The sequence below is a fragment of the Dermacentor andersoni genome, chromosome 6, assembly GCF_023375885.2.
Source record: "Dermacentor andersoni chromosome 6, qqDerAnde1_hic_scaffold, whole genome shotgun sequence".
Lineage (NCBI taxonomy): Eukaryota > Metazoa > Arthropoda > Arachnida > Ixodida > Ixodidae > Dermacentor > Dermacentor andersoni.
In genome coordinates, this window is record NC_092819.1 from 168,966,110 (window position 1) to 169,089,507 (window position 123,398).

The following is a 123,398-nucleotide window of genomic DNA, read 5'->3' on the forward strand; positions in this document are numbered from 1 at the left end:
TTTTTTTTCCTGAGCAGTACTCTTAACACTAAAACACACTTGTATTAAACAATATGATATACGTTAATTAGGTCCTTCAATTTCTGATGCAACTGCCCCTTGAACAAGTTTCTGCTTCTCGAACAAGTTTTAAAAAATGGGGTTAAACCCAACCTCACCAACAAATTTATTTTTGTGTAAAAGATTAAACTAATAAAATTTTCCCATATTAAGGGCAGCAAACACTCACATTTCATACAGTCTAACATTGCAATAATGAAATTAACGGATAAAGTGAAACAATTGATTCAAATAGGCGCACCGCAATGCAGAGAACAGTGCAGCACATGTTATCTAGAGAGCTACGCGTGCCAGTCTCCAAAGGCCACTGCCATTACACACTACATGGCCTTGTTCTAAAGCCCACTGGAGACATGCCTTGAAAGTACGATTACCCTTGCATGGTTGAAAACGAGTGAATTCTCTTGCGGCCTCTGAAAACCACTCGCACCACTCACTCATCTCAGCAGTTATATTTTGGTCATGACTAAACTGCAGCGACGAATGTGCCAAGTCCCGTCACAGCTTCGAACTTCAGAACTTCGTGGGCACGCTCCTTTTACTGCGACCAGGTTTGAAATGTTTGTTGTAACAGTACAGCGCTATTGAATATGTTCATATATGTGGACACAGTTTCAACAAGCATGGTTAGAAAATCGTAAATTAATGCAATTAAATATGGTGATTTTAACCAATTATTCGTTATATGTGGGATTCTTATAAGTGAGAACTGTAGTGTATATGAATGTCAACTGCGAGAATTTTTTTAATATGGTGCTCCAGCAACCGCAAAAGTAAAGACATTTGATAAACGGCCGAAAGCCACCACTGTTTCTCACTTCTCCGCTACACTTCTTACTGGCGCCTTTTTTTTTCTACACTACAAATGCAGCTAAAGCTATGAGTTGCATTGCACAGCAGAAGAAAGCATCCTCCAGTCTCAGCCCCTGATCCCCCTCCCCATGAAGCTGGCTGAATGGAAGTTTCAGTGTGCATAATCCGGGAGCCCTCCACCACTGTCGGAACACAAAATTGTTTGAGATACTTAAACCAGGGTTTTGACAAAGTCTAAGGGAGAAAAATTAAAGGATATTCAAGGACTTTCCAGTCCCTGTGAAAGATTTTTAAAAGGTTCAAGGTCCTATGCAAAAGCAGGAGATAAGGTCAGCATGCTGATCTTCTCCTAAAGTTAAAGTGCCTACTGTTTGAATAAAAGCCTTGAAGTTCAGTGCATGTGTTCAGCAGTATCTGTGCCTTTCTATATGCCCCTTTTTGTGCTGATGACAAGTTGCACAGTGCAAACTAAACCATTATCGAGCTTAACAAACATGAACATTAACAAACATGGAGGTGACGTTTCTCGAGGCCGAAGTGCACAGTGAAACATCGCTACTACGAACACCACATTAAGAAACTTTTCATATTAACGAACTTTTCAGAAATCTCCTGCTGACTTATAGTTTCAATGTAAAAACATTTCAGTACTACGAACTTCAGGATACCGAACTTTTCCGAATAGCGATTGTTATTCAGTTTCCCTGTGATGTTAAACCTTTTCTAGTGATGTCGTAGATCTTTTTCATTATATTCTGCAAAGCCAACATTTTTGGGCTCTCCGTGAAAACCTCAATGGCTTTGGACCTGTTGCATTTCAAAACTGTACTCGTTTAAACATTGACAACTTTATGGAATTTTTAAGATTTTACCTGCGCTCTACAGCAGGTCCTTGCAATCACAGCCCCGTCCTTCAAAAGGAGGGGATTTGTATTAAAACAATGTATTGCTCCTGTTTAAGTGATCTGTTCTTATTATTTTGTGACAAACATATTTGCACATGCCTTGACACAGCATGCGCATTTAAGATTATACATATTTTCATATATGTTGATGATTAGAGAGTTATCCTAAAGGATGTGTGGCCTGAGCATTCTGAAGAGCTTGTGAACCAAGTGCTTGGTGCTTTTGATTCTTGTGGCAGAAGATTCAAATTCACATCTGAGTTACCTGAGGAGGGGTGCCTTCAATTCATATCAATATTGTTTTTCATGACGGTCAGGTGCGCTATTCATACCATCCACGGTCCAAACGCCAGTCCTTAGCTACAGCTTAGCCCATTCCAAAATTCTGAAAAGACGCATTGCAAAATAGTGCGTGCATACTCCTCTCAAAAAGTTTTGTAACCATAAGGTTGCATGCAGCCTTCTGGTCCAAGTACTACGCCTGCAAAATTATGGGCTTCTATAGCAGGAAGCCTGATTAAAGAAGTGAATTGAGGGAGCCAGACATCCCACAATGAGCTTGAAACCAAAAAGGCATGACCTGTTGTGCCATACATTAATGACTTGACCCAACGCCTCAAGAAAGTGGCTGGGAAATGCGCCACCCTGGTCATTTTTTCGGCACCTGGAGGCCTTGTACGCATGTGCAATATCGTGAATAGTGCTGCCAAGGCTGACTGCAGATCACAGGACACTAGATGTTTCGAGAAGTGCAGAGTGGGTGTGGTGAGCAGGATGCCACTTTCATGTGGAAAATGTTATGCGAGCTAGACCAGCCGATGCGCCAATGAAAGTCTGAGAGAGCACCGCACTGCTGTTAAGTCGGTGGCAGGGGGTGGACATATGGCAGATCACGGCAGGCGATGCTTGTGCAAGCCTGACTTTCAGGGCACCTGTGTCATGCGCAGCTTTGCAAAGCAAGCTAGAAAAATATTTGAAACTTTGCGCATTAACAATGAAGCTGATAAACGAGTCCTTGCATGACAAGAAAAAAGCATATCTCATGCGGAAGCGGAATTCCCTTGAGTGACAATTGCACCTTCTACACCTTTTTGTAGGTTTTTGCGCAATATGTGCGTTGCTGCTTTTTATCATTAAGCCCTTCAGTTGATGTCTAGCGCCCATCCAGTCTGTGTCTCTGTGTGTGTGTGTGCCTTTGCGCTTGTCATGATGTCCAAGTTCAGCTATCACCTACTAGCACTAACTATTGCATTAATGAGAAGTACATATTAGCACGCTTTATAAAAAGCCAGAGGAGTAGCACTATGCTCACCGGAAATGAGAAATGGCAAGAATATTCTGGCTCAAAACAACATTTCAAGTTTATCAACACTGACAAGCAAGTAACTGAGAAAGTTGGTGTACGTTAAAGTTTACCTTTTGAGTGATATAAGGGGCAGGAGGAAGACAACAGGACACAAAAGCTACCAATTCAACATTAATTTTGATGCAAAAATTAAAGATAATATTTATACTGCGTGTGCGCTTGTACTGCACAAGCGATCGTTTAAGACAAAGGGCACAAGTTGCAATACAAATGTACAAAATCATGATAAACAGTACTTGCATAAAAATAGAACAAATGAGCACGGAGTGATCACTATTCCGTGTCATTTAGAGAGTATTCCTCTTTGTAATGCAATCATAATGAGCACTGGCTGACAGATGTCCCTCAGTGGTATTGTTGATCAATCGGTTGCCTCAAGTAAACAAAACTGATAAACAATCTAAATCTGGCGTGCATCACCAGTCGTGTCAATGCATCGTCAAGTGGGACGAGCATACTTGCCCCTTGAGTGAATAATGGTGCTCTCCTGGGCACATGGTGATGCACTTGCCAGTCTGCCCCATGTACAAGGTCATCCATTCTTAGTACGAAGATGGTGCAGAGTGGCCGAACTTCGCGGATTGCCAGCGTGCATGGCATGGCTGTGCAACGAAGCTAAGCGGCGCAGGCGCACAGGCGCTTAGAGGTGGGACTTCATGGCCTGTGTCATCCGCTAAAGCATGGCGTGCTCCCGCACTTTAGCAGATGAGACGAAGCTCCACATCCCCCTTGTGCACCTGCGCCTCTTAGCTTCGATGCACCACTGCGCCATGCACGCTGGCACTCCGCAGGGCGTGGCCACGCTGAGCCGTGTTCGTGCCAAGAGTGGACGACCCTGCACATTTGACCAATGCACATGACCAGAGGCATAGACTACACTACTAATGATGGACACAAGACATATTTAGTGCTAATTTATACGAATCTCCCTTGTCTGGATGTCTTTCTCAATGCGCTTGTGGAATGCTATGCACACATCATCATCATCATCATCATCATCATCATCATCAGCCTGGTTACGCCCACTGCAGGACAAAGGCCTCTCCCATACTTCTCCAACAACCCCGGTCATGTACTAATTGTGGCCATGCCTTCCCTGCAAAGTTCTTAATCTCATCCGCCCACCTAACTTTCTGCCGCACCCTGCTACTCTTCCCTTTCCTTGGGATCCAGTCCGTAACCCTTAATGACCATCGGTTATCTTCCCCCCTCATTACATGTCCTGCCCATGCCCATTTCTTTTTCTTGATTTCAACTAAGATGTCATTAACTCGCGTTTGTTCCCTCACCAAATCTGCTCTTTTCTTATCCCTTACCGTTACACTTATCATTCTTCTTTCCATAGCTCGTTGCGTCGTCCTCAATTTAAGTAGAACCCTTTTCGTAAGCCTCCAGGTTTCTGCCCCGTAGGTGAGTACTGGTAAGACACAGCTATTATATACGTTCCTCTTGAGGGATAATGGCAACGTGCTGTTCATGGTCTGAGAATGCCTGCCAAACGCACCCCAGCCCATTCTTATTCTTCTGATTATTTCCGTCTCATGATCCGGATCCGCCGTCACTACCTGCCCTAAGTAGATGTATTCCCTTACGACTTCCAGTGCCTCATTGGAAGTCGTAAGCACACATATTTCCAGCGAAAAAATAAAGTAGGCAGGTATGCAGGACAGTCCACATGTGAACTGAGAAAAGCGAGCAGGCAAGCGAGGTTCACTTGGTTAAACATACCACCAAATATGTCTAGTGTGTGTCGGGGGCAGTGTACTGCATTCCAATCACGTGTGGTCAAATGTTAGGGAGCTGACAGGCCAGGAACTAAATATGTACCAAAGAAATCACCACATTTCACCGAGAAGACCAGCATGCCCGTCTGACTTGGCCGTACATTGCCGCAATAGGGCTTTAGGCCAGATTAATTTAGTTCATCTGTTTCCACCCACGGTGAAAAATTGACAAGAGAAATCAGTGAGGCATACCACAAGATAAGATGTGTGAGCAAGCCCCCATTATGAATGCATGGAAAAAGGCGTCCTTTCTAGATTACAAGGGATAGAAATTAGTCTGTGACTATTCACCTTTTTTTTACGTAAATACTGTTTATTGTGATTTTTTGCCTTTGTATTACAACTCACATTTTCCTTCTGAAGGAACTTGTGCACAATATAAGCACACATTCAGTGTTATTTTTAATCCTTCCATCAAAATAGTCGGTCGTTATCACTGGTCAAATTGTATAGTCTCCCTTCCCTGACAGTGTAAATTTTGTCCTCAAGAGTTGTATGAACTGACTGGCAAACTCAAAACGACACTACGAATTTCCCCTAGAGGATACGGCTGGTTCTCAGAAAATGCACAGATACAGCGACAGGTGTCTGTCGGCACACTGCAGCAATAATGGGTGCAAGCTACCTTTGACATTGCTGCAATACAACAGTTGTCACATGGCTACAACCCTTAAGACACAACAGAAATGTAAGTGGACAGCAAAAACAAGCAGGTTCATCAACCACAAATTTGACTTCAGCAGCCACAACATAGGCGGTTTCATGTAGCTAAAGCATTAGCTAATATGGGGAAAATACATGCACAAGCACCCTTAGCTAGAGATACCTGCGTACCAACATAAAACCGTGAGTTGCAGTGCATATGATGCTTGTTCTTGACACTAGTACTTTGTGAAAAATACTTTTTGGATTACGTACAATGCTTTCAATTCATTTGCCCAGTAATCAAAGGCTTTTGACAGCATTACAATTTTGACTTGCTAGTTGAAAATATTCTCACCCGAATAGCACCAAACAGAATAAATAGAAAACTGCCCACTGTGCTGACCAAATACGTGGAAAGAGACCCAAAGTAATAGAATTATTTGTGGACAGCTGTAGACTTAGAGCTTGTAGGCTGATAATCGCTATTAAATTACACCACTGCCAAGCAGATGTTCTGTGTGGTGCTGTTGAAATCAAGTTCACTTGATGAGCAACATAGCAGTAACCAGCAAATGCTTTAGCAATAGCAAGCAGACAATCTTGCACGTGGAAAATTGCAGGCTTATTTAATGATAGTGCATCAATAGACTGAACTATGTACCAACTATGTGGTCTATGCTGTATAGACAGAAAGTCAAAACGGATGCAATTGGACACAGACTCTGCCACAATGCCTACTTGCATGAATGGGTATAGCTTAAGAAGACTATAAAAAAAGTACAGAAAGAAAGAAAGCCTACTAGAAAACTCCTCACTACTGTAGTACCTACTGCACAGTGAATACAGGCCTTCATGTACCATTTAAAGAAATTAAAGCTCGTGGCCATTGTTCTGGGAACACAAGAAATAATTGTGAAATTAATGCAGAAGGTTGGGCTAGTTGGCGTTGACACAGCTCCTGTGACCAATGCACATAGAAGCTGCACATGGAACCAAATGCACATAGAAGCTGATAAGCATCTACAAGAAGCCATTACAAAGCATTCACCAGATTCTTCTGAAAACACAACACTTATTTATCAGCTAGTACCAGTGATGGAGTGCTTACGCATTCATCAGCAGCTTTCGAAATGCAAAACACCTCAAACATTTCCCTATCTAACTGCCTGGCAAACTGACTGAGCACTTGTGTGGTATGAAAACACGGGGAGCATTTATGGGTACTTCAGTGGTGGTCAGCCAAGTGGCCAGCGCCCGTGAGAGCATTTACAGCGTTACGGTACTCCACAAGCCACTCATTCAGGCCCCTGTTTGTTCAATATACCACTTTCCACAGGGAAGTGGAATCTAGTATGCCACCACTACGTTTCAGTTAACAAAGTGGGTGACATGCTCCTTAGTGCATGTACCTTGACTCCCGGCAATGTTTACCAACCTGCACATTCTTGTGAGCATTAGTGGTGCTGAAAAAAACGCCTACACCACACTTGTTCGCCACCTTTCTTCTCGGCAGTGGGACACCCTGTGTACGTATGGCAGAGCTGCACGGCTACCACTGGGACATGCGTTACTGCACGTCCAGTGGGCAATGTGGTAGTGCCAATGACTTTCTTGTTGTGCTGGCTTTGCTGTTAAAAACATTGTGGGTGTTTTTGAACAGTGTTCAGTAGGACTCAAGTTCACACGAGTTGCCAGAAGATGGTCGCATGCAATCATTCGATATTCGTATAATTTTAAATCATACTTTCCTTTCTTGTATATACTCTCTTAGGAAAAAGAAGCCCTTGCTCGACGACCGTTTGGCACACTCCATGTTAAAAGATGCATAGCTCCTAGCTGCCTGAGAGCTGTTCTGGTTAAATCTTGTGCATCAGGTTTCCTGCAGCACTCAGCAACAAGCGAGCCATTTATGTAGGGCCGGCTATCTCGATAACACCTTGGTGGCAGTTACTGGGAGCCTCATTAAAGAGGTAAAAACTGATCTGGCAGCTGCTCGGTGCAATAACGCACGTCCCAGTGGGCGCCCTGTGGTTGTGCCATATGTACACGGGGTGTCCCACCACCTAAAAAAAGTGGCAAACCAGTGCAGTGTAGGTGTTTTCTTCAGCGCCACTAAAGCTCGCAAGAATGTGCAGGTTGGTAAGCAACGCCGGGAATCACGGTACATGCACTAAGGAGCATGTCACCCACTTTCTTAACTGCAATGTGGGTGTGGTATACAAGATTTCACTTCCCTGTAGAAAGTGCTGTATTGGACAAACGAGCAGGTGCCTTAATGAGAGGCTTAGGGAGCACCGGAACGCTGTAAACGCTCTAGCAGGCACTGCCAATTTGGCTGACCACTGCCGAAGATGTGCTCGTAAATGCTACCTGTGTTTTCAAAACAAGCAAGTGCTCAGACGGTTTGCCAGGCAGTTAGATAAGGAAATATTTGTTGTTTGGCATTTCAAAAGCTGCTGATGCATGTGTAAGCACTCCTTCACTGGAACCCACTGATAAAGGAGTGTTTGTTGTACCTTGAGAAGAACCTGGTAAACAATGGTAAGCATGCTGCATGCTTAGACCTGTGACATATTTGCCCATTAAACTTTGAATCCTTACATGTGCAGAAACAGCACAAGTGTGTAGCATAAACGGGAAATAAAGTGAATATAAATAGTATAACATAGGAAAGTTTCAAATCAATAAAGCAAGAGTTCGTTATAATGTGTACTAAGCAAAATAAGATGTAACGCGCAGCCAAGTGATTGATGCAAGAAAAAATAAACCTCAAGACACGTTAGGTCTAGTTTGAAAGTGAACAAGGTAATGTGTACATAATGTCTACAAACACAAATAAGCAGCAAGTTGAATAAAGTTGAACAGATATTTAGCCGATATAGTAAGCAGTGCTGAGTAATATGTCCATAAACATATCGACGAAAGATACCACAATCCTACTTTTGCAAGCACATACACTTCAGTGATACCTGACCAGACCATCCGATTACACACCGTGCTGCTGCAGCCATAGCTCCTCCCTGACGTGGACACTGTTGTTGGTCATGGCCTCACCACTGCAAGATAAGTTCTGTGTTAACTTATAGCAGTGGCACTTTAAAAAGTCACATTGTGAACACATGCAAGGAGCACCTAAAAAGTCACAAAAACAATGTTTGCACCACTCCAAGGTGGGAACAGAGCACAAGGTCGAAGTCACTGATGAATATGGTGATAATAGGGACCCCTTTGTGACAGCAAAATTTTTAAGGCATGCAGATACAGTAGATTACAAACAAATGTTTGTTTACGTAACAATTCATTTTTTTTCTATCACTTACTTAAAGCAACTTTCCCTTGTCATGTCAAGTTATGTCAACGTTATGTCAAAACACGTTGTCTCAAAACGTAAGCTGTAGTAGTAGCAAGCCGTGATTGCTTACATTTTTTAGCCCAAAGCCTATTAGGGAGATTTCGTGCGCGACGGCTTTGAGCGAGAAAACGGGCCGTCGCGCGAACAGATCGCTCGTTCTGGAAATCTAGAATTCGTCGTTCATCGCCCAGAAGTGCTATGGGCGACTAGACAATAGCGTGAAGCCCCAACTGGATGTACATCAGTCGAGTCTACCGCTTGTTGCACGGAACGAGCAAACGACTATTTTGATACGTGCAAGGTTAAGAACGTACTGCATGACTTTAAAGAAATGTTTTACGCTGCTCCTTTGAGTAAAACACAGCAACTTAAATTAATAAAGCACACGTTTGACCACTTTTGGCGCGTATTTGCTGCCCTCATACCGGCAACACCGGGGACACGGCTCTCAATGTCGTCGCTAGCATAGGGTACGGCTTGTAGGGAACGAGCGAGCGCGGCAACCATCTACATCGCGTCGCTGTCGCGCGCAAGATCACTTGCATGGTGTTTATACTTTTTCCCTCTAACTGCTCGGAAACCGACAACCGCGTAAACAGAGATTATTTACAACCTCGAAGCATAAGTAAGAGAGGAAACGTCATTGCAGTAAGAATTGGTGAAGAGGCAGTTGAGTCATTATTATCCAACTTAAGCAGAAAAGCGGCAGCTCGCGCAAATGAGGACTGTTGCCGAACCCAACCCCTCTCACCGGAAGGAAGCGCTCATCCAGATTTTTCATTTAGCATTAAGCCAATAAAATTGCGCAACCAAATTATGTCAACCAGCGCTCAGCAAGCATCAGCACAGTCAATGTCGTCGTGGGAGTTCTATTTCTTACGCTCGCAAGGCGCTCTATGCACACACGCGAAGCACGCACAGCATGCGTGTAGTTAGGAAGCAGGAGTACTCACCTTTTAAATGGTACGTACGATGCGATCGAAAAGCACCCTCCAAGTTGCCGGAGCTGCAAAGTTATTCCCGCATACATGCCGTTGTGCAGTGGACGACCTGCGGAACGCTAATAATACGCATTATTTCTTTGCGACGTCCACCGAACTCTCCACAACAACCAGGGACAAAGGGAACGCACTCCATGGCTTGAAAATCGTTGGTCCACGTTTGCCTGGCGCGCCACACATACCGCGAGTTTGCAGCGAGACACAAGCTATATTCTGGCACTTTTGTGCACGCGAACTAAGTCACAGTTCATTACAGCAAACGCAAAATCACGATCAAACAAACACATCGTAGCAACTCGCACGACCGACAGCACATGTAAACAAGGAAACAAGATTAGTGGATGGATACTATGAGCAACCTCTTTGAAACGGGTCGGTGGGTTGCGCTACCTGTGGAATTGGGAGGTTGTTGTGGCCTCCGCGATGTCTAAAATAATAACCAGCCCACACTCGCTTTGTGCCTTGTGGCGCCCAACTACATATAGATGTTGCAATACAAAAACAACCAACGCACAGTCTATATTATCTTCTGTACTTGAGCGCAGAAAGAAATTTTATGACGTATTTTCGATTTCCGGGAGCTTCCGCCGCATGCGGGTAGCAAAAATATGGCCTTCGACATTCGCATATGCCATCCTTAGGAAGCCTTCTCTGGGCTGTGATTTGAACATATATACTTAAAAAGGCTTAGTAAAGAAGGAAAAAAAATAGGTGTGGGAAGCCACGGGGTGGAGCCCTTAGTCCAGAACTCCACTGGCTTGAGCGGTCCGCCGTGCGTGGTCGAGGTTCGCGAGCCAAGTCTCCCATTGCTCCCTTCCGGAAAGTTTGCCGCCTACTTTCAACTGTTTTGAAGCCCATCCATGCCCATCCACGACGCCTTGCGCTGCTGCCCGTGCATTGGCCCGTGCTACCTGCGCCGTCACTTCTTTCTAAATGACTTGTTGCTGTCGTCGGCCTCTACTGTAGCATTAGAAATTGTTGACATGTTCTCGGAGGTACACGTCCAGTGTGCGATGTTTCCATGCGCGTTGTAACTTATTCAGTCAGAAAGCATCAAATCTACGAGGATTAATCGCTCGTGTGGCGCGGGTTACACCCGTGTCATCCGCATTGCTTTCGTTTTGGTGTGGTGAATGTGCGCGTATTGCGCTCCTGTCTCCATGCGTTCTGTATTTTTCGTGCGGCCCACTAATATTCCTCGAAAAAACCGCATGTCTCTGCCGCGTGAATGTGTCCTGTGTGCTGTGTGCCAGAAATGTGCGGCGGTGTACAATGTGTTCGCAGCCAAGTGCTACCATGCATTCCAGCGAATAGACGCGGCTGCTTATGTGCGGTTTTATTCAGTGTTTCTTCATTATCTTTGTGATTTACTTGCATCTGCGATAGAATTCACAAGGTACCCCAGTTGAAAAAGACAACAGGAATTCATGTCGCAACTACAGAAATTTATGTTGTACGACAGAAGTTCCGGACGTTTCCGTAGTTGACAGACATTTCTGACGTTACGACAGAAATTCTGATGTCGCGAAGACCAAGAGTTCTGAAGTCGCAACAGAAACGTTCTGTCGCAACAACAAGAGTTCTGAAGTTGGAACAGCTTTCTATCGTGACAGCGACTTGGACACAAAGTTGCGTGAAAAGCTGCCTCGCTCGTGTGTCATTAACCTGGTACAGCGCTGCCGTGAGAAGCCAGTATGCTGTCAGAAGGAAGACTCATCCACGAGTGTTTATGTAGATATTTTGCATTGAGCAGACGAATTATGTGCGCGCTCAAAAGGGTAAAGAGCGAGAGACAACTGTCGAAATTAGCAGTAAGAACCCTAACAGTGTCCCCGGTCACCGTTGTCTACTTCTGAATTTCTTATTCAATAGGGATATCGTACAGCAAAATCGATGTTCTAGCACTCCACGATGTACCAGTCGATGGTAACAACACTTTTGCACTTGTATAGATGCGGCCGCTGACGCGGCGGAGGGAACGCGAATCTTGGCTTTTCAAATACAAATGCAAACAGCAACGCAGACAGTGATTTTTACTGTAGACATAGCCAAAATGTACCTCTGACAGGCATGTGCGGCGTGGTGCAGTGGTAAGATGCTAGGCTCATGATCCTCGGGTCTAAGTTCAAATCCCGGGTGGGCAGTTTTTTTTTCTTCTTTTTTGTACTTATGAATAAATTTACATATTCTTCAAGAGGTCGCTTAATCTTTAATTAAATATTGATCAGGTTGTGTTTTTCATGTGGGACATGACGTCACATTGTGACTAATTTTGACTTGTCCGCCTTCTTCAATAAGTGTCCTTTTAAAGATGTTCCTGCTTGACAGTAAAATGCCTCTAGTGAGGTTGAAATATCATAGCAATCCAGCTGTAGAAATTGTACTATAAAACAAAATTATCTAAACTTGTTGCAGTACGTGCATGTCTCGTTGATTTATCAAAATTTCAGCTAGTCCCCAGTGCTGGCGACCTTGCACCACATTAAAGGCAAATATAATTGTTTATTTGTCTGGAGTAGTGTATGCCATTTCTTCATATCATTAGCTCCAAGTAAAAAATTCTCATCTGTGCACTGTTGCCTTTTCGAGTTAAGAAGACATTTTGAGATATTATTCAACACTAGCTGTTGCATTGTGTCGACATGAATTCAGCAGTAATATATGTTGTGCCGTCTATAGTTACTCCATTCCCGTATATATCAGTACACACAATTTCATTCCTCCATCACCTGTAGTTGGTATGTCATGAGGCAAAAAAGAAATTCATTTCAGCTTGCGCTGAAATATGATTCTACACTATCTTGTTAGTTTGGTAATTGGCTTTGCCACCAAATTATTATGCATGTAGGATGTTTATATGCATTAGTCTCGACAATGGCACAGAAGATGATATGAGCAACAATGTGCTAACTAAATAATAAGCTCCTATGTCACACTACTGCTAAAATGACAGATTTACTGAGCGAATGTGTGTCTGCTTTCTTGAGTTACAGAACTGCCAAGCCATCTGTAAGCACAGCGTTTGTGCTTAGCAAATACCCTTTGTTCCCATCAAAATGTGGAATTCTTTTCTGTTTCTCACGTAATGTTTAGTATAGTGTAACATCAGTAGAATCAAGCATTATGTAACACAAATCTTAGGCACAACTACTGGCTTTCAGCACATCACTCAAAGTTGATTTTATGAAAGCTACAAGCAGAACCTTTCATTGTCATAACCGCTTCCTTTCATGCCTTTCTACGAAGTGTAGGAATGGTACGCATTCATTAGTCATTACATTAAGGTATCCAAAACTACTTGTTTTCTAAAGCTTCCTATTAGGCAACCACGTGGAAGCAGCACACTACGAAAAACAAGCATAACATACATGTATTTGTTTTTTCACCATTACTTAACTACTTCCCATGGAACTTCTGCTTGTGCCAAGGAAAACATGCAGTTATAATTTCCATTCTTGTTGCAAAGTTGCATTGTAGGAGATTTAAGGGGGCAAGGAAGTTGAATTGTAATTTGACACACCCTGGCAATATATGAGAGAGAGAGAGAGAGAGAATGTATCATCAATTTATAAGCCAGCTTTGCCGTGTATCCTGCAATTTTGCAAACAAATGCGTAATTTCGTGGTCACTGAAACTTTTAAGTTAATGTACGTGATTAAGTTAATTAAGTGCACTTTTAAGTTAATGTACGTGGCACCCACCATTATCACTCCAAATGTTACAACCACTGACACACAGACCTGTCATGTTTTCTGGCTGTCACATATATTCGCTCATTTTTCTTCCACTATGTGTTTCATGAACCACCGAGTACACCCATCATTCACCCAGCATGCACACCATTTACCCACCATTTACATGTCACCCGGTACGTACATGCAGTATTCACCCAGCACATCCATCATTCACCCACCATTCCCAGAGTTCACCCAGTATGTACCCACCATCCTCCCAGCACGCCCAGCATTCACCCATCATTTACACAGGTCACCCAGTAGTCATCCCACCATCCACCCACTACACCCACCATTCACCCAGCTTGCCCACCATTGAGACAAGTCACCCAGTATGTATCCCACCAATACATCCCACCATCTACCACCGTACCCACCATCCACCCAACATACCCACGATAAATTCCATCATAACCACCATGTTTTCCATCATGCCCAGCACATTTTACATCATGCCGAGCACAAAATTCATGATGGGCAATGCTGGGATTTTCAATAGGGAACGCTCGCGTGAGAACAGTTCTCAAAACGCAGATGAGTAAAAAATACAATTTTTTCTCCGGGTTTCACGTGCCAAAACCACGATAGGATTATGAGGCAGCCCGAAGTAGGGTGCTCCGGATCAATTTCGACCACCTGGGGTTCACTAACGTGCACCAAGGCAGGTTAAATACCGGCATCGGTCCCACTCCTTCAGGCGTAGCTCGTAGAAAACGTGCAAACATGTATCATCACTGCTAGTTGCAGCGATTCCGGCTGTCGAGGCGTCCGTGGTCAAATCGGAACGTGTCAATCCAGGTCAAACGACTCAGCGCCGCCGGCTTACTTCAAAAAAATTTTTAAATATGTTTTAATCTGACGCTCGACGCCGAGGTCACTGGCGTGTTATGGTTACAACGTGACGCTGTTGTGGTAGAGATCCTCTGATCCAGTGCTGTTGTCGCACAATTTTATTTATGTTTATTTAATTATAGAGAAATGGTTGTTTAAAATGATTAGCTTCTGAAGTCACAAAGACGTTCGAAGCCTTAATTAAGGACGAACTTTATGTAAATCAATGCACTAAACATGATTCTGGGCTACAATTAGGGACATTCTGGTCAAACTCCACCATTTTGTTGATTTCTATAATAACTGCCTTTCTTGAGAGCCAAAGAAACAAGCCTTAGCAAGCTTCAGGGCCAATTAGAGCGGACCAGAACGCCAATTTGACAATATGGCGGGATTCCACAATGCCAAGTACCTCTGGCTGGTTTCCATGGAAACTAGCGGCAGAATTCCTTCTAGTAATTCAAAATTGTGGCTTTTGCACGCAAGATCCCATAATTCAATTCAATTCAGTTCTTGGAATTGTTATACGAATCTCTTGCCTTAACAGGGTGCGCCCCTTTCGGAATCCATTTAAAAATATTCGTCCCTGTTCAGCCTCAGCGCCCCCTAGAAAATATTCCGACCTGCACCTGCACGTATTCTCCTTTGCATCAGTGAACTGTTGCGTCACGATGTAAAGTGTTTTGCCCGCCAAATGTTCACGTTAGTGTGCGCCTACAACTCTCGCATTGGGGTGGTGCCACGTGCCACAATGTCGCGTTAACTACGACAAGCGACCGAAGGTTCGAGTGTTCGAGTTTCCAACGGACAACCGAAAAGTGAGGTGGAAGCCTGCCGTTCGTCGAGCTGACCTCGACATTGACGTTCTTTCCTCGATCCGAAGGTATGTGCACTTCGCAGTTTAGTCGTTGCACTTAAGTAATTCTAGAAAGTACCGCGTCCCACATGTGCTCGGTTCTTGCTGTAAAACAATTATTTCGTATATGCTTTTGACTTACTATATCTTGAGTCTTGATATTGCGTCGTGGGTTTATTTCTGGTTTGAATCATTCGCTATGACTGCACCGCTTTGCTGTCGCTTTTTGGTTGTCGCGTGGTCAGGGTGCTATCGCCGTCACAACGCTCATGTGTCTTCAGGCCTGTCATTCTTTCTGTAGAACCTCTTGCACGCGCTCACAACCGAAGTAATCTGTAGTGTGTCCTCAAATGCATTTGTTGACCAGTGCTTCTTCGAGGAAGTTCGATGACGGAACTACAAAGACATATCGCGGAGCAAGCTGCGACTCATCCTCGCCGATTGCTGGCGGCACCGCCTCCGAGTTCCTTGTTCTTTGTTTAGAGGCGAAAGTTCAAGCATTAAATACGAAGCACTCGTTCCCTTAGTTCGCTCTTCTTGTGTCAAGCGATAACAGTTAACATTTGTTTACTGGGGAAAAGCGTTCACAGGAAAAAAATAAACTACACGTGCCAATATATATCGTTAGGACCAAAGGGGGCTGAACAAAGAAAAGTCCATTCGTCCAATGATAACGAGCACCATAAAAAGCAATGTTGTTCTACTTGTATACGCGTTATCATACGAGTGTCCTGTGCCTTTGAAAGGTATATTCCCAGAACACAACTTTTATTGCGCATTTTCTTTTATTCCGTTTGCCTGAAAACGTCTTGAGAATCGCTAAATATTTAATTGGTTCCCTTTTGCACCGCGCCCCTCTTCTAACGAGCTCCAATTACTTAAGAAAGAGAGGTGGAGGGGGTAGGCTGTCGCAACAAGTGTTATGTACAAAGTAGTTTATTGGTTACCGCAGCTCCGGCGGCATGTTTAAGGTATCATAATCACGCGCTCATATTTCTTGCTGTCCTCTACTTCCTTGGACTGTGTTCCACAGCACTTCAACCACAATTGGATGCCTGCGCACACATCTCAACAATTTCGTCCTTTTGTAGCTTGGTACATGTGGTCGATGTGAAGCAGTAAGCCTATAGTACAATATACTGTTCAAGCTTTTTAGTCAATGGTTTTCATACGTGTGAGCTCCATTTCGCCAACACAATCCCTGTCCACAGAAATACTTCTCGCCTCTTTCCTGTAAATTACATAAAAATGATTGTTGTGTGCATAGCTCCTCTCTGCCGAAAATGTCATGTAGGATTAACAAAAATAAAACGCTTCATGACAAGCTGGGATAAAGCTCAGGTAGAAATGCGATGCGAGTGTTCTGAGGACAACGCCATATTTCTGTCGCTGCACTGCTCGTCAGGAGACGCGGTGCTACTTATTAGGAATACTTCGAAAGGTCGAAGTGCTGGGAAAAACAACAAGAATATTGGATTTCAAAGTTCGACGTCGCACACGATATTCACAGCCTTATTTTGCCTTGTGGCAAAATTTGTGGCAGCTGGGACACGAAGGGTTAACCGAACTCTGACTCAGGCATTGAATACACCAGCAACAGTATTTCTTTTCTTTCTTTTTTGTCGAACTTCCTACTTCGCAGCGTTTCCATTACGCATTCAGATGCCTAACAAATTTAGAGCCTGTCTACTTGATAACCTACCAGGGGTTCGCAGCACGGCTGCCCTACCGCTGTTATTACGTACAGTGGGACACCGGCGTTTCTCTCCTGCTGTAAGCCACTGCTGCGCGAGCATGGAAGAATGGTGGCGTGCGCTCCTGCGGTTGAAATCACGAACACACCCTTGATTGTTGACGTTCCGGTGCGTTGAAGCCAGTTTATTATGTTGCCCCTTGGGAGTCGCTCTGACCGTGGGTTCTTCCGTTCGTCAACGCCAATGGTCGCCGTACTTATAACATGCTGTCCGTCATTTTATGCGCTTTCAGATGAAATCCTGTGAACAAGTTCTCGAGTTAAACGTTCCGAATCCATTTTAAAAAAACACTCTGGTGACCCCAGTAGTAGGCTGTTAGCGCGCAGAGAATACATGCTTGTGTATGCCAGGCGGTTAGATTACCCATGGAAGAACTTTTAATTTCAGTCTTACCATACACCAAGGCGTACGTCTGTAGCTTTTTGCAAGCATCTCAAGACGTTTTCAAGTGGTTCTGTGTTTCGCGGGTGTTGGGGATAAATTCGTAAAGAAAGAGAGCATAGACCAAATACGAAGAGATCCAGCAATAAGAATGCCTGAGAGACCATAATTCAGCAGAAAGCTTTCTGAGTAAAGAAAACTGAAGAAAATGTCCAAATTGTAACCAGCAACAGCAACGCAATAACATGATGGTCACAACGACAATTAAGCTCGCTTTATTCAAGCATTGGGTTATATAGGCGCGGGATGATGCGCAAAGAGTGTCTGAGTATTCAAGATGCGCAGTCATGCCACAGTAGCCTTGTCGCATACAGCTCATGCAACTCACACAGTGGTCGCACACTACTGGCTTGGATTCAACAAGATCGCTTCACTTTTCTAAACTACCCTGATTTCCCCGGGCGTCACGGGAATGCTTTTGAATGGGACACTGCTCGTAGTTTAACACTTCTTGGCGTAAGTTGTCCTGTCACGTGGCGCAGCACCCAGGGCATTCTTATTAGAGATCATACCGTTCTGCGCGAATTTTTGCGCCGAACACCTCATAAAGCAACTACCGATTGGCGTAATGTTGAGACACCGGTGATTGGTTGGTGCATCACTCTCCAAGGATGGACCGATGACCTTCGTGACAAGCCCGAAAGATATAGAAGTTGCACGACACCAGGTCGAGCGTGCTGTCACCTTTCCCGTCATTCACCCTTGGGAAGCGTGGTATTGAATTCTCCGTCTCTGGAGCAAGATCAAATGCAACATGTCTCTTTCGAAATGAATCTCGCAAGTGAATGACACCATTGCACGGTATCGTAACAATCGCACACGTGAGAAATGGCATTTCGTATGTCACAATTTGAACAATAACCTTCGTTCGAACTTTTGGTCAAACCGATTCGCAACAGTCTCTCAAAGAATTCTCGTCCGGGTTCTGTTCCAACACGACTGAAAAATATTATGGTGCCGTCTGCCCTCGCCTATGATTTCGAAAGGTTGAATTTAAACAAACATTCAAAGCTGTGTCTGTCGCACTTTAGAGACAGTATACCATATTATGGACGTGTTCTTTCCGTATACTGCTGAGAGCCGAATATTCGAGTTTACAGTAGGCTCTCTGCGATCTCGCGCCTTTTGAGGGAATATTTTGGGCACATAGAGATGGCTTAAGATACGCAGAGCTCAATAATATCCCTGCAGAAAGACTATAAAGACCCCATTTCGTCCCTTTTTATATTTTTTTTTCTCACGCTTTCATTTTTGTCACGCACTTCTTTCCGTCTTTACTTCCCCTTTCCCTTCCCTAGTGCAGGGTAGCAAACCGGACGTTTTAAGTCTGGTTAACCTCCCTGCCTTCCTCTCATTTGCATCTCTCTCTCTCTCTCTCTCTCTGCAGAACTTTTGAAGACAAGGTCTTCTAAGCTGTCTTCACACGGGTATGGCGTATGCGGGCCGTGCTGTTGAGACCTCTTCCGAATAAAAAACCTATCGTGCCTCCAGAGGGTCTTAGCGAGTCGCAAGATTAGGTATCAAAACGAAGGTCTCAACAAGGCGAAATGTAAGTGTTAGTCGAAGAGTACGTAAAAGTTACGGTACGGGTTTAGTAAGCGCGAAATTAGTCGGAAATTAACCGATTAAATTACACAGCTAAAAAGGGCACACCACCAGACAAAGATCGGTTGAGGCAAAGAAGCCGTACGGCCAGCTTCTGTTTGAATGGGGAAAGCGCTTGGTCAATACAGGGCTCGCGCGAAGAAATTGTGCCTGAAAGGGGGCTCCGGCAGCGCCCACAGAAAGCAAGAATAAATCGCAGAATATGCAACGGTTACGGGAGGGGCGTAATCCGCGCCAACATTGTCTAAAATTTACCATATTGCAGAGTACCATTGTAAACGGTGCACTGCCGTGAATATATATATATACAGGATGAGGCAAAGTTACCGTCCGGTACATTTTTGGGAAATGGGGCGAGTGTGCTTGAACGAAGTAGGCATCGTGCAATCGAGCCAATGGTATCCTGAAGGCAGCTACGGTATCGTCCGCAAGAAGCGGGATTTACTCTTGGAATAGATCAAATTAGCGGTGCGGACGTAATTCGCGCAAATATAGTCCAAAATTAACAGCATTGCACTATTGGCAATACAATATCCGGGGTGGGCCCACCTGACCTTGGGGTTAAAAAAGAGGGGAGGGGAGTCCACCAAATGTCGATGCAAAAGAAGACAAGGTAGGCGCAAGTGTGCTTCAAAAAGGATATGGCAAAAATACGAAATAAGCGAACGATGAACGGGAACATCAAGAACTGCAACATACGAGTGGAGCATTGGACAGGCGTCCAACCTCGCGCCGTTGCGCTCAAGCCCCTCCCACCCTCAATAAATGGAAGGGAGGGTGCGAGGGGTGAGACCGCTTCCATCACGAGGTGTGGTGCTTTTCTTCTCATTGTCAGTCTTTTTATATTTTTTTACTAGGTTCCAAGCTCGTGACGTGTCGCTTCGTCGTGAAGATTTGTTTTTCCTGCGAGCATGGCAGCCACTTTCTCATCGCTGCCGCCTATGGAGCCGCAATAACCTTACCTTACAAAGTTCAGAAGTTTTAACGAAATAAAAAATCGGAACATGTCAACGAATAATAAAACCGTTTGAACATTCTGTTCCTTCTTTCGGGAGGTATAGTGTGTCATATTGGTTGCATTAGTTATTATGCGATTGCTGCATTGGACGCAATTCTGGCAATTTAAATGGTTCTTGCAAAGCTTAAACAACTGTCAGGATACGTTTCGAACTTGTGTGCCAGCACCTGACACTATCTCGTGACGAGACTTTCGATTCTTAAGCGTCACGTTCGGTTCCCGAAGTTGAAACTCGGAAGAAGGTCAATTGGGTTTAGGACTTGATTTCTTTGGTGGTAATTGTTGTAAAATCCATATCGAGTTTAGAAAAATAAGATACTATTGTAAGCGTGTATACGGATTAGTCGCATCTGTCGATAGAATAATTTTGCATAGGAAAGGTGAATTCTTTCGCGACATCAAGAATAAATATCCAGCATTGGTGCTTCCTTTGGTAAACAGTTTCTTTCGTGATTGGGCCTAGGAGTCGTGAAAGAAGCAGCTGAGGCTGAGGCAAGTAGCTGAGGGCGCTCTGATGACAAGCAGGTATGCTCAAATATCGTACAATTAGTACCTGTAACACGTGTATTCATGGCGAGTAAAGGCAGACTTGAGAACATGTCAAAAGTAGAATAAGACAGACAAAGATAACGCCATTGTGCTTGTCCTCGTTCGACTTACTTCACTGTTTGCACAGGTGCCGTTGCTTAGCATGAATCCCTGCCACATTGCTCAGTCATTCATGTTTATGTATAGTAGGTTAAAACACATGTTATACTTTATGTTTATTATTTAGTACGGCGACACCTTGTCTTTGAGGCATGGATATTATTTTTACGTAAACTGCGCTGCCATGCTTCCACGCGGCGTCAATAGAGCCAGAAATTAATAGATGCGCTCCTTCACGCCACGTTACACATCCTTCAGAATGAATGTGGCTGCTCGTGTTGTTTTCGAATGAATGTATTACCAACATGAGAAATTTTGGAGAGCGACCACGGAAATTATTATAAATTTTCTTTTTCAGCACGTGCCCTTTAATTTATCTTCTGCAACAGCCGAGAAACCCAAGGGCGCCATTAGAATTACCCACATTCATCTAGTGAATGTAGCACTCGCTAACGTGACTGTCCCTGCTTGGCATCCTTTCGGTAACTGTCATAAAGGCCCATATGAAATCGCCGAGAAGGACATGAAAATCGGCATCGGATGACCGTCAGCACTGTAGAAATAATAAATTAGGAGGTGCCCACCAAAAACATGGAAACCGGCAGGAATATGAGAGATCAGACTATATAAACAATAAATGAGGAGATCCTCGGCGACGGCATGGAAACCGCCAGAGACCGCTACGAGCGCTGGGCCGACGAGCAATACGCAGTTCATGTATGCGCCCCACGTTGGCTCTAGCCTGGACATCGTAATGCTTCCCGAAGCAACCACGGTGCAACAATGTTAGCAATTACCATCTTGCTCCAGTGGCAACTATCAGCGCGAGATCCTTCTCAAAAATTACAACACTAGGACAAGTAATGTATAGACTAATTTTTTCGTAAATCGCCCTTTGTCAATTAGGTGGTTTTCGTTGTAACACGGCAACGTATAAGCTGATGACGACAGTCAGAACTGATTGTAAACGCCAATTTTACCGGTCGAGTTCGTCTGAATGATGCGAGCTGAAACATTTAGGAGGGGAAACCTTTTGATATCAAACGCCGCGAAATGACAATTTAGTTCTGAGGAAACCCGCAAGATGTGGAACTTTCATCAAAGGTAAAAAAGTGGCGCTGCATTGATTTTAAGCAGAAGTACTAAAATATATACAAACCCCCCGCGGTTTTCTCAGAAAGAAGCCTTCAAAGTTGAATGGAAGCTTGTCCTGGTCAGAGAATAGAACCGGCGACCAACGACTTTCTGAGTCGGTCGCTCTACCATCTCAGGAAAGATAGTCTGGCAGGTTGCAACCCGAGACCAAATTGATGGGCAACCCGAATCTTCGTGACCGTGAATACGACAACTCAGTTTGGTGAAAACGTGCAGAGTGAAAGATTTCTGATGAAATAGGACGGAAATCCAAGGAAATGATTTTCATTTCCTGTTCCGCTTCCTAAGGCGGATGTCAGTTTTACCTTTGTCCAAATATATCAGCACCTGTTGAAGGTGCGTAAGATGGGTGGCTTGGCGAAAAGTATGGGTACCTACCACACGACCGTAACCGTGTTGCAAAGCACTAGTACCATTATTAGAGACAGAGAAGTGTCTAGAAAACTAGCGAACAATGCTTTTTAGGAACCGCTTTGGACAAACTTCATGCATACATGCGAATAAACAAAATCGTAAGCGTAAATATAGTTGTAATAACACTATGAATCAGGAGTGGTTCGCCCAAGCTGCCACTCCACTTGCCGCCTTCACCCTTTGACGGAAATAAATGTAAGGCCCACGTAACGCCTCATTGGCCACCATCAGGTCCTCCTACGAGAGATTACCTCAAGTATTCGAGCATAAGGTATCGCCTCACGAGGTTCCAGTAATCCTCATTCAGGCTGTCCAGTTGCAGATGAGAATGCTCGCGGGAGTGGCAGACGACACGGCGTTTGACGACGCCGGCCATTAGCATGAAGGCGTCTATGTCTCGAAAGCTCCTGACCGCGTCTGGAATCATGGCAGCTGCCTCGTCCGCACTGACCAGCGACAACCGGGCTACCTGCTCTCGAAGCGCGCTGTGACGCTGGGTTTGTTCCTGCGCTTTGGCCGAGGACCAACAGCAAGGTTTCCAACGTTCCCAAAATCTATTCCAGCATAAATGTGAAGCATTGATCTTGATATATTGAAGCGGTGTGCCTTCGTATCATGTGACGTCTCGGCGGTTTCCAGCATGTCGCTCGTTTACTCCATCTACGTTCTTGCTACGCACTTGGTATCACTGTTGCACAATGACGAGACAAAATGCTCGCGACTTTGAAAAACAGATTTACATAATCCGTCGAAGCTTATTATGGATGTCAAGCGATAGCATCCCGCCTGCAGAGATACAGTGCTAAGGATGCTTGTTAGTATGCATTCTCGGATAAGGCCATGAGTCGTCTGTTTGCTGTGACGTTCCAGTTCTTTCACAATTTGATGCACTGAAAATTGCGTTAACTCCTTTCCAGGTCATGTATTGTGCTTTGGTGAGTGAAGATAAGTTCACCAATCACAACCTATGATTGCACTTTTTTCGATATGAACCCACTTTACTCAGCCAGATTACACAATCGACGTAAAGTCGCGATCAAGTAAACGGAAAAAAAAAAGAGAGGTTCCATTTCAAAATATGCCTTCAGATTCGCATAATCCAGCCGTGAGGACATGCTTTGCACAGGGCCGAATGCACCTCTGCTATTCGATTGCACTCCAATGACCAGAGCCTCCGTTTGCGCGGTAAGAAATGAGGTACCCTTACATCAAATGCAAGTGGTCATTTGAAAGATTATACACTTGTGCTTCTAACTTGGTTCCACCTTTTAAGTATTAAAATCGGGTCATAGAACTGTAGACAATTATGTTTCAAACTTTAAAAATGTTCCGACTAAAAGATTAGATTATTCAATGAATCGACAAGAACCCTGCATCGAAATCGATGGATCGAATAAACGCTAAAAAAATGAATGATTAATCGGTAATTGAATGACAATTCACCATCCGTACTTTCCGCACCAGCGCGCCCTGTTGGACAATACACACGCCACAACACTGTATCATGCATAATATCTATTCAATGCAAAAGGCACAGACTCCGCCTCACTTTCACGTCACAGGGCCAAGCCACACCCATTGACATCAAGAAACAGGTAACGTAACCACCACCAACAGAAGTAGCTCCAATGTCGACACACAAACGGCATTTCTTCCACATTGCTCTTCTATATACCTCAAAATAGCCACCGCACCCTACACCCCGAAAGAGGCAGGCAGCGTGTTATGTATTAGAGTAAACATGCTCTCACGCATTCTAACACACACCGTCTCAATGCAGACGCCAGCACAGCAAACAAAGGGGCGGCCACGGTAGTTGTAAACCACCATACACATACGATTGGGACTTCTAAAGAAGCGATAACTGACCCTGACCAGGTTGGGCTTCAGGCTGTGGTGAACGCCTGAATGCCTGCCACACCTACTTCCTGCGACTACTGCCATAATTTTCGCTGACTCCATGGAGGTGGTTAGGCGTCTGTAAAAGGACGAGTGGCCAGCTTCCACAAGGTCATCAAGATGTGCGTGTCAAATCCGATAGAGGTAACACGAGTACCAGGCAACGCTGCACAGCCAGGTTACGACAGAGCTGACCAGCTTGCCCGCGATACTGTTCACCGGACGCCAGCCATGGGGTCCTTCACATGCTGCAGAAAGTCTACATCGCTTCCTTAGCCTCTCTATCTTTGGATACATTTTTTGTAGATGCAATATTGCGCCGTGTTGAACGTCCTTAGCAGAAAAAAAAACACGAATTAAAGTATTCGCTCCACTTATGAGCTTAATGGTGGAACGCGCCGCGGTTAATTTCTTTCCCTCTATGACAATAGCTGGAATTCGGAATTCTAGAATATTCGAAGTCCAATTTGGCTATAGATTTTTCTCTACGCACCTGGTCAGTATACTGCAAATGGGGCCAAGGCATACTACCATGTCTTAGTAATGGCACAATTATCAACCTTCAATTTTCTGTGGTGGTAATTCTTTACAAAATATTTTAAGAAGGGAACAATGTTTCGGAACCAGTGTAAGCAGTCATGAAAAACTTTCTACTCTACTAAATGTTTTTGATCTGATACATTTTACAACAACGTTAGAAAAGGGAAAGTGTCAACCAAGTGTCGACGTTGAGCAGGTTAAGGTCGACGTGCATGGTTGCGCAAATGATTTGATGAATAAATGATGATTGTATATCTCTCTTCTGTGCCTTTTTTCACGGCGAAGTCGTTAGATTCTTGTTGGTCCGAACTTTTTGGGCTGTGCTGACTTAAAATGGAACAGCAACTGTAAAAAAGTTTCTTTGAGTTGTTGCGTAACTGAAATGTCTTCTCGTATATTCAAATTCACAATTCAATGTTATCCAATCTGCAAATTTTCCGAAAGCCGTATTTTACAAATATTAGGACACACTTTGCTTGTGGAAATTGAATTACGTTAATAACGCACTTGCGCCAGGCGGAAGGCTACTAGAATGAGGATGCCTGCTGCAAATCCACATACCTGCATGCCCACGTGACGAGCGCATGCTCACCATGAATCTATCGTTGAAGCGTGGGCGCCCTGCCCGTTGCACCTGTTGCAGAGTGGGCTGCGAACGTACTCGACAGTAGGGCAAACACTGTCAGAAAGAACAGTTACCTTTCACTTAGTGAACGCGGATGACGCGCAAGCGTATGGACGGCGTGAGCATGCACAGGGAGCAGCATGACGTCGAAGCACAAACGGAACGGAAACGAACCCAGTCGCTGATGCTACATTGATCTCGATGGTGCGACGCCTTCTGGTACAATGCCTTCTGGTTGTGATGCTTGTGTAACGGCGGCAACAGCTTGCCTGTACAACTTTCAAACGGTGGAATGGACGCAGTATTTTAGGACGCTATTATTTACTTAATTCGCACTTTATTGTTATCGTATTCCACACGCATTTACGATGGGCCCCATTGGGTCTCCGTGTCCTTCCTGCAACGTAGGACACGCTGGTTGTATCCTTGACAAGTCTCGGCAGCCATGCATCCGCCTTGGGCGACTCTTTCGTCATGAAGCACAAACGTTGGTTCGACGTTGTCCGGCTCCAGGTGGGCACGACGTGAATCGCGCATTTAAAAGTGACGGCAAGGAATCTAATTTTAAGCTTGCTTGCGAGAAAGGCCAACCGAGTTTTCGGCACACTTGTTGGCTTTTCTTTCGAGGAACCCGTATGGGTTTCCTTTGTAGGAATTGCTACGAACGGGTGGATGTCTGATTTTCCCTTTATTAATTGTTGGCTTAACGTGCGTCGGTTCTCTCATTTGCACGAAGAAAGCATGCTGCCTCGGCACCCTTGTGTTCCTTCTCTTCAGTGTCAACAGCTGTCTATCAACGGGACGGCATGTTGCCGTTGAGAATCCACATATACTGGGACACCGCTCCGCTGTGGCGCTTCGTTGAGGATAGGCGATGAGTAAAGATATCCCTGATGGCGGCGTCCAGCTTTCGCCACGAGAGCTTCTTTCTCGCGTATGCCACACCGAAATATGTTCCCCGGGAGAAATGTGGAACTTTTTGTTGGGGAATATTGCCTCTCTTACCCCTCAAAATATGGGTTTGCCTAGGTACCAAGGAGGATGACGCACTTTATTTCGTCGGTTCTTCTTATGGGCATTGCTCAGACACATTTTTTGTTCATGCAGTGCTAATTCAAGCAAGGCGAATGATCTGGAGAAGTGTGCAGGTAATCCTATAATGTCTTGTGGTTATGAGCGAAAGCGGAAATGCTGGTTCCACATTTAGTCTGCTAAACTATTTGACAGACATTACAGAAACCAAGTGAATAAACATATCAAGTGGAGAGGCTAAACATGTGACATTAGCCATAGAGAGAGATTGCAACTACATAAATTAGCGATCCGCTCATTAATATCGGAGCAGCGTAAAACAAATTGCGTCTTCTTACTATTTTTCTCGCCGTCTGCGCTTTGCCGAAGAGAATTTCCCGGATCCCTAATCATACTGCAGAAGCAACACCAGTTACCGGTGGTACACTGCCAATTCCAAAACGCAACCAGTGCGCCGCTGGGCATCAACGCAATGAATGACCGGAGCACAAGCAGTATCTCTCGCGATGTCTGTGCCAGTATCTGCGACGATGTGTGTGCCAGTGCGCGCAGACTGTACACACAGTGTCGAAGTAACACTACCGTGCGTACAGTCGAGTGAGCTCGGGATATTACTCGGTGAGCCGCGTAACTGTTTATGAGGTAATTAGGCCGCGATTCTGTGAAGTGGCAGTCAGATCGGGATAAAGGTGGCAGCACGATTCTCGCGTTAGTCTGGATGGACGGTCGGCAGCACACATTGCAATGTACACGATGACGCTTCGCTGTGGGAGATTTGAGCTGATTTTTTGGTTTTGAAACGCACTGACTGCAGTCAAGGTATATTACACTGCACTATAATGCCACATTCTTGCCTGAAACGCACGGGAAATACCTATTACACGGAGGCAGAGCGCAGTTTGTTGTCGTCCATCTATGGTACTTTTTGTTCGTGCTTGGCTTGCGTTTTACCCATTCTGTTGGCACTACCGGTGGGCGAGTCAAATTTCTGCTATTATCGCACTGGTTATAAAAATGCCTGTATTCATGAACAATGGTGATATCAAGTTCTTGTGGTCTACCACTTGTACACACACATAACTGTATTTCACTTTTCTTTCATTGCTCTGTCAAATGCAATATCAGTTTCGTTCTACAAGTTGCGCAATTATAGAACTGACTTCGCTGTGGCCGCATCACCTGGTTGTTTCACAGAACCGATGGTATTAAAATGGAGCCTTAAAAATAAAGCGTTTCAGGAAGAAGGTTGTTTTGAATTACTGCGTACTTGAGAATAATGCGAATAGTTGTCAGTCATTGTAAGTGGCAGCCTTCTCACCATTTGTTCCCTTTTTGTGAAAATCACGGCTGTCCGGCGACGTCATGCCCATAACATCAGGCTGAAGTGTTCTTATATCAGCCTCAAGCAACTCAATTCGACGAGTTCTTGCGTCTAACAACTTCCATGATACGCATCATCCTCGTGTAATACTCTATTTAGGCTTCGTTTTTGTGACAGACAAAGTACCAAAACATGAAAATTCTTTTGTGACGCAATATATTTCTTAGTGGGACACTCAAATAATAAATGGGCACACTGCGGAACAACTATGAATCGCCGCGTAATAACTAAGCGACAGTCAGGCAGCAATGTGCTTCATATCAATTCCATGCTACAACAACATATGAGGGCATAAGAATTTCTTTCCCAATCCTGTGTGAACCGATGCCACCTCATTTATGTTTCCTGCCATAACAAAGCTTCCGTAATGATCAAAATGTTGCTCCAAGGAATCTCTAAGCATTGCGCCCAGGTATCTCGGCGACCACTTCATTTAGTTAAAACGAAACCAAGTATTTTTTGTGGAGTGCCGAAAGCGCAATGCGACAATAAATCTGAAATGATTGTGACGAACGGAGAGTGCGGCGACATGCGTCGCGCACTCGAAATGTGCAGTCACTATTTTGTGGTGAAAGCTACACTACGCGGGTTGGAGCCGAGTTACGCGTGATTCTGCGCCTGCCATACTACGCATGCGCGAGAGCCGCTTGACGTCACGAGAGGCGCAGCTGCGTCGCCCTCACCGCCGCCGAATGCGGCGCTCTCCAGAGGTGTGACGTCGCAGTCTCCACAGACGCGCCGGCGCCGTGGGCGCCCGCTGCTGCATTTACGATTGCGGCGCCGCACGGCACTGCGCATGCGCGAGGAGGGCGCACCGTGTGTATAAATTAAAAAAAAAGTATGGGGTTTTACGTGCCAAAACCACTTTCTGATTATAAGGCATGCCATAGTGGAGGACTCCGGAAATTTCGACCACCTGGGGTCCTTTAACATGCATCTAAATCGAAGTACACGGGTGTTTTCGCATTTCGCCCCCATCGGAATGTGGCCGTGCGTATAAATGCGCGGTAGACGCGGTTGATGCAGCGCGCTCGACATGGAGGTTAAAGGGACACTAAAGGTTACTATGAAGTCAAGTTAAAGTGATAAAACAATGTTCTAGAACGTCTAAGGCGTATATATAATCGCGAACAGAGCTTTTGCAACCGAGAAATTGAGGCAAATGCATGACACGATTTGAGAACCCCCAGCGACATTCCGGTACTAGCCCTATGACGAAGTCACTCCTTATCATAATTTGTCTCAACTACTCAACTAGTACTCAACTACTCGTATTGAAAAGATCATTTCATTAGGTTATAAAACGGAAGAAAATGCTACTTGTCTGCTTCTGTTCCATTCTAAGAAAAAGTAACATTTTTACGTTACCCTTCAGTAGTATGAGGGGTGGAAAGGTTTCGTTTTCGCTCGACTCCGCGCGCTCGACTCTGCACCGCGCGCGCATTGGAGTTTCAGTTGTTTCGTTATTGCGTCGTGCTGCGCTGGGTCTGCTTGTTCGCGAAGCTTGCATTTGGAACAAGCAGCGAGAATACCACGTCTATGTGATGTGGGATCCGCGCACGATCCGTGGAGCTTGTCCAAGGGCAGTTGCAGCGGCGAATCCAACGTTACTTATCACTGTGTGCGAACGAGTGAACCTCTCCGTTCGAAGTGGTTAAGTGCCGTACCTCTTCCACAGCGCGTTGGCAAAGAGCCGAAAAATCGCATAGTGTGCTCGCTGCACTTTCGTCCAGAGGATTACGAGTTCAACGCCGACTTACTGAAGTCGTGTTAAGTGCCTTTCAAGGCAATGCTTGTCGGTCTTGCCTGCATTCTCCGAAGCGCAAGAACAACTGCAGGTCGAAGACATTTGAGTGCGGCATTTGGTTTTCACGAAGGAAAAGCTACAGATGGTACGAATATGTACAGTTATAACATACAGTTTCCGTCGTAGCAGTATGCAATGACGCCGGCAGAGCGAAACCTCAGCAGCAGGTCACGTTCATCAGTGCATAAATCGCTGAAGTCGAGCCCAGCATCGCGAGCCAACGTGTCATTGTCAGGGTCGTCCATTGCTACGAGCGTCAAAGTTGGCGTCATAAAATAAAGAACCAGCTTATCGTCGCGCGATTTCCCTTCGGCTAGCTACCATAGTTCCGCTGTCACGCTGCTTTCGGCTCCGTCTTGGCTCTGTTTCCGGCCGCGCGCTTCCGTTTTGCGCAGAAAAGCCATAGCGCCGTCTGCGGGCGCCGTTTTACTCACCGACGGCGGAACGTCACTATGAGACTGTGACGTCACCACTCCTCGATCGGAGGGCAGGCGATTTGAACTGCGCTAGAGATACGCGGATGCTTCAGAATGCACTTTCTCCTAAAATAATTCTCTTCCTCGCATGAAACAAGCGTTTCAAAGTTTCTGGGATGGTATTTCAACGATCCATGTTACCTTAATATTAACCTTTAGTGTCCCTTTAAGGAGAGTCGAGCCCCTGCCAGTCGGCGCAAAATACTTGAACCCGACATTGAACGACTGACCAGAATGTGATCTAATAAAGGTACCATGTGTTTATCGTTGCAATGCTGTCCGTGTGATTACAAGGCCAAACAAGGCCATAGCCGGATAAGCTAATATTAGCAAGCAAGGCAAGATATTAACCAAGCATAACCTTACTTTTACGCTAACCCGCCATGGTTGCTCAGTGGCTATGGTGTTGGGCTGCTGAGCACGAGGTCGTGGGATCGAATCCCGGCCACGGCGGCCGCATTTCGATGGGGGCGAAATGCGAAAACACCCGTGTACTTAGATTTAGGTGCACGTTAAAGAAACCCAGGTGGTCGAAATTTCCGGAGTCCTCCACTACGGCGTGCCTCATAATCAGAAAGTGGTTTTGGCACGTAAAACCCCATAATTTTTAATTTTTACTTTTACTCTACGCATTTGTTGGCAAAGCTGAGCTAAGCCACTGCCAATTCTTTATTGCAGCGTGTGTGTATCCGCTAAGGTAGACTTTCACGGTTCCTTTAATGATTCGATAAACATAGATAGCGCTGCCTTAGTGCATCTGCTTTTTTCTACGTTCTTGATCAATCACGCTTACTCATTCTATCATGGACTCAAACCAACTAGCCCGTCAACGTGTTTTAACTAAGTAAACCAGCACGGTGTGACGCGCGTTCAGGTAAACATGAACACACGTCGCTCGATGCCAGCGGAAACTGTCTCTGAATCTGAAAGGGTGCGCGAGCTCGCTGACGCTACATTGATCGTTGTGAAGGTGGCGCTTGTGTAACCTCGGCAATGGCTTCACTGTATACATCCACTTTCACACGGTGGAATGGAGGTGCAATTTCTTCATGCCATTCCTTCACTTAATTCATATTTTAATAATATCGTCTTCCACACGCAATTACGATGGGCCCCATCTAGTTCCCGCGGCTGCCCTGCAACCTAGGACACGCTCGTTGTATTCGTGCGCAGACTCCGCAGAAAAACCTCCGTGTTCTTACGTCATCAACCACCAAAATTTGTCGAGGTACTTCGGCTCGTGGCTCCATGACCCGAATCGCGCCTTGGGACGAGAGGGCAAGGAAATATATTTTAATCCTCCTCGCGAGACAGACCTCGCGAGCTCCGGCAGTCATCGTGTCGTGGCCGGAGCGTAATTGTTGGATTAACGGGGGGTCACCACTCTCATTTGCCTAAAGAAAGCACGCAGCGTCGGCGCGCTTGCGTTTTTCTCTCTTCAGTTTCGACAGCTATCGTCCGACGCGGTGGCATCTTGGCGTTCCAAATTCCCGCACAGTGCGATAGATACTGTGCTAAGGCATCGTCGAGGGCAGCGAAGAAATAAAAAATCTCAGACGCCGCTCCCAGCTTTCGTCACGAGAGCTTCTTCCTCGCGTTGGCCACATCGAAAAAAAAAAAACATGCCAGAGACAGATGTGTTGGATTTCCTGGGGGGCAATTCTACCTCTGTGGCTACTTTTTGTTGAGGATTATTGCCTCTCTTACCCCTCAAAAGTTGGCTTTGCCTAGATGCTGATCAGGGCAGTGCGCTGTGCTTCGTCGGCTGGTATTTGTTTTCCCATTGCTTAGCTATAATTTTCTGCAAGCAGTGCGCGTTCAAACCAACCAAACAATCTTAAAAAGGGTGCAAAAAATTCGGTAATGCCTTGTGGTTCTGAGCGCAAGTGGAAATACTTCATACGAAGAGAATTGTTATAAATCACATCTATTCCTAAATTAACATAATCTACCATACTACTATTGTAGCGGAATGTCAAGCATAAGTATACAGCCATGCTGCTTCCTTTGACCAAACTTATTTCCAAAATCACGTGTTGGAGCCCTGATTGAAGCAGCTGGTTTATTCGAGCGAGCTGGTGGCACGCATTTGTGCTGGAATGTCGTGCAATGAGGATATCTGACAAACAGGCAGATCTAACATGTATTCGTGGTGCGTAGAGGCGGGATTGTAAGAATAACGAGGTGGACAATCACAAACTCCGTTCTTTGTTGTCCTCGTTCTAGATACGTCCTTGTTTGCACACGTGCCTTTACATAGATTGAATCCCTACCACGTCGCCCAGTCATTGAGTGCATAAATCATTGTTCATTTAGAGCAACATAAGCCAACGCATAATTTGTAGTGACGAATGGATGGGAACAATGAAAAAGAATGAAAAGTACACCAGGTTAAAGCACATAGAAGGCTTCGTGCGTGTGATTTGTAAGCCATACGTTTGTGCTTTTCTTTTCTACTAAGCGATCATTATTATTCAACTTTCGCCTTTTCATACGCTGCCAGATGCGGACGCACATTTGTCGATGGAGCCACCTTTAGGCAGATCGGCTCGCCCACGCCACGTTACGGAACCATGAAAGTGAATATGGCTACGTGCGCTGTTTTCGAATAAGTATTTTATGAATATAAAAAACGCATATTACATATTGCAACAGTCCTTATAAGCTTCCTCATCAGCATATGCCTTTTAATCTGCTGTCAGCACCAGCGAAAGGACGTCAGTGCGCTGTTAGCATTGGCCACATATCTTTAGTAAGCGAAGAGCTCATTCATGCGGCTGTCCCGGCTTGGCACCCTTTTCGTCTTTTCCAGCCGGGCTTGGAACACTGAGACAGCCCGGGTTGCCTATTTAGAATTGCTCGTAGATACAGCGGGGCGTGCCACTTTTGACGGAGCTCGACGTTTCTGCGCAGGCGGGAGTAAGAGCGGGCGCGAGAGAAAAAATCTGGGGCTTTTTCTCCTTGAATATATGACTCAGCCTAGGCACTACGGAGCAGGTTCCTTAGAGCGCGTTGTATTCGTTTGTCCCCTAGACATGCCGGCATTGCGGAGTTCGGTCGAGTTGGTTTATACGCTCCGCCGCTGGCTGGGGCCGCAGAGGCCGAAGCGTGCCAGGGGCTGTTCGCCTAAAACATAGGCTGTCCGCGATAGCGGACAGCCGATTTTATACTCCCCTTGCACGCGCAGGCCTCTGCGAGCCCCAACCCACGGACCAGTCCGCCTTCTAGCTTTGATATCCCCGTTCCCGCTTTGGTGTCCTGGAGGCGCCGCCAATTATGCGAAATAATGACACGTTGTTTTCATTAGTAAAAACCTCATCGATTAAATATGATTGCGTCGAGCCGCCAACTTGCGACGCTAAGTTCAGCACGACCGCGCCCCGCGACTTCTGCCGGCACGCCTAGAGACAAGCACATACACCGCGCTCCAAGAAACTCCTCCGTAGTACCTAGGCAGAGTCGTATTTTCCTGGAGCAAAACTCCCCACATTTCCTCTCTCGCACCCGCTCTCACTCGCGCATGCGCGCAAACGTCCGTCGTGTCCGCAAGTTCCACGCCCCACTGTACCTACGAGCAGTTGGAAATACGCACCCGGGTTGTGTCAGCGCCTCCTAGAAGGTTCAACGCTCTTACGGCGTTCCCAACTCGCAGGCGGCAAGAATGAGCGTGACAGGCTGTCTGTGCACATATCTGTCGGGAGGCTGAGGTTATGTTACCTACCCGATGAAAAAATAATGTTTGTGCGCCGATAACCCACATGGGATCGTCTGAAATAACAAAACAATCTGCAAGGAGATGATGAATAACACTGTCGCAAAACAAAAAAAAAAAATGAGCAGGTCCCCAACAAAGGAATTCAAACAGTCTGGGATGTTAGAAATTACACTATAAAAAGAATAATTCAGGAGCTCCTCAGCGAAGGCATGGCAACCGGCAGGGCAAATCATAAGCGTGGCCGAGCAGCAATACGCAGTTCATATGTCAGCCCAACATTGGCTCGAGCCTGTACATTGTAGTGGCTCACAAAGCAACCATGATGCTCCACAGTCTGCCATTTCCAACTTGCTCCAATGGAGCCAACTTGACCAGCGTCAAATCCTTCTCGAATAATACAGCTCAGGAACAAAAATGTATAGACTACTCCTTGTTTTTCGTCAGTCATCCTGCTCTATTTATGTGGTTTTCATTGTAACAAACCAATGCACCGGCTCATGGCGAAACTCAGAACAGATTGTAAATGACAATTTTACCGGTCGAGTGCGTCTGAATGGAGTGAACTCTGGATACACTTCGATTGTGAAGCTTTGGATATCAAACGCCGCGAAATGGCAAGTCGGTCCTTCGGAAACCCGCTCAGAGCTGGATGTTTCACCAAAGGGAAAAAATTGGCACGGCAGTGACTGTAGCGCGAAACTACTTAAAAACGTTGAAACATCCACGAGAGAGAGACAAAAGGGAAGGAAAGACAGGGAGGTTAGCCAGTGTAAATACCGGCTGGCTACCCTGTGCTGGGGAAAGGGGTAAAGGGAATAAAAGGAGAAGGAAGAGAGAAGAAAAAAAAAAACAAGAAAAATGCACACAGTAACGCGATGTTACGCGCAACAATAGTCAAAGTCGTTCGCACAATTCACATGTCCTTAAGAACTTGAGTAAGGCCCTTAAGGCCTTGAGTGCCGAAACCCGTCTGGACCAGTGTCCTAGAACTTTCTCTTCTGTGAAGGGGCGATTGTCCAGTTTTTCGAGCACGGTCACGAGCACTTTTCTTTGCACATTGTAACGTGGACAGTCACAGAGGAGGTGCGCGATCGTCTCTTCGCAGCCGCAGGTGTCGCAAGCAGGGCTGTCGGCCATTCCAATACGGAAGGAATATGAGTTCGTGAATGCCACGCCGAGCCATAGGCGGCACAGAAGTGTTGCTTCCGCTCGTGGCAACCCTGGTGGAAGACGGAGTTGCAAACTTGGATCAAATCTTTGAAGACGTGTGTTCGTGAATTCGCTGGTGTTCCACAGAGTTAGCGTAAGCTCGCGTGCGAGGGAGCGAAGACTTGTGGCTGCATCTGTTCTTGACAGCGGTATGGGTACAATCTGGGCACCATCATGGGCCGACCGGGCAGCGTCATCCGCACTGTCATTCCCCGCAATTCCGCAGTGACCCGGTATCCACTGGTAGATGATGTTGTGTCCCTTGTCGATTGCGTAATGGTGGAGTAGTCGGATGTCTGCGACTAATTGTACATTTGGTCCGTGGTTGAAAGGGGACAGCAGACACTGGAGAGCTGCCTTTGAATCACAAAAGATGGACCATGAATGTGGTGAATTGGGACCTATAAACTCCAGAGCAGCACGGATAGCTGCGAGTTCTGCAGCCGTCGATGACGTAACGTGAGACGTCTTGAATTTGATAGTGACAGATTGAGCGGGAAGTACCACTGCTCCAGCTGAACTATTACAGGAGACCGAACCGTCCGTGTAAACGTGAGTGCGTTCGTTGTGTTTTTCATGTAAGAATGAAAGGACGGTTTGTTTGAGGGCGATAGATGACATTTCCGTTTTCTTTTTGATGCCGGGAATAACAAGAAGGGCCTGGAGTGGATGCAGGCACCACAGCGGTAGAGATGGCCGTGCTGCATGTGTGAAGTTTGACGGTAAACTTCCGTGGTTGGCGGCAATAATTCTGCTAAACGCTGAACGAGGTCGAGCGGCAGGAAGGGAGGCGAGATGATGCGATGGAAGTCGGGCAAAGTGCCTGATGTGCACCCGCAAGGAGTCGACATGAATATACGTATTGATAGGGTGGTCATGCGCGATGGCTATTGTTGCTGCCGTTGATGCACACCTCGGAAGGCCAAGACAAATTCTCAGAGCTTGAGCTTGTACAGATTGGAGGGCTCGGAGGTTGGTCTTACCGGTCCCACCTAGTACAGGTAAGCTGTAGCGTAGGAGACCCAAGAACAGTGCATTATAGAGTTGGAGCATTGCACTCACAGACGCACCCCATGACTTTCCTGCAAGAAATCTGAGCACGTCTGTTATCATCACTAGTTTCCTTTTTAGGTAAGAGACGTGAGGACTCCAGGAGAGGTTTCGATCTATTATTACTCCTAGAAAACGGTGCGTCTTCTCGTAGGCAATTGGCTGTCCATTAATTCTAACAACGTATTGTCTCATTGCTTTGCGCGTGAAAGCGACCATAGAGCACTTCTGGGAGGACACCTCCAAACCTCGTGCTCGAAGATAGCTGGATGTTAGTGTGGCCGCTTTTTGCAGTCTGGCGCGCACCTGCGGACGCGTCACTCCTGATGACCAAATGCATATGTCGTCTGCATAGATCGACACATGGACGGATTGTGGAACGGTGTGAACCAGGTCGATGAGCACGAGGTTAAATAGAGTGGGACTCAAGACTCCGCCTTGTGGTACTCCGCGGTAGGTGTTGTGTTGTGATGATGCACCATCCTCTGTTTGCACAAAGAATGACCTGTCTGTCAAGTAGCTGAATATCCATCGAAACACAAGTCCCCCTAGGCCGACACCGCCCAAGGCGTCCAGGATGGCTCGATGTGTTACGTTGTCATAAGCGCCTTTAACGTCCAGGAACATCGCCGCTGACAGTCTCCTTAGGCTTTTTTCGTGTTGAACAGACGAGACAAGATCTATGACGTTGTCTACTGAAGAGCGTCCGCGTCGGAAGCCTGCCATAGCGTCAGGGTATATCTTGTAGTGTTCTAGATACCACTCTAGTCGTGTCAGCACCATCCTCTCCATCACTTTTCCTAGACAACTGGCCAGAGCAATGGGGCGGTAAGACGCCACATCTAGGGGTGATTTACCTGGTTTGAGCAGAGGCACGAGGCGGCTGGACTTCCATGCAGCTGGAACCACTCCTTCCCGCCATGAATTGTTGTACACCTCTAGAAGAGCATGCCGGGCTGTTTGACCGAGGTTGCCAAGAGCTGCGTAGGTCACCCCGTCAGGCCCAGGTGATGAGGAACGTCTACACGCTGCCAGCGCCGCTTGTAACTCTTCGATGGAAAACAGATTGTCCATACGAGAATCCCGCGAGATCGGAACGTCAAGTGGGTCATGTACGGGAAACGAGGATGGTAGACCCGCTACCCTTGAACAGAAATCCTCCGCTACGTCGATCTCTCGGCGACCTTGACTGAGAGCCAGGCATTTGAAAGGGTGGCGTTGTTGCGGTGATGCTCGAAGACCGCGCACCGTTCTCCATATATGTGATAGGGGTTTATGTGGATCAAGGGAATCACAAAAAGTCTTCCATCTTAAAGACTGCAGGGAGTTGATCCGACGTTGAATCTTCTTCTGTATGCGTCTCGCCTCCCTTAGGTCGTAGATGGACTTGGTGCGCCTGTACCTCCGTTCCGCGCGACGGCGAATTGCTCGAAGCCGCTCCAATTCTGCTTCGAATTCAGAAAATTTAGGATTAGGCCTAAAAACTCTTGTGGCTTCTCGAGCAGCGTCGTTAATGAGCTCCTCGATGTTGCCAGGCGGGCATTGTTGAATATTTTGGCAATTCTTCTCCATGAGTAACTTGTATTTAGGCCAGTCGATGCGTTGAAGAACTGTGGTAGAGTGTGACTTGCGTATGCCATCGATTTTAACGTACGTTGGAACGTGGTCACTACCATGTGTTTCGTTGTCCGGAAACCATTTCACACTGGCACTGAGGCATCTTGAAACAAAAGTTAAGTCCAGGCAGCTACTGTATGTCAATCCCCGCAGAAAAGTGGGACTGCCATCATTTAGGCAGCAGAGTTCATGGTCCGACGCGAAGGATAGTACTCGTCTTCCTCGACAATCCATCTTCAAGCTTCCCCATAGCGGGTGATGCGCATTGAAATCGCCGGTAAGAATCCATGGTCCAGGTGTCGCTGCTATAATTGTACTTAGTCTTGCGTTGTCAAATCGACTCGAAGGTGAAATGTAGGCACCTACCAGCGTGAGAGAAACGTTCTTGCATTTTATAGTCAAACATACGTATTGATTGTCGTCATCAGGTGCCACTGGGTGTAAAAGATAAGTGAAATCGCATCTGACGTAGACGATGACTTTGCTGCGGTCGGTATAGGTGGCAGACATGAAAGCTTCATATCCTGATAGGCGGAAGGCGCTCTCAATGTTTGGCTCACAAATTACAATGATTGGAAATTTGTGCTTGAAAATAAACGGACGAAAGTCCGAAATGCGGGATTTAAGGCCTCTGGCATTCCACTCGAAGAGGAACGCTTCCTTGACTTCTTTAAGGAAGTAGTGCTGAGGAGCAGCCATGGTGCTTCTGAAGACCGGACAGTACCGGATTCAAAGCATTCAGTATTTCAAGTGCACCTCGAGCCGCCGGAGTGTGTATGGCAGTCAGTAGTACTCGTAGCGTGTTCACGAGGACCCGTATCATGGTGACGACTTGTTTGTCGTCTTCTGCGCTGCTGCCAGAAGCTGAAGGATAATTCGGCGAGCGTGCTACATCTTGCTGCTCCGCTGGTTCGTCTAGCCTTGGCAACGGCGGCCACTCCTCGTATGAGGCAATGTTATTCGGGACTTTCTGTTTAGGAACCTCGTTGCTAGTATTGCTAGTTTTCTGTGGAAGTTTGTGGACTCTCAGTGGACGCGGTGCATCCTTACCAATAGCAGTGGGTTTCCTAGACCTCTGGCGATGTGAACGCCGACGTCGCACTTTAGCGGCAGCCTCCCTGTGGGACGAACCATCTCTGACCATTTGCCTCAAGACTTTAAGCTCATTTTTCACACGTGGGCAAATCTTTGAAGATGCATCATGAGAGCCTTGACAATTGGCGCACTTTTGGTTTTCTGCACGACATGCATCAGAGCTGTGCGACCCAGAGCATCGTGAGCACACGGCACCATTTGTGCAAACAGCACTAACGTGCCCTATCTTTTGACACTTCCGGCACTGAAGCGGCCTTGGAACAAAAGGCCGCACTACGTGTCTGAAGTGCCCGACTTTGACATGTGACGGTAGGCTGTCTCCTTTAAATGTTAGCTTCACACAGTGCGAACTCCCCAGGCGACGGGCTTGCAATATGGCAATTCCCTCTGTCGCTGGCTTAATGAGTATACGCAGGTCAGCATCGCTAATGGAATTGTCGACGTCATACACCACACCGGCCGTAGAATCACGATCGTCTTGTTTGTAGCAGCGTACGTTGACCCTATCCAGCACCTTAACGTTACTCAGAACGTCTAGTGCGCTGCGGTTTGTGACATCTATAGCGAGAATGTTCTTTCGGGCGTTGAGCCTTATATCTTTGATCTGACCCGGAACAAGCGCCTCGAGCGATAGAGATGTAGTTTGGCGGTTGAGCCGGTTTAGATTGTCGCTAGGAGCCACAGGCACGAATAAAATTGTGTGGTCCGATGACTTTCGCCTCGGGACCACAGTTGTCTTACTTGTGGAAGGAGATGTCCCGACGAGTCTTCTCTTTGCTTTGCGCTTTGCTACGGGCACGAAGTCACTGTCATCCGAGGTTTCATCACTGGTCGTTGAATAGATCACAGTGTCCTCGCTGTCGGTGTCACTCGGGCGACTAGACCGCTTTCTCGGAGGGGCCGCTGTTGACGTGGAAGGACCCGGCACCCCTCCAGGTGACTCCACGTCCATCGCCGTAGTGAAGGGAGCGGCGTCTCCCACAAAGTAGCTTGAAATTAGCAGAGACAGAAAAGCAGCGTTCCACACAACGAGACTTTCGCCGAAAGAAACCTAAATTTCGAAGGAAAACTTGCCCTGGGGTGCTATGCAGGATGCGCCGAGTTTGGCGAAACTCGGGATCTTCACGAGCTCTGGCGACACCCCAAGATGAAAGCACAAATGGTACCGAGACACAGTTTATCTTTCGACAAGCCTCCAGTTTCATTGGTTTATCTAGATTCACTCTGGGTGGCTATCATTCCTTGGGCGTTGCCTTCTGGGCGGTCGACAAACTGGGGCTCACGTGATCATACTGTCGGTGCATGGTCGCGCCTTCTTTCACTTGTTTGTCGTTCCACCGAGTGCATTACACGCACAAGCGAGTTATAAAAGAAATGCATTTAATACAATATTATTAGTTAGTTTAACGTGGTTTAAAAGCATTTTACAGTTTACAAGATGTACACTGAATGTGTATTCGACTAATTTGTAATTTAGTACGCTTCGCATTATACCACGAGGGAACGCTGTGGTGGCGCCATCACATACATTCATCGGGCGAACATGGCGGCTAAACATCGTAGAGGCCCAGTGTAAACAAACCGTACAACGAGCTTGCAGTGCGCGACGTAGTGACCAGGCTCGACGATGACCACTATTTCTTGGATAGTTCTGTTCGTCCATGAGCAATCTTTCCGTGCGCCCCGCAAGACAGCCAACAGCTTCGGCGATTGTACAGATCGCAACGCGCACCTACTGTTCGCAATGCTGAAGAAACAACTTGTCGGTGCTGCTTCTGCGAGTGCGCGGAGTTCATCCACTCTGCATGACTGCGAGCGTCACGAACATTACATAGTGTGTGCAAAAGGAAGACAGCCGATATAGCTACGATGCGACAAGGAGGTGGTGCCGGCGATGGATTTCGCAACCAACACAGTGACGGAGGCATCGACAAACTGCAGATAAGTATATTTCTACTGTTCCATATTTAGCATAATAATAGTGCACGGATTAAGTCACTTTCGTAGTAACGAACTGAATGTTTTGCAGTTTAAAAAAGGCATTGAGAGCCAATGAGTGTTCGTGCTTTTACATGTACGTGGGCCCGCGAAAATATGAAAAAGATAAAGATAACCTTGACTAACTTAGTGATATAACAGAAATTCATCAGTGACATTCAGCCCGCAGAATCTATGGAAGAGTATCTTTATCCAGGTGAAATATCAATAGCAGGTACTGATATAACGCAGGAAACTTATAGAAAAATTTCATGGTATGAACAGCACATGGGAGGCATTACTGAATCGTGATCGCCATGTTACCGATATCCTTCAAAAATGTTTAGAATCGTTGCATTCTACCGGTTATGCAATATAGGACATAAACCTGGAGGTTGACAAAGAAACTTGAGAAGTCGAGGACTGCGCAGAAAGCAAAGAAACAAAAATTGTTGGAGATAGCATTAAGGCAGGAAGACAGTGGCGTAGTAAACCGTGGCAACTGATATGCTAGTTGACATTAAGAAAAAGAAATGGAGTTGGTGGGCAGGCCATGCACGTCTTCAATCACTTGTTGCCAATTTATAACAGGTGATTACATAAGCGTTACAGAATGAATGTCAAGGAGAGAGAACTGCAGCCGAGGATGGTAGAAAATTACGTAATGGGACAAAAATATGATGTTTGTAGGCGTAGGATGCAATCAGCTCGCATAAGACGGGATTGTAGGAAGCGCCATTGATTTTGCAGTGAACAAAAATAGGTTTGTGGTGCTGACAGTAGAGACTCGTGAAGGTTCGAGGACACCTCAGCTGTTGGCACACTAATAAACATTACAATTGGCTCTGAAAAAAACAACCCGTTATGAAAAATAAAGCAATGTTGTCCCGACAAATTGTTTTATTATGCATACACTATAGGCTTCCAAGGTTAAGGGCAGTTAGTACCAATAGTGCAATGAGCATTTTTATTTGTAAATAATGGTGTATATGCGGTTGATTCATTCCAACAATCCATTTTTTTTGCAGCAAAACATTCTGCTGCTGGAGGCACTCAGCCGCCTAGTGGCAGTAGGCGAGCGCCAGGCACATGCTCCTGAGAGTGTGGCAAGGTCCAGAGGGCTGCTCTGCAACAGTAGGATCAGTGCACTCACTGCTTTTCAGTCGAGCCCCCAGAACACACCTTATAAAGGAGCTTTAAGTTTATTATTTTGTTTATTATTCAAGAGCATGAATAAAATTATTGCAGTAAACATTGTGCTGTGCATATTGGGACACTTGTAACATGCACTTCATGTCTCTTCAAAATGGGCAAACACGTAAGACAACCTGGAACGTGTAAATGAAAAAGACACTAATGCAGCATATACGTCATTGTGCTGTTTGTTCTTTCTATCTGCAAGAATACAGTGGGTGTTGATTAGCCACGAGATGAACGGTGTGTATTTCACAATGAAAAGACAGGAAACGGCATGACCTTAATAATGCTATCACCTATAGACTGTGCACATGAATGCAACACTCCCCGATTTAAACCTGCCATTACATGCATGTTCGATACCACATATTCTTTAACAATGTCATATATTTGCATGTACTAATTATCACACAGCTTAAGCCCATGCATAGCTCACTTGTGATGTATCCATTTCATAGGCCAAATAATTGTACACTTTGTCCTTTTGTGTTGTATGAAAAGCGACATCCTCTAGTCGGATACAACTTCACAAGACAGGAGAGGCCCCGCCCACATGAACAAAGCACAGCAGCCGATTGCCTCCACGTATAAAGAAATAGTACCTCTCCAATGAGCTGGTATTAGTGCGTCCTGCGGCAAGATGTCAGCGTAGAGTGTGTGCCCGTTGGTGCAGGCTTGTGTTCACCTGCCGTTGAAGTGCAGATTCTGCGGCCTCCTAAAGTTGTATCTGACTATAGAATCACGTAATGCTTTGCACTGGTTGCATAGGCTTTAGCAACTTGATAGCACACAATGATCAGTAACAGAAATCTATAAGGCACCCAAGCAAAGCTGGCTGGCCACACTTCCATTATGAGGGGCTGTAAACAGTTCTCGCCAAATATTCCCATGACATCCTTGAAAAAGAGGTGGTGTTTGGCACTTTAGAATAAAAAACGGATTACAGTGAATGCTGTGTACCACGTTAAAACAAACTGAGCTTGGTTATCTGCACAGCATGTAATGAAAGCTTGTGCTTCAGGTAGGAAACAAAGTGCTCTGTCCAGTACAATTGTCGAGTTCACTGTGGCACCTATTATGTCATTAGTGTCAACATACAAATTTTCAAAGGCCATTCATTTCACCAATATTTGTGTATGATGGTTCCTTCAATCAGTGCTTGTATTACATGAGCAAGTGGATTTGAAAGCAAAGCTTTGTTTGTGAACCTTCAGACTTCCATATTTGTGTGGCAAGGCCCTGGCACGGTGTCGAATAGCTCACACTTCCGCGGTCTTGCACCAAAGAGGCCCAATGCTCTATTTGAAGTTGGATCGCGCAACAATTCGACAGAACACAAAGAAGAGTAACACACACAGCAGAGCGTTCTGCTGTGTGTATTTCTCCTCTTTGTGTCCCGTCGAATTGTGGTGCAATTCATCTTCAAGCTTCTATACCGATACGACGAGTCTTCAACCTCACCAATGATCTAGTTATTAAGCCACAATGGCGCACATCTTTGAAAGGTCCCAACACGAATTAGCTCTCCAACAAATCACCGCAAGCATAAAAGTTTGCTGCACAAGTGTATGCACGTGCCTTATTCTGTACCACTAAACTCGCAGGAATCGAAGGGGCAAGCATTAACCTGCCTTACTGCTGCCGTTACCATCATCATCATGACACCAATAGAAAGACAGTGCAGCGTTTCAGTAAAGGGAGTGCCGGAGGGAAAGGCGTGACAGCGAGGCTTGAGGCTTACAATAAAAATAGCATTTACAAGACATGTTCAATACCAAAATATGCTGCATATCGCTCATCCTACTTTGGCATTGCGGCAAGCTTTTACACGTTTGAACATATCACATTTTGGGTAATCATTGCTCTAAAGCTGTACAAAAGGTCTATTCGCTCTGCAATCTTTATTTTTATCATGGCGGGCTTAAGACCAACTTTTCATTGGCATCTGCACCACATTTCTCCCGATATGTAATTTTGCCTTGGTGGTTCACGACATCGTCACGCACACCGAGGTCTGCAGAGCATTGGATCTGCATTGTTCTACTGCTGAAGAATTAGAGCCCCATTATGAGACGAAAATATACGATGTGTCTATACAGAATAATGCTGCCCCCCCCTAAAAAAATACACTGAACCTCTGGCACATGCACGAACAGTGAACACAGCAAACACTATGAAGTATTTTCTTCATGCAAGCCAGCACACTAAGACTCTCAATGCATTTTCAATTTGCCATAAATGCATAGGCACAACCGGCTGCGCGCGACATCCGCATCTCGCACTGCAACGAATTGTGCAATGCATTGCTGTTTCATAGTTCGGCCGATAGATGACGCATGACCAAAATTCAGGATTATGCAAACTAACTTGTACTAAGTAATCTGATAAAAAAACCAAGTTCTTTATGAGATTAGCATTCACAGGGTACTTCACACAATTTGTAATATCCATTTATCTATTTATACTTCATTAACCTCTTTCCCCCAAAAAATGAGCCATTTGGAAGGCACGCTGATAGACAAGTAGAACAATCGGTAAAAAGTCAGCAGCTAGCGAAAAAGTCAGTATCATAGGCTGCCGCATGTGTGATGTCGGTAACACAAAACCGAAGTCGGCTACACAGAAGTGACAAATTTGGCAATATGGCGCGTCTAGACATTGCTTCAATGCTAATCACAGTAACGCTGACATGGAAGGCACCTTAATTCCTACGTACGTTCCATCGACACACCCGACTACGTTCGTAATGTTTCCGCGAAGTAAGAAGCCTTTTTTTATAAATGCCCGCTCAGCCGCAGTCTTCGGGAAAGCCAGCCACCGATTCCGGCCTGCCGCATCAATAAGCGCATCAGACATCTCTGACACAGAGGCTCACAATAGTTTGATGACGTCCAATGTAACACTTGGCGCCGACGGTTCTCTGAAAACTCCCTGTCCCGTAGAAACGGAGGGCGCAGAGGACTTGCTCTTCAACGGTGAGCGAATGAAGCCCGCCACGCTGTCTCCACAGGCGAGAGTCTTCGCCTAGCTCGTCACACAGCCAGCGCACTGATGTCTTCGACAGGCCAAAATGACGCTGAAACTCCACGGCGGTTATGTACGCGAACGGGTACAGACGGTCATACTGACGCTTGCTGCCCCTGGCTGCAATAACACAGGCTGCTGCTGCCGCCGCCATGTTCCCGAGTTGAACTCGGAGGGGGATTCGCGATGTACGAGTTTAGCACGAGTTCGCCTGTCAATCAAAGCCAGAGGTCACGCCCCGCGCGAGGCATGTAACTCTTGTGCGCGCACCCACCACGGTTGGGCCACGCCTAACTTATCTTTCGGCAACAGCGAGGCGGTGCCGAGCTGAGAGGCATAAACAATTTTCACCACCTACATAAAACACGCACAACACACTCTCATCGGTGATGTACTGCGCACTACTATCAAAAACAAAGCGTTGACTGTCGCTGGCTTCTCGGGCTGAGATAGCCCCACAGCACGGTTTCATTGCCTGCATTGTGGCGACGTAGCGCACAGTAAGTAATTATCGGCACGTCACTGTAGCTGCTTGCAAGGCGTCGATGCGCCGAGGGTGACGACGATGCTGAGGAGTGCGTATCGCAGCAGTCGTTCGAGATGGCTGCTCTGTCATCGGTGATGTATCGGAGCCACAACGTCGTAAACACGATCAGCGTCCGAGAATCGCTCGCTCTTCTAGACCATGTGCAATGGCATTTCTTCATCACAAGCACTGCGCACTCAACAGTTGCAACACCTTCCTCAGTTCCATGTCTCATTTCATAACCGCACACAAGAGCCCTCACCTGCCAAAATGCAATTGATGCGGTGTCGTTACGATGTCCTTCTGCGATCGCTGCTGGCTCCAGCATAAGTTTTCCGCAAGCACCTTGGTGCGCACAAAACACTCAAATACTGCGTACATGCGCTCAGAGGCACTTTCATTGGGCAAGCGATGACAAGCGATGAATTGTGTCGATGGGAAGTACGCACGTCTTCGCAATGCATCGCCGAGGCTTCGCGCACAAAGATAAACGGTACATTTTCACTAAACTGCGTCACTACTGGCACTACGGACCGCCATTTTGCAGCGACGGCCGTTGCTCTCGTATTTATGACTAGTGTATCGTTTTTAGTTGGTAAAGAGGGGGCCTTTAGGTGCCTGCGATGAACAGCCGTACCACGGCGCTGCGTTTCTATTCCCCTAATAGAGAAAGAGTGGTGATCACTGACATTATTGAGAATAGCACTGTAGCGCCCCTAGGCGACTTCTCACCGTATGAACTGCCTCGTGCGTGCGACCCGCTTCAATGTATCCGCTTCTAAACTTTCGCCTCACTGTCGCCACTCGCGGCAAGAAGTGCAAAATTTAATAATTTGCTCGATCTCCGTTTGTCATCAGAAATTTCTAGCATTCAATACGAAAAACAGACACTTAAAGAAATAAAAATGTTCGTTATTTTATTTGTTGTATTTTAACGTATTCGTTTGAGCGAAAGCGTAGGTGCAAGGATGCGCCGCATGTACCCTGTTCGCATTCGATCGAGGATATAAAGATAGTTGCCGAAAGAGGAGGCACGCCCTTGACGCGCCCGGGAAAGGCGTGGCAAGCGGCTCACGGCAAGTCTGCAGACAGACAGCGGGACAGTCACGGTATTGCTAAGTTGCGATAATCCGTTGATAACAATACGCGGCGCTGGAACGTTTCGTTGCGCAGCCGTCTGCGCTTGAAACGTGGAAGCAGCGTGCCGCGCAGGGTGCGCTCATGTTGTCATACGCGGCTTTTTGTCTACATATTTTTTCGCCCCCAGCCTTTGCGCGTTTCACGCTATCTCCGGTCACTGACTGCAGTCGAGCAAACTCGGGTAAAACTCGGGTGAACGAGAAACTCGGCGCATCCTGCATAGCACCCCAGAGTGCTATGCAGGATGCGCCGAGTCGCCACAATGCAGGCAATGAAACCGTGCTGTGGGGCCATCTCAGCCCGAGAAGATATATGCATAAGCCAGCGACAGTCAACGCTTTGTTTTTGATAGAGGTGCTCAGTAGATCACCGATGACAGTGCGTTGTGCGTGTTTTATGTCGGTGGTGAAGATTGTTGACGCCTCTCAGCTCGGCACCGCGTCGCTGTTGCCGAAAAATAAGTTGGGCGTGGGCCAACCGTGGTGGGTGCGCGCACATCAGTTACATGCCTCGCGCGGAGCGCGACCTCTGGCTTTGATTGACAGGCGAACTCGTGCTAAACTCGTAGATCGCGAAACCCCCTCCGAGTTCAACTCGGCAACATGGCGGCGGCAGCAGCAGCCTGTTTCATTGCATCCAGCGGAAGCAAGCGTCAGTACGACCGTCTGGACCCGTTCACGCACATGACCGCCGTGGAGTTTCAGCGTCATTTTCGCTTGTCGAAGACATCAGTGCGCTGGCTGTGTGACGAGCTAGGCGAAAACTCTCGTCTGTGGAGACAGCGTGGCGGGCTTCATTCGTTCACCGTCGAAGAGCAACTCCTCTGCGCCCTCCGTTTCTACGGGACTGGGAGTTTTCACGGAAGCAGTAGTTTTCATCAAACTACTGTGAGCCTCTGTGTCAGAGATCTGTCTGACGCGCTTATCGATGCGGCAGTGCGGAAGCGGTGGCTGGCATTCCCGAAGACTGTGGCTGAGCGGGCATTTATAAAAGAACGCTTCCTACTTCGCGGAAACATTACGAACGTAGTCGGGTGTGTCGACGGAACGTACGTAGGAATTGAGGCGCCTTCAATGTCAGCGTTACTGTGATTAGTATTGAAGCAATGTCTAGACATACCATATTGCCAAATTTGTCACTTCTGTGTAGCAGACTTCCGTTTTGTGTTACCGACATCACACATGCGGCAGCCTATGATACTGACTTTTTCGCTGGTTGCTGACTTTTTGCCGATTGTTCTACTTGTCTGTCAGGGTGCCTTCCAAATGGCTCAATTTTGCGGGACAGAAGTTAAGTACAAATAGATAAATGGATATCACAAATTGTGTGATGTACCCTGTGAATGCTAATCTCATAAAGAACTTGCGGTTCTTTATGGGATTACTTAGTACTTAGTACAAGTTACTTATTATGCATAATGCTGAATTTTGGTCATTCGTCATATGTCGGCCGCACTATGAAACAGCGAGGCATTGCACAATTCCTTGCAGCGCGAGATGTGGATGTTGCGCCAAGCCGGTTGTGCCTATGCATTTGTGGCGAAATGAAAATACATTGAGAATCTTAGTGTGCTGGCTTGCATGAAGAAAATACTTCATAGTGTTTGCTGTGTTCACTGTTCGTGCATGTGCCAGAGGTTCAGTGTATTTTTTTAGGGGGGGGCAGCATTATTCTGGATGGAGAAATCATGTTTTCGTCTCATAATGGGGCTCTAATTCTTAAGCAGTAGAACAATGCAAATCCAATGTTCTGCAGAACTCGATGTGAGTGAAGATGTCATGAACCACCAAGGCGAAATTACATATCGGGAGAAATGTGGTGCAGATGCCAATGAAAAGGGGGTGTTCAACCCGCCATGATAAAAATAAAGATTGCAGAGCGAATAGACCTTTTGTACAGCTTTAGAGCAATGATTACCCAAAATGTGATATGTTCAAACATGTAAAAGCTTGCCGCAATGCCAAAGTAGGATGAGCGTCATGCAGCATATTTTGTCATTGAACACTTCTTGTAACTGCTATTTCTATTGTAAGCCTCGTCGTCATGCCTTTCCCTCCGGCACTCCCTTTACTGAAATGCAGCACTGTCTTTCAATTGGTGACATGATGATGATGGCAACGGCAGCAGTAAGGCTGGTTAATGCTTGCCCCTTTGATTTCTGCAAGTATAGTGGTAAAGTATATGGCACGTGCATACACCTGTGCTGCGAAATTTTATGCTTGTGGTGATTTGTTGGAGAGCTTATTTGTGTTGGGACATTTCAAAGATGTGCGCCATGTGGCTTAATAACTAGAGCATTGGTGAGGTTGAAGACTGGTTGTATTGGTATAGAAGCTTGAAGTTGACTTGCACAACAATTCGACGGAACACAAAGCAGAGAAATACACACAGCATAACGCTCTGCTGTGAGTGTTACTCTTCTTTGTGCGCCGTCGAATTGTTGCGTGATCACACTTTAAACAGAGCATTGGGCTTCTTTGGTGCAGGACCGAGGAAGTGTGAGCTATTTGACAACATGCCAGTGCCTTGCCACACAATTATGGAAGTCTGAAGGTTTCCAAACAAAGCTTTGCTTTCAAATCCACCTGCTCATGTAATACAAGCACTGATTGAAAATACCGTCATACAAAAATAATGGTAAAATAAATGGCCTTTGCAAAGTGTAATTTTTATGTTGACACTAATGACATAATAGGTGCCACACCGAACTCGACAACTGTACTGGACAGAGCAGTTTGTTTCCTATGTGAAGCACAAGCTTCCATTACATACTGTGCAGATAACCAAGCCAAGTTTGTTTTAACGTGGTACGCAACATTCACTGTAATCTGTTTTTGATTCTAATGAAGTGCCAAACACCACCTCTTCTTCAAGGATATCATGAGAATATTTGGCGAGACCTTTTTTGCAGCCCCTCATTATGGAAGTGTGGCCAGCCAGCTTTGCTTGGATGCCTTTATAGATTTCTGTTCCTGATCATTGTGTGCTATCAAGTTGCTAAAGTCTATGCAACGAGTGCAAGGCATTACGTGATTCTATAGTCGGATACAACTTTAGGAGGCCACAGAATCTGCACTTCAAAGGCAGGTAAACAGAAGCCTGCACCAATGGGCACGAACTCTAGACTGACGTCATGCCGCCGGACGCACTAATATCCACTCGTTGGAGAGGGACTATTTTTTTTAGACGTAGAGGCAATTAGCTGCTGCACTGTGGTCCTCTGGGCGGGGCTTCTCCTGTCTTCTGGAGTTGTATCCGACTAGAGGATGCCGCTTTTCATACAACACAAAAGGACGAAGTGTACAATTATTTGGCCTATGAAATGGATACATCACAAGTGAGCTCTGCAAGGGCTTAAGCTGTGTTAAAATTAGTACATGCAAATATATGACATTGCTAAAGAATATTTGGTATCGAACATGCATGTAATGGCACGTTTGAATCGGGGAGTGTTGCATTCATGTGCACAGTCTATAGGTGATAGCATTATTAAGGTCATGCCGTTTCCTGTCTTTTCATTGTGAAATACACACCGTTCATCTCGTGGCTAATCAACACCCACTGTATTCTTGCAGATAGAAAGAACAAACAGCACAATGACGTATATGCTGCATTAGTGTCTTCTTCATTTACATGGTCCAAGAGTGGCACAGGTTGTCTTACGTCTTTGCCCATTTCGAAGAGACACCAAGTGCATGTTACAAGTGTCTTAATAAGCAGAGCACAATGTTTACTGCCATAATTTTATTCATACTCTTGAATAATAAACAAAATAATAAACTGAAAGCTCCCTTATAAGGTGTCTTCTGGGTGCTCGACTGGAGAGCAGTGAGGGCACCGATACTACTGTTGCAGAGCAGCCCTCTGGACCTTGCCATACTCTCAAGAGCACGTGCATGGCGCTCGCCTATTGCCACCAGGCGGTTCAGAGCCTCCAGCAGCAGAATGTTTTGCTGCAAAAAAAGAAGTGGATTGTTGGAATGAATCAACCGCATATACACCATTATTTACAAATAAAAATGCTCATTGCACTATTGGTACTAAGTGCCCTTAACTGTGGAAGCCTTTAGTGTATGCAGAATAAAACAATGTGTTGGGACAACGTTGCTTTATTTTCCATAAAGGGTTGTCTTTTTCAGAGCCAATTGTCATGTTGATTAGTGTGCCAGCAGCTGAGGTGCCCTTGCACCTTCACGAGTCTCTACTGTCAGCACCACAAACCTATTTTTGTTACTGCAAAACCAATGCCGCTCCCAACAATCCCGTCTTATGCGAGCTGATTGTATCCTATGCCTAAAACATCATATTTTTGTTACATTGCGCAATTTTCTACCATCCTCGGCTGCAGTTTTCTCTCCTTGACATTCATTCTGTCACGCTTATGTTATAAATTGGCAACAAGTGATTGAAGACGTGCAAGGCCTGCCCGCCGATTCCTTTTTTTCTTAATCTCAACTAGCATAACTGTTGCCACGGCGTACTACGCCACTGTCTTCCTGCCTTAATGCAATCTCCAACAATTTTTGTTACTTCGCTTTCTGCACAGTCCACGACATCTGAAGTGTCTTTATTAACCTCCAGGTTTATGTCCCATATTGGATAACCTGTAGAATGCAATGATTCTAAACATTTTTCAAGGATATCGGTAACGTGGCGATCACGATTCGGTAATGCCTCCCATGTGCTGTTCAACCCACGAAATTTTTTGTATAAGTTTCCTGGTTTATATCAGTACCTGCTATTGATATTTCACCAGGATAAAGATACTCTTCCATAGATTCTACGGGCTGAATATCACTCATAAATTTCTGTTATCTCACCAACTTAGTGAAGGTTACCTTTATCTTTTCCATATTTTCGCGGGCCCACGTGTATGTAAAAGCACGAGCACTCATTGGTTCTCAATGCCATTTTTAAACTTCTGGACATTCAGTTCGTTACTACGAGTGACTTAATCCGTGCACTATTATTATGCTAAATATGAAACAGTAGAAATGTACTTATCGGTAGTTTGTCGATGTCTCCTGAACTGTATTGGTTGCGAGATCCATCGTCGGCACTACCTCCTTGTCGCATCGTAGCTATATAGTCTGTCTTCCTTTTGCACACTCTGTTCAATATTCGTGACGCTCGCAGTCACGCAGAGGGGAGGAACTCGGCGCACTCACAGAAGCCGCATCGGATAAGTTGTTTCGTCAGCATTGCGTCGTGAACAGTAGTTGCGCGTTGCGATCTGTTAAATCGCCGAAGCTATTGGCAGTCTTTCGGGGTGCACGGAAAGATTGCTCATGGACGAACAGAACTATCCAAGAAATAGTGGTCATCGTCGAGCCTGATCACTACGTCGCGCACTGCAAGCTCGTTGTACGAGTTTGTTTACACTGGGCCTCTTGCGATGTTTAGCCGCCATGCTCGCCCGGTGAATGGATGTGATGACGCCACCACAGCGTTCCCTCGTGGTATAATGCGAAGCGTACTAAATTACAAATTAGTGTAATACACATTCAGTGTACATCTTGTAAGCTTTAAAATGCTTCTAAACTACGTTAAAGTAACGAATAATATTGTTCTAAATGCATTTGTTTTATAACTCGCTTGTGCATGTAATGCACTCGGTGGAACGACAAACAAGTGAAAGAAGGCACGGCCATGCTCCGACGGTATGATCACGTGAGCCCCAGTTTGTCGACCGCCCAGAAGGCAACGCCTAAGAAATGATAGCCACCCAGATTGAATCTAGATAAACCAATGAAACTGGAGGCTTGTCGAAGATAAACTGCGCCTCGGTGCCATTTGTGCTTTCATCTTGAGGCGTCGCCAGAGCTCGTGAAGATCCCGAGTTTTGCCAAACTCGGCGCATCCTGCATAGCACCCCTGGTCTCGAGAACGCAACTGCGCGCAACACCTTTCCGCGTTGGTCGCTCTACCATCTCAGCAAAGCAGTAGTCTTGCAGAATGCGAGGGGAGGCTGAAATAATGGGCGACCCGAAGCTTCAAGACACAGAAGACGACAACTCGATTTCGAAAAAGCAGGCAAATTGAAGAAAGTTTCAAAAAAGGGAACAAAACTGCCAAGACAACTGTTTAGTTTCCTCTTTAGCTTCGTGTTAAAGTAAAGGCGGCTGTCAATTTTCGTATTTCTCCTAATATTGCCGCACCCACTGAAAGTCCGTAACGTAGGTGACTTGGGGAAAAGTACGGGTGTCTACTACTTGATTCTAGTCCGTCGCGAGTTTCCAGTACAAAGTTTAAGCGAGTGAAGCTTTCTAGAAAACAACGAAAGAAAACATTTTTAGAAAGAATTTTGGATAAGTTTCGTTCATTTACGCGAAGAAACATAATCCTAAGGAGAAATATAGGTTTTGTAGCAGCAGCAGCACAGAGAGAGAGAGAGAGATACAAATGAGAGAAAGGTAGGGAGGTTAACGCAAGGTAAAACGTCCGATTTGCTACCTTGCACTAGGGGAAGAGAAGGGGAAAGTAAAGAAGGAAAAATGAGCGGTCAGAAAACTAAAATAGGGAAAAAAATGTGAAAAAAGACGATATGGGATAAGCATAGTCTTTGTAAAAGGCCACTGCCACGTAAAAAGGTCGACGAAGCCTTGACCGACTTACGGTACGACGACAGTTCATGTCGGCATTCCGAATAGCATTCCAAATTACAAATAGTAGTAGCGGCAGGGATATGGAGCCTTTCAGTGCATATTACTAGAACCATTCCGTAGTGATAGCTATAGGTGACCACCACCGGTTTTAGAAAAACAATGAAAAACACTCCAAATTGCATACCCGGATGGCCAAAAACGAAAATATTGTCGTTATCGGCTGGATGGCTTTTTTGCGGAGAGGTAGATGGTCAGGCAAGCAGGCTCTTACGGGGGGGACGGTAGAGTATTGATTTCGTTTTTGCATTCGCGCATCAGGTATCGCCTCACAAGGAACCCGTAACCCTCGGCCAGGCCATTCAGTTGTAGATGGGAATCCTCGCGAGAATGGCAGAAGACGCGACGTTTGATGATGCAGGACATTTGCATGAAGGTGTCAATGTCTCGAATGCTCCTTACAGCTTCTCGAATAAAGACGGCCGCCTCGGCTCCACTGACCGACGACAGCCGGGCAACCTGCTCCTGGAGGGCGCGGTGAAGCTGGACACGTTCCAGCGTTTGGGACGAGGGCCTGCTGCAAGGCTGCCAGAGTTCTTGAAATCAATATCGGCATATATGTGCGATATCGATTTCGCTATAGTGAAGCGTTCTGACTTTTTAACACGTGACGGCTCGGCCTTTACGAGCATGTTGCTGGTCTACACGCTGTACGTTTTTTCGGCGCCCTTAGCATCAGCGTTGCCGATTGACGACGGAGAGACAGTGCGACAACGGAAAAACACGAACGTGCACCACCGAAGCTGATTGTGGATATGCAGCGATAAAATCCAGTTATACCTGCAAGGACACAGTGGTAATGACGCTTAATAGTTTGCATTATTGGTTGAGGCCGCGAGTCGTATCATTGGATGACATTTATGTGCTACCATGGTTTGATGCATTGCAGGTTACGTTAACTGCTTTCAAGAGCACATTTCGGGCATTGGCGTATTCGGATCAGTCCATAGAGTTGCAGTCTATACCCCCGTGGTTGCTCAATGGCTGTGGTGCTGGGCTGCTAGGCACGAGGTCTCAGGATCGAATCCCGGCCGCAGCTGTCGCACTTCGATAGGGCAGAAATGTGGAAACACACGTGTACTTACATTTAGCTGGACGGTGAAGAACCCCTGGAGGTCCAAATTATTGCGCAGTACCCCAATACGGTGAGCCTCTGTATCAAATCGTTGTCTGGCCACGTTAACCCCAATAATTTATTTTAATGAAGTCTCAACCTGTGAGTGCGCTATTGCCTAAATGAATGCAGGTTACTCAGATTATCCAGTCGACGTAAAGTTGCGAAAAAGCAAGCAAAAAGCAAGAAGAAAAAACACTTCTTCTGCAGAATATGCCTTCAGACTCGCATAATCCAACCATGTCTCAGTGTCGAATGCAGCTCTGCTTTTCGATTGCACTTCAGTGGCCAGAGCTTCCGTTTGCGCGGCACAAAATAAAGTGTCTTCACATCAAACGCCAGCAGTCATTAAGCAATGTTTAGCTCGCGCATAACTTCGATTTCGCCGAAACAAATACTTGAAAAACGCATAAATGCTTGGTGTGCTTTTGTGTGCTGTGTGCATTTGTGACAGAAAGCTAAGTTCTATTGACTTTTGGTGCGGATGCAATGTTGAGAGTCTGATTTCTTTTATTTGCGGCAAATCGGTAAGCTTGAAAGAAAATAAGAGCACGAAGACTGCAACTCCCTCACTCTGTACCAGAGCAAGTATCGCGGTTTTGTAAATTGCACCCGTTGGAACATCCAACACGGAAACATTTTATCCAAAAATTTAAGTCTCAGGTAATTTATTACTGTTTACTGTTACTGTTATTTTTTACTGGATTTCGTAATATTGCTACTAACGTATTAATGATACATATAACAGCCATGTATAGGACATGAGTTTCGTTCCCTTTAGAAGCAGTATAAACTGCAAGTTACAGAATTGTGATCTTATTTTCTGTTGCTGCGCTGCAGAGTGTTAAACTTCGTACTTTGGTCACCTGAAAGTTTGCGAATCTCAAGGATGCACAATAAAACATTGATGCACTAATTCGAAAATTTGCTAGCAACAGTGACTGGATTTTAACTTTTCTTTTTCTTTTACGTGAAACAATTTCTATTAACTAAACTCAGTGGTAGGCGAGAAAAACTTTCTCCTTCCCCATGCATTTAGATTGAAGTGCACGTGCTAAAGCTTTCGCTTAAGGAGATAAAAACCAAGGTATGTTCGAATTGTATACAATCTTCGCTATTGTCCAACTAAATGTTTGGAAAAAGCAATACGTGAATGCTTCCCGTATACATTCGCTTCCGCTGGGGGGTCTACAGAAACAACGTGGATGAGGTTAACATCCTTGCTGAATAGCAATTTATCTGCGGTAAAAAATATGATCCTCTTTTACAGATGGCAGTGAAATGAAGAGAAAGGCAAGAACAGTGTTTTCAACAAGGACTTCTATATTAAAGCCTGTAAAACCACATCTACGAATATCCTTTCATTCATATAGATAAGTCGGAGCTGTTTCTTTACATATTCTGCGCATAAAAGTAAGGTAAATAGTGTAAATAATATAGAAAGAAAAGCAACGAGAGATATATTTATGGCCTGCAATTAAAACCTGAAAATTGTGTAGCTGATCTGACAGCACCGTGCATTACGCGTACTATGAATGTTAGGCTCACCGAAACTATGTTTTGTTCCGAGATATGCAGAGCCATGTATAATATTATGATGATGGAAAGTTAAGCTTGCTGGTAGGGACTCACGTTACCAAAAGGCAGGTGTTGCGACGCAGACACAAGTAAGGGAAAGCGGTCTGCACAATCACCCACATAACTGTAATATTGCGCAATAAAGGAAAAGACGATAAGGCACAAAACTTATCTGCGCATGCTCAGCCATGACCGCTAGCATACGCGAGATTGAGCCGCGTTCGACGACTCACTATCGCACTCTTTCACTCCCAGCTACAGCATAGCACGCGCGGCGACGATTTCATCGCCCTTAAACTTTATACCGAACCTCACGACGACGGCAGAAATACCTCTGGTGTGTCTACATAATTGATATCGTAATAAAAGAAACGTGGTTGGGAATATTACGTCAGGCAGTTAGCGTTCGCAAAGCAGTTTCGACAAAGCTTTTAGCTTGATGCTTTCTGTAGCCAAATGCGGACACCAGACGTTGAATCCAGGGGACAGCATGCTGTCCATGACACCGCACGTTGCTTGGTTCGTGGGATCAGTTTCAATAGCGCTCGCCGCTGTAGTTGGCGCCGCGTTTTGCGGATCGAGCCACTCGCTTCCTGCTCGCCACATTTGAGACCTTTAGCTCTCCACCTTTGTACCTGGAAGCATTGACGCCATTGCAACGACAAAATTGATCTCTGAGCAGTTTACCGGTCGGTCGCGCTCAGCCACTTTTGAGCGGTGCATCAAACGGACGTGTAACCGAGCACCCTTGCGCTCTGTATCCACTCTTCACCCCTCCCCCCCCTCTCAGAAAGCACTAGGGGTGGGGGAGAGAACGCTTCCTTCACAAGATGTGGAATTTTTGCCTGGTTTTTTACTGTTTTTACTAGGTTTTGAGTTCGTCACGTGACACTTTCTCGCAAAGAGCTTTCTTTTTTTTTTCCTTCAAGCATTGCGGCTACTTCCTGGTCGGTGCCGCGGATGGAGCCGCAGCTGTTCCGCACGGACCACGTGTCACACTGCTCTCGTTGGAATAAAGAAGGTTGCGCCTGACGTAATCAAGTTCAGAAACTTTAACTAAATACTCGTTAGGAGTAACAGAGCACGTGCTCTAGAAAGCGAGGCGAATGCGAAGTCACATAAAGTGGTGGTCGAGCTAACAAACAAGCTTAGTCCATGTGTGTTCATAAAGGTTATCACTGTACCCTTCCCTTGTGCTGCTTCGCACCCACTTATTTCGTGGGTTTGAATGAGAAGTTTTGTCAGATGCCACTGGCTTGTGCTTTGGCTTATTTACGATAAAACACACGAGAAACAAAACATTGGGACTACTGCAGCTGAATAAAAGCAACATCTCGATGAAAGATAAATAGTTAATCGTTGAATACTTCCGTTCCTCTCTCTGCAAGCTGTAGCGTGTCACTTTCGCTGCTTTATTAATCAGGCCAATGCTACATTCTATTAAAAAATTAGGAAACACCAACAAGCAATTGCGGCAATCCTAAATGCTTTTGCGAAGCCTATACAGCTATCATAGGCTTCTCACGCTTGTGTGCCAGACCCTGACATTGCCTCCATGAGAAGACTTTGAATTCCTCACTATCACATCGAGTTACCATAGGTGAAACTCGGCAGCAATTTCCTTTTCCGTTTTGAGTACAGGTTGATTTCTTCCTCGTAAATCAATATCTTAGTGCAAAGTAAATCCGTCTCAAGTTACCAAAGAATTCTGTACAGATATGAACTTGAATAGGAATTATTCGCATATGTCCATCGATGAACTTTCCGTTGCATAGATCCATCTGTTCGTGACATCAAGAAGAAATATTGAGCCATGCTGCTTCCTTTCGTCAAATTAATTTCAAGATCAGGTGCTTGGAGCCATCAAACTGGCGTGTGAAGGAGTTCTGATGACATGCAGTTTCGTAGAAATGTTGTTTAGTGAGGAAATGTAATATCCGTGGGCTCATGTCACGCAAAAGCAAGCTTGCAAGAAGAATGAGCTGGACAACATAAACACCGTTGTTCTTGTCATACTCGCTCCATTTACGTCCCTGTTTGAACACCTCCCTTTACAGGCAATGAATCACTGCAACATCACTTTCTCATTTCAGGTAAAATTATTTCTGCGTTTAATCTTAGATGATTGCCGACAAAACTTAGTGCCGGCTAGCTGTGAACAAGCAACAGCAATTAAATTTGCAGTAGGGTCAAGCGTATGTTTACTATATTTTACACGCTGTCTTCGATGCATTATTATCCTAGTTTTGCAATTTGCCGTCAACGGGGCGGGACCAATCCCACTGTCACTGGAGGAAACTTTAATAGTTGGGCTCGCACAGGCCATTATATACGACCTTGAAAGCTAGTATGGCTTGATCCGAAATGTTCAATAATTATTTCATTTATCTAACGAACTTTTAAGCTACACTGCGGAGTTCTTAACAAGCTTTGTTGTCAGCAAACGTTTTTTAATATAATGTCTGCAACAGCGAAAGAACGCAAGGGCGACTTTAGGATTAGCCACATTTATCCAGTAAACGTAGCACTCGCTTATGCGGTTTCACTGTGTACGTGTTGCCACTGCAGGCACGACCACTCATTTTGGTTTTGTTTTTATGTTGTTTCTTAGAGTATTTTCCCAATTGTGCATAAATGTTCAATATGAAATAGCTCCAGTTTCAGTGTTAACCAACCACTCTGTATTTCCATCTCATTTAGTGTTTATTTTCTGCGCTGAATGGCTTGTGCTCTCGAATCGGAGCAAGAAGGGCGCGGACTCCTTGTCAGGCATCCAATTGCCTTTTGGTCTGCGCCCTAGGCAACTGTACCATACGTTGTCTGAATAAACTCTTTAACCCTTTGGCAAAGGCATGGCAGCCTTTCCGTTTTTGCCAGGGTGGGCTACAAACACTGAAACAGCCCGGGTTTGGTCAACCCCTCCTAGAGGATTGGACGCCCTTATGGCGATCCCCAGTGCCAGACAACTGGCACGAGCGCAATTGGCTGCTTGAGGACTGGTTTGGCGGAAGCCTGAGGCAACGTTAGCCACCCGATTAGCAAATAACCATTCTGCGCACAAAAACGCTATGGAGTTGTCGGAAATGACATGAAAATCTGAGGGAAATGGCTGACAACACTAGAAAAAAATGCTATTGCGGAGGTCCACGTCGGGAACATCGAAATATGCATGAACGTGACGCCATCTCTAACAGGAGGCGGCGTATTGCCCGCGCCGCCGACCTCACGGACCGCTGGCTTTGCAAAAAGCTCAGTGCAACCCTGTCTCAGTGCCAGAAGAGGACAATCAAGTATATGGTGCACTGTATCTGCCTTTTAACGCGACAGCGTTAAGGAGCTCGTGTCGCAGAAAAGCCGGTGTCGTTGGTGTCGGCGGCATTGGCTGTGAGTGATAAATCCCGGTAGGCACTTCACGAATAAAAAACAACTTGCAAGGTGGGCTGGGTGGGAATTGAACCAGGGTCTCCGGAGTGTAAGACGGAGACGCTACCACTCAGCCACGAGTTTCTTTTATTACCGGCTTGGCAAAAGAAAATACACTGTGAGTATTACATGGCCATAAAAAACAACTAGTCAATGCCGGATGAGTGTGGTGTGATAAGAACGATGTAGGCTAGTCACTTTCACTGCCTAGTCATGGTTACAATCGGTACGAAGAGAATAGCTGCGAAATTAAATTGGGACTTGTGGAAGTTTAATGATAAATTACTGGAAGAGGAAGAGTACGTGACTAAAGTCAAGGATTATATAGCGAACATGCTGCGAAGTAACTCCGGAAGTTTTATGCAAGTATGGAAGCAGTTCAAATGTGATCTTAAAATAGCCGCTATTGATAGATCATGTGCGCTTCGGCGAAAAGAAAAACAACGAGTTAAAGAGCTGCAGAGTGCCCTAAATTTTATGCTAAGTACGGAGTGCTACAAGCCGGGATTGTTCACAAAAGAAATTAAAGCGACTAAAACTAAGCTCGAGGCAATAGACGAAGAAATGTACCGTGGAGCAGTGATAAGGGAGCGTAACGAAAAACTGTGGTCCGGAGAGACGCCTCCCAAACGCGCGCTCCGTGATGAAAAAAGGCACGCTCTGTCGAAAGAGATAACGGAAATATGCTATGAAAACGAAATCACAAATCGAAGAGAAATAATCAAGCAGGCATTCGTCGAACATTACACAGATATATTCAGCCTTAATACCCCGAACACTTACTACTTCAGAACAGAATTCTTATCGCTGATGCCGAGATTAGAGGACGACCTTGTGCACGCTCTAGAAGCCAGTATTACGGCTGAGGAAATTGAATCAGTGATTCTGAATCAGTGATCAGTGAAACAAGTCGCCTGGGCCAGACAGTCTCGGTGCATATCTATATAAAGCCTTTAGAACAGAAATGGCAGTCGTACTTGAACGGCTGATTAGCGAATTCTATGAAATGAAAGCAAGTCCTGCATCCTTCCGAGCGTCCCACGTAGTACTAATTCCTAAAACGAATGATCCGAATAAGTTGCAGTCTGTTCAATCATACCGCCCCATCAGTCTAACAAACGTGGACTATAAGATATTCATGAAGATTCTAGCTCGACGCCTTCAAAGTGTTATTAAGTCACTTGTAGGGCCACATCAGACATGCGGCATAAAAGGCAGGTCAATCTTTAGCAATGTTCACACAGCTAGAACTGTCCTTGAATACTGTGACGGAATGTATGGGCGCGTGGCCACGTTGCAATTAGATCTGCACAAGGCGTTCGATAAAGTCGTACACGAAGTTCTGTTCTCGATTCTAGACCATATCAATGTTGGAACTGTCATTACAGAAGGTGTTAAAATGATGTACAATGGTTGTATAGCGAAGCTGATAAATAATAGGCAGTTAAGTGATGGTATTCCTGTGCAGTCGTCTGTGAGACAAGGCTGCCCTTTATCCCCCCTGCTTTTCGCTCTCTACCTCGAGCCCTTTTGTTTGTGGTTGCTGAAGAGCCCAAACATCCGGGGTTACACTTTTCATAAAACTGAAGTTCGAGATTTAGCATATGCTGATGATGTAGCAGTGTTTTGTACGGACCATGACAGTATTAAAGCAGTTGTACAAGAGGCTGTAAAATTTTGTACTGCAATTGGGAACAAGTGTCTTGGTTTTTGGCATGGGAATTGGCAATACAAGCCTGATACATCTTGTAACATGCAATGGGCGGTAACTCCAGGCACCTACCTAGGTGTCCCCCCTCGAACATTATCGAGATAGCAAAGAATATTGGGATAATGAAGTAGCGCGAATGAAAACCCAGACCGGCAAATGGGGAGGGCATAAATTTTCAATGTTTGCAAGAGCCACCGTGTGTAATTTGTTTTTAGTCGCTAAAATCTTTTATGTGATGCAAGCGCTATGTCGGACGAGGATGTCTGTGAAAAAGCTGCATAGAGTATTTGCGATGTTTATTTGGGCCTCAACATGGGAACGTACAAGTCGTAGTAATCTGTTCCATAGGGTGTTGAATGGGGTGCTGGGGTTGTCACATTTGTTCCTCAAACAGATTGTAAGCAGGTTTCTTTTTTTGCGTGATCAAAAGGATGCTTTTCTGAGAACAATGATTCAAAGCTAGACTGCGCGATTCAATGCCTGAATATGTAGTGCCGTCCATGTATACGGGGCCAATGCTTTTAAGTGCTTTTTTGCGTGAAGTGGTCGCGTCTTTCCGAATACTAAAAGAGAGATTTTCTAGTGAATATCTGGCCGCTGTTACTAGTAAGAAGTTGTACAAAGATCTTGTTGATGTATTCTTGCCTGTACCGTTGTATCGTACAGTATTTGCTTTAGGTTCAGAACGAGATGTTCTTAAAAGAGTTAAACGAATGCCGGTAAGAGCTTCTGTTAAATTTTCTTTTTTCAACTACATACAGGCACTCTCCCAGTGAAACCGTGGCTGCAAAGCAAAGGCATTTTTGCACCTTGGTCTGTGAATTGCTTTATATGCAAAAACCCGGAGACGATTGAGCATATCTTTTTGGACTGTCATGACGTAGTGTTTTTGTGAGATATTCTAAAACGTAGCCTTAAAAAGGAATTGCCGATAAGTGCTTTCGGGATACGCTTCCTGCCATGCGCGGAACCAGAGGGAGTGCCTGTCGATCTGTTAATGCTTCTGTGCATGCACAGTGTCTGGCGAACGCGTATGGATATTAGACATGAGCGCATTGTTCAGGCCCCAGCACATGAATACTTCATTGAAACTGTGTTATATATCCGCAAATTTTTCTGTGCACAGAGCGACCCTCCTGATTGGCTACTTGCTTTGGACAAAGTCACTCAGCCACGAGTTCGATGCTTCAAAGCGGTACAAAAGCGCCTCTAGTGAATGCGGTGTTGCCTTAGAAACGAGCCGGAGAAAGTTATACTGCGGTGTATATCGGTAAATATGAGCATGTAACTTACAGAGTCGCTGTTACACGAATAGCGAAATGAGTTTCCGCTACATTTCTTCTGCGCTTTCCACGCACGCAGAGTCATCTTGCGGCAAACACAGAAGACCCCCTCCTCTCAATCTATGGCGCCGCCCCGACAGCTGGCGCGCCACGCGCGCATTGAGGCTGCGAGGGGACCGGTGCGAGGCGCGTCGCGGCCCGGACTCCCTCTCCCCTGACGACGCTTCGCCGTGCTCCCTCACGGGTTGCGGAACCAAGCGTCCTTCCTTTTTTTGGATCACTATCTGTCTATCTCTCTGCACGTGCCGATCACGACGTTTGGCTGGCGTACATCATTTCCCCCTCCGAGACACCGAGTTGTTTGGTTCGTTCCGCTTGCTCAGGCGCACGTTTCGTTGCCGCGCCGAACGCTGCGTTGCTCGACGCTCACAGCGTGATTGGTGGGTGCAAAGTCCGATGCGGGGCGCCTCGTAAGTGATCACTGCGCCGTAGCGCATTGCCTTGCACCCCTTGGCGGGTCGACGGGAACGCTATCGCGTTCCACTCTTGAAGGCGAAGCTTAAGCGTCCTCCAATTTTTATTAGCTTATTTCATATTTTAATCGCATCGAATTCCGCGGGCAATTAAGATTGGCCCCATCGAGTCACCGTGGCCGCCTTGCAACGTAGGACACGCTCGTTGTATTCTTGAGAACTGTCGACAGCCACGCATCCGCATTGGCCGACTCTCATTCGTCATGAAGCTCGAACGTTGCTCGACGTCGTGGGTCTCTTGGCGACCACGACACGAGTCACGCACTCAGACGAGACTAAAAAATAATTTTACTTCAATGCTATTTGTGAGACGTGCCTCGTGAGCATAGCTCATCTCCTAGTTGTGCATGGCGTGTATTTTTTGGATTAACGGGCGTTGCTAGACTCCTTTGCATGTAGGAAGCACGAAACATCGCGCGCTTCTGTTTCCCGTCTTCAGCGTCGAGATCTGTCTATCGACTCCGTGGCATGCTTCCGCCACAAATCCCCACATGCTGAGATACCGCTCCACGCTAAAGCTTCGTCGAGTGCGGCCATTGAGCCAAAAGATCCCTGAGGCCGGCGTGCCGCTTTCGCAACGAGACCTTCTTTCTCGCGTTTGGCCCATCGAAAAAAAGTCCCTTGAGATAAATGTGGGGATTTTCTGGGGGAGAGTTTTACCTCTGTGGGGAGCTTTTTTGAGGATTATTGCATCTGTTACTCCCCAAAATGCGGCTCAGCCCAGGTACAGAGGAGGACGACCCATATTGATTTGTCGCACACATTTATTGGCAGTGCTGCTTAGGCACTATTTTTTACAAGCAATGCTGAATTAATGATCTCGAAAAGTGTCCTAGTGAATTCTTTATTGTCTTGTCGTTATGAGTGCAAGTGGAAATACGTGACCCACATGCAGTCTCCTAAACTGTTTACCAAACGACCCCAGAGAAACCACATGGATAGCCTCTCTACAAGTGGAGAGACTATCCTATAAAATAAGCTATACGGAGATAGCAATTCCAATTACGAAGGCATGTGTATCGCTTATTGAGTTCCGAGCACCACAGAACGAATTCCACCTCATTTCTGAATTTATTTGCCTCCGTCTGCACTTTGCAAAAAAGAAATTCACGAAGCTTCAATGACGCTGCAAAAGGAACATCATCTACTGGTTGCGCGCTGCCAATTCCAAAACGCAACCAGTGCACCGATAAGCCTCAACGTATTGAATGACCTGAGCACAAGCGTCATTTTTCAGTGCAGCACATCATCAGTGACGATCTGTCTGTATCAGTGCGCGCAGACTATACACAGAGTGTAGAAGCAAAGCAACCGTGCATACAGGTGAGTGAGCCCGAGCGATTACTGTGCTGAGCCACGTGACCGTTATTGAGGTAATTACGCTGCGCGCTGCACTGTAGAAGCCGCCAGACCGGGCTACAGATGACACAGCATGATCTCCGCGCTTGTGTGGATGGAGGGTTGGCTGCCCGCATTGAAATGTACATACACGGCACTGCTTTTCTGTGGACAATTTGAGCTTAATATTTTTCGTTGTTAAACGCACTGACTGACCTCAAGGTATACTATTTGTATTGCACTCCAACGCCACGTTTTCGCACGAAACACGCGGTAAATAATTACTAGACGCGAAGGGAGCGCACAATGCTGTTTGTCGTGGTACATCCACGGCACTTTTTCTTCGAGTTTGGCTTGCGTTTTGCCCATTCCGTTTTCGATACAGTTAAGCAGCTCAGACTTCTGCTAGTGACGCAGTGGTTATAAAAATACCTGTACTCCTGTGGAAGCATGTGAAGTTATCAGTTTCTTGGGACTCTACTGCGCCACTTTTACGCATACATTACTGCCTTTTACTGCTTTTTCCTAATTTATTCTTTATCAAATGCACAAATATGGACTGAGTGCACTCTGGAAGGAACACCACATGGCGCACAGTCTTTTTTTTTTTAGGCTGTAGCATTAAAAACATTGCATTTTAGCAACAAGGTTTTTTTTTAGTAGTTACTTACATGAGAATGATGAGCACAATTTTCAATAATAATATATTGCTTCTCTATTTCGTTCTTGTCTTTATTTGTGAAAATAATGTCCGTTATCTTCCGTCAAGCCAACAACACCAGGCTAGTGTTCAGAATATTAGCCTCAAGCAACTCTGTTTTAGGATGTCCTGTGTTTAGCCACTGCACTATTATTCACGATGCTCTTGCAATACTCTATTTACGATTCGCTTTTGCAGCACCGGGGCGTCTTGCAGTACTAAAGTTGGAAAATGGACTTGCGTAGCAAAATATTTCTGCGCAGTGCAATATTCACATAATAAAAGGGCACCCTTTGAAATAACTCTTGATTGTCGCACAACCACCAAATAACAGTCGTGCAATCGTATGACTCAGGTGAATATTATGCTCCAATCACATATGAGCGCTTCAGATCTTTTTTCCTACTGCTGTGTGATCTCAGGCCAGTTTCTTCATGTTTCTTGGTATAAGAAAGTTTGCGGAATATTCGTCACATTGCTGCAAGGAATGTCTAATTCATTGTGCTAAGGTATTCTAGTACCACTTCAATATATATATATATATATATATATATATATATATATATATATATATATATATATATATATATATATATATATATATATATATATTGACGCCAAGTATTTTATTTGAAGTGCCCAAAGCACACTGCGGCAACAAAGTTTAAACAATGGTGACGAATGGAGAGTGCGGTGACACGCATCGTGCTCTTGAAATGTGGAGCGGCTCATTTTATTGCAGTGCTGAGGCTCCAGCGCCAAGAAAGATCAGTCTCCACTTTCTAAAAGATGCATACCGGTACTTACGACTGCGATACATCGGCAGAAAAAGAGACTTTAAAGTACATGAGCTCCGAACGCGCATGTTTACGCAAGCAGCGACTAGGAGCAAACGCCACGCATCATCCACACCGATCGATACTTTTGTGGTCCAGCCAGTCTCCGACAGCCGGCTACTCGACTATTTCTCGCGGTCAAAAGAAGCTAGAGACGTCGTCCGATCTGACACAATTTCAGCAACAACGACCCTGTGTTCGACTCTCTGTCGAAGCGGTTCTGAATGGTTTCTCAAAACATTCTCCTTCGTGTTCTGTTCTAACACGACTGAAAATTATTCTAGTGCCGCCTACATTCGCCAATGATTTCACAAGATTGAGTTGAAAAAAAAAATACATTGACAGCTGCGTCTGTCACACTCTAGAGACAGTATAACAGAGGCCTAGCGTGCTCCCTTCATATATGGCTGCGGGCAGAATATTCGATTTTACAGTAGAGACTCTGCAGGCTCTTGCCCAATTTGCGGGAGTATTTTAGGCACAGAGAGAGGGGCTTACGATACGCATTGCTTAATAATATGCCTACAGAACGTTTGAATACAGGGTCTTCGAAGCTGGCTTCACACTGGTATGACGCATCTGGGGTCGGGGTGTCTTGTAACCTCTTCCCAATAAAAAACCTTCTCGCGCCGGCAGAGAGCCTTAGCTAGTCGTAAAAAGTATCAAAGTGAAAGTCCCAACAAGACGAAAAGCAAGTGTTAGTCGCATAGCAGGTTAGAGGTACGGTATTGGTTTAATGAGCGCGAAATTAGGCAACGAAATTGCGCCTGGAAGGTCGCCCCGGCTGCTCCTGTCGGAAGTGAGAATTAGTCGCAGAATATGTAATTTTTACGGGAGGAGCGTAAATTGGCGCCTTTATGGTAAAAAATTTGCCACATTGCACTGTATCGCTGTAAAGAATACTGTGTCATGTATATCTACAGGATGAGGCAAAGCCGCCGTGCGGCATATTTTAGAGAAATTGAGAGAGTTTGCTTGGACAAAGTACGCATCGTATAATCTAGCCAATGGTATCCGGAACGCGGCTGCGGGTTTCCCCAGAAGAAGCGAGGTTTACTCTTAAAATAGGTAAAATTAGCGGTGCGGACGTATTTCGTGCCAGTATAGCCGAAGCATAACCGCATTGCACCATTGACAATACAATCTCCGGGATGGGCCCACCTGGCTTTGGGGTTCATAAAGAAAGGAGGGGTGTCAACCAAATGTCGATTCAAACTAAGACTTGCTAGGCGCAATTATGATTCAAGTAGGGTACGAAAGATACGAAATGAGAGAACGATGAACATGAACATCGAACGTCGAGAAATATGGCAAACCTTGCGCCATTGCGCTCTCTGCTCCGCCCCCCCCCCCTGCTGAATAAAAGAAGGGGGGACGGTGGGAGACTGCTTCCATCATGAGGTGCGGGGCTTTCCTCCCGGGTGTCACTCTCTGTATTTTTTTTTTTTTTTTTTGGTTATGGTTCAACATCGTCACTTGTTGCTTCGTCGTAAAGATTTGTCATTCCTCCAAGCATGACAGCCCCTTTCTCGTCGCTGCCGCCAATGGAGCCGGAATTGTTTAGCAGGCACCACGCGGGAACCTGCTCTCGTTGGCACAAAAAAGAAGGTTGCGCCTTACCTTTTAAGATGAAAAGATTTAGCCAAGTAGTCATCAATAATATTAGAGCATGCGCTTTGAAAGCGTGGCTAATGGGAAAGCACATAAAGCTTCAGTCCAGCGCACAAACAAGCTTAGTTCGTGCCAGTTCGTGAAAGTTATCACTGTGCTCTCACCACGTGCGGCTTCGCATCCATTTATTTGGTTGTGACTTGAATGACACCTTGTCGCAGACGCCATTGGCTCGTGATTTGACATTTTCCCAATAAGGACGCATCAGAAACGAAAATTGTGGCTGCTACGCCCAAACGATGGGTACATCTCGATGAACAAGAAAGCCGTCATCGTTCGAGCATTCCGTTCTTTCCCTCGGGAGGTATCCTGTGTCATTTTTCAATGCATTATTTATTAGGCCATTTCTCCATTTGATTAGGAAATTGTTAAACGTCACCGAGCAATTGTGGCAATTCGAAATGTTCTGGCAAAGCGTAGACAGGTGTTCGCGCTTGTCTGCTAGCAGCCCACATTGCCTCATGACGAGACTATCGGTTCTTACGGCTGCAGCTTGGCCTTTGGTGATGTGCGCAAAGGGGTCACTTAACCTTCACATTGAGATACAAGAGCTGAAAGTAAGAAGAAATGGAATAATATTTTCATGTAAGACTAGATCTTTTGGTGGTAATTATTATAAAATCCATCTCGAGTTTTGAGAAACTAAGGTTTCATTGTGACCATGTATAGGAATTAGTCGTGTCTGTCCATAGTGTATTCATCCCTGACATCAAGAATAAATATCCTGCCTTGGTGCTTTCTTTGGTAAACTGCCTTTTTCATGATTAGGCCTTAGAGCCATGAAAGAAGCAGCTGAGGTATTAGGGCGCTCTGATGGCATGCAGTTATGCTGAAATATCGAACGAAGTGTAAGTGAAACCTACGTATGTTCATGACACTTAAAGGCGGGCTCGTATACATGGCAAAAGAAGAACAAGACGGACAACACAAACGCTATTGTCTTTGTTGTCCTCGTTCGAATTGCGTCACTGTTTTCACTCCTGCCTTTACTTACAAAGAATCCCTGCCACATTGCTCAATCATTCAAAGTACATTTATTTATACTAGTTTAAAGCATATACTCTATATGCGTGATCTAGTAAGCCCACATGTTGTCTTCGAGGCATAGTTATTATTCTAATTTCGCATTTTGATGCAATCTTACTGCGTAACATACGTAGTGATTGGCCGTGTACCGTCAATAGAGCCACATTTCATCGTTTGGCCCGCGCACACAATGTTACACATCCTTCAAAGTGAATATGGCTGCTCTCCTTGTTTTCGAATGCATTTTCTACTAACACATTACACTTTCGAGAGCGGTTGCAGAAATAATGACAAACTTTTCTTCTCAGCACATGCTTTTTAATCTATTGTCTGCAACAGCGAAGAAACTTAAGTGCGCGATTATAAGTACACACGTTCGTCTAGTGAACGTAGCATTCGCTTATGCGGCTGTCCGGGCTTGAATCCTTTCGGTAACTGCCATGAAAGTCCATATGAAATAGTCGAGAATGCCATGAAAATCTGCAGCCATATGACAGTCAACCTTATAGGAAAAATAATTGAGAAGGTGCCCAACAAAAACATTGAAACCGGCTAGAATAAGACAGATTAGACTATCGAAACAATAAATGAGGAGTTCCTCAGCGACGGGGTGGAAACCGGCAGAGAACGTAACGAGCGCTGAGCCGACGAGCAATGCGCAGTTTATAAATGAGCCCAACTTTAGTTAGCTCGAGCCTGGAAGTCGTGATGGATCCCGAAGCAACCACGACGCCTCACAGTTTGCCGTTTTCGCGCTCCACCAGTGGCCACTATCAGCGTGAAATCCTTCTCCAAAATTACAACGCTATGTCAAGGGATGTATAGACAATCGTGTTCCTAAATTGTCTTTCACCAGTTACGTGGTTTTGGGTCTAACGTGGGAAAGCATCTGCTTATGGCGAAAGTGAGTATACATTGCGAATGCCAATTTTACCGGTCGAGTGCGGCTGAATGAAGCGAACTCAAGAAACACTTAGAACGGGAAACCTTTTGATATCAAACGCCGCCTATGGCCAGTCAGTTCTGAGGAAACCCACAAAATGTGGAAGTTTCGTCAAAGTAAAAAAGAAGAGTGGCACTACATGGACTTTAGTGCAAAACTATTAAGAAATATGAAGACCCCCAGCGGCTTTCTCGGAAAGAGGTCTTCAGTGTTGAAGCGAAGTTTGCCTTGGTCAGAGGAGAGAACCATCAACCAAACCCTTTCCGAATCGGTCGCTCTACCACTTCAGGAAGCAGGAGTCTAGCAGATTGCAAGGCTAGGCCGAATTGATGGGCAACCTGAATATCCGAGACACCGAATACGACAAGTCAATTCGGGGAAAACGTGCAAAGTAATGGAATCTTCATAAAAGAGGACCTGAAAAACCATAAAAAACCTGAAGTGGGAAGTGTTTATTTTAAACTGAACTAATCGTTGGGATAAAATAGTCGTAAGCTAAATCAGGACAGGAGAAAGAAATTAAGTCATCCCATAGCGCTTGCTCAATTTCATCACGAAAGCGCGAAAGAGTTTAAATCTACAGCTCTATAGTATATACCAGAAGCAGCCTCTCTGAGTGTGCAGCGAGATTGGTGTACAGTAAAATATATAGGTAGGTGATCACTGATAGCGGTACAAATAGTACCAGAAAGTACGGAATTGAAGGGAAAGTTTGTTATCAACAGGCCCATTAAGGTTGCACTCGAGTCAGTAATACGAGTAGGGGCGTTGATAACATTCGATAAAAAGTGCCAATCAAGAAGTACCGAAAGATCCTTTTGCCCATTAGTGCTTGCTAAGACATCAATATTCAAGTCGCCTCCCAACACGAGTCTCTACCCATTGTCATTAACAAAGGAAAATATGTTATCTGAAAACCATAAAATTGTTTATGCTGCCATCGGGTGGTCTGTATACTGCAACAAGCAGACAGTTTTCTACTTTAAGACATACAGTTTCAATACCATCCGTGCATTGAGACCACTCGTTAAGCCATTCGTATCTCATCTCTTGTTTAACATACATACATACGCCATCCTCTGTTCTTAATTTAGTATTTAATTAAGCTGGAATGTAACCCGCGATATTAGAAACGTCCGAGTCATCACGGTACCTAGTTTCTATTAGCATAACTATGGAGAAATTAAATTTAAACTCAATTGTGCGTCGAAATTGATTGACGGATAGCTGCCACTGAAGTTGCCACCGGCGGCCCTTATCGTTTTCGTCAAGTCAAAATGCTGCGCCTGGAACTGGGGGAGGGAGGCGAAACCAGACATGAAGGGGTGATGTACGAAGGTAGAACAGCGCAACAATTTCTCTCCCTTGAAATTGGGAACACGACCCGCCCATTTGCATAATTCGACTATTGAGTGATGATTTGTCGGTGGATTTGTCTGATATGCTTGATTATGACATCCGGTGCTTTAGCGGCCTTGTTCATTTCGCCTTGTCGGCCTTTATTAGCCTAAATTTTTCGAGAAATCTATATTTCTCTAAACGCATGAAGACTAAGAAAAAGAAACAAATTAAACTATATTCTGCGGGTTTAGGTGCCAAACACACGACATGATTACTGGCACGCCGTAGTAGGGTACTCCGCATTAATTTCGGCCCACCTGCGGTTCTTTAACGTGCACCCACTAGGTCCTAAAGCCAGCGATATTATCCTCCACACTTGGAGGTAGCACGTTGAAGACTCTTAGAAATTTTGTAACCGCTGCTAGTTTCAGTTATTTCGGCTCTCTGGGCGTCGGTGGTCAAATCGAAACACGGCAAGATAGGGCAAGTGACTCCGCGCCACCGCCTTGCTCCCAGAAAATTCTTCAAGATGTTTTTTCCTCCTCACGACGCCTGCGTCCGCGGCGTATTATGATTACAATGTGCCCTCGCAGGGGCGTCTGCGTAAGCAGGCGTTTGGTGTGTTGCGACACCACGTACCCGAGGTCACGAGGGTTGGACTCTCCTGGGTGTAGCTGTGCGCGGCTTAGCCGTGTCCGGGGAAAAGGGGATCCGGTGGTTTGAGCCGATGCCGGGTGTTTGTACCTTTAAGACCCCCCGGCAGAGGCAACACACCTCTTTGGCCTCTGCTTCACATAGACGGCACCCCCGGACTGACCCACCCGGTGGAAATCGGCAGTCGCCTTTTCCTGTCCTCCTCTCCAATCTTCGTCTTTCTCTCTCGCCTTTTTCATCTTTCCTGTCTTCTCATCACTTCGCCTCACTTCCGTATTCCTGGCGGAAAGGATTAACCTGGTGTAATTATCCAACCTTGGGTATTTTATATTAGGTTATAGTGGCAATGCATGGCTGGCGTCTGCAGGCCTCCAATCTTGTAGCGTCCCCTTGTTGGGCTCGGTGGTGGGTGGCCCCCATCGCCGCCGAATTTTCCAAATTTTTATGGCTGAAGCTTTTCCCCTATTACCTGATCGCTCCCTGAAGAGGGGGCGCACCGATGAACAGTTCAACTTTTTCATGCAACCGAAAGTGTCCTTTCCTAAATACCACGTTGTCCACAGGCAGCACGAAACCAAGACAGTCCGAATGATATCACCATTTCTCGTAGCTAAATCTATCACTGAAACAATAGGCCCAGGTTATAAAGTTACGAAGATGGGAAGTGGCGATCTTCTACTAGAAGTTCACGACAAGCCACAGTATGACAAATTATCAAAACTTGTAGCGTTTGGGGACATTCCCGTTTCTGTAGGACCACACAGGTCGATGAACACATTGCGCGGTGTCATCTCAGAAGTTGACCTTATCGAACTTACCGAAAGTGAATTACTAGAAGGATGGCAACAACAGAACGTCGTCAAGGTACAAAGGATAAAAATAAGGTGAGATGACAAAGAAATACCAACCAGGCACATAATCATCACTTTTGGAACTAGCAACTTACCAGATTTAATAGAAAGAGGATACTGCAAACTGCGGGTAAGGCCATACATTCCTAACCCACGCCGATGCTTAAAGTGTCAGCGGTTCAGGCATGGTTCGCAAAGTTGCCGAGGGCGCACTACTTGTGTAAAATGTGCATCAAACGAGCACTCGTCCGACACTTGCACTTCCGCCACACGTTGCGCTAACTGTGAAGGGGATCACCCCGCATACTCTCGTTCTTACCCATCATGGAAAAAAGAAAAACAAATAATCGAAATCAAAGTCAAACTTAACCTTTCCTTCCAAGAGGTGCGCAAGCGCTTCTCGTTGAATCAATCTAGTCCGTCCTACACCGATGTGGCGCGCCGGGGGGCAGCGCTACATCATTCGGCGGCCGCCCAAGTCAGACGGAGTGTGACGGCGGTCACGCCATTAGCCTCCCCGGCCGGAACAGCCAGCGCTGTTCCGGCCCCCGCAAAGGAGAAACAGCAGACCCTCGGGCCTGTTAAACCCAGGGCCACTGCTCGTGCAGGTCCGCCCACCACTCCCGCGAAAATCACCGCTCCGCGGGCAGTATCCACCGCCTCAGACGAGGTGATGGATACAAGAACCAATCCGGCGTCTTAGACGCCCAAGGAACGGCGCAGCTCCCTCGAGCGCGCCGGGAAGAAAGAGAGAGCTCGCATCAAGGGACCTGGAAAGGCTTCGTGAGCTAAGCTATATTTCTTAGACACACAGCACAAAACACATACAATATGGATACACAGATAATACAATAGAATGTCAAGGGTTTACTCCACAACCTAGACGACATTAAGGAACTCTTAAATAAGTACAATGCAAAGGTGCTGTGTGTCCAGGAAACACATCTTAATCCTTCAAGCACGAACTTTCTCCGGCAGTATACCGTAAATCGAAAAAACCGCAACGACGCCCTTGCCTCGTCTGGGGGTGTGGCAATTATTGTAGATAAGGGTGTGTCGTGTCGGCAACTACAGCTTAAAACACCCCTAGAGGCAGCTGCAGTCCGTGCGGTACTGTTTAATAAGCTGATTACAATTACCTCTGTATATATCCCCCCGAACTACGAACTTTCAAAAACAGAATTTGACACCTTTATCTACCCCGCAGGGGCGTCTGCGTCAGCAGGCGTTTGGTGTGTGGCGACACCACGTACCCGAGCACACGAGGGTTGGACCCTCCCGCGTGTAGCCTTGCGTGGCTTAGCCGTGTCTGGGGAAAAGGGGATCCTGGGGGTTGAGCCGAAGCTGAGTGATTGGACCTTTAAGGCCCCCCGGCGGAGGCAACACACCTCTTCGGCCTCGGCTTCACATAGACGGCACCTCCAGACTGACCCACCTGGAGGAAATCGGCAGTCGCCTTTTCCTGTCCTCCTCTCACACCTTCGTCTTTCTCTCCCACTTTTCCATCTCTCCTGTCTTCTCTTCACTTCTTGTTCCTTCCTTTCCTGGCGGCTAGGGTTAACCTTTGTGTGGCTAACTGCCCTGAGTTGCGCCATATTGGGTTATAGCCGCAGTATACAGCTGGCGTGGGCAGGGCTTGCTAGCAAGCTCGTGTCCCGTACCCTCGTTGGGCTCCGTGGTGGGCGGCTGGTACCGCGACCGAAAACTACAATTTTTATGGCTAGCTCTTTTGCTTCAAGCGATCGCCCTCCAAACAAAAGGGGGCGCACCGACGTCACTGCCCAGTTCTTCAGGAAAACCAAAAGCAACTTTCCCAAATTCCCCGTGGTCCATAGTGAGCATTCAGAAGTTTCTGCACGATATGTCTCTCCTTTCAATGTTACAAGGACCCTAACCGACACCATTGGACAAGGATATAAAATGAAGAAACTAGCAAATGGTGACCTTCTTTTAGAATTGTTGTACCAACATCAGTACGAGAAACTTTCAGGAATAACAGCCTCTGTTGACATTCCCGTAAGAATCAGCCCTCACCGATCACTGAATACCGTTCGTGGCGTCATTTCTGACGATGACCTTAAGTATGTGACCGAACAAGAACTCCTCAACGGACTAAAAGAACAAGATCTCACAGATGTGTACAGGATAAAGACCCGCCGTGGTTGCTCAGTGGCTATGGTGTTAGGCTGCTGAGCACGAGGTCGCGGGATCGAATCCCGGCCACGGCGGCCGCATTTCGATGGGGGCGAAATGCGAGAACACCCGTGTACTTAGATTTAGGTGCACGTTAAAGAACCCCAGGTGGTCAAAATTTCCGGAGTCCTCCACTACGGCGTGCCTCGTCATCAGAAAGTGGTTCTGACACGTAAAACCCCATAATTTAATTTTTTTTACAGAATAAAGATCAGACGGGAAAACAAGGAAATCGAAACAAAGCACTTCGTCCTAACGTTCGCATTGAGCACACTGCCTGAATTTGTGGAGGTAGGCTACACCAATCTGAAACGCCGACCGTACATACCCAACCCGCGACGCTGTTTCAAATGCCAAAGGTACGGCCACGGCTCGCAGAGCTGCCGGGGCCAAACCACATGCGCTAAGTGTGCTTCCCATGATCACCCTTCAGGCACCTGTGAAGTTGAATTACACCATTGTATAAAGTGAGAGGGTAGTCATCCTGCCTACTCGCGTGCCTGCCCAACATGGAAACAAGAAAAAGAGATCAGCACACTCAAAGTAAAAGAAAATATCACTTTCAGGGAAGCGCGAAAGCGACTTTCATTGGTGCAAAAAAAAAAAAGCTACTCCGTTGTGCTGCAACAGGGCGCGGCAACACAGCGGCCTTCGGAGCCTGCCCAGGTCACACACAGTGAGGCTCGGGCAGACTCCAGCGCCCACAGTGGACGCAGCTAGCGCTGCGCCACTACCTCAAAAGCAAGCCGTGCGGACCCCCAGGTCAGCATGCTCCAGGGTCCCTCCCCATACGGCGAGGCCCAACTTGAACGAAACCGCGCGACCAGCATGGGCGTCCAGCGTATCTGAGAATATAATGGACACAAGTCAAGGAAGCCCTGCACCGTCGACGTCGGGGAACGGCGGGGCTCCTTGGAGCGCCACAATAAAGAAAGGCTTCCAATCAAGTGGCCTGAAAACACCACTTAGATCCTCTTTAACTACACACATATAATACAATATGGCCCTCGTACACTGGAATTGAAGGGGACTTTTACATAACATAAATGACATAAAAGACATACTTACCACCCTCTCACCAGTGGCCCTGTGTCTCCAAGAAACAAACTTATGTTCCAAACATGAAAACATACTCGAAAAGTATAAAGTCTTCCGCCACGACCTAGAGCACGCAAACAGGCTCTCAGGTGGCGTTGCTATTATAGTTAAACCGGGGATCGCAGCTAAAGAACACCATAATAATACTAAATTAGAAGCCGTGGCAGCCATCCTGCACGCATTTAAAACAATTACATTATGCTGTCTATACCTGTAGCCACATCTAGGAGTAACTCTACATGAACTGGAGCACCTTATAAAACAGTTACCCGAGCCATATTTGATAGTCGGAGATTTTAACTCGCACTCCAGCTTTTGGGGTAGTGACAAAACCGATAAAAGAGGCCAAATTATTGAGGATCTTATACTAAGTAACAACCTATGCTTACTAAACACTGGAAAACCAACCTATTGTTCACCTAGCTCAGGAAAAATGAGCTGCATCGATCTCTCTTTTTGTTCACCCTCTATTTTGACTGAATTAAAATGGGACGTACTAGACAACCCATATGGAAGCGATCACCTACCTGTACTAATCAGCTTAATATCCTCACCGGAAGTAATCCCGACAAAACCACAACGGTGGAAGCTCCATTTAGCCGACTGGGCCCTTTTTCAAGAGACAGCCAGCCTGGAAAAAATTGTGTCAGATAATCTCACCATAGACGAACTAAATGAAGCTTTTACAAACTGTATTATTGACGCTGCAAACGTAGCTATACCTCAGTCGTCTGGAGTAGTAAAACAATATCACAAAATTTGGTATACACAAGAATGTAGAGAAGCGAAAAAAGAACAAAACAAAGCTTGGGGAATATTTCGCAGATACCCAACGGCATAAAACTTTATAAGCTTTAAAAAAGCGAGAGCAAAAGCCCGATATATCCGCCGCAGTACTGAAAGGAATTCATAGAAAAGCTACGTGTTCTCTATAGGCAGCTCAACCACATGAAAACAAATGTGGGAGAAGGTACGAAAGCTAAATAACAGCCATTCCCCATTTACAGTTCCACTTCTCACAGCCCCCGGTATACAGACAAGCATAGAAGAACAGGCAGATATATTGGGTGAATATTTCTTGGCAGCTTCCAGTTCATCACACTATACAGAATCTTTTCTAAAAATCAAAAACACAGCTGAGAAACAAAGACTACCGATAAATAGCAGCAGAAATGAACCATACAATACTTTAATTAAAGTTCAAGAAATCCATAGGGTACTGTCCGCTGGCTAAAAAACTGCATCTGGCCCCAATAGAATACATTACCAAATGATAGGCCATCTCTCTGAACATGCCGTAAAAGCCCTTTGTAATTTTTTAAACAAAATTTGGATATCGGGGAAGATACCTGAAGCATGGAAGAAAGCTATAATTGTTCCATTTTTGAAACCCGGAAAAGCACCAACCTCCCGCAGTAGCTATAGGCCTATAGCCCTTACCAGCTGCCTTGCGAAGTCCTTCGAAAATGTCCTGAATATTAGATTAACCTTCGTGCTAGAAATCCGTGAGCTGCTCGATATCCATCAATGTGGTTTTAAAAACGGATCATCCACTAATGACCATCTAGTTCGTCTTACAAACACAGTACGAGAAGCATTTATACACAAACAACACTGCCTTGCTGTTTTTTTCGATTTAGAGAAGGCATATGACACAACCTGGAGGTTCGGGATTCTTAAAGATCTGGCCGACCTTGGCATCCAAGGCAGGATGTTGAACTGCTTAAAAGATTTTTTATCTAACCGTTCGTTCCATGTGCGCCTAGGCTCAACCCTGTCGAAAAAATTTCGTTCAGGAAAATGGAATACCTCAGGGGTGTATTTTAAGCACAACACTTTTTATTATAAAAATGAATTCCATTAGCAAAATAATCCCAAAGTCCATTATGTATTCAGTATACGTCGACGATCTTCAGATAGCCTGCACATCATCAAACATATCAACATGCGAAAGACAGGTACAGCTTACAATAAATAAACTAGCTACATGGGCAGACAGAAATGGTTTCCGCTTTTCTCCACAGAAAACCGTGGTCATTCTTTTTTCACTCAAACGAGGAGTACAGACAGTCCCCACCCTACACCTGGACGAAGCCACGTTACCTGTCCAAAACGAGCACAAATTTCTAGGCATAATTTTTGACAAAAAACTCACCTTCCTTCCGCACATCAATGCGCTGAAAAAGAAAGCATCTCGATCCCTGAACATACTTAGGGTCCTTTCACGCAAACACTGGGGTTCTGATAGGGTATGCCTCCTACACATTTACCGTTCTGTCATACGCTCCTGCTTAGACTATGGATCGATAGTGTATGGCTCAGCAAGGAAGTCATATTTCAATCGCCTTGACCCAGTACATAATTTAGGTTTACGTCTGTCAACTGGTGCATACAGGACGTCTCCTATACACAGTCTATATGTAGAAACAAATGAACCGCCTCTTTTCGACAGAAGAACCATGCTTACATGCTCATACATCCTAAAAATTCGTTCGCTGCCGAAACACATCTGCTACCCAATAGTTACAAGGTGCCCATCACGAATACTATTTATAAACAAACCCCAAGCAATAAGACCACTTCTTCTCCGCTTCGAGGAGAGATGCCAAGAGCTAGATATAAGGGACACATTGCCTCAGATAGCCCGCAAAACCGAGCCACTCCCACCTTGGTATTGTCAGCCTTCAGTGTGCGACTTCACATTAACACATCTTCAAAAAAAAAAAAACAAAAAAAAACACCACATGAACACATAATACAAGAACTTTTAGCACTAAATGAAAAATACGTGGAATACACAGCGTTTTATACTGATGGCTCCAAATCGGCAGGATACGTTGGCAGTGCCGCGATACAGAACATTTGGGAAAGAACGGTACGCCTACCTCAGTGTGCATCCATTTTTACTGCAGAGTGCTACGCAATCTCTCTAGCTGTGGAAAAAATATTAAATGAGAACATCGTAAACAGCATAATTTACAGATTCACTAAGCGTACTAACAGCACTTCAACCTAGAAATGCAATTACACCATTAATCGGCGACATCCTACATAACATAAGAAAAACAACTAGAAAAGGACACAACATAAAATTTTGCTGGGTGCCCACTCACGTCGGAATCGGTGGCAACGAAAAAGCAGATGAATGTGCAGCGAAAGCTCTACATAAAAAATCATCCAAACAAGAATTCATTACAAAGACTGTATGAAATTAGTGAACTATAAACTAAGGAATAAATGGCAGACTACATGGAATACTGAAGTAACCAATAAACTCCACGTAGTAAAACCTGTAATAAATGAATGGAAGACTTGCTCACACCAAGAACGCTTCATCGAAGTAATTTTATGTCGCCTTCGCATAGGGCACACGCACCTTACACACAACTTCCTCCTGACAAAACAAGACAAGCCTTGCTGTGAAAAATGCGGAAATGAACTTACTGTAAACCATATCTTATTAACATGCGTAAAACTCGAAACACTAAGGAAAAAATTCTTTACTTCGTTTTATAATCAACACATACCCTTTCTCCCAGCATTGATTTTAGGCGAAGATGCACTTGTGGATACCACACATGTTATTAGCTTCTTAAGAGAAGCAGGTATCATTGAAGAACTATAAATGAGCCTATCCCCAACTTCATTTTGGTATACACCTCACCCACCTTCTCATATTTGAGAAGAAGATTGAGGTCTTTAGTTTGTTGGGATCCTCGGAGTCCTTGCCCAGACAAGGATCGTCACTGAGGTGACCCAACTTTTTTAAAAATAAATTTGACCTTGCGTTTGGCGCATGATAGCCTAAGTTGCTTATGCGCCATTAAACCCAACACAATACAACACTTCTTTTACTTCCGTATTTCCTGGCGGCAAGGGTTAAACTGGTGTAATTATCCAACCTCGGGTATTTTATAGTAGGGTATAGTGGTGATGCATGGCTGGCGTCTTCAGGCTTCCAATCCTGTAGCGTCCCCTTGTTAGGCTCCGTGGTGGGTGGCCACCATCGCCGCCGAATTTTCCAAATTTTTATGGCTGAAGCTTTTCCCCTATTACCTGATCGCTCCCTGAACAGGGGCCGCACCGGTGAACAGTTCAACTTTTTCATGCAACCGAAAGTGTCCTTTCCTAAATACCACGTTGTCCACAGTCAGCACGAAACCAAGACAGTCCGAGTGATATCACCATTTCTTGTAGCTAAATGTACCACTGAAGCAATGGGCCCAGGTTATAAAATTACGAAGATGGGAAGTGGCGATCTTCTACTAGAAGTTTGCGACAAGCCACAATATTCAGCAGGAACATTGTAATTTAGCAGAGATTACAGGTTTTTCCACGCAACATCCGAAGATGAATTCGAAGAACTAAAGGCATTGAAACAATGCTCGCGCCTCGTCTTTTTTATGTCTTTATCTAGACGATTCCGAATTTTCTTAATACGGCAGAAAAGTTCAAGATCTTTGGTCTTTATGAATTCAGCATATAAAGCATTCTTCTTGCATATTCGAACAGATAGTTCAGGGGTAATCCACGGCTTACGTATCATATTTTTCTGTTTTACGCACTTCAACGGAAAACAAGCGTCGTATATTGATTTTAAGAGGCTAAAAAAAGATTCATAAGCGAAATTTGCATCTTTAGATTCAAATGCAGTATCCCAGGTTGTTTGCAGGATATTGGCCCGAAACATAAAAAGATTTTGTTCAGTTATTGGTTGGATAAGGTGTGTCGACTGTGATTCCTTATTCTGTAGATGACTCTTGTAACATAGAAATATTGGCATATGGTCGCTCAAATCCGACCCGAATACGCCAGCTTTAACTGAATCTCGATTTATATTTGTAATAAATACGTCGAGTAGAGATGACGTATTCTTGGTCACTCTGGTAGGCAATTTTATAGTATTCCAGCATGCATTGCATTTTAATAGTGTTTTAAGCCTGAGTTCTAGTGGATAATTTTTCATCATGTTGATGTCCCCACCAAAATTATGTCTAATTTCATGTCATTAATGAACGCATGAAGAGTATCTAAGTATTCAACAAAACGTGTAACCGAACCACTTGGAGGGCGATAACAAACAGATAACACTGTTTTATGAGGTTTTACAGTCAATAACTCATAATCCTGAGTTACCATTGAAGACTCATTCAATATTTCACACTCTAATGGTTTTCTAGTTAAAATGCACACCCCACCCCCACGACCGGTTGGTCGATTCAGATGGAAAGTATTATATAATGGAAGCCGGAAAATATTCACGTCATCAGTACACCATGTTTCCGTCAGCATTATAACGTCAAATGATTCTTTCGTTTGTTTAATGAAAAGTTGTAGGTAATTTTCCTTGTTAGCAAAAGATCGGATGTTTAGGTGAAAACATCTGAAAGACTTGCGAAATGTTGGCTCTAAATGACTAGTAAAAGTGTGCGGTAATACATAAGGCGTACTGGATACATTTGCCATAGCAGTGTTTCAGTTCAGCTGCTTGTCTTACTAAGTTTTTTGCGGTCGCTAGAATTAGAAATGACTACCGCGTTTGCCCCGTCTGTTTTCCGCACGAGAACTTTGTTGTTGTGCCATACATACTTGTAGTTGTCAGCTTTGGCCCAGAGCTTACTTTCGAACAACAAGGCGCGTGTCCTTTTAGTTAAGTTCTCCGACAAAAAAACGCTGGTATTTTCACTTGACAGTTTTTTTCCTGCTTTGCCACCATTTATCCCTGATAGCCTGATTGGCAAAACGACAGATTATACCGGGTGCCTTATCTGCCTTTGAAGGCAGGCGATGAGTGGCCACTATATCATTTTCCAGAAGCTGCGGCAAGTTGTTTAACACAGTCAGCTTATTTATTTCAAGAAGCAAGTTTTCATTCTGCACCTGCTTAATTCCATGAAATTCAAGGTTAAGCTTTCTACTTCTCCATTCCAAATCGTCCACTTCCGTTTTCAGCTGCATCATTTCACTGTCTTTGGCCTCAACCCTTTCTATTCTATGCTTTAGTTCCTTTACTTCACGTTCATTCTTTTCTATTCTCGTTAAGAGCTCGTCGTATTGTACACTCATAAACTGGACCGTGTCTTCAACACTTTCAACCGTCTGTTTTAGGGGCAGTAGGTATTCCAGTTTTTCGTTTATGGATACCAACATAGTTTGAGCATCCTGCGCATCTGAGTCATCAGTTTTGTCGGGTGGCGGGGCACGACCCTTTGAACGTCTGCAAGTTGTACAGCGCCATGCACTACGGTACTGCTCCCCCTTAGCTTTAATTGTGGCATCAGAAATCCCTGCACACTTTCCCGTGTGATACGTATGTCCACAGCCACTACAATCTATTTTGAAATCTGATTCATTGAATTGCACACCACACAGCGAACACTCTTTTTCTAATGGCATGACAGCACCTTTGGCGGCGGCGGCGGCGGCGGCAGCAGTAACAATGTGCAGGAGAATATAATAAAACAAATTAGTAACTAACCTGTAATGATCAGAGAAGCGTCTTAAAAAAATGCGCGTTCCTTGCCGCTGCTGCCGCCAGTGTGACAGTTGCAGGCTGCAGTGTGTCCTTTATAGCTTGGTCCGACTGGGGGCGTGTCCGCTGGTGGTAGCGATGCAGGACGAAACATTCCGCTTCCCAGCCACCAACGCACGTTGACGTAGACGAAAATGGCAATCAGAAGCTCCCAGCTGCCTGTAATCATCAGAGAAGCGTCTTCAAAAAATGCGCGTTCCTTGCCGCTGCTGCCGCCAGTGTTTTCAACTGCTGTAGACCTGCTAGCTCTCTAGAAGGCTTTGTTAATTCTTTGGGACCTCTCTTTGATACCTTCGAAGAGCTAGAGGGCACGCACGCTAAGTACCAATCAATGTTATCGAGATGAGGGCAAACGCATCGTTTTGAGTAAGCACCCGCACGGAAAAAGCGATAGTGCGCTACAAGGTAGAAAAAAGTTTATCGTAGAGACCTACAATGTTGTACTTGACAGTCTAGGCTCTGCTTTGCGAGTGCGAAAAGCTGCCTACACTGCATTCTGCGAAAGGTTCGGATTCTTAATATTGCTGACAGAAGTTGGGAGCGAGGCCTCTCTGCCACAGCAGGCTGAGAAGTTGGTGAAAACTTACAAAAATGATTTGGAGCCAGCATTTCCCGCTGAAATTGTTCAGTTTGCGAACTTTCTGCAGAACTCTGTCTGCCAGGACACGAGTCCCCTGGGAATAATGAAGTTGCTGCACGTAAGAAAGCTTATTGATATGTTTCCGAACCTTTCTATTGCTTTCCGAATGTACTTAAGCATACCCGTGGCAAGTTATGAGACCGAACGATCGTTTTCCAGGTTGTCGCTGATAAAAAATCGCCTTCGTTCGAGCGCCCTTGACGACAAGGTGAACTCGCTTGCTGTCATGTCCATTGAAAGTGACCTCGTCCGCGATGTATCCTTCGAACAGACTATATGTGATTTCGCCAAAGCGAAGGCGCTAAAGGTGCCATTTTAAAACAGGACTGTTTGCGCTATACATGAATAGTTCCAATAAGTTCGTTGTGTCGCCTCCCAGCCTCCACGTTGCCAATGAAACGCTGAGCAGTGTAATTGAAGGTATGCAAATCTTCGTTCGTCTGTTGTTTGTTCTTCTTGTGATATTTAGCGCGCTTATAATGAACTGTATTTTTGTTGTTTTTGATAGTGCCACGTTTATTTGGTGTCGTCCTTGCTTATCTTACCTTTAACGAAAATATTTTCAAATAATGTTTTGTAATTACAGTTGGTAATTTTCATCTGTATTCTAGTGCATTTTATGGTGTTTGTATTGCCTTAAGTATTGTATATATTTATTGCATATTTATAGAGTAATGTACATCACACTTACTGCAGTCTGATGCTTGAATTTTAATAAAGAATGTTTTGGATACAACCGTGCGTCTCCTCACGGGATTAAACTTAGTGATGCAAACAAAGCCTAGCTTCAGAAGGATCGACATCTGAGCTGTGTTGTCTTTTCTACATTCTTGTTCGTCTTGAGGGCCCTAAACTTTTCCTTAAAGCCTAGCTTTTGCTGAAAACAAAATGCAAACTATCACAAAGTGAACATATATGTGTTGGTGTTTACAACAGCACGCGTTTCAAGCAAGTTTTGTTGTTTTCATTATAATAATAACAACAATAAGAATCCCGCTGATCGCACTTCGTTTTTTTTAATTTGGTAGAATTAAAATGAAACATGGCATATTTCCAGTAGCGTAGCAGGCGACAGGTGGGGGGGGGGTCAGTATAGGGAAAGGGGGCCTGCATGCGCATTAGCCCAGGGCCTCCATTTTTCTTAATGCGGCCCTGGCATGCAGCCTTAATTATTCTTAAACGAATCGACAATGGCTACAAAAATTGCACACTTTGACATCTCTTCACACTTCGGCTTCGTATAATCACTTCTTCCACACTCCCCAGTGAAAACATCCAACTGAAATGTTTTCCTAGAACTGTACCGTCCACGAGTCGCTTGCGCTTATATCGTCTGACGATTTTTGCGGTGATGCGACAGGGCCGTTTACAATTAACACGCCGTTCGCGAACAATTTTGCTTGACTCTTTCTGCAGTTCAGATGACTATTACGAGAACCGTCTAACGCAACATCCACTTGATTAAATTTTATCCCGAGTCCAAGGACTTCGAGCCGCCACCTGAGGCCACCACAACAAAAACTGCCGGACCATTATTTATCAAAGTTTCTTCTTCCCTGTTAAATAGTTACTTTGTCGATAGTATACACCTAGAAAAAAAAAAGAAACCAATAATGAACGATGTAATAATGTTACAAACATATCCGTTTTTGAAGTATTGAATCTTGTGATTTTTCGTAAAGGAAATATAATACTTCCGCTACATGTCTTCTTTCTCCGACTTTCAAAATTGGTCTCCACTAACTCTTATTCTCATAATAGTTGTCATTGCATGCGCGTCCGCATATATAGCGAGAATAAAGTTGATTCTGATGTTACAATTCACTCTAATTACTACTCTTCATTCAGTCCAGAATGAAACACAGAAACAACCCTATAGCCGGAAGTTGATCTAACCTTCAGATGAACTGTCACTAACATCTTTATGTGATGGTTGCTGTTTGCCCCCTTGTGACGAACCGCCGTGATCGCTTTTGTATAGCTGCTCTATATTTCATCATCATTCGTCCGTCAAAATTTGTTACGCAAAAAAAAAAATTTCTGCCTCTGCGTGAAGCCCGTGCACGAACCATCTTGAAGAAAGTTAGAGATGACAGAGACTCCGCGGTCTTTGTCGATGCGGCGCAGTACCGGAACAGGAGAGTGTTCGCGTTGTCGGTTGTAGACGGACGGGGGGTGCTTCGCTCCTCGGCCTCGGTCAGAGCGGCCACCGCGAGTATAGCAGAGCAAATTGTGGTTGCGCTGGCCTTGTGTGACCCAGAGCGTACCTACATTTACACTGACTCGAGAGACGCAATCAGAGCTTTCGAATCGGGTAACCTCGTACGAAAAGCGGCCTCTATTCTAGAGAAAAGGGCTTGCCCCGGTTCTCATTACATCACGTGGTTACCCGCACACATGGGGACGAACGTTCTCGAGGGCTTTCCGAACCTCAACGAGCTGGCCCACGAGCGTGCGCGAGAACTCACGCGCCGCGACGGTCTGGTGGCTCCGGAGGGGCAGAAGGGGACTAAGCAGAACGATCGAGTCCTCACATTTAATGAAATTACTAAACATTACCAACTTGGTCGGAGAGGTTATCCTCTGCCTCACCCGAAGCTCAGTATAGGTCAGTAAGCTGCTCTTAGAATGTTGCAGACGGGATCTTTCCCGTCGCGGGGATTCCTCAGTAAGATGTACTCAGATGTGGACCCTAGTTGTCCTGACTGCAGTGAAACCTTTTTCTCTATGGTCACATGCTCTGGCGATGTCCCGCGTTGCCTAACGACTTCCTCTCCAGCGAAGCCGAATGAGAGGAGGCCATCAGGAGCACGGTACTCCAAAATCAAACCGAGGCTACCCAGAGGGCCCAGGAAAGGGCGGAGCGTCACGGTGTTCTGTCCTCTACGTGGGTGCGGCAAGCGGCCACGAAGGCCTCCCGTTAGGAGGTCCCGACAGTAGCTCCTCAGGATTAAATAAAGTTCGCTGTCCGTCCGTCCGTCCGTCCGTCCGTCCGTCCGTCCGTCCGTCCGTCCGTCCGTCTGTCTGTCTGTCTGTCTGTCTGTCTGTCTGTCTGTCCGTCTGTCCGTCTGTCCGTCTGTCCGTCTGTCTGTCTGTCTGTCTGTCTGTCTGTCTGTCTGTCTGTCTGTCTGTCTGTCCGTCCGTCCGTCCGTCCGTCACTTGCACTGGCGCGTGTGAACGCGTGGCCTAAAGGCTCAATTTCAAAGCATAAATTCCTGGCTGAACCACTGGTTAAGACTTTTCGTGCCACGATACTTTAGTATGCTCGCTTTTCTTGTGACCGATGACAAGACATTAAATTTGTCGGCCTCTGCAAGACAAAGCTGCTTCAACGCAGCTTCTTAAATATACGAATTGGCATAGCGGCTGTCGGACAGTGTGCCTGGTCCCTTGTGCCACGTTACTAAAAAAACAATGCAACACTTAGCGGATATGCACGTAAATGACGCGACGTGAGAGGGAACTTTCGGTCTCACAAGAACTTATTATTCAGTAGTGTAAGGTGGCGTCATTATTCATTATGATAAACAATTCGAGCTAGCATATAGCACTCTGTCCGAAAATTAGTTTGGAAATTGCGGAGCCACATTATTTCAATTTAGAAGAAAATATTGCCAGCTTAAAGATTTAGAGTTAGAGCTAGAACCCCTGCTTTTAAGTGTTTGTTATGTGTGCATTTTTCTGCCCAGGGTCTCTTAACCACTTCTTCAAAATGACGTTCCCTGGTCGAAGTGGACTAAAAGCTCTGGCAATCAAGATTGTTGACCTGACGAAGACCTCGAAAGAGAAACCTGTTAAAATACATGCTGCGCAAATAAATGCTTCTAGCAATTACGCCTGTTTTTCGTTCTGTAACTGGTGCATTGCAAGATTTTCTTTATCGCCAATTACAACTATGAGACTAATACACTAATATGCCTATTAAACTAATACGCCGATAGGCCTATTACACTAATGCACCAATAGATCTATTAGACCAATACACTACTGGACATAATAGACTGTATTAGGGTTAATAACCTCATAGGCTATTAGTTTCTGTATTAGAATTTTTGCTAGGGAAGTCAAACAGTGGTGCCTGTTGCCCGTGTGTAGTCTTATTGTGGTCCTACTCAGCCAAGCTGCGCTTATCGGGTTGCCCTAGCTTTTGTGAGCAGGCCTATTGGGCATTGGGAGAGTACACAGCATAGCCACGGGGACACTTTTCCCTAGCGGTGTGCTGTATGGAGCTGTCCTCACACAGTGAACGTGCTAGCAGCGCCCGTTTGTCCGCATTTCTGCCCTTTGTGTGCGAGCCTCTTTGCATCCTGCACTGACAGGCGTTTGTGCAGTTTGTGTCATCAGAGACAAATGAGTGGTTCCCATTAACTTAGCGCAATACTGTGCTTCTCGCCACGCAGTGCTCAGCCTCCATTTTGCAGGCTGAGCGTGCGTGCGCAGCAGCGCGCTAGATTACGCAAGGCGATGGCTGAGGTGGCCCTTAGGCTCAGTAAGCCTGAATTTGAAGGGGGCAATACTCCTGTGAGGTGCGAAACACCAACAAATTTTAATCCATAAATTTGGGTTGTTATCTAACAGCGGCATTGACTAAATCCAGCTAGGCGGAATTAAAAAAGATACACTGCAGTTTGTTCATCAATGTATCTTTATCACATCTTTTCTTGCAGTCACTCCAGTGCTTCACTTGTCGCTTCATAAGAACGTGATCCTTGTTTTACACTGGGCAGCCCACATTCTCCTCCAAATTGCAAACCCGTTTCCAAAACAGGTCCTATACCTTATCAATTACTCAAACATGCAATATTCCCCAATCTGATACTATTCCTAAAATCTAACTCAGTTTTTAGTGACTTACAGCGTCGTCTTTACAAGAAATACTCTTGTGAAACTTAGCCCCCTAGTCTCACCCATGATCCACATATAGGTAATGCAGTAGATGTTGAGTGTGTATTTTGTCATTTAGTGAAAGCATTCGAAGCGGTGTCTCATCAGTTACTTCTCATTACAATGAGAACATAAAATATTGACTCCAAGATTTAAGACTGTATTGTCGACCAATTGCACCCAATATGTTACGGATAACGATTGTTCTTCCCCATGTTTCTGTCAAAACTGGTGTTCCACAAGGCTGTTTCTCGTTCTTGAATTGGCCTAGCTCGACCAGGTGATACTGGCAAGCTCTGCTTTGGATGAGTATCCATGATGTTGATGAACGGAGCGCGTCAACTAAGTTTCTCTTCTACTATAGACGGCAGCATTTTGTGAGCACTCAAAGATCCCATTTATTGTGGACTTTGTGTTCTACTCACAGATGGCCACACTTTGTCAGCGCTCATTTCTGAAACTCCACTCGTTAGGAGCCTTTTGACCAGTTTTGAAAGGTGGTGTTTCCCACTGCCCCACTGGCAGTGCACGTAGGTTGATTGTGCAGAAGAACGCTGCTGTTTGACTCTGGAAGCGAGATTAAAAGAAATGCGCTGCAGTTTTCTTCTTCCAGTGAAGAGTATGGCAGCAGGGTGAATTATTATAGATTTTTCTGGGGACGAAAGTGATAATTCGGAAAGTGAGGATCACACTGGCATGGGCAGACAGTGGTGGAGCGTGGATCTCAAAAGACCCCCTCAGCATACCCCCTCCCATTTATAGTGGTCTTTGTGTTCTACTCACAAATGGTCACACATTTCCAGTGCTCATTTCGGAAACTGCACTCTTTGGGAACCTTTTGGCCAGTTTTGAAAGGTGGTGTTTCCCAGTGCCCCACTGGCAGTGCACGTAGGTTGCGAATGCAGAAGAACGCTGCTGTTTGACTCTGGAAGCGAGATTAAAAGAGATGCGCTGGATTTTTCTTCCAATGAAGAGTATGGCAGCAGGGTGAATTATTATAGCTTTTTCTGTGGACGAAAGTGATAATTCGGAAAGTGAAGATGACACTAGAATGGGCAGAGAGTGGTGCAGTGTGGACATCAGCAGTCCTCCTCAGCACACCCCCTCCCATTTATTGTGGTATTTGTGTTCTACTGACAAATGGTCACACTTTTCCAGCGCTCATTTCGGAAACTGCACGCTTTGGGAGCCGTCTCACCAGTTTTGAAAGGTGGTGTTTCCAACTGCCCCACTGGCAGTGCACGTGGGTTGTGAATGCAGAAGAACGCAGCGGTTTGACTCTGCAAGCGAAATTCAGAGATGCGCTGGAGTTTTCTTCTTCCAGTGAAGAGTATGGCAGCAGGGTCAGTTATTACAGCTTTTTCTGGGGCCGAAAGTGATAATTCGGAAAGTGAGGATGACACTGGCATGAGCAGACAGTGGTGCAGTGTGGATGTCAACAGTCCCCCTGAGCATGCCCCCTCCCTGTTATTGTGGTCTTTGTGTTCTAATCACAAATGGTCTAGATTTTCCAGCGCATTACGGAAACTGCACTCTTTGGGAGCCTTTTGAGCAGTTTTGAAAGGTAATGTTTCCTACTGCCCCATTGGCAGTGGACGTAGGTAGCGCAGGCAGAAGAACGCTGCTGTTTGACTCTGGAAGCAAGATTAAAAGAGATGCGCTGGAGTTGTCTTCTTCTAGGGAAGATTATGGCAGCAGGGTGAATTATTATAGCTTTTTCTACGGCAGAAAGTGATAATGCGAAAACTGAGGCTGACACTGGCATGGACAGACAGTGGTGCAGCGTGGAAGTCAACAGTTCCCCTCAGCATACCCCCTCACATTTATTGTGGTCTTTGTGTTATACTCACAAATGGTCACACTTTTCCAGCGCTCATTTCGGAAACTGGACTCTTTGGGAGCCTTTTGACCAGTTTTGAAAGGTGGTGTTTGCCACTGCTCCACTGGCAGTGCACGTAGGTAGCGAATTCAGAAGAACGCAGCTGTTTGACTCTCGAAGCGAGATTGAAAGAGATGCGCTGGAGTTTTCTTCTTCCACTGAAGAGTATGGCAGCAGGGTCAACTATTATAGCTTTTTTGGGACAGAAAGTGATAATTCGGAAAGTGAGGATGACACTGGCACGAGCAGACAGTTGTGCAGCGTGGACGTCAACAGTCCCCTCAGCATGCCCCCTCCCTGTTATTGTGGTCTTTGTGTTCTACTCACAAGTGGTCCCACTTTTCCAGCGCTCATTTCGGAAACTGCACTCTTTTGGAGCCGTTTGACCAGTTTTGAAAGATGTGTTTCCCACTGCCCCACTGACAGTGCACGTAGGTTGCGAATGCAGAAGAACGCTGCTGTTTGACTCTGGAAGGGAGATTAAAAGAGATGCAGTGGAGTTTTCTTGTTCTATTGCAGAGTATGGCAGCGGGGTCAATAATTATTGCTTTTTAGGGACCGAAAGTGATAATTCGGAAAGTGAGGATGACACTGGCATGAGCAGACAGTGGTGCAGCGTGGATGTCAACTGTCCCCCTCAGCATGCCCCCTCCCTGTTATTGTGGCCTTTGTGTTCTACTCACAAATGGTCACACTTTTCCAGCGCCAATTTCGGAAACTGCACTCTTTGGGAGCCTTTTGACCAGTTTCGAAAGTTGTGTTTCCCACCGCCCCACTGGCAGTGCACGTAGGTTACGAATTCAGAAGAACGCTGCTGTTTGACTCTTGAAGTGAGATTAATAGAGATGCACTGGAGTTTTCTCATTCCATTCTAGATTATGGCAGCAGGGCCAATTATTATAGCTTTTTCTGGGGCCGAAAGTGATAATTTGGCAAGTGAGGATTACACTGGCTTGGGCAGACAGTGGTGCAGCGTGGACGTCAACAGTCCCCCTACGCATACCCCCTCCCATTAATTGTGGTTTTTGTGTTCTGCTCACAAGTGGTCACACTTTTTCAGCGCTCATTTCGGAAACTGCACTCCTTGGGAGCATTTTGAGCAGTTTGGACAGTTGTGTTTCCCACTGCCCCACTGGCAGTGCACGTAGGTTGCGAATGCAGAAGAACGGTGCTTTTTGACTCTGAGAGGGAGAATAAAAGGGATGAGCGGGAGTTTTCTTATTCCAGTGCCGAGTAAAACGGCAAGGTAAATTATTACAGCTTTTTTAGGGGCCGAAAGTTATAATTCGGACAGTGAGGATGACACTGGCATGGGCAGACAGTGGTGCAGCATGGACGTCAACAGTCCCCCTAAGCATACCCTCTCCCATTTATTGTGGTCTTTGTGTTTTACTCAAAATGGTCACACTTTCCAGCGCTCACTTTTGAAACTGCACTCTTTGGGTGCCTTTTGACCATCTTTGAAAGGTGGTCTTTCCCAGTGCCCCATTGCAGTGCACGTAGGTTGCGCATGTAGAAGACAGCTGCTATTTGACTCTGTAAGCGAGAATTTGAGAGATCCACTGAAGTTTTCTTCTCCTATTGCAGAGTATGGCAGCAGGGTTATAATTATTGCTTTTTAGGGACCGAAAGTGATAATTCGGAAAGTGAGGATGACACTGGCATGAGCAGACAGTGGTGCAGCGTGGACGTCAACAGTCCCCCTCAGCATGCCCCCTCCCTGTTATTGTGGTCTTTGTGTTCTACTCACAAATGGTCACACTTTTCCAGCGCCAATTTCGGAAACTGCACTTTTTGGGAGCTTTTTGACCAGTTTTGAAAGTTGTGTTTCCCACCACCCCACTGGCAGTGCACGTAGGTTGCGAATGCAGAAGAACGCTGCTGTTTGACTTTGGAAGCGAGATTAAAAGAGATGCACTGGAGTTTTCTTTTTCCATTGCAGAGTATGGCAGCAAGGTCAATTATTATAGCTTTATGGGACCGAAAATCATAATTCGGAAAGTGAGGATGACACTGGCATGGGCAGACAGCGGTGCAGCGTGGAAGTCAAAAGTCCCCCTCAGTCCACCACCTCCCATTTATTGAGGTTTTTCTGTTCTAGTCACAAATGGTCCCACTTTTCCAGCGCTCATTTCGGAAATTGCATTTTTTGGGAGCCTTTTGACCACTCTTGAAAGGTGGTGTTTCCCACTGCCCCACTGGCAGTGCACATAGGTTGCGCATGTAGAAGAAAGCTGCTTTTTGACTCTGAGAGGGAGAATAAAAGGGATGAGCGGGAGTTTTCTTATTCCAGTGCAGAGTAAGACGACATAGTAAATTATTACAGCTTTTTCTGGGGCCGAAAGTGATAATTTGGAAAGTGAGGATGACACTGGCTTGGGCAGACAGTGGTGCAGCGTGGACGTCAACAGTTGCCCTACGCATACCCCCTCCCATTTATTTTGGTTTTTGTGTTCTGTTCACAAATGCCAACACTTTTCTACCGCTCAATTCTGAAACTTCAATCTTTGGGAGCCTTTTGGCCAGTTCAGAAAGGTGGTGTTTCCCACTGCCCAACTGGCAATGCACATAGGTTGCGCATGTAGAAGAAAGCTACTTTTTGGCTCTGAGAGGGAGAATAAAAGGGATGAGCGGGAGTTTTCTTATTCCAGTGCAGAGTAAGACGACATAGAAAATTGTTACAGCTTTTTCAGGGGCCGAAAGTTATAATTCGGACAGTGAGGATGACACTGGCATGGGCAGACAGTGGTGCACCGTGGACGTCAACAGTCCCCCTAAGCATACCCTCTCCCATTTATTGTGGTCTTTGTGTTTTACTCAAAATGGTCACACTTTTCCAGCGCCAATTTCGGAAACTGCATTCTTTGGGAGCCTTGTGACCAGTTTTTCAAGGTGGTGTTTGCCACTGTCACACTGGTAGGGCACATAGGTTGCGTATGTCGAAGAAAGTTGCGTATTGAATCTGAGAGGGAGAATAAAAGGGATGAGCTGGAGTTTTCTTCTTACAATGAAGAGTAAGAGGACAAGGTAAATTATTATGGCTTTTTCAGAGGCCGAAAGTGATAATTCGGAAAGTGAGGATGACACTGGCATGGGCAGACAGTGGTGCAGCGCGGACGTCAACAGTCCCCCTAAGCATACCCCTCCCTGTGATTGTGGTGTTTGTGTTCTACTCACAGATGGTCAGCGTTTTCTAGCGCTCATTTCGGAAACTGCACTCTTTGCGAGCCTTTTGACCAGTTTTGAAAGTTGATGTCTCCCACTGCCCCACTGACAGTGCGCGTAGGTTGCGAATGCAGAAGAACGCTGCTGTTTGACTCTGGAAGCGAGATTAAAAGAGATGCGCTGGAGTTGTCTTCTTCTAGTGAAGATTATGGCAGCAGGGTCAACTATTATAGCTTTTTTGGGACAGAAAGTGATAATTCGGAAAGTGAGGATGACAATGGCACGAGCAGACAGTTGTGCAGCGTGGACGTCAACAGTCCCCTCAGCATGCCCCCTCCCTGTTATTGTGGTCTTTGTGTTCTACTCACAAGTGGTCCCACTTTTCCAGCGCTCATTTCGGAAACTGCACTCTTTTGGAGCCGTTTGACCAGTTTTGAAAGATGTGTTTCCCACTGCCCCACTGACAGTGCACGTAGGTTGCGAATGCAGAAGAACGCTGCTGTTTGACTCTGGAAGGGAGATTAAAAGAGATGCACTGGAGTTTTCTTGTTCTATTGCAGAGTATGGCAGCGGGGTCAATAATTATTGCTTTTTAGGGACCGAAAGTGATAATTCGGAAAGTGAGGATGACACTGGCATGAGCAGACAGTGGTGCAGCGTGGATGTCAACTGTCCCCCTCAGCATGCCCCCTCCCTGTTATTGTGGCCTTTGTGTTCTACTCACAAATGGTCACACTTTTCCAGCGCCAATTTCGGAAACTGCACTCTTTGGGAGCCTTTTGACCAGTTTCGAAAGTTGTGTTTCCCACCGCCCCACTGGCAGTGCACGTAGGTTACGAATTCAGAAGAACGCTGCTGTTTGACTCTTGAAGTGAGATTAATAGAGATGCACTGGAGTTTTCTCATTCCGTTCTAGATTATGGCAGCAGGGTCAATTATTATAGCTTTTTCTGGGGCGGAAAGTGATAATTTGGCAAGTGAGGATTACACTGGCTTGGGCAGACAGTGGTGCAGCGTGGACGTCAACAGTCCCCCTACGCATACCCCCTCACATTAATTGTGGTTTTTGTGTTCTGCTCACAAGTGGTCACACTTTTTCAGCGCTCATTTCGGAAACTGCACTCCTTGGGAGCATTTTGAGCAGTTTGGACAGTTGTGTTTCCCACTGCCCCACTGGCAGTGCACGTAGGTTGCGAATGCAGAAGAACGCTGCTTTTTGACTCTGAGAGGGAGAATAAAAGGGATGAGCGGGAGTTTTCTTATTCCAGTGCCGAGTAAAACGGCAAGGTTAATTATTACAGCTTTTTCAGGGGCCGAAAGTTATAATTCGGACAGTGAGGATGACACTGGCATGGGCAGACAGTGGTGCAGCGTGGACGTCAACAGTCCCCCTAAGCATACCCTCTCCCATTTATTGTGGTCTTTGTGTTTTACTCAAAATGGTCACACTTTCAAGCGCTCACTTTTGAAACTGCACTCTTTGGGTGCCTTTTGACCATCTTTGAAAGGTGGTCTTTCCCAGTGCCCCATTGCAGTGCACGTAGGTTGCGCATGTAGAAGACAGCTGCTATTTGACTCTGTAAGCGAGAATTTGAGAGATCCACTGAAGTTTTCTTCTCCTATTGCAGAGTATGGCAGCAGGGTTATAATTATTGCTTTTTAGGGACCGAAAGTGATAATTCGGAAAGTGAGGATGACACTGGCATGAGCAGACAGTGGTGCAGCGTGGACGTCAACCGTCCCCCTCAGCATGCCCCCTCCCTGTTATTGTGGTCTTTGTGTTCTACTCACAAATGGTCACACTTTTCCAGCGCCAATTTCGGAAACTGCACTTTTTGGGAGCTTTTTGACCAGTTTTGAAAGTTGTGTTTCCCACCACCCCACTGGCAGTGCACGTAGGTTGCGAATGCAGAAGAACGCTGCTGTTTGACTTTGGAAGCGAGATTAAAAGAGATGCACTGGAGTTTTCTTTTTCCATTGCAGAGTATGGCAGCAAGGTCAATTATTATAGCTTTATGGGACCGAAAATCATAATTCGGAAAGTGAGGATGACACTGGCATGGGCAGACAGCGGTGCAGCGTGGAAGTCAAAAGTCCCCCTCAGTCCACCACCTCCCATTTATTGAGGTTTTTCTGTTCTAGTCACAAATGGTCCCACTTTTCCAGCGCTCATTTCGGAAATTGCATTTTTTGGGAGCCTTTTGACCACTCTTGAAAGGTGGTGTTTCCCACTGCCCCACTGGCAGTGCACATAGGTTGCGCATGTAGAAAAAAGCTGCTTTTTGACTCTGAGAGGGAGAATAAAAGGGATGAGCGGGAGTTTTCTTATTCCAGTGCAGAGTAAGACGACATAGTAAATTATTACAGCTTTTTCTGAAGCCGAAAGTGATAATTTGGAAAGTGAGGATGACACTGGCTTGGGCAGACAGTGGTGCAGCGTGGACGTCAACAGTCCCCCTAAGCATACCCTCTCCCATTTATTGTGGTGTTTGTGTTTTACTCAAAATGGTCACACTTTTCCAGCGCTCATTTCGGAAACTGCATTCTTTGGGAGCCTTGTGACCAGTTTTTCAAGGTGGTGTTTCCCACTGTCACACTGGCAGGGCACATAGGTTGCGTATGTAGAAGAAAGTTGCGTATTGAATCTGAGAGGGAGAATAAAAGGGATGAGCTGGAGTTTTCTTCTTACAATGAAGAGTAAGACGACAAGGTAAACTATTATGGCTTTTTCAGAGGCCGAAAGTGATAATTCGGACAGTTAGGATGAACTGGCATGGGCAGACAGTGGTGCACCGTGGACGTCAACAGTCCCCCTAAGCATACCCTCTCCCATTTATTGTGGTCTTTGTGTTTTACTCAAAATGGTCACACTTTTCCAGCGCTCATTTCGGAAACTGCATTCTTTGGGAGCCTTGTGACCAGTTTTTCAAGGTGGTGTTTCCCACTGTCACACTGGCAGGGCACATAGGTTGCGTATGTAGAAGAAAGTTGCGTATTGAATCTGAGAGGGAGAATAAAAGGGATGAGCTGAAGTTTTCTTCTTACAATGAAGAGTAAGACGACAAGGTAAATTATTATGGCTTTTTCAGAGGCCGAAAGTGATAATTCGGAAAGTGAGGATGACACTGGCATGGGCAGACAGTGGTGCAGCGCGGACGTCAACAGTCCCCCTAAGCATACCCCTCCCTGTGATTGTGGTGTTTGTGTTCTACTCACAGATGGTCAGCGTTTTCTAGCGCTCATTTCGGAAACTGCACTCTTTGCGAGCCTTTTGACCAGTTTTGAAAGTTGATGTCTCCCACTGCCCCACTGACAGTGCGCGTAGGTTGCGAATGCAGAACGCTGCTGTTTGACTCTGGAAGCGAGATTAAAAGAGATCCACTGGAGTTTTCTTCTTCTATTGGAGAGTATGGCACCAGGGTCAATTATTATAGCTTTTTTGGGACCGAAAGTGATAATTCGGAAAGTGAGGATGACACAGGCATGAGCAGACAGCGGTGCAGCGTGGAAGTCAACAGTCCGCCTCAGTCCACCACCTCCCATTTATTGAGGTCTTTGTGTTCTAGTCACAAATGTTCCCACTTTTCCAGCGCTCATTTCGGAAACTGAATTCTTTGGGAGCCTTTTGACCATTTTGAAAGGGTGAGTATCCCACTGCCCCACTGACAGTGCACGTAGGTTGCGAATGCAGAAGAACGCTGCTGTTTGACTCTGGAAGCGAAATTAAAAGAGATGCACTGGAGTTTCTTCTTCCATTGCAGACTATGGCAGCAGGGTCAATTATTATAGGTTTTTGGGACCGAAAGTGATAATTCGGGAAGTGAGGATGACACAGGCATGAGCAGACAGTGGTGCAGTGTGGGCGTCAACAGTCCCCCTCAGTATGCCCCTCCCTGTGATTGTAGTGTTTGTGTTCTACTCACAAATGGTAACACTTTTCTAGCGCTCATTTCGGAAACTGCACGCTTTAGGAGCTTTTTGACCTGTTTTGAAAGTTGTGTTTGCCACTACCCCACTGGCAGTGCACGTAGGTTGCGAATTCAGAAGAACGCTGCTGTTTGACTCTGGAAGGGAGATTAAAAGAGATGCACTGGAGTTTTTCTATTCTATTGCAGAGTGTGGCAGCAGGGTCAATTATTATAGCCTTTTCTGGGGCCGAAAGTGATACTTTGGAAAGTGAGGATGACATTGGCTTGGGCAGACAGTGGCGCAGCGTGGACGTCAACAGTACCCCTAAGCATACCCCCTGCCATTTATTGTGGTTTTTGTGTTCTGCTCAAAATTGGCAACACTTTTATACCGCTCAATTCTGAAACTTCACTCTTTGGGAGCCTTTTGGCCAGTTCTGAAAAGTGGTGTTTCCCAGTGCCCAACTGGCTGTGCACATAGGTTGCGCATGTAGAAGAAAGCTGCTTTTTGACTCTGAGAGGGAGAATAAAAGGGATGAGCGGGAGTTTTCTACTTCCAATGAATTTTAAGACGGCAGGATCAATTATTATAGCTTTTTTGGGACCGAAAGTGATAATTCGGAAAGTGAGGATGACACTGGCATGAGCAGACAGTGGTGCAGCGGGGACGTCAACAGTCCCCATCAGCATGCCCCCTCCCTGTTATTGTGGTCTTTGTGTTCTACTCACAAATGGTTACACATTTCTAGCGCTCATTTCGGAAACTGCACTCGGAGCCTTTTGGGCAGTTTTGAAAGGTGGTGTTTCCCACTGCCCCACTGGCAGTGCACATAGGTTGCGCATGTAGAAGAAAGCTGTTATTTGACTCCCTTTCAGCATACCCGCTCCCATTTATTGTGGTCTTTTTCTTCAACTCACAAGTGGTCACACTTTTTCAGCGCTCATTTCGGAAACTGCATCCTTGGGAGCCTTTTGACCAGTTTTGAAAGGTGGTGTTTCCCACTGCCCCAGTGGCAGTGCACATAGGTTCCGATTGCAGAAGAGCGCTGCTGTTTGACTCTGGAATCGAGATTAAATGAGATGCACTGGAGTTTTCTTCTTCCATTGCAGAGTACGGCAGCAGGATCAACTATTATATCTTTTTCTGGGGCCGAAAGTGATAATTCGGAAAGTGAGGATGCCACTGGCATGGACAGACAGTGGTGCAGCGTGGAAGCCAGCAGTCCCCCTCAGCACACCCCGTGCTATTTATTGTGCTCTTTGTGTTCTACTCACAAGTGGTCACACTTTTTCAGCGCTCATTTCGGAAACTGCACTCCTTGGGAGCGTTTTGACCAGTTTTGACAGTTGTGTTTCCCACTGCCACACTGACAGTGCACGTAGGTTGCGAATGCAGAAGAATGCTGCTGCTTGACTCTGGAAGCGAGATTAAAAGAGATGCACTGGAGTTTTCTTCTTCAAGTGAAGAGTATGGCAGCAGGGTCCATTATTATAGGTTTTTCTGGGGCCGACAGTGATAATTCGGAAAGTGAGGATGACACTGGCATGGGCAGAGAGTAGTGCAGCGTGAACGTCAACAGTCCCCTAAGCATACACTCTCCCATTTATCGTGGTCTTTGTGTTCTAGTCACAAATGGTCACAATGTTCCAGCGCTCACTTCTGAAACTGCACTCTTTGTGAGCCTTTTGACCAGTTTTGAAAGTTGGTGCTTTCCACTGCCCCACTGACAGTGCACGTAGGTTGCGCATGTAGAAGAAAGCTGCTATTTGACTCTGGAAGCGATATAGAACAGATGCACTGGAGTTTTCTTCTTCCATTGCAGAGTATGGCAGCAGGGTCAACTATTAGATCTTTTTCTGGGGCCGAAAGTGATAATTCAAAAAGTGAGGATGACACTGGCATGGGCTGACAGTGGTGGGGCGTGGAAGTCAACCGTCCCTCTCAGCATACCCCCTCCCATTTGTTGTGGTCTTTGTGTTCTACTCACAAGTGGTCACACTTTCTCAGCGCTCATTTCGGCAACTGCATTCTTTGGGAACCTTTTGACCAGTTTTGAAATGTGGTGTTTCCCACTGCCCCATTGGCAGTGCACATAGGTTGCGAATGCAGAAAAGCGCTGCTGTTTGACTCTGGAAGCGAGATTAAAAAAGATGCACTGGAGTTTTCTTCCTCCATTGCAGGCTATGGCAGCAAGGTCAATTATTATAGCTTTTTTGGGACCGAAAGTGATAATTCGATAAGTGAGGATGACACTGGCATGGGCAGACAGCGGTGCAGCGTGGAAGTCAACAGTCCACCTCAGTCCACCACCTCCCATTTATTGAGGTCTTTGTGTTCTAGTCACAAATGTTCCCACTTTTCCAGCGCTCATTTCGGAAACTGAATTCTTTGGGAGCCTTTTGACCACTTTGAAAGGTGGAGTTTCCCACTGCCCCACTGACAGTGCACTTAGGTTGCGAATGCACAAGAATGCTGCTGCTTGACTCTGGAAGCGAGATTAAAAGAGATGCACTGGAGTTTTCTTCTTCAAGTGAAGAGTATGGCAGCAGGGTCAATTATTATAGGTTTTTCTGGGGCCAAAAGTGATAATTCGGAAAGTGAGGATGACACTGGCATGGGCAGGCAGTAGTGCAGCGTGAACGTCAACAGTCCCCCTATGCATACCCTCTCCCATTTATCGTGGTCATTGTGTTCTAGTCACAAATGGTCACAATGTTCCAGCGCTCACTTTTGAAACTGCACTCTTTGGGAGCCTTTTGACCAGTTTTGAAAGTTGGTGTTTTCTACTGCCCCACTTACAGTGCACTTAGGTTGCGCATGTAGAAGAAAGCTGCTATTTGACTCTGGAAGCGATATAAAACAGATTCACTGGAGTTTTCTTCTTCAAGTGAAGAGTATGGCAGCAGGGTCAATTATTATAGGTTTTTCTGGGGCCGAAAGTGATAATTCGGAAAGTGAGGATGACACTGGCATGGGCTGACAGTGGTGAGGCGTGAAAGTCAACAGTCCCTCTCAGCATACCCCCTACCATTAGTTGTGGTCTTTGTGTTCTACTCACAAGTGGTCACATTTTCTCAGCGCTCATTTCGGCAACTGCATTCTTTGGGAACCTTTTGGCCAGTTTTGGAATGTGGTGTTTCCCACTGCCCCATCGGCAGTGCACATAGGTTGCGAATGCAGCAGAGCGCTGCTGTTTGACTCTGGAAGCGAGATTAAAAAAGATGCACTGGAGTTTTCTTCTTCCATTGCAGACTATGGCAGCAGGGTCAATTATTATAGCTTTTTTGGGACCGAAAGTGATAATTCGATAAGTGAGGATGACACTGGCATGGGCAGACAGCGGCGCAGCGTGGAAGTCAACAGTCCACCTCAGTCTACCACCTCCCATTTATTGAGGTCTTTGTGTTCTAGTCACAAATGTTCCCAGTTTTCCAGCGCTAATTCGGAAACTGAATTCTTTGGGAGCCTTTTGACCACTTTGAAAGGTGGAGTTTCCCACTGCCCCACTGACAGTGCACGTAGGTTGCGAATGCAGAAGAATGCTGCTGCTTGACTCTGGAAGCGAGATTAAAAGAGATGCACTGGACTTTTCTTCTTCAAGTGAAGAGTATGACAGCAGGGTCAATTATTATAGCTTTTTCAGGCGCCGAAAGTTATAATTCGGAAAGTGAGGTTGACACTGGCAAGGGCAGACAGTGGTGCAGCGTGGACGTCAACAGTCCCCCTACGCATGCCCCCTCCCTGTTATTGTGGTCTTTGTGTTCAACTCACAAATGGTCACACTTTTCAGCGCTCATTTCGGAAACTGCATCTTTTGGGAGCCTTTGACCAGTGTTGAAAGGTGGTGTTTCCCACTGCCCCACTGACAATGCACATAGGTTGCGAATGCAGAAGAACGCTGCTGTTTGACTCTGGAAGCGAGTATAAAACAGATCCACTGGAGTTATCTTCTTCTATTGCAGAGTATGGCAGCAGGGTCAATTAGTATAGCTTTTTTTTGGGACCGAAAGTGGTAATTCGGAAAGTGAGGATGACACTGGCATGAGCAGAAAGTGGTGCAGCGTGGACATCAGCAGTCCCCCGCAGCATGCCCCCTCCCTGCCATTGTGGTCTTTGTGTTCTACTCACAAATGGTCACACTCTTTCAGCGCTCATTTCGGAAACTGCAATCTTCGGGAGCCTTTTGACCAGTTTTGACAGTTGTGTTTCCCACTGCCCCACTGGCAGTGCACGTAGTTTGCGAATGCAGATGAGCGCTGCTGTTTTATTTTTGAAGCGAGATTAAAAGAGATGCACTGGAGTTTTCTTCGTCCATTGCAGAGTACGGCAGCAGGGTCAAGTATTATATCTTTTTCTGGGGCCGAAAGTGATAATTCGGAAAGTGAGGATGCCATTGGCATGGGCTGACAGTGGTGAAGCGTGGAAGTCAACAGTCCCTCTCAGCATACCACCTCCCATTTATTGTGGTCTTTGTGTTCTACTCACAAATGGCAACACTTTTCTAGCGCTCACTTCTGAAACTGCACTCTTTGGGAGCCTTTTGGTCAGTTCTGAAAGGTGGTGTTTCCCAGTGCCCCACTAGCAGTGCACATAGGTTGCGCATGTAGAAGAAAGCTGCTTTTTGACTCTAAGAGGGAGAATAAATTGGATCAACTGGAGTTTTCTTCTTCCAGTGAAGAGTAAGACAGCAAAGTCTATTATTATAGCTTTATCAGAGACTGAAAGTGATAATTCGGAGAGTGAGGATGACACTTGCATGGACAGACAGTGGTGGAGCGTGGACATCAATAGTCCCCCTACGCATACCCCCTCCCATTTACTGTGGTCTTTGTGTTCTACTCACAAAATGTCACACTTCTCCAGCGCTCATTTTGGAAATTGCACTCTTTGGGAGCCTTTTGACCAGTTCTGAAAGGTGGTGTTGTTCACTCACACTGGCAGTGCACGTAGGCAGCGCAGGTAGAAGAAAGCTGCTATTTGACTCGGAAAGCTAGAATAAAACAGATCCACTGGAGTTTTCTTTTTCCGGTGAAGAGTGTGACGGCTGAGTATCGCTTTTTCTGGGGCCGAATGTGATAATTTGGAAAGTGAGCATGACACTGGCATGTGCAGACAGTGGCGCAACGTGGACGTTAAGAGTGCCCCTCAGCATACCCCCTCCCCATCGTTTTCTAGAGCTTTTGTCACCAGGTAAGACATTCTATGTTGAGCACCGTGGCTGGAGTATTTTGAAGTGTTTTTCGAAGATGAACTCATTAGACTTATTGTCGCAGAAATAAATTTGGTATGCCAAACTGTTTCTCTTCTCAATGAAGTTGAAGGAGCACAGTTTGCACATTTGTGCCCAGTTACTTCTGAGGAGATCTGCTGTACCAAGGCATTACAAGAAAGCCACAAGAAAGCCACAAGAAAGTATGTACTGGAGCAAGAAGATGCTTTAGTGATGCCGGTGGGCGCGAGTAGGAACACCTTGACAATGAGAATGCTTCACTTCGTAAATAATGAAAGCAGTTCCGACTTGCAGACTCATTTGCAGCGGAGGCTATGGAAAATTTGGCTTTTTAGAGTTCCCTGCTTGAGCATGGCAGCATGTGCCCCAGAGAGAGACACATGCATCTCCATCACTGTCTCGTGTTGTACTACAAGGGCCGGCTGAGTTGCCGACATTGTATTCCACTATATATGGAACCAAGTTCGACAATCGAGTCAGCTTTCACATGAAACAATCTGTTTGGCAAAGCTTCAATGGAACTCTAATGGAAATTCTGGAACTGAATTTGTTACACAGCACATAGGAACAAACATAAGCACAACTCATCAACAAGACGTTAGCTTGGCATTGAGTTCAAGAGTAAAGTACATTGTTTGAGCTTGTTGATATCTTGATCTATAGCTATAGAAAGGCGTGGCGCGACAGAAATGACATGCTACTGCAATTCTTCAACAAGAAGCTGAAGAAAGGAGTTTATTGAAGGAAGTGCACATATTGCAAGGCATGAATTGAAACAAGTGGTTGCACCAGGCACATCTACTTGGAACAAATTTGGAAATCTGCCGTAAAAAAAATGAACTCGGCAGAAGATCTGGCCGACGCCCATAGCCAGTTCAAAAGTAGACGGCCCGATCTCGCCCATCTGAGTAGGGCTTGGTTTTTTCACGTGGCCAGCCTGTTTGCCCACCGCCGGCAGGCGGTCAGCGTCATGACCGCCGGTGAAACCATCGTGACCGCGTTCGGCCGACACACGGCGACTTCCCCGCGACGACAACAGCATGGCTTGTCCGCGGCAAGCGTTCTTTTGCCGGCATTGAATATTAGGTTTTCTTCGTTTTCTTTTTTGAGTTACGTATACGGGGTGCTTTTTCTGATGTCGATTTTTTAAGGCGTTTTGTCGCAGATACGAGCGTGTCCCGCTTCTTAATTACATTCTGAATAAGTCGCAAGTGCAGAAGCATATAATTGAAAAAATCGCGCTAACTATATTTTTAAGTAATCCCTTTGGGACACATGCTGCAATGGCGAAATTGGAGGCAGTGAACGCGCAGGACCAATTCGATCGGAACCAATTTTATAAATATAGCACCAATTTCGAGATATACGATGTCAGCTAACTGAGTTGGTGTCCTGATTACTTCCCACGAGCATTGCATATATTTGCAGTGCAACAAGAAAATAGCTATGCCACCAAGGCATTTTTTACCTTATACTTTGACGTATATATTGAAATTGGTTGGTTTCAACTGAAGAGGCCCTGCATGCATGTTAACGGACTCATTTCCACCCTTGCAACATGTGCACTAAAGTTGTTAATTAAAAAGACAGTTGGCACGATTTTGTCAATTAGCAGCTTATGCACTACTTCTCATTTCGAAAGTCCACCTGTTAAAGGTAACGCAGATGAAGAAGCGGAATGCTAGTATCTGCAACTGGAATAAACATTTTTTTTGACATAAGAAAGGATCCTGCATAACTCGCTGTTAATTCATGCACCCATTTGTGTCTTAAAGCGCACTACAGAAGGCTCTGTAGACAGATTATCACTACAGCTCATTTTTCTGTCGAATTTGATTGAACTATTTAGTGCAAACACAACAGAAATTGGAATACTTTGTTTTCAAATGCTTCAAAAGTAGATTAATTGTTGTGCCATAAAATGCGAATTATTCAATGGCAGTCTTGTACGGTTACTTGAAAATGTCTTTCCTTGAATTGCACTGGTCCAATCACTAGAGAACTGTGTAGCCAGACCTCAACTTACTGATCCTGTTATGGTCCCGCTCTGGTATCTGAATAAAGACATGTACTATGTAGGTTCCAGAAATTGGACATGTACAACTATTGTTTGGGTGCCGAATAGTATTGGACCAGACGCTTTGTGCTGACAAATCCACAATTTTTCACGACAAAGTTTAAATGCGCAGCGCACATACAAACGCAGCCTCATGTTATTTAGCCTCAAAATGAGCGTCGCAACAATCTTACACCAGCGGGGCGAAATTCACCTTTCTAACGCCTCTTGCCACGACCGCAACGTACTTACATCGGGCGCACGGCATATACAGGATGTTCACATAACTTTAGCCAGTTTCAACATATGCAAATGCCACGTAGCTAGACAGAACAAAGGTAATCTTGTTTGCCGTCGCTTGGTGATACTCAAATTATTTCTTTCATTCCGCCTGATTAGATAATTAGTATTCATTAATCAGCTCCTCAAATATTACCATTAGATGAAGAGCGTCAATGAGGAAATTGTACTTCCGATACAGCTTTGTGTTGCTCAATAAGTGCTGCATAAAAATGTTTTTCCGAGCGTGAAAGAAGCTTCTTTCAGGCTCGGAGAAACAGGAAGCTGTGTCGGGAGTATTTCATGTCGCTCTACGATTTTATTATTGACACCTTGCACCTAATTATAATATTTGAGGAGTTCTTAAATTAATTAAGACAAATTATCCAATGAGGCGGAATGAAAAAAAATTGTTTGAGTATCTCCAAGCGACGGCAAACAACATTACGTTTGTTCTGACCAGCTACGTGGCATTTTCACATTTTTAAGTTCTAGCTAAAATTAGCTGGGACACCCTGTATAGTACGCTACGGACACTGCGTACAGAGATCGGTGCTCCATGCACATCTCGATGCACCCACAGTCTCTTAAGCGCTTGCACAAGCTTTGGCATGCGAACTCTTGCACATTAAAAACAGCTACAACGACCACAAGGCATTGAATTTATGCCATGCTATTAACATTAACGTGTTGATTTCAACGCATCCAAAAGCGCACACGAGCTCTCGGAACAAAGAAACGCGCCCTTACGTGCTCTCCTCCCACAAAGCTACGAAAGATAGGCTTAACAGCGTAAATAATACGTGCTACTTACGTGTAAATGTGGAGGTCCGTAAGCGACGAAAATGGGCAGGCTGGAAATATCTATTTCTCACGAGCAAGAAACGCAGCACCAAAGAAACCCTGCGAAGCTGTGCCGCTCAAGCAGCCACTGAACGCTTCCTCCCCCGAAAAGCTCCCCCAAACTATAAGCGTATCTACCGGGGGAGGGGGGGGGAGGGGCAAGGGGCACTGCCCCCACTATCAGAAGTGGGGAGGGGGGGCAAAGTATGTCATTTGCCCCCCCCCTCCACTTTTGAAAGCGGGCACTTTCGGCTGCACGCTGGAAAGTTAAAGAAAACTGCACCTGAAGCTAAATTTGCTTTCTTAATAGAGTGACCACATAAGTAATGCTTTTCTTTACAACGCATGCCCTGCTTTGACAGCGAGGATCGTCTTTTGTGCCTTGGCGGGACACCCTGTAGCGTAGGACGCGTGGTATTCGCCACACACGCTAGCATTAGGGCGGACTCCTGGCGCTGGGCAGTTCCCACCCTAACAAATATCAGCGTGCGCAACTTGCATCGTGCCCAGTTTTTTTGGACCGCCATATGCGTATTCAATACAATCAGCTTGCTACTTTTAATCATCTGGAAGGTATAGAACTTCTGATAAAGTATCATCATCAGCTGGGCCCAATGACTAGTGTGCCTTATGGCATGAAATCGTTAAATTCGTTAAATTATGAAACGTGGGATCTATTTAATTTCGGTCCAGAGATAGCCCACGTGGCGTTAGAGTCTGAGTTTCGTAGCACCATCAAAGTATAATCAAACTTCTTATAAGTATAGCTGTTGAATTTTGTGTAATCATGACATATTGTAGGTATGCTCGTGAAAATGACCTTGGCAGAACGTGCAAAACTATTTCAATACATAAAGAACACTGAATTGAATTTTTTCTAAATTTATGCGCTACTTCTGACTGACGATTTCATTTTCATGCTGTTGATATATAAGAGCTGCATTATTACTTTGGTGCCGGAAGGAGAAAGAACAGCAGATATTTCGTATCTTGAAAAAATAAGGATCACTTTTTGGCGACGTGTTCCGAAAATTTGCACTGTGTAGGTTGCTTATATGCTCTGAAAACAATTACTAAACGGTCGCTTTCTCCCAATTTTTATGCGTTATACACGGCATTCAGTTGTTTTCCCCCTCTGCTAACAGTAAAATATATAGTGCACGGTGTTTATATTTACTTCGAGTACGAAGCAATGTTCCGAGTGACGAGCGATATATGTTTATTCTGTTTAGATTCATCAGAGCCGTTGTAGAAAGGTACTCACTGAAGCGCTTCAGGGATTCATACTGCCGGTAATCGAAATGTTTCCCAGAACTCCTAAAACAACAGCACACGAAATCCACGATTGAAGTTGCGTTAAAATAGAGAGAATTTTCAACTCAATGCGTTGCGAAACGTTCACTATTCTACTTTAAATTCCAGTATTGCCGATAACTACTAAACCCTCGTTTTTCTATATGTTTTTTTTGTATCATGCGAAATTCGTACTTTGTTTCTCCGCTGTTCTCGGTGATCTAAACAAGGCACCTTGTTTATATGCGGGGAAAATTAGGGCCATGGTATGCATGGCCACTGTGTAGGTAATGTTCCATATGAGTGGGTTAAATGCGGATTTTTTAGTATAATATGTATGCAAGTGGTCCATAGCGTTAGTAGTCTGTTTTGCGAGCGGTGTAAAACTTGGACTGCTGCGCTTGCATAGTTACAACTACAACTGAGGCGAAATCTTTCGAAGGTAAGGGGAACAATACGCCGAGTTTATGTGTGATGGTAAATGCGTGTTGATCAAACACCGCATGAAAAATTGTAAGCAAGTGTTCGAAAGTGTCACGCTGCTGCTATCAGTTAGGTTTCCCGATTTCCCAAGAGAACTCTGCGTTTCAGATATTTTATACTTAAAAGGAATAGGCAAAGTGCAATGCCTCGCGTGGGTTTAACGTTTCTAGCTTATTTAAAAGCGTTACGAATCATTATTGAACCATCATCTCTTTTTCTATGCATTTTTTATGTGTGATATAACAGTTAATTTTGCCTGGAGTCCTCACTGAACTAAAGGAGGTAGCTTCTTTATGCTTGGTGACTGCAAAAGTACTTTAATGGGTGATGTTTAGGTGAAGTTCAAAACAGGTGGGTAATTGGGGCTTTCGCAACGAATTACGTATGCAATCACTCTAGAGGGTTATGAGCGTGTCTAGGGAGCGGGAAGGAGTTGAGCCCGCTGCCCTTGCACAACTATAAAATCCACGAGTAGTAAATTCAGCGAAAATTAGTGGTGCGCTATGAAAACTCTGTACGAAATTAAATGCGGTAAAAAATTATTATTCAACTGTTAGAGCATGCGATAGGGCTACTATCAGCTATGTTTTACAGTGTCTCGACATAGCTGTAGGTTTAAATTTTTTGGAAAGGGGAGGAGGGAGATGGCAACTGCAATAGCCGACATTTTTACGTTCCATGTCCAGTTAGAAGCGTTGCAAATAATTACTGAGCCACCCTCTTTCTTTACCTGTTTTCAAGCGTCATAACACGTTCCCACTTGGTTTTAGCGACGTCCTCGGTGAACTAAGCAAGAGGCTTCGTTAGTATTTGCCGAAAATATAGGGCACCTTATGGGCAATATTTAGTAAAGTTCAAATAAAAGGGACTAATTATGGAATTCGCAGTAAATTACGCAAGCGAGAGATCCAGCACTTCATGAATACGATTTGCAAACAGAAAGTTTATCCCGTCGCCCTGGGAGAACAGCGAACTCAACCGATAGGAAAGCTAGTGGAGCTAGAGGAGGGTGTGCAGTGAGGGAGGACACCATTGCAAATGTGATGGCAAAGTAACATGTGTGTTTGATGAATTACTGGCTTTTAAAAAAAATTTCCAACAAGTGCTCCGAAGCATCATATACGGGCAAGTTTTCAAAAGAAACAGTCATATAGATAGACGGGCAAATCTTTAAGGTATGCGAGATGATTACAAGAAACTGGAACTTTTATTGCAACTGCTCGAAACAAAGAACTTCATTGGAAATCGGGTCGTAATTATTGAAGGGTGCACACACCTACTGTCTTTCTTTTGTGAATATTACAAGTAAGTTATGTTGATTGTTGTTGAATAATATTACCAAAACTAGCGATACAGTTACGCTGTACACTTAAACACCATGTAGGTAAAGTGTTCAAGGATAATAATAATAATAATAATAATAATATGTATTGCCACGCATTATACAAAAACAACACAAGCAGGCCGGTCTAAGCCTTAGCCAAACAAACAAATTGTTTGTTTGACTATTAAAATTGTTTGTAGCAAATGGCAGTTGTCAGCTTGCTCCCTCCCTGTTTCAATAATAATAATAATAATAATAATATTATTATTATTATTTATTGCCACACAATATACAAAAACAACACAAGCAGGCCGGTCTAACCCTTAATTGGCTTGTAGGACCGTGCCCATGAATATGATAGACAAGGCAAAAATATATACATGACTTGATGAGACATGAAGAAAAATAAATAAAATAAAACGAATGGCAAAAAATTGATAAGAACAAGATAACATTTGGTTATCTACATATAACAAAAGTTGAAGAGGTAAATATTGCGATGCAAAAAAAAAAATGTACAAGAGGTTAATCTTACTGTAGCGGCTTTAAGAAGTGTTTGAGCGTGCTTTTTGATGTCGCGTTAAAGGTTTCTTCTGGCGATTTGTTAAATATGTCAGGCACATAAGCACAGCGTCTGGCCATACCTTCTGGCTGAACGCGGAACTGCATAACGGACATGTTTTCTAAGCTCCCTTGTGGCGGCACTTTTTGTTTGAAAGCGGAATTCCAGAAATGTTTAACGACAACTGTTTCTATAAGTAACAGTAACAGTTAAGTAACAGTTGTTTCAATAGGTAATAATAATAATAATAATAATATTTATTGTTGCCATCTTACAATAATCGTACATCAGAAGGCAGGCCCGTCCAAGCCAAGGAAGTGGCTTGCGTGACGTTTAAGGGCATATACCTTTATTCATAAAAACAAGTGGTACAAAGTGCCGGGGCATTAGGAAAAAAGTTGCTACAAAAGCAACTTGACTGGTCCTAATAACCAGAAGGTCCAAAAGGCAGCAGACAGCAAGGAGCGAGAAAAAAAAAGAAGAAAATGAAAGGAAAGAGGAACAACGAAAATGGAGAAAGGAAAGAGTAATGGCATGTAGTACATAGATCTCACTTAAACAATTTGCTTCACACATGAAACAGCTCGGGAAAAACAAAGAATATAGATGTATAGATACACAAAACTCTTAAAAAGAAAAACATTAGGTACATGGTTAAACCCAATTCTTGGGGCAATAGAAATTATACAGGTCTCTACCAGAACAATTAGGTACATCGACGGACGCAAATCTGCGATTATTCAGCAGAGTAGGGAGAGTGTAACAAGTCATTTGGTTACCATAGGTTGAACGCACATGCGGCACATGCCACTATTCCGGGGACCTGGTGTTATAACATGGGATGTTGTGTTTTAATCTAGCCAGAGATGAAACAAGGCTTAAGTTCTGTTTGGTTTCTTTTAGATATCCAAGAGCAAGGCGGCAGTTAAACATATCACTGGCTTTAAGTACCCGAAGTTTTTTAAATAGGGGCTCAGATGGGGAGTCAAAGGGCATATCACTAATTACGCGAACAATTTTCTTTTGTATTACAAGCAAACGGTTAATATTTGTAATAGATGTGGTGCCCCAAATAAGGCAGCAATAATGAAGGTGGCTCGTAAACAAAGCATTATAAATTAACATTGTAATCTTCCGAGGCATGTAGCGAATAGAGAAAACGTGTCCAGTAATTTGGGAGAGTTTGACTGCAAGAAAATGAATATGATCGCTCCAGCTCATATTTGCATCAAAAAAGACCCCGAGTGTTTTCACAGAAGGGACGAGTTCAATTTTAGAAGACCCTAACACCACGTCCCTACAAAGACAGGTATTCTTATTCTTCGGTTGAAATAAAACTGCCTTTGTTTTTTCAACGTTGATCTTAAGACCATTTTCTAGAGACCATAAATACGTTTTTTTCCAAACAAGAGTTAGCCACTGACACTAGCTCCGAAGCATCATTGGACGAAAACAGGACAGTAGTGTCGTCGGCATAGATTATGGACTTGGCATCGGGATCAATATTAACGAGATCATTGACGTGAAGGTTAAACAGAAGAGGCCCAAGGATACTGCCCTGGGGAACACCTGCCGTAACAGAAGAAATTTTGGACGATTTGTTGTTAATGAACACATATTGGCATCTATACTGCAAGTATGACCGAAATAATTTTAAGGCCACACCGCGGATACCATAGTAGGTAAGTTTATTTAATAATAGTTCATGACTGATGGAGTCGAATGCCTTACTAAAGTCAATAAATAGCCCTAAAGTAAGCTGGCGGTCCTCAAAATTTTGTAAGATGTATTCTTTCTGCTGAGGGGATCTGTGTTTGCGAAAGGCATATGGCGAGTCAGTGAGGAGGTTTTTAGTTTCAAGGAAGTTAGATACACGGATAAAAATTATTTTTTCTAAAGCTTTCGAAAAGATCGGGAGCAGAGATTGGTCTGTAGTAGGACATAGATGATTTATCACCTTTCTTGAATAACGCTAACACTTTTGAAGCTTGCGTTTTACGTGGGAAGACACCACTAGCGAGTGAAAGGTTATAAATATGCGTTAGCACTGGGGCAATTACATCGATAACATATTTAACAGGTTTCATCTGCAAGTTATCTATATCACACGTGCTACTGTCTTTAAAATTGCAAAAAAATACAGGAAAATTCACCTTCATCAGTTGGCCGGAGAAAAACGGTATCGTGAGGCGCGGCTTTAGCATAACGGCAGGCACTGCTATTTGTGGGCAACGTGCTAATGTTGGTGAAATAATCAGTAAAAACATCACGTAACATTTCAGGGCTAATATCAACCCCGTCTTTCTTAATAATAACACGGAGTAGGGCTTCAGGTGAACGACCGAGTAGCGAATTGACCTTCCATATTTTCCTACTATCGTTAGAACAGGATACGAAATATTTGTTATTATAGCGAATCTTAGCAGGCCGTACCTGCTTATTGAGTTTATTACGGTAGCTCTTAAACGTGGCTAGATCTGCCATGTCACGGGACACGATGAACTTGTTATATAGACTATTCTTTTCTTTTATTTGTTGTTATTTATTTATTTATCTGCCGTGATCCACGGTTTTCTTATCTTTGAGGAGCGCATTGTCTTAGTACGAGTCGGAAAATGCCGATCGAAGAGCACACAAAAAATGCCTAAGAAAGTTTCATACGCGAAGTTAGCACATTTTGGCTGAAAAATTGAACTCCAGTCGATATGTCGCAGTTCATCACGAAACTTCTGCATTCGCAAGAGTGTAATTAGCCGAGTGGAAAATTCACATGGGCAACATCTTTTAATTTTACGGTTTACACTGAAAACAATTGGCATGTGATCACTCAGAACAGACACCAGCTTTGGTATTGCACTCAGGAAAATTAGTAATAAATAAATCAATGCAGGTGGCTGCGTGGCTGGTCACTCTTGTCGGCACCGAGATAACATCTGAAAAACCGTAGGAATGTAGCAAGAGCTTGAAGTCACGACACAAAGGGGTTAATGCAAGTAGGTCAATATTAAAGTCGCCACCCCAAATAACTTCATAGTGATTATTAGAGATATAAGTAAAGAAGTTTTTAAGGAAGAGAAAAAAAAACGCTCAATGTTACCATCAGGTGGCCTGTACCATACAGCAACCAATAAATTTGAGCATATAACTTAACGGACCTCATAACCTTTGGTCACAGTACAGAAATCTTCTATACGCTGCACTACTAACTCGTTTCGAACCAGAATGCTAACTCCACCGCCACGTCTAATCGTCCTCGACTGTGTGAAGCATCTGTAGTTCGGAGGATGCCAAACTGCCGAGTTTTAGTGGTACCACGTTTCTGACAGCATGATAAAATCGAAGGAGACGCTTAGACTGCCAAGAAATGCGTCGAGCTCATCAGGTTTATTGCAAGCAGACTGACAATTCAAATAAACGCATTTTACGCCATTTCTGTGTGTAGGCCCAAAGTAGTTAAACAAGTCAGAAGGGCACACCCAATCAGCACAAGACATGGTTGATGTACACAAATACAGTCACCAGGAATTGAGGAAACCAGTTTGGCAAGGTCACTGGGGCATTTTATCAAGTGCGTGCGATTGCCCTCTTCTTTTCAAACGAAAACTTTGCCACTTCTGTGCCATGCATAGCAAAAATTGTGCTCATGCGCCAACGCTTTAGCCAACTTCAGTAGGGCCCTGTTTTGCGTAGTTAGGTTTTCTATCATGTACGCGCCGTTCTGAACAGTTGGCAAAGCCTTACGTTTACCGAGCCATTGATCCCGAGTCGATTGATTTGAGAAGCGGACGAGGATTCTAGGAATCTTATCTGAGCTAGAGGGCAGCCGGTGGATCGCAGATACACTTTGCTCAGTTAATGGTGCGAGCTGAAGTTTTGACGCAATAGCGTTAACCTCAGACATTAAAGATTCCTTGTATTTTGTCTGGATGCCATGAAGTTCAACGTTTCGTTTCCTGCTGTGGTATTCCAGGTCGTTAACTGCACAAGAAACCTTTTTTTATTTCTGCGCAGGCACCGATTTCCTCAAGTTTGGACACTGTTGTTCAGGTTCTTAATTTCAACGTTGTGCCTTGCAACATCAGAAACAATGGTGTCATATTTCTTGGCCATCATGTTCAGGGATTCTTCCATGTCTTGAACGACTTTCTTCAGAGGAAGCAGTTTATCAAGTTTTCAGTTGATGTCAAGTAGCACGGTGGCAATGGTAGAATCATCGCTCTCTTTCCGACTTGAGCCGCCAGTTTTGCAATGTTTACGGCAATCCTGACACTTCCACATCTTTTTTTGCTCTGCTCCCTTTGACTTGAACGTGGATTCGGAAATCCCTGAACATGGGCCTAAGTGACAGGCCCCGAAACATTCGCAACAAGACATTGAGCGTTCATCAGCACTGAAGTTCCCGTTACATTTAGTGCATATAGTATCTTGCAACGATGTCATGATGTCACAAGCATACGCAAAAAAGAACAGAATAACATGGATATTACGAACACACAGACTAACAAATGCAAGATGGCAGCAGCAGCAGCGAGAGCGCTCTTCAGAAAAGGAATAGGGCTGTGACACCAACCTGAAAAAATGGAAGCGGCGTTCGTGAGAGATGAGTTCACGTTCAGCTGCTGCTGCTGCCAAATGACTCGTTTCACTGTGAGGCCGCCGCTTCTATGGCCCAAGGTGGCGCCGAGATCCCGGTGACGTCGTAGGTCAGTCAATTGTACGCCTGGTGTAGATGCGTCTGGGCATGCGCAGAGCAGCAGAATACTGGCTGGTGACGGAGGCCCGATGATTAGGAATCTTGACAAGCCCCAGGAACGCCAGGACGACAGGCGCCGAAACATCAGCAGATAGCTGAAAAAATGGAAGCGGCGTTCGTGAGAGACGAGTTCACGTCCAGCTGCTGCTGCTGCCAAAAAATGCTGCCAGCGGCTGCTTGGCCCGGCATGTCGGCAAACAAAGTCAAAATGGCAACATGTACAGAAATTAAGTTTATCGTGAAATTTATCACACAAAAATGAAACAGAAACTCAGCTGAAATCAGTGACAAAAGAAATACAAGAAACAAGAAAAGAGAAATGTAGTATTATACATATCTTACATAGCCTTCAACATTTTTTTAAAGTTTCGTTTCGAAGTTGCAGTAAATATGTGATCAGGTAGGTCATTGAATATTCTTGGGACATAAGCATACCTACTAGCTTTACCAAATCATGTGTTGCAGTGCGGTGCTATAAAACGCAATGTTTTCCGCAGTGCACGGGGAGCAATATATTCCTGTTTGAAATCAGGGTTCCAAAAATGTTTTACCACAACCGTTTGAGTGAACAAAGATTTAAATGACGGAAGACCCAGATATATAAACAAGTTCACATTGTCGGCCGAGGAAGAGTTATCAGCATTGGACTTCAACATATTTTTTTAGAATTCTGTCAATTCGACAGAGCCATCGAGATGAGCAAAACCCGAACAATGTAATGCCATAACGTAACACACTGTATGCTAAGGCGTGCATGATAGTGATTTTTACAGGCATCGGAACAATGGATTTAATGTTAAAAAGCAGCGAGGAAACACTTCTGAGCCTGCCGCAAAGATATGTCATGTGATCATTCCATGAGAGGTCACTGTCAAAGAAAACACCAAGGTATTTCATGGAGTTTACATATTCTACAGGGGCACACTGACACGATTGGCAAGTATGACAGTGTAGAAACAAGGGTAAATTTGTAACCGTTGCTTTAAGTGGATTTCTAAAACATAACATTCTTGTTTTTTCTTTGTTTATTGACAAACAGTTGTAATAATAATAATAATCATAATTGTAACGTGCCAAGGGCGACGACGCTTACAGCATCATAGTCAGTGCAGGAAAGAACGAAGGTTTATTGAGAGCGTGGCTTATAAAGACATGAATGCAGCGCGCTGTACACACTGCGCATCACCGATGCGCATCCGCGCTGATATAATCAGTACAACGTATCCGATACATCCTCCCTCGGGCAACAAACAAAAGAGACTTAGATACATATACACAATTGCCAAAACTTATGACACTTGCTGAAAATATTCATCATAATGAAGCTTCTTGGGAGGCCAGACGACACGAGTCGACCTTCTAGTAGCATGCGTCGGTTGGATGCCAGGCGAAGGATCGCCGTCACTTGCTGGTAGCATTGATCCTACGGCTGTTTCTAGAGATGACGTCTCGGAGCCTTGCGCTGTTGGTTCAGCTGGTGCTGCAGGCGCCGGCGCACGGGAGCTTTCACATGGCGGAATCTCCTCGCAGTCGTCATCACTTTCACCGCTATACTGTTCACCCGTCCTAAGTAGATGTCGGCGGTTGCGCCGCAGAACACGGTGATCTTGCGTTCGTACCAAATAGGAACGTGGAGCAGTTTCACCAACGACCTTCGCTTTTGGGGACTACGCAGTCGCATCCTGCAGCCTCGCCTTCGTGCCTCTGCGCAGTATTGGGAAAGGCTTCCCGGCCTTGGCTTGGTGGTGCTTCCTCACAGGGGTCCGGGACACCCTACCGAAGTCAGGAAGGTTAGCACGAAGTCGCCTTCTTTGCAGAAGCTCACCCGGAGAATGCACATCTTCCAGTGGTGTTGAGCGATAGGCTAGTAAACCCAGCCAGAAGTCCTCCCTCGTTTCTCGAGTCTTTTTCAGGATGCGCTTTACGATTTGGAGCCAGAAGTCCTCCCTCGCCTCTCGAGTCTTTTTCAGGATGCGCTTTATGATTTGGACACCTTTCTCAGCAAAGCCGTTCGACTGCGGATAACGGGGGCTGGAGGTTAAATGGTTGAAGTCGTATGTTTGGCGAATCTGGCAAATTCATGACTTGAAAACTGGGGTCCGTTACCCGTGCAAACTTTTACAGGTACGCCGTACCTGGCGAACATAGCGCTAAGGGCTGCGATCGTAGTCGCTGCAGTTGTGTCGTCAAGTTTCTCAACCTCAGGGAAACATAAAAAGGCGTCGTAAGCAACCACGTACGAATTTCCAGCATAAGAAAAGATATCTATGCCGACCCTATACCAAGCACATTTTGGAACTGGCCGCATTAGAAGTGGTTCATGTGGTTGCCTGTACGTGTACTTTCGGCAGGTTGCGCAGCTTTCTACTAGCGCAGCGATTTCGCCATTGAGACCGGACCAAAATACAAGAGTTCGGGCCCTCTCTTTGCACTATTGCAACCCGAGGTGGCCAGCATGTATCCTGTTCAGGATACTTTGTCGCATGCTCTTCGGCATTACAACTTTCGAGCCCTTGAGCACTATTCCATTAACGACTGACAGTTCTTTCGCAAAAGGCTTGAGTTCTCCGTTCACCGGCTGCCCGCTTGTTAAGCTCTTCCTCACGGTCTGCAGGTATACGTCACGAGACGTTTCTTGCTGCAGTAACCGCTGCGTTTCGGTAATGATGATGATGAGTGAAGTTTATTGGCGCAAGGGCATCTAAGGCCAAAGAGCGCCAGGACATGTGTTTTCGTTTAGTAAAATTGATGATGATGATATGTACTGTTTATTGGCACAAGGGCCAAGTGTGGCCAAAGAGCGCCAAGGCAGTGGTGACGAGTACTGAATGGACTAATGGCTGATGTGACGTGGCTGTAGAAAGGCCTAAAACTGAGAGCTATAAGTTGTGGGTTTTAGTGCTATGACTTAAAATAGAGGCTGTATAGAGGCCTACACGTAAGAAAAATCTATACATACTAGTGAATGAATTCTAAAATAATTATGAAGATAAATATAAAGCCTTAAATGCAGTGGTTATAGGCACACATGGTAAATTATTGCAGATTCACCGAGTCCGTTGCTGTACAACTCTTGCTCACGCAAGAAGTGCAAGAGAGCTCAGACATACTTTTGTGCATCAGATTGTACCTCACCTGTGAGGCACAATCTGATGGTTAGGATGGAATGAGATGATATCTAGAAAGTTAGCTTGAGCAAGAAAATTAAGCACTCTTCTAAAGTTGAAAAGAGCATCCTCTGATAAGAACATCGAGGGATGAGGTGGTATATGGTGTGTGTAGAGCTCCTTAAAATGAGCTACTCGCTCTCGGTGAAGTTCGGGACATTGAATAAGGACATGTATGAGGGTTAAGTTCTCACCGCAGTGTGTGCACGTCGGTGGGTTAGTTGCAGTCAAGAGGTATTTGTGTGTGCCATAAGTGTGTCCTATTCTGAGTCGTGCCAGGGTGACTTCGGTGTGTCTATCAAGCTTCAGTGGGAAAGGTTTGGTTAATTGCGGTTTAAGCAGGTGCACCTTATTTTCAACTTCCTTGTCCCACTCAGCTTGCCAATGATTATGGAGCGCCTTTCATACAGCAGGTTTCATATCTACACCGGGTACCCAGCTTACATCAATCGTATCCCGATGAGCCGCTTCTCCAGCATTTTTGGCCGCCATTTCATTGCCTGCGATCCCAGAGAGGCCTGGCACCCAGCATACAACAAGTGCAAGGTTTTGTTTATGCGCTACGTGGATCTGTTTAAGGCGCTGGTTAATTACAGGGTTTCGGCTTGCTTTGCCACAGGACCGGGCTGTGACAACGCTTAAGGAGTCTGTGTATATTATAGGTTTTTCTATCTTGTGCTGAACTAAATATTCAATAGTGATTAGGATACCATACGATTCCGCTGTACAGATGCTGCTATGTTTATGTAAGGTTTTAGAGTTGGAGAAGTTTCGGCCATGGGCTGCACATGATACCGAATTGGCAGACTTTGAAGCATCAATGAAAAATGCAATAGATCTGTACTTCTCTTCAAGAGCCATGAAATGTTGCTGGATGAGGGCACTTGGACAACTCTTTTTCTTAAGCTCTCTAAAGGACAAGTCACAAGTGACAGGACATTGCTCCCAAGGGGGGATGGGTTCAGCATAGTCACTTTCCTGGAGATCTGTGAAAATTATTGCAAGTTTTTCCGCAACAGATTTTACTGCCAATGGGAACGGCGGGGCGTGTGAAGGCCTGTTTAAGTACAACTGATTTGTGGACTGATCACTTATGAGTGCTTTGCACAGATCTGGTTTTAGTGACATGGTTCTTATTGCATAGGTGACTCCTAGATATGTACGTTGATAATCCAGCGGCCACTGATGCGATTCTGCATATAGACTTTGGACGGGGCTCGCACGAAAGGCACCAAGTGCTAGGCGGATACCTAAGTGATAGACAGGATCGAGTAGCTTAAGTGTTGTCTTTGAAGCCGACTGGTAAACAATACATCTATAATCTATGCGTGACAACACAAGGCTTTTAAAAAGAGATAGGAGGCAATACCTATCTGTTCCCCACGACTGATGAGATAAAATCTTTAAAAGGTTCATTGTTTTAAGACATTTCAGCTTGAACTGTTTTATATGCTGCATGAAGGTTAGCTTGGTATTGAAGATTACACTCAGAAATTTTTGTTCCTTTCTGATTACCAGGCTTCTCCCATTGATCGTAATGCAAGGGTGAGGACATACCCCTCTTCGTCGGGAAAACAGCACACAGGTAGTCTTTTCTGCACTGAATTTAAACCCGTTTCCGTCTGCCCATTTGGCGAGCCGATTAACAGTTAGCTGTATCTGGCGTTAACATATGGAAAGATTGCAAGATATAAAACTGACTTGGATGTCGTCCACATAGACAGAATAAGACACCATGGATGGTATAGCAGAGCGGAGAGAGTTCATTTTAATTAGGAAAAGTGTGCAACTTAGCACTCCTCCCTGTGGTACGCCGTTTTCTTGAACAAAAGTGCGCGAAAGTACACTGCCAATTCTAACGCGGAACTTCCTTTCAGATAGGTAATTTTGCAAAACGTTCAGCATACTACCACAAATTCCATAGGACGACAGGTCTTCCAGAATACCACATCGCCAGGCAGTATCATATGCCTTCTCAAGATCAAAGAGTACAGATAGACAGTATTGGCTGTGTACAAATGCATCACGTATATATGACTCAAGGAGAACAAGATTATCGGTTGTAGACCTTGCTCTTCGGAAGCCAGACTGTTGAAGATCCAATATACTGTTATATTCCAAAAAGAACACAAAGCGACGGTTAATCATTTTTTCAAATACCTTAAGTAAACAGCTTGTGAGTGCAATTGGTCTGTAACTGTTAACTAAGGAAGGGTCTTTGCCGTGTTTGAGTATGGGCAGGACTATTGCCTCCTTCCAAAATGAAGGTATATGACCTGTTGCAAAAATCTTATTATAGAGACCTAAGATGCAGTTTAGGGTCTCACAAGGCAGGTTTTTGATTATTTCATATATTATTGTGTCAGAACCTGGAACCAAACTGCCACAAGAGCCGAGGGCAAGCTTGAGTTCGTGGATTGTTAGTGGTTTCTTGTATCCTTTGACCACAACTTGGTTGGACGCAGAGGGATATTTTCAGCAATTTTTTCTGGTGTAAGAACTTTTCGGTATCATTTTCGGAGCTTGATACCCTCTGAAAGTGCTCACCAAGGGTGTTCGCCTGATCTTCTAAAGCATCGCCAGAGCCAGTGATGAGAGGAAAAGGATTTGGATGTTGCCCTTTTAGTTTACGTACCCTATTATACACTTTGCTAACATCCGTGTATGAGTTTATGGAGGATACGTAGCGTGTCCAGCTTTCTCTTTTCGATACTCGGCGGATACGGTGGCCATTTGCCTTGCACCGCTTAAATTCTATTAGATTTTCTATGGTTGGGTAACGTGAAAATCTACTCCATGCTTTGTTTTGGAGTTTCATTGCAGTTTCACAGTCTTTGTTCCACCCCGGTTTTGGATTTGCTTTATTTGTGCAGGACTGAGGTATGCAGTTTTTAGCAGAACAGAGGATATGTTCAGTGATGTAGGTGGTCAGTTCCTCTACACCTAGGTGGTCCACATCTGCCAGGCACAGTTTACATATGTTTCTGAATTTTGACCAGTCTGCACTATGAAGTTTCCAGTATTTGGGGTAAGCTGGTCCATCGGGCCACTTTGTTTCTTCTAGGAGTGTTGGGAAATGATCGCTCCCATATGGATTACTGATAACTCTCCATTACAGGTGTAGAAGAAGTGATGCTGACCCTATGGCTAAATCTATACATGAATACGTGTTGTGTGTAGGACTGTAAAAAGTTGGCTCTGTCTTGTTAAATAGACAAGCTCCACATGAAAGAAGGAACTTTTCTATTGCCCGTCCTCTCGCATAACATCTTGAGTCACCCCAAAATGGGCTGTGAGCATTAAAATCTCCAATTACTATATAGGGTTCCGGAAGCTGGTCAATCAGCTTTTCAAATTCTGCAATGTCTAACCGCTCATCAGGCGATATGTATATGGAGCAAATCGTTATAAGTTGATTGAACAATATAGCCCGAACAGCCACTGCTTCAAATGAACTCTGGAGTGATACATGCTGGCAAGCCACTGACTTTTGGGCTATGATTGCCACACCACCTGAAGAAGAATTACCATTATTTCTATATTTACGGAAGACAATGTATTGTTTTAAGAAGTTCTCGTGTGCCGACTTTAAATGTGTTTCTTGAACACAGAGCAGTCGTGGCTGATATTCCTCTAGTAGATCTTTGATATCGTCTAGATTGCGAAATAGACCCCTGGCATTCCACTGAATTATTTGTCTAGCCATATCGAGGAAGACTTCTGTTGTCTGTGTTCAACAGCACGTGGTAAAGATAGGTAAATATTGTCACGTGGTGGTTACGTTAAGAACACAGTGGCGATACTGTGAAAGTCAAAACTAGATTTTATTGGGCGAACCTGTGCCCACAAAGCAGGCTACACTTATAGCACAACGAAAGCGGCGAACACAGTCGGCGATCGTCGGAAATCTGATCAGCGGGTCAAGCGCGTCGGCTTTTATACAGAATCGTCGAATGTTCCAGACTAATCGTTGGGACCCGCGTGCCTTCCACAAAGTTCTACACCATTCGCGTCAGGCAAATAAATCAGATAACACAAGGTTCCGCGACAACAGACTGCGGATAGAAGCATCGATAACTTTCCAGAAACTTCGGATACATGCAAGCGCGTCCCGCGCTGTGCGATAAGATTTGTTAGACGGCGAAACGTGGTCGCCCGATAAATATAAGTACACGTGTCAATACCCCCCTCTTAAAAAGCATCGTCCCGATGCTACAAATATAAGAGCGAAACACAAAAGGACACTTAATAAACATAATTAACAAAACAACGAAAAGAAACCAAGTCCAAAGGTCAGTTACGCGAAGTCCCAAAGTTCGTCAACGCTGGTGGTACGGCTTGAGTCGCACAACGTGGACAACTTCAGGTCTTGAGCGGCGTCGCTGTGACAGCGAAATGCCGTCTGGCACGACCTCATAGTCTAGTGCGCCAATACGTCGGATGACCTTGTAGGGTCCGAAATAGCGTCGCAGCAGCTTCTCACTGAGTCCTCGCCGGCGTATCGGGGTCCATACCCAAACACGGTCGCCGGGCTGGTACTCGACGAAGCGTCGTCGGAGGTTGTAGTGTCGGCTGTCGGTCCTCTGCTTGTTCTTGATCCGCAGGCGGGCGAGCTGTCGGGCTTCTTCGGCGCGCTGGAGATAGCTAGCGACATCAAGATTTTCCTCGTCAGTGACGTGCGGCAGCATGGCGTCGAGCGTCGTCGTCGGATTCCTGCCGTAAACCAGCTTAAACGGCGTGATCTGTGTTGTTTCTTGCACCGCCGTGTTGTAAGCGAATGTTACGTACGGCAGGACGGCATCCCAGGTCTTGTGTTCGACGTCGACGTACATTGCTAGCATGTCGGCGAGGGTCTTGTTCAGGCGCTCCGTGAGACCATTCGTCTGCGGATGGTAGGCAGTTGTCCTCCTGTGACTTGTCTGGCTGTACTGCAGAATGGCTTGGGTGAGCTCTGCTGTAAAAGCCGTTCCTCTGTCGGTGATGAGGATTTCTGGGGCACCATGTCGCAGCAGGATGTTCTCGACGAAAAATTTCGCCACTTCGGCTGCGCTGCCTTTCGGTAGAGCTTTAGTTTCAGCAAAGCGGGTGAGATAGTCCGTCGCCACGACGATCCACTTATTCCCGGATGTTGACGTCGGAAACGGCCCCAACAAATCCATCCCAATCTGCTGGAATGGTCGACGAGGAGGTTCGATCGGCTGTAGTAACCCTGCTGGCCTTGTCGGTGGTGTCTTGCGCCGCTGACAGTCTCGGCATGTTTTGACGTAACGGGCGACGTCGGCGGTCAGACGCGGCCAGTAATACCTTTCCTGTATCCTCGACAGCGTCCGGGAGAATCCGAGGTGCCCAGCGGTTGGGTCGTCGTGTAGGGCGTGCAGTACTTCTGGACGCAGCGCTGACGGTACAACAAGAAGGTAGCTGGCGCGGACTGGTGAGAAGTTCTTCTTCACCAGCAGGTTGTTATGTAGCGTGAACGAAGACAACCCGCGCTTAAATGCCCTAGGGACAACGTCGGTGTTCCCTTCCAAGTATTCGACGAGGCCTTTTAACTCCGGGTCTGCTCGCTGCTGTTTAGTGAAGTCTTCCGCGCTTATTATTCCAAGGAAGGCGTCGTCGTCCTCGTCGTCTTGCGGCGGGGGATCGATGGGGGCACGTGATAAGCAGTCGGCGTCGGAGTGTTTTCTTCCGGACTTGTATATTACCGTGACGTCATATTCTTGTAGTCTGAGGCTCCACCGGGCCAGCCGTCCTGAAGGGTCCTTTAAGTTAGCTAACCAACACAACGCGTGATGGTCGCTGACGACTTTGAATGGCCTGCCATAGAGGTAAGGGCGGAATTTTGCTGTAGCCCAAATGATAGCGAGGCATTCCTTTTCAGTCGTAGAATAATTGCCTTCCGCTTTTGACAACGACCGGCTAGCGTAAGCTATCACGCGTTCATGACCATCTTTTCTCTGGACTAGCACGGCACCGAGGCCTAGGCTACTGGAGTCAGTGTGGATTTCGGTATCGGCGTGCTCGTCGAAGTGCGCAAGTACGGGCGGCGACTGCATGCGTCGTTTGAGTTCTTGAAATGCGTCGGCCTGCGGCGTTTCCCACTTGAACTCGACGTCACATTTAGTTAGCTGTGTCAGTGGCTCAGCGATACGTGAAAAGTCCTTGACAAAGCGCCTATAGTAGGCACACATGCCAAGGAATCTGCGCACTGCCTTCTTGTCGATTGGCTGCGGGAACTTTGCGATGGCAGCTGTCTTCTGCGGGTCAGGGCGTACTCCAGATTTGCTGATGACGTGGCCTAGGAATAGAAGCTCATCGTAAGCGAAGCGGCACTTTTCCGACTTCAGAGTGAGCCCTGATGACTTGATGGCCTCTAATACCGTCGCAAGCCGCTTAAGGTGATCGTCGAAATTTCCGGCGAAGACAACGACGTCATCCAAGTAAACAAGACACGTCTGCCACTTCAATCCTGCTAACACCGTGTCCATCACGCGCTGGAACGTTGCAGGCGCCGAGCACAGTCCAAATGGCATAACCTTGAATTCATAGAGGCCGTCTGGCGTGATGAAGGCGGTCTTTTCGCGATCCCTTTCGTCGACTTCTATTTGCCAGTAGCCAGACTTGAGGTCCATCGATGAGAAGTATTTAGCATTGCAGAGCCGATCCAATGCGTCGTCTATCCGTGGGAGGGGGTATACGTCTTTCTTCGTGATTTTGTTCAGTCGACGATAATCGACGCAGAAACGTAGGGTTCC

General features: G+C 45.4%; 1 long non-coding RNA gene and 1 pseudogene across 1 annotated transcript; one reads left to right on the forward strand and one right to left on the reverse strand.

Annotated features, from left to right (window-relative positions):
• Window positions 1-15,258: 15,258 nt before the first annotated feature.
• LOC140218856 (uncharacterized) lies at window positions 15,259-86,653 on the forward strand. The gene is made up of 2 exons (XR_011895049.1): window positions 15,259-15,374; window positions 86,509-86,653. It is a non-coding gene; the product is annotated as an uncharacterized lncRNA (long non-coding RNA).
• Window positions 80,820-81,797, reverse strand: LOC126523284 (uncharacterized; annotated as a pseudogene).
• Window positions 86,654-123,398: the final 36,745 nt, after the last annotated feature.